Here is a 144179-nt window from a genome sequence, read left to right on the forward strand (position 1 = left end):
CTTATAGATTAAGGCTACCATTTGACTTAGAAAAGATACATAATGTGTTTCATTTATCGATGCTTCAACAGTACAGATCTTATCCTTCGCATGTAATTTCTTTTTCTGAGATTGAAATTCAATCTGATATGACTTACGAAGAAAAATCGATCCAAATCTTAGCTTGAGAGGTTAAAAAGTTACGTAATAAGAAGATTCCGTTAGTTAAGGTGCTGTGGCATCGGCATGGTATTGAAGAGGCCACGTGGGAGCCTGAAGATGCTATGAAACAAGAATATCCAAATCTGTTTAACGATAAGATTTTCGGGGACAAAAAACCCTAAGGGGGGAGAATTGTAACAATCCAGTTTTGACCCTAGTCGAAATAGTGGTTTTGGGACCACATATCCGAGTCAAAAAAAATTTTAATATTATTTTCCGTGTCTATGATAAGTAAATTGAGATGTGTGAAAGCCTCGTGCGAAAATTTAATTGTTTGTGTGCTTAATTTGCAAAAAGGACCAAATCGCATAAAATGTAAAAGTTGCTTGCTAGATGTTAAAGTGCCTATTTAAGTTGGCTTTCTAAAGTAAAGGTCATTATGTTGTAAATAGACCATTGAATTAATGTATGGACTTAGTTGGACATTAGATAATGGAATTCTAATGATAATAACAAGGTTAAAATAGTAAAATGAATATAAATGTTATAGTAATAAAACAAAAACATGAATTAGGTGATATATTCATCATCATTGCCGAATTTCACAAAAGAGAAAGAAAGAAATAAGTTTACTAGGGTTCGGCTACCTATTTTGGTGATTGAGGTATGTGTTTCGATCGGTTTTTGATAATTTCTACGTTTGTGTGATCATTGTTTAGTATATTACAAAGCCCATGCCTCAATTTCTGATTTTGGTGATGATTTTGAAATATTTCATAGATGAATTCATGAGTTTTGTGTTGTTAAACGGTGAAATATGAAAGCTTGATGTTGGATTTACATGTTTTGTCTTTGGATTTTTGATGAATTTGAGCAATTTGGGCTAAATTGTAAAAATATTATTTTGAGGGACTAAAATGTGAAAGAAATGAAATGTGTGGACTAGTATGAGTATTTGAAGAATTCGGCTAAGCTTTTCTATATGCAAATTATTTGTATTTTGTGATTTTATGAATTAGGGACTAAAGTGTCGAAATGTGAAAATGTGAGGGGTAATTTGCAAAATGCCCTAATTATCTGTATATGGATTTTTTTGAATGATTTGGTGAATACATTTAGATCAAGAAAAGAGGAATTTGGATTTAGACCGAGGGAAGTCAAAGATTGTAGAATAAACGTTCAAGTCGACAACTTCGAGTACGAGGTAAGTTCGTACGTAGAATATGGTATTATAAGCACATATTTTTGTTTTGATTATACATAGATGTTCAAATAATTAATCTGAATGTATATGATGATGAATCGAAAGCTTTAGCACTAAGTGTGAGATGTAAATAAATTTTGGCACTAAGTGTGCAATTTAAACTAGCTTCGGCTACTTGAGGCACTAAGTGTACGATACCAACTTAGTCTCGGTTATTTGAGATGGCACTAAGTGCGCGGAAATATTCTAGCTTTGGCTAACCTTATAGCACTATGTGTGCGGATGTTAAAATATGAATAAGCTATGGAAAGTCTTATAACATTCAACAAGAAGTAAGTATGAAAGTGAATAAGTTCGGGAAGATCCAGGTATGTATGATACCTAAGTGGTAGATGATTATGTATGAGAATTTCATTGAGTTGATATGATCTTATGGATTGACATTGTGCAAATACTCATATGTTTCATATAATGTTGATGATTTGAGTACGAGCTTACTAAGCTTTTGAAAGTCTACTGTGTATGTTTGTTTGAATTGTTTTGTAGATATCGAAGCTACTGCAAGCTCGGGGATCTTCTAGGATCATCAGCACACTATCGAACTTCATTTTGGTATTTTTGAAAATGTATATATTTGAAGTATGGCATGTATAGGCTGGTAGTTGTGGAAGTATGTTTTGTGATGTATATATATTTAGCCATGTGAATTGGCTAATTTGTGTTTGAAGTCATAGTTGATAATGGTTTATGATATGTGATGTTAATTTGAAATTGTAGCATGCTTAGTTGGATAAAGAAAATGGTAAGTGTGGTGAATTTTTGGAATGAGATTGTATGATGATTTGATATAATCTTACATTATGTTCATTATAAATAGGTAAGGTTTATAAGTAAGTAAATGGTTGATAATATTGTAGTATGAGTGATATGTGTTTTAACATGAAAAAATGGTTGATTGGATTGTACATATAAGCTTGTTTCCATGCTTGTAGGTTGACCCAAAAGGGGGTGGCAATTTGGCTTAAACTAAGCCTGCATTGTGCCACATGACATAGCACATGGGCGTGTCTGTTGGCTGTGGGCTTAAGTTAGTAGCTAGCTAAGAACTACACGGCCATAGCACACAGGCGTGTCTGTTAGCCATGGGGAAAAGTCAATATGTAAACTTTGTTTTGGCACAGCTAGTTTCAAGGGTGTGTCTGGTGCTTGTGTGAGGCACACGGCCTGGTTACACAGGCATGTGATCTCAACAGAATGGAAAAATTTTCTAAGTGATGCAATTTGTGAATGAGTTCAGTTTAGTCCCTACCTCTTACTAATGCATGTTTATGGTCTCATTGACCTAAGAAAGGGACTTAATGTTTATGTTTGATTATAATATGACGATGTTGGACTTTTGATTGTAAAGTGATTACGAAATGTTCTAATATGTCCAGTAATGCCTCATAACCCTAGTCTGGTAATGGATATGGGTTAGGGGTGTTAAAGAAGGGTTCGAGTGGATCCTAAGAAGACTAATGCAATTTTAGAATGGATGGCGCTTAGGAGTGTTACTGAAGTTAGAAGTTTCTTGGGTTTAGCTGGTTATTATCATATGTTTGTTGAAGGGTTTTCTTTTATTGTTGCATCCTTAGCGAAACTACTTCGAAAATATGTGGCGTTTGAATGGACTGATGGTAGGCAGAAGAGTTTTGATCAATTTAAGGCAGTTTTGACTGAAGCACCAGTGTTGATTCAACTGGAACCTAGAAAATATTTTGTGGTTCATAATGATGCTTTGTATTCGAGAGTTGGTTGTATGTTGATGCAAGAGGGAAAAGTTGTGACTTATGTTTCGAGATAGTTGAAGACACATGAGCGCAATTATCCTACTCATGATTTGGAGCTAGCTGTTGTAGGTTTTACACTTAAGATTTTCTGCCATTACTTGTATAGAGAGAAGTGTGTAATTTACACGGATTATACGAGTCTTAAGTACCTTCTCACAAAAAGGAGCTGAATTTACGGCAAAGGTATTGGATTGAGCTGTTAAAGGATTATGATTGTGTGATAATGTATTAGCCTGGCAAGGCGAATGTAGTTGCTGATGCTTTGAGTAGGAAGTCGATGGCAGAGTTGAAAGCTATGTTTGCACGCTTAAGTTTGGGTAGTGATGTTGGTTTGTTAGTTGAACTTCAAGTGAGGCTGACTTGTCGCAACAAATTAAGAAGGAGCATTCTGTAGATGAGGAGTCATTAAAGAGGATTTTATAGTTTGAGCAAGCTATTAAGGGAGATTTGGATGTTGATAGTGATGGTATCTTGAATTTTCGAGGTAGGTTATGTCGTAACCATTTTTTGAAAAAAACGGGGATCGACTTTGGTTTTGAAAATGGAAACGAAAATTGGGAGTCGCCACCAATCTTTTTAGGTGTGATTGGATCACCTTGTAAAAGTGGTTGTTTTTAATAAATGGTTTGATTTATTTAAACAACGATTTTGGTCCACGTAAATCGAGAAAATAGGTTCGGCAGTCGATTACGCACGAGGAAGGATTAGCACCCTCTAACGCCCAAAAATTGGTACCTAGTTGATTAATTAATGTCTTAGTGACAAAAATTGAAAGCTTGAAAGACACTGAAATACGATCCTTCTTCGTAAAAACGCTAATTTGAAAGTGACCAAATAAATTAAAACAAATGTTAAAGACTTTCTTATCTCGAAGTAATAAAATGTCACGCCCAGTAAGTTAGGACACTATATCTCAAACTTCGAGAATGAGCTTGTCTTTATTTAAAATTCATATATTCTAAATTTTTTTAAAGGTTGTTCGGTTATTTAGGATAAACAAGAAAAGTCGAAACCCAGTAAGTTAGGGTGTCGTTTTCTCAAATTTCCTAATACCAAATATTGCCTTTATTTTAAAACAAATTCTTACTTCGAGATGACAAAGTGTCATACCCAGTAAGTTAGGGCACAACACCTCGTACTTCCGAAAATAAGTATTATTTTTTTAAAAAAACTCGTATAGCGATTTAAAAGAGTATTCCATTATTTAAATTAAATGACAAAAAATCGAAACCCAGTAAGTTAGGGCACAATTTTCTCAAATTGTCTAAATACGAAACTTGTTTTATTTTAGAAAAACGCGATTATGTGCGTCGAGTAAAAGACCAATGTAATCATAATCGCATGGTGAAATAAGAAACGAGTTGCAGTATTAACATGCATAATAATAACAAAGGTGGTGATATAAACAACAATTATAATGACAAAATAATATGGATTTGCAGATATATTGAGACATATAAGAATAAACGAATAAACATAATGAAATAATGATAATGAGAACAAAACGAAATAAAAATACAACGACAAAGGAAATAACAAAGCAAATTATAGTATAAATTGGATTTTAAATCGGGGGTAAGCAAATAAACATATGAGTAAGTAAACAAACTTATAATAAATAAAAAGCATAAAATAGTAATAATGGTATTAACAAAATACATATAGATATAAGTACAATAACAATAATGGTAATAAAAATAAAAATAATTGTAATAATAGCACGTTAAGTTGTAACAGTAAAATAATAAAAATTGTGATAAGAAAAACATGATAGTAAAATAATAATAGTAATAATGTTAATAAAGATACAAAATGATAATAAGTAAAAATGCCAATGAAGATAATAAAAAAATAGCAATAGTAGAATAGTAATGTTCATGCGTAAATATAAAGATAGGTATAATACATAAAATATAAACATAAATATAAAGAGAGAAATAAAATTAGATAAGACGAATATAAATTAAGATATAATAGCAATAATAGCAATAATAATAAATCTTGATAATAAACAATAATAAAAGGAATAAAAATAATAGTAATAATAAGAATATTTAATAATAGTAATAATAACAACAATATAATATATACATGAAAAGTACTGATAATAGCGCAAATAATAACAAAAATAATAAAATTAACTAATTTAACAGTAAAATAGTTAAATAATAAAAAAAGGATTAAATTGAGGACTGAAACAAATTATTAAGTACAAATTTAGATAAACAAAAATGATTGCAAACTGAATTAAAAGTGGAAGGACTTATTTGGCAAATAACCCACTATAGCAAAAACGCGCAGATCTCAGGTAAGGCGGGTCGGGTCGCACGGGTATGGCCATTGTTCCTGCGAGGTTTCAGTCTGGTCGCCACCGTGGACCACCGCCGTAGCCGCCGTCTCCGGCCACTGCACACGGTGGCCAGAAAATATAAAAGGTACGCTTTTTTATATATTTTTTTAAATATTTTTTTGATATAATCTAATATATTGTATAGGAAAAGATAGATTCAAAAATAGAGAAAAAAAGAAGAAGAAAAGAAAAGAAAACCTTATCCCGATTTTGAACCTCCTTTCTATTTCAATTGCTTTCGTTGTTCTTTTTGCTTTGAATTGCTGCTGTTTTTATTCAATGTCTCTCCTTTGTATTGATGAAGAAAAAAAAAGGGTCCTTTTACATTTTGTTTTGATGGCTTTTATAGCCTTGTTACATGATTTATTTCATATTATCTTTCTCTTCTCTTCCTTTTGTAAGTACAAGTGGAGTGGTGGCATAGTGGGTGGGATTAGGGTTTTCTTTTTCTGATTTTTTTGGGGGTTGGGTTAGTGTTTTGGGCTAAGTTTTGGGATAAGGGTTTTGGGTTTGTATTGGGTTTTAATTGGGTAGTTGGGTTATGTTTATTTGGGCCCAAAATTGGGCTTGTACAGGTTATATGTGCAACATGATGTAGACTTAAGGCAAGCGATCCTTATCGAGGCGCATAATAACTTTTACGCTATGCATCCCGGTAGTGGGAAAATGTATCATGATCTTAGAAAAGTTTATTCGTGGCTTGGTTTAAAGCATAATGGTACGATATTGTGACTCGATGTTTAGTTTTTCAAAAGGTGAAAGCTGAACATAAGTTTCCTTTGAGTTTGATGCAACTGATTACGATTCCTAAATGGAAGTGGGAAAGGAGTACTATGGATTTTGTTTCGGGTTTAACTTCGACTCCGTTGAAGAAAGATTCTGTATAAGTTATAGTTCATCGATTTTTGAAAAGTGTGCATCTCTTAGATGTGCGTACTAACTATTATTTGTATAAGTTAGCTGAGTTGTATATTACTGAGATTGTTCGTCTTTGTGGAGTTCCATTTTTGATTATTTTTGAAAGGGATTCGTGTTTTAATCGAGGTTTTGAAAGAGTTTGCAAGAGGTTTTGTGGTTGAAGCTTAAATTCAGTATGACTTATCATCCCCAAACAGATGGTCAGTCCAAAAGGGTAATTCAAGTTTTGGAAGATATGTTATGAAGCTGTGTGATTAAGTTTAGTGGTCGTTGGGAGTGATATTTGCCGTTGGAAGAGTTCACTTACAACAATAGTTTTCAAGCTCGTATTCATATGGCACCATTTGAAGGGTTGTCTGGTAGAAGTGTAGAACTCCTATGTGTTGGACAAAATTGGTTGAAAAGTGAGTTGTTAGTCCGGATTTAGTTCGTGAGACTGAAGAGAAGGTAAAATTAATTTGTGATCATTTGAAAGTAGCGTCTGATAGACAGAAATCTTATGTGGATTTGAAACATCGAGATATGAAATTTCAAGTTGGTGATAAGGTATTCTTAAAGGTTTCACCATGGAAGAAAGTTTTGAGATTTGGAAGGAAGGATAAATTGAGTTCGAGGTATATTGGACCTTATGAAATTGTTGAGAGGATCGGTTGGTAACTTACCGTCTCAAGTTGCCATCAGAACTTGGGCAAATTCATAATGTTTTGCATGTGTCTATGTTAATGAAGTATTTTTTAGATCCATCGGATGTAGTTCCAGTTGAGGAAATTGAAGTTCGAGATGATCTTACTTATGAGGAAGAACCAGTTAATATTTTAGCTCGTGAAGAGAAGGTTTTGCGTAATAAGAGAGTTCTGTTGGTTAAAGTTTTGTGGCTCAACCATAAGATTGAAGAGCCTAATTAGGAAGGTAAAGAGGCGATAAGGCAAAAATACCCTTATTTGTTTAGTTTAGGTAATTTCAAGGATGAAATTCTTTTCAGAGAGGGAGAATTGTAACATCCCAAAATAGGGCCTAGGAGTTTTAGGGGTATTTTAAGAATTTTAGCTCGAAAATGCTCGAAATTTCGTAGCATGGTAAACCAAAATTTTATTCGACTGTGGCATCTTAGCTGTTAAATCAATTTTTGGAAATGTGCTTTTGAAACCATTAAGTTTGGAAAAAGGATTGATTTATAATAGAGTTAAAACTATGAGCATTTATGTTTTCACATCAACATGTTTTCACATCGGTTTTCTCCTTTTATTGTGCTTGTCGTCGCTTTGATTTTTCTAGCTCTCCCTACTCAATTTTGACTCCCAAACTATGATTCTTTTATTTCTACTATTATCTAAGCCATAAACATCCATAGAATCTCTTTAAAAATACCCAAAACTCCATTGGTTTCACCATTTTCAAGTTATTGGGTCTTTTGTCAAGTTTGCATCAAAAGTTAGATTTTCATTAATCAAAGGTAATGTTTTGAGTCCTTATGAGTTTTTCATGATATCTGGTCCTTAAAACTGAATGATTAGCCCTCAAATCGCATGTTTCAAATAAAAGTAAAAAATTGGGTCATTAATGGTTGATTTTGGGACTTTGAGTGAAAACGTGGTTTCAAAGTATTTTTAATTATTTTTATATAATTAGAAGGTTTCTAAACTTACTTTGAAATTTCATTAAAGAATTATTGAGTTTTAAATGGATTTTCGAAAAATAATCATAAACATGTCGAAAAAAGTCAATACCATGAATTGAGTATTTTATTGTAGTTCAAAGGTTGGGAATTAGTCATAGATGAATTATAAGATGAACGGAATTGGTTTTAGGCGAAAATATTGAGTATAAACCAAGACATTTGAATTTAAAGTTTGTTATGTAAAAAGTTTTGGTTACATGAGAACTTAGCTTAGGCTTGTGTTTTGGTTGGTTTAAGTGAGTCCTTAGTTGCTATTTGACTGTGTTTATTGCATGATAATTACATGTAAAACCTCGAACTCATTAGAGCCTACTACGAGTTAAGTAAGAGTTAGTTGAGCTTTCATCTTTTCAACGAAAGTAGAAATTGGTGACTATTTAGGATCGCTACTCGTAGACACGAGTCACGTGTTATTTGGGAATTTAATAGTAGCTTAAACCCCAACTCTAAATTTCGAGTGCAAATTTTCTTGTATCTATATTTATTTTGTGGTTTTGTGGTTATATGATTATGAAATTGTGCAGAGTGATGAAAAGCTCAAATATGTGATATGTGGATATGGTAACTGCTGTGAAAAGTGAAAATATATCCATGATATATATGTTTTATGATAGTGATAGTGTTTTGCAAAAGATACTAACATGTAGTGATAATGCACGGATAATCGGTAAGTGATGTGATTGTTTTCAAATATTTTGGCCTTCTGTTCTTGAAAACATTATAGTTGCCATGCCATATGATTGTTATATGTATAGTGATTTTGGGTATTGAGGCCCTAGGACATGTTTGGAGGGATAAGGTAATGTTAGCTAAGCTCCATTCAATGGGACATGTGAAGGGAAATAAGGAGAGTGTTAGCTGTATGCTTCACTTTTAGGACATGTTTGACGCTATGAGTCTATGTAGAGTGATAGAGATCTGTGTATTTGATGTGTGATGGTAGAGCTCACTATAAGTTTCATAACTCAAGTGCCAAATTATCTTGTGTGTATATATGTGTGTTATGTGATGTATTCCTAAATGAGTATATGGTTCCTATGCAAACTATTCTTATAAGTGATTGTGCGAAATGTGATACATGATTTCTGGGATATATGTTATGTGTTATATGCTTGAATGAGTATGTAAATGTTATGTAAACGAACAATTAGATAATGCATGTTAAATTTCTATAAGTTACTAGACTTGATAGAAACATAAGTGTGAGTATATGGTTGTTTGTGGATGCATGCTCATTCGCTGAGCTTGTTAAAGCTCACCCACTCTTTTCAACATAAGCAGATTAGTGATATTTCGTTGTGGGCGGTGTAGTTTTTTGAGGGAGTGATCCAAGGAAGACTTGTTAATTCTCGTAGGTGTTCATTTATTTATTTACGTATTAGGGAATAAGACAAGGTAGTAGACTATGGTTGATTATTGCCATGATGTTCTTGGACTATTTGCTGGTTTTTGCTTTAGTTTTAAGAGGTTTACACGTTTGTATTATGATCGGTTTCATGAACATTGATATTGGTTTGTTGAATCCTACTCGGACATGTTTATGACATTCTTGAATTGTTATCTTAGTCATTTTGATGATTATTTGACGTGGTAAAAGTTGCGTGTTGAATAGATGCATGATAGAATGGATTATATGCTTATGTATACTATATTTTTGTGGTTTGGAGTAGAGGCATCGATATTCAGGTTTTATAACCGATACCTCTATGAGTTTCAATCATGTAGGAAGGTAGAATGGAAATTTGGTATCGATACCAAGCCATGAGTATCGATACTCAGGGTAATTTTACCAATACCTTTTGAAAAGTACCAATATTTACTTGAGTTTTCATTTTAGCCGAGAAAAAATATGGTATCAATTTTCCATACGATATTGATACCATACTAGGAAAATATCGATACATACGTACCTGTATTGGAAATTTTGCTAAGTGGTTTTAATGCATGCTTAAATGTTATTATATGATCTGTCAAAGTGTGTGTAGCATGTCTTAACGATAATTAGGAATTTATTTGAATTAAAACTTGTGCAAATTGTAACACCCCTATCCCGTAACCGTCGCCAGAATAGGTAAGGGGCATTACCGGACTTGTAACTCATGTCAGAACAGTAAAATTTTGAACTTTTTCTTGAAATAAAGATCATTCATTTAAATAAGTACTAAGCACAGCCAGAGATAAAATTTAAACTTCACTAAGTAAACATTCAAAAGATGCCATTTTCGCATGGCTTATATATACATTAACCAAATATATTCTTCCGCCACTAGTCTATTCTATACATGCCATAAAATAATTCTAAACATAACAATAACAAGCAGTGGATAGTGATAGTGTGACTAGTTGCTGACGATCCCCGAGCCTGTAGCTTCGCAATGAGATCTATAAAACAGAGAAAACAAAGTAAACGGAGTAAGCATTACAATGCTTAGTAAGTTTTAAGTAGTGTCAACAGATAACAATCAAATTATAACATAGTTGTTCGTATTTTTATTTCACTCTTCCTTCGGGCATACCATCCCTTTGCCGAATATGCACATCTCATCATATACAATAGGCAGATAAACTTTCACATAAAAGTGAGCTCATGTGACATAGATATATTGTATGATTTCACATAACCTCTCACACTGATCCAATGTCACATAATCATAGGAATAGTCTCATAGATTGCTCTCGTATGCATCACATAACTACCTTATGATTTAGTTCAAATCAAGCTCACATATAAACTTGGAGTACATACCTGTTTAACCTTTCGCATTGAATATATTTATAAGCAATTCTTATTACGAAGTCTTATAGCTTTAACCTCTACTCGGATTATTGGTGAGACCTTTAGCTCAGACGAAATCTCCACACAAAGTTATCGGGTCTTACTCGGACAAAATCTCCACACGTAGTCATCGGGTCTTACCCGGACATAATCTCCACACGTAGTCATCCGGTCTTACCCGGAATATATTTCCAAGTTTCATGTACATTTATTCACATGTTACAACATTCACATCGACTGTCATATTTGTAATTCATTTGCCTCATCAAATATCTAATAATACACACCTTTCACATTTGGTCGTTCGGCCACAATATACGCACATCGCCTACATATTTCACACTAGCCATTCGGCTTTACCACATATACATATCTCATACATATTTCACACTAGCCATTCGGCTTTACCATATATACATATCTCATATATATATTTCACATTGACCATTCGGCTTTACCACATATACATATCTCATACATATTTCACACTAGCCATTCGGCTTTACCACATATACATATCTCATATGTATATTTCACATTGACCATTCGGCTTTACCACATATACATATCTCATACATATTTCACACTAGCCATTCGGCTTTACCACATATACATATCTCATACATATTTCACACTAGCCATTCGGCTTTACCACATATACACATCTCATATATATATTTCACATTGACCATTCGGCTTTACCACATATGCATATCTCATACATATTTCACATTAGCCATTCTGCTTTACCACATATATGCATGTTCATATTCATCACATTGGCCATTCGGCCTTATCACACATATGCATGCTCACATTCATCACATTGGCCATTCGGCCTTATCACATATATGCATGTTCACATTCATCACATTGGCCATTCGGCCTTCTCTCATATATACACATTCACATTCATCACATAAAATCCTAAATCAAAATATAAATTTTCATGTATTCACATCACAATTATCCAAATATACTTCACATACCACATATACTATCATGTATACACTTTGTCTTGGCCGAATCTACATCAATAATTTTCCAATGAATAATTCAATTTCACGCCATACTATCATTTCATATTCGAATACTCATATATCTTTTTACAATATCACAATTTAGAATTCACGTATGGGTTTAATCAATAGCTTATGAGCAACTAGAACAAGTTTTATCCATGTTTACAACAAAATCACATATTCACTACGAGCTGTTTTTCCTGAGCAATAGTCACTAAATTATTTATAACTAGAGCTACAAAACTCCAAATCACTTGCCGTTAATTTTCCCTGAATATAGACTCGCATGTCTTCCATCCATAAAATTTCCAGAATTTTAGGTTTGGCCCATCAATACCAGATTTTTCTTAAATTTTCCCATGTTTCACTGTTTGACTAATCTGACCACTCTTCACTACGAATCAAATTTTTCATTGTACGGAATTCAAAATGTGTTCTATTTGATTTCATTTGAAATTAGACTCATTAAGGAGTCTAAGCATATAAATTGTATATTATAACCATTTTTGTAAAAATTATAATGATTTTCTAAAAATAGAACCGGGGATTTCGGAGTCATTCTGACACTGTCCCACACAACTTTAAATATCTCTTTATAGGGAATTTCTTTGCTTACGCGGTCTCTTTGATAAGAAACTAGACTAACTAAGCTTTGATTACATATTTTATTCAGACTGTAATTCCACACCAACAATTTATAGTGATTTTCTAAATTCACGTTACTGCTGCTGTCCAAAGCAAATTATTACAATTTGCTCTTAAATTTCCAAGTCCAAGCTCTTATGAACTTACCATTTGAGTTTAAGACATATCATGGCCACATCATATCTTATTAAATCAACTCATTATGTCCTATTATGATTGAATTTACTCAACGTTTAGTCACTTAAAACTTACCTCGGAAGTGGTCGACGATTAGATGTCCACGGCTATTCGTTTACTTTTTCCCTTCCCTTATCCAACTTTGGTCCTCTAAGCTCTTGAGCTAATTCAAACAAATTTAACGTACTAAAGTCTCACTATGCTAGCTTATGGCCGAATATGACAAGGAGTTTGATAGGTCATATGGCCACCTTTAGCTCAAACACAAAATGGTCATACGCATTTTTAATCACATTGAGCAATTTAATACAATTTATCTAACATTTCCTCATGTGCACCTTTATGACCGAATACATGCAACACCAAGCTATCTATTCATTCATGTGTGCATCTTATTTAAGCATGTATATCCACAATCGAATTCATCATATAGATATCTATGATTTCACTCAAATAATCTCATTACAACACATGGTGCTCCAACCATTATTTAAATTCAAAGCTCGGCTAGTACACATATATACACTAGCAATCAAATACTAACATTTGCACTTCATCTTAATAGCTAGCTTAGCAAACCTTAATTTAACACATAATTCATACATATCGCATTCCAAGCATTCACTCAATTCTATCACTTAAAACACACACATTACTCAATAACTTCATAGTTCAAATTCGGCAACTACACCACTAATATTCAAAATCATATTCGGCCTTAGTACTCCCTTGTTAGCCGATTTTTCTTCATTTAGCAACTAGTGCACATATGTGCTCATTTGCTAGACTCTACTTCACCCAACTACCCTTTCTCATCCAATTAACATGAACAGCATTTACTCATGACATCAAGCATTCTTTAATTCGGCTATTACTAGTATGAGCTTTAACCATTCATATTTTTAGAAAGACCAAGTTCTTTCCTCAATACATTCATCATCAAGATTCAAGTAAAGCAATCAAAATTTCTTCCCTTATAACCTTAGCCGAAGGCTCTATTCACCCATCATTAGTGGAAATTTTTGCATGGGCTAAGCAAGAACCATGATAATTTACCTAAAACAAGTAATTATTTCACAATTTCAACACAATGTACTAACCTTCCTAAGGATTCAAGTGACCGAAATTTCTTCCCCTCCTTTGCTTCTTCTATTCGGCCAAGTTGAACAACAAAGAAAGAACTTTGTTTTTCTCCTCTTTCACTAGTCACGGCAATGGGGAGTAAGGGGGAGACAACTTTGGTTTCTCCTCCCACTCACCTCATGTTTTATCATTCTTAATTCATTCTTTTATTTTCTAAGCTCATAGTGCTAATAAAAGAATTCATATTATCATCAATGACCTATCCATGGCCGGCCACTGCTCATTAATAATGGATATTTGACATGTAAACCCTTTATTCATATGACATGCATTAATTGATCCTTATAGATTAACTATCACATTTTAAAAGTGTCATACATAAGTCCTATTAACTAAATTCACATGCAATTAACTAAATCGAAGCTTAAAACTTTCACACATTCATATTCACATATTTTAGACAATAAATATCATATTCAAATAATTTGGTGACTCGGTTTAGCGGTCCCGAAACCGCTTTCCAACTAGGGTCGATTTAGGGGTGTCACACAAATGCTAAAATGGAAGACGCGTCTTTAACAATGAACTTATTTGTAATGTGTATGGCATGAGACAGTGGTGTGGCATCCTGATATTCAGGCTTGGTGACTGGGCCGGGTATAAGGTATTACTATGATGATTAGAAATTCTTAAATGTTATAGAATTGTGCTACAGGTACATATATATATATGATATTTGATGATTGATAGCATGGAAATCGGTTAGACGAGCCCTGGGGTCGACTGAGTATTTATGGGTCAATAGGCTCGAAAATGATTGAATTTTTAAGATAAAAAGAAATATGTAATTGATGAAAGTATACATATTATAAATGGTTATAGGAGATAATTAAATATGTATGATGTAAAACATATAGAAAAATGATTGGATACGTGTTAGAAAATAAGATATGAAATAATCTAATAAATTGATCACTAAGTTATATTACAATTTGGTATATGAATTGATTGAACATTAAACTTTAATTGTTTACATGCATTTCAATAACAATCCTGTTATATTGATTGCATTATATAATTACCACTGAGCTTTATCGTTCAGTGTACGCTTTGTATTCCATGCTCAGATGAGGTTCAATCGAGATCCAGAGCATCAACTTCAGCATCCTATCAAAGATTCTAAACTCAACAATGTTTGTACAGTTTAATTTTGTTGGTTATACGACATGTACCTAGGTTGAGTCAATTTCGTTACAAAACTATGTTTATGTCACTTTTGTTTTAAAAGGTTAATGCATTTATTTGGTTAAGTGAATATAGCTTGTAAATAAACTTAAATCTGGTTTGAAATGGTATGGGATGCTATAATTATAGATGAACTTAGAAAATTAAATAAGAATGTGAATGTTTTGAATGAATTGAATTAGTTAGATAACTATTAGGTGATAAGGTATTGGCTTAGTATTAGATAAGGTGCTAAATTTCATGATTGGATGCTATATAGTTGTAATTAATGGTTGGTTAATGTTTGATTGTGTTTAAAGAATACCAATCAAAGATCACCACAAACTGCATTAACTCAAACGAAACATAATATCCCGTTTTAGGTCATTGACATAAATCGAGATTACATGAGGAATGAGAACCAATATACAAGTTTGAGCTCGATCTTTCACCATCTACATTTTTGCTGATGCCTACTCCTTCATGAAAGCTAGAAATGGGATATATAATAAAGCTATTTTCAATTATTAACATCGAATCTTTGAACCATATCGAGCCATAACCATTAGATAAATTAAAACCATAGTGCTATAATAAGACTAATGTTTCAACTATACAGATAGAACAATACCTTAACATCAATAGTCCATTTCGAAACAAAAGAGAAAAACCAAATGTAGTTCCAGTAACAACTAGAGTAGAAACAGAACCTCTAAAAAATTGAGATCTGTATCAACGTGCTCCCATGATCGCACCAAAAATCATAACCGTAATAGATATAATTATCTTCAGACAATAAATATCCTTTACAGAGGAAACATGTTTGATAGATTAAAAACTAAAAATGATATGAAAACTGAGATAATGAAATCAAAGATGTGAAGCTATACTAAATTTTAGAGAATACAACCCATATTGAATGGTAAAGAACTCGATGATTCCTTAGAGAAAATTCAAAAAAAAGAACACTACTCATACGCACTGGATCAGTTGTGACAGAGACAACAAATTTGCATATATATAAAGTAGAACAACAACTAGTAGAAACAGAATAATAGCATCATATGAGTTTTATCATCAAATTTTCTACCAAGCATAATGGAATAGAATGCCAAAGAAAGATAGAGCAATGCCGATCATAAATCAACCAGCCTAACAATACTTCCATCTAACTTTATGGTTAGCTAGCGTTCTCTTATGATACTAATCACATCTGAAGATGAACTATTACATATACCTCTGAGAATAAATCAACATATAGAATACCTAGAAGAGATCTATAACACCCCTAACCTGTATTCGTCGCCAGACTAGGGTTAAGAGACGTTACCGGACAAATCAAAACATTACACAATAATTCACAAACATCACTCACACATAATCATAAATCATTACAGAGTCTCTTACATAGGTCAACGAGACCTTAAACATGCTTTAGAAAGGGCTCAGGACTAAACCGGGTTCATACAAATTTTTTTGAAACTTAAACATTTTTCAAAGTTATACAGGTCACATGCTCATGTGAACAGGCCATGTGCCTCACATGGCTTTATACACGCCAGTGTGTCTAGGCCGTGTCAAAACAGGGCATACATACTGACTTGTCCACATGGCTACAAGACACGCCTGTGTGCCAGGCCGTGTGAAAATTAGGGAGGCTACTGCCTTGGGTCACACAGCCAGTCACACGTCCGTGTGTCTAGCCCGTGCTTGAAACTGACTTGCCCACACGGCCTAGCACATGCCCGTGTGTGCGACATTGTGGTCTATTAGGCTCATTTCGAAATGGCCCTCGAGCAACATGGCTGAGACACACGCCCGTGTCCCTGCCCGTGTGAGCAAAAATAGGCCATTTACAAGGCCAAAATGCCACCCATTAAGGGGTCTTCCCTACAAGCAAAAAATTAAACATCAATTGCATACCAAATGCTCAACCATTTCACAACCAATACATACAACATCATGTCATATTATTATCAACCAATCTCATGTTCATAACACATACCAATTCATGTTATTCCATAAGCTAAAAACATACCCAAAACATATGGTTTATAACCTTGATACATTCCATTCATTCTCATACCAAATTCTAAAATATGCACATACCAAAACTTACCAAATTGGTCATTTCTTTTGGTGAACCAAATGCACATCATAATGGCACATTTGCATCATATATCATATATCAAAATCAAACCATAAGTTCCAACACAAACTAGTCATATCACATGGCATGATATATACATTACAAAACATATCCAAATACTTCTAGCCTATACATGCTGTAACACCCCGTACCCGAGACCGTTGCCGGAGTCAGACACGAGGGGTTCGCAGACTTAAATCACTTATTTGCATAGTCCATTTTAAATTTCCAGACGAGCTGGCTAACTGCGTCACTATCACTTTAAAAATCATATCTCGAGTTCCAAAACTCGAAAACCAGTTCCGTAAATTTTTCGTGAAACTAGACTCATATGTTCATCTACAAATTTTTTTCTAGAATTTTTGGTTGAGCCAATTAGTACAGTTTATTAGTTAAAGTCTCTCCTGTTTCAGGGTTCGACTACACTGACCTTTGCGCATTACGACTTGGATATCTCCCTGTACAGGGCCTCAATACTGATGTCGTTTGTTTCTATAGAAACTAGACTCGAAAAGGAATCGGTACGTATATGGTATGACTTCTAATTATCTCTGGTTAATTAATAATGAATTTCAAAAGTCGGAACAGGGAATCCAGCAACCGTTCTGGCCCTGTTACGCGAAAACTTAAATATCTCATAATATACTATTCATATGATCATTTCGTTACTTTCCTATGAAAATAGATTCATCAAGGTTCGATTAAATAATTTATTCACTATTTAATTCCATTCTTACTATTTTTAGTGATTTTTCACATTCACGTCACTGCTGTTATCAGCATCTATTTTTAAGGTAGACTTTACCTATTACATAGTTTCCATGATTCAACTAGCCCTTTAGCATATATAGCACAAAATATGATCATGATTAACCATTCCAACGGCTAATCGTTCCCAAACATTTCCATACCTCTTAATGAACATCATACAAGACGATTATAATACTAAGCTCAAAGTGTATATAAGCCATTTTCGCATGGCTATCCAAATTTATACAAAACTAAAGGGTCCATGACCAACAAAACGGGTAGTCCTATACATGCCATTTCAAAGTTCAACCAAGAGTGTACCAAAAGGGCTTTGATAGTGTGGGCGACTTCGACTTCGACACTCCCGAGTTCGATAGATGACGAACCAAAATCTATAAAACAGAGATTCAAAGAAACGGAGTAAGCATTTAATGCTTAGTAAGTTTTGACCAATGAAATTAGGCTCCACTGAAGTATAGCATTCATATAACTAAACGGATAATTTCATATACACATATATTCTCAAAAATCAGTCCTACTTCACATTTCCAACCCTTATATTCATACATAAGGGATCAACTTAGCCAAAAATCGGAAGCTCCTTAATCGACTGAGCGAATGCTAATTAAGAGGAATCAATTAATCCAATGCATGTACAACACATACCTCGTTGTTGAGATTTTACGAGCGTATTAATTGAAATTATTACAGCAGATCGCTCATTCCCAAACTCAAGTAATCTTCGGGATTTAGCCGGATATAACTACTTGCACAAGGCCTTCGGGTCTTAGCCCGGATATGGTCACTAGCACAGATGCCTTCGGGACTTAGCCCGGATATAGTCGCTAGCACAAATGTCTTCGGGTCTTAGCCCGGATATAATCGCTAGCACAAATGCCTTCGGGTCTTAGCCCGGATATAGCAACTCGCACGAATGCCTTTGGATCTTAGTCTGGTTATAGTCACCTAGCACAAAAGCCTTCGGGACTTAGCCCGGATATCATTCGAATAACCATGCACATATATCAATAAATCATGACACATCCATATTTCATTTTCATTACCAAAGCTCAAACACAAAAGACTTATCACACTTCCAAATTTCGGCTCAATAGCCACATACAAAGAGCATGATTTTGATTTACTTAAGACATAATCTAATCGAATCATAATCTAAGCTCCATTACTCGAAAACTTACCTCGGATGTTGTCGAACGATTTCGGCGGCTATTCGATCACTTTTTCCTTTCCCTTATCCAACTTTGGTCCTCTAAGCTCTTGAGCTAATTCAAACAAATTTAACTTATTAAAGTCTCATTATGCTAGCTTATGGCCGAACATGACAATGAATTTGATGGGTCATATGGCCACCTTTAGCTCAAATACAAAATGGTCATACGCATTTTAATCACATTAAGCAATTTAATACAATTCATTCGAACATCAAAAGAGAAGCTCAAGGTACTTAGCCCATATATACATTAGACATTAGAGTCACATATGTACGAAATCACGAATCGAATTCAACATATTAGCTAATATTCCCCTTAGTCGAATTTTCTAAGTCAAGATAAGGCCATCAATATGCTTACCTATGGCCGAACATACACATCAACTTATGTACTCATTCATGTGGCCGAACAACACATCAACTTATGTACTCATTCATGTGGCCGAACATACACATCAACTTATGTACTCATTCATATCGCCGAACATGCATGTCTATGTTGAGGCCGATTGCAACACTTAATACATTCTACAAGTATGGTCACTTGTATTGACTAAACACCATTTTGTTTCAAGTTCAAAACTTGGCCAATACACATATATACACTAGTAAATCAAACACTAACATTTGCACTTCACCTTACTACCATTTCTCATCCAAATAACGTGAACAACAACCATATTTCTCTTCTACTTCCTACCATGGTCGAATGCATCACAACACCATACCATTTCAATTTTGGTCATGGTTAAACAAAGAACTTAATGTCTCACTCAAAAATGCTAAAAAGAAGATTCAAGAGTCATCAATCCACCATCACATGCATCATTACAAAGCTTCACTTTTAGCATGCAAATGACATCAACACAAATCCACCTTAGCCGAATATCATCTCCATGACATAGTAAAGATTTGAACCATGGGCTAGTTAGAACTCAAGCTAACTACTAAAAACATGCATGAATCTCATGGCACAACATCAAACATACCTTAACCTAGATGCAAGTATGGCCGAACCTCTTCCTAATCCTCTTCCAAGCCGAACATGAAGCAAGAGCTCCTTCCTTCTTCCTTAGAACTTTTGGCCAAAAGAAATGAAAAAGGATGGACACTTTTTTTTTCTTTGTTTTCTTTTTCTTCAACTCACGGCAATGGGGGGGGAACAACCACACACATACTAACACTAATATTTTATTGCCCATGCTCTTTATTTTATCATTCCTAACATAAAGCATCAACCCAACATGTTTATGACATGTTTTAGCCATAACATTTTGTCCACCCTCATGCTCATCGCCGGCCACTACTAATTAGGGGGGAAAATTGACATGCAAGTCCTCCCTTTTGATTACATGCACTATTAGATCCTTATAGATTAGCCTATCACATTTCAAAAGTGTCACACAAGTCCTATGTACTACATTCACATGCAATTAACTAAATCGAAGCTTAAAATTTTCGCACATTCATATTCACATATTTTAGACAATAAATATCACATTCAAATAATTTGGTGACTCGGTTTAGCGGTCCCAAAACCGCTTTCCGACTAGGGTCACTTTAGGGCTGTCACAACTCTCCCCCACTTAAGAAATTTTCGTCCCCGAAAATCTTACCGGTAAATAGGTTTGGGTATCGCTCTTTCATAGAGTTCTCGGGTTCCCAAGTAGCTTCTTCGATCCCGTGTTTGAGCCATAACACTTTCACTAACGGAACCCTTTTGTTTCGCAACTCTTTCACTTCACGAGCTAGGATACGAATCGGTTCTTCTTCATAACTCATATCGGCTTAAATTTCTACCTCGGAGGGGTTTATTATGTGCGAAGGATCGGATCTGTAACGTCGAAGCATCGAAACATGAAAAACATTGTGCATCCTTTCGAGTTCAGGGGGTAAAAGCAACTATATGCAACTGGGCCAACTCGTCCGGAGATCTCATACGGCCCAATGAATCTCGGACTCAATTTGCCCTTACGGCCAAATCTGAGTATCTTTTTCCAAGGCGATACCTTAAGAAACACTTTGTCTCCCACCTGATACTCAATATCTCTTCGTTTTAAATCCACGTACGACTGCTGACGATCTGATGCTGCCTTCAGACTCTCACAAACTATTTTTACTTTCTGCTCAGTATCTTTAATCAAATCCACTCCGAAAATTTTACTTTCACCGAGCTCGGTCCAAAACAATGGTGTGCGGCATTTACGCCCGTACAAAGCCTCGTAAGGTGCCATCTTAATACCTGATTGAAAACTATTGTTGTAAGCGAATTCAATCAAAGGTAAGTACCGTTCCCATGAACCACTAAACTCAAGGATGCAGCATCTCAGCATATCCTCGAGTATCTGAATTATCCGCTCGGATTGACCATCGGTTTGGGGATGAAAAGCGGTGCTAAAATGCAACTTGGTACCCAAAGCTTCTTGCAATTTCTTCCAAAATCGTGAGGTGAATCTCAGATCTCTATCCGACACGATAGAAATAGGTACCCCGTGTAACCCCACAATCTGAGAAACATACAATTCAGCTAGTTTATCCATTGAAAAATCCGTGCGTACGGGAATAAAGTGAGCCGACTTAGTCAGTCTATCCACAACAAACCAAATCGCATCTTTCTTACTTGCCGATACTGGTAACCCAGATACGAAATCCATCGTGACTCGATCCCATTTCCATTTAGGTATCATGATCGGTTGAAGTAAACCGGTAGGCACTTGATGTTCCGCCTTCACTTGCTGACATACTAAGCACTTCGAGACAAAATCGAAAATGTCTCGTTTCATACCATGCCACCAAAACTGACGTCTTAGGTCGTGGTACATTTTCATACTCCCCGAGTGAATTGACATTCGGCTACAATGAGCTTCGTTCAGAATCATCGAAATAAGTTCTGAATTCCTTGGAACGCACAAACGACTTCGGAACCTCAAACAATCGTCGTCATCAATTTGAAACTCTGATTCCATGTTCGAAACACATTCAGCCCGTTTTGCAACCAATTCGTCATGGACTTTCTGAGCCTCTCGAATTTGATGAATCAATAATGGTTTGGCCTTTAATTCAGCTACTAACACATTGTCGGATAGATCGGACAAGTGTACGTTCATCGCTCGCAAAGCAAACAGTGATTTACGACTTAAGGCATCCGCAACCACATTAGCCTTTCCCGGGTGATAGTCAATGACAAGCTCATAATCTTTCAACAACTCCAGCCAACGTCTTTGTCGCAGATTTAAGTCTCTTTGAGTCATCAAATATTTGAGACTTTTGTGATCCGAAAATACATGGCACTTCTCACCAAATAAGTAATGTCGCCATATTTTCAAAGCGAATACGATGGCAGCTAATTCGAGATCATGGGTCGGATAATTTTTCTCATGTGGCTTTAATTGTCTCGACGCATAGGCCACAACTCGACCTTCTTGCATCAATACGCAACCTAACCCAAGTAGGGATGCATCGCTATAAATGACAAACTCTTTGCCTGATTCGGGCTGCACTAGTACTGGAGCTTCAGTCAAATAAGTTTTCAGTTGATCAAAACTTTTCTGACATTTTTCCGTCCATTCGAACTTAACATCTTTTTGAAGTAGCTTCGTCATTGGTGTGGCTATCATCGAGAAACCTTTTACAAACCGTCGGTAGTAACCGGCAAGTCCCAAAAAGCTCCGAACCTCAGTAATATTTCTCGGAGGCTTCCAGTTAAGTATGGCTGAAATTTTGCTCGGGTCAACTCGAATACCCGATGCGGATACCACATGACCCAAGAAGCTAACCTCTCTTAACCAGAACTCACACTTATTGAACTTAGCATATAACTGCTTATCCCGTAAAATTTGCAACACTAATCTCAGGTGCTCAGCATGTTCGGTCTCATCTCTTGAATAGACCAAAATGTCATCGATAAACACGACTACAAACCGATCCAAATACGGTCTGAAGATCCGATTCATCAAATCCATAAATACCGCAGGGGCATTAATGAGCCCAAACGGCATCACTAAGAACTCATAGTGACCGTATCTCGTTCTGAAAGCAGTTTTGGGTATATCCGAATCTCGAATTCGTAACTGGTAATAACCCGATCTCAAATCTATCTTTGAAAACACTGAGGCTCCCTTTAGTTGATCAAACAAATCGTCAATATGTGGCATCGGATATTTATTCTTTATTGTCACCTTATTCAGCTAACGATAGTCGATGCACAACCTCATGGTTCCATACTTCTTTTTCACAAACAATACTGGTGCACCCCAAGGTGAGAAACTTGGTCGAGCGAAACCTCTATCCGTCAATTCTTGCAACTGAGCTTTCAACTCTTTTAACTCGGTTGGTGCCATACGATACGGAGCTATCGAAATCGGCGTAGTCCCAAGTACAAGCTCAATACCAAACTCTACCTCCCGAACAGGTGGTAAACCCGGTAATTCCTCGGGAAAAACATCCGGGTATTCACAAACCACCGGCACAGATTCGGGTTTCTTTTCTAACTCTTTGTCATCAAGTACATATGCAAGGTATGCTTCGCACCCCTTTCTTACATATTTCTGGGCCAACATTGATGATATTACAGCTGGCAACCCCTTTAAGTCCGTAGACTCAACTCGGATTATCTCGTTATTTGCGCACCTCAAATCAATAGTCTTGCTTTTGCAATTCACAACCGCATCATGCGCGGTCAACCAATCCAAACCAAGAATAACATCAAATTCATCAAACGGCAAAAGCATCAAGTCCACCGGAAAACAGGAACCTCGAATTACTAGGGGACATTTCTTACACACTTTGTCGACAAGCACGTAACGACCCAAGGGATTTGACACCTGAATTACGAACTCAGTAGACTCAATAGGTAAAGTCTTATTGGATGCTAAGGTTTCACATATGTAAGAATGAGTAGAACCGGGGTCAATCAAAGCAATTACATTAGTATCAAAGAGAGTAAAAGTACCGGTAATAACATCAGGCGAAGAAGCATCCTCGCGGGCACGTATAGCATAAGCTCTAGCAAGCGCACGAGCCTCGGATCTGGTCGTAGCATCTCTAGATCCTCTCTGACCACCGCTAGCATTGCCCGTATTTCCAGATGGTCTACCTCGAGCAGTGGTAGCACCCGGTTTCCCACTCTGATTTACATTCTGTTCAGACAACCTCGGGCAATCTTTAATGAAGTGGTCAACTGATCCGCACTTGTAACAGGAGCGGTCAGGGAATCTACAACTCCCTGAATGCCATTTATCGCAATATCGACATTTTGTTCTGTCTCGACGTTCATTCCCAACACTGGCGACCGAAGTGCCTCGTGTACCCACAGGAGGTTGATCACGATCTCGTCTAAAAAGGCCCGAAGTGCCTCTAGACCGGCCCACATCATCTCGAAATTTCTTCGATGCCTGTTGAAGAGACTTTCCCGAGGATCTTTTACGAAACTCTCCAGTTCCCACATCAACTTTTTGTGGATAACATCAAATTCATCAAACGGCAAAAGTATCAAGTCCGCCGGAAAACAGGAACCTCGAATTACTAGGGGACATTTCTTACACACTTTGTCGACAAGAACGTAACGACCCAAGGGATTTGACACCCGAATTACGAACTCAGTAGACTCAATAGGTAAAGTCTTACTGGATGCTAAGGTTTCACATATATAAGAATGAGTGGAACCGGGGTCAATCAAAGCAATCACATTAGAATCAAAGAGAGTAAAAGTACCAGTAATAACGTCTGGCGAGGAAGCATCCTCGCGTGCGCGTATAGCATAAGCTCTAGCAGGAGCACGAGCCTCAGATCTGGTCGTTGCATCTCTAGATCCTCTCTGACCACCACTAGCATTGTCCGTATTTCTAGATGGTCTACCTCGAGCAGTGGTAGCACCCGGTTTCCCACTCTGATTTACATTCTATTCAGACAACCTCGGGCAATCTTTAATAAAGTGGTCAACTGACCCGCACTTGTAACAGGAGCGGTCATGGAATATACAACTCCCCGAATGCCATTTACCACAATACTGGCACTCCGCTCTATCTCGACGATCAGTTCCAACACTGGCGACCGAAGTGACTCGTGCACTCACAGGGGGTCGATCGCGATCTCGTCTAGGAAAGCCCGAAGTGTTTCTAGATCGGCCTAAATCATCTCTAAATTTCTTCGATGACTGTTGAAAGGGCCTCCATGAAGACCTCTTACGAAACTCCTTTGCTCCCATATCAGCTTTTCTTTTCTCCATACTGAGCTCCTCAGCTTTGCAAGCTCGCTCGACGAGTACCACAAATTCTCGGATTTTTAAAATGCCAACACACAGCTTTATATCATCATTCAGTCCATCCTCGAAACGTTTACACGTCACGGCCTCTGAAGAAATGCATTCTCGCGCGTATCGGCTAAGCCTCACAAATTTTCGTTCATAGTCGGTAACCGACATGGAACCTTGTTTGAGTTCAAGAAATTCCTTTCGTTTTTGGTCAATGAATCTCTGACTGATATACTTCTTTCGAAACTCGGCTTGGAAGAACTCCCAAGTTACTTGCTCTCTGGGCACAACAGAAGTCAACGTATTCCACCAATAGTAGGCAGAATCACGTAGCAAGGAGATAGTACACTTTAGGCACTCATCGGGTGTGCAAGATAGCTCATCGAGTACCCGGATAGTGTTGTCCAACCAAAATTCAGCTTGCTCGACATCATCGTTGTTCGTAGCTTTAAATTTAGTAGCCCCGTGTTTTCGGATTCTATCAACTGGGGGCTTATTTGACCTTATTTGGTCAGTTACCGGAGGTATGGTAGGTGCGGGGGTGGTATTTGTCGGGAATGGAGGTTGTGGAACAGCCGTATTAGTTCGAATGTATTGGTTGAACCAATCATTCATCATGCTATAAAAAGCTTGTCTAGCTTCATCATTCGGATTGCTAGAATTAGGTTGAGAGTCCGCCGGCGCTGTCCCTTGTGCAGGAGCAGGCGCTACACTCTCGAGATCATCAGCTACCGCTCGGTCAGGATCGGGATCCATTACTATAAATACACACATTTGCAAATGTCAGAAATCACCACTATCAAATAATCATATAATGGCATGTATAGCTAGACCCAAACGTAGTACGGTAGTCCTAGAATCGACTAAACCGTAGCTCTGATACCAATAAAATTGTAACACCCCGTACCCGAGACCGTTGCCGGAGTCAGACACGAGGGGTTCGCAGACTTAAATCACTTATTTGCACAGTCCATTTTAAATTTCCAGACGAGCTGGCTAACTGCGTCACTGTCACTTTAAAAATCATATCTCGAGTTCCAAAACTCGAAAACCAGTTCCGTAAATTTTTCCGGAAACTAGACTCATATGTTCATCTAAAAATTGTTTTCCAGAATTTTTGGTTGAGCCAATTAGTACATTTTATTAGTTAAAGTCTCCCCTATTTTAGGGTTTGACTACACTGACCTTTGCACATTACGACTTGGATATCTCCCTGTACAGGGCTTAAATACTGATTCTGTTTGTTTCTATAGAAACTAGACTCGACAAGGAATCTGTACATATATGGCATGACTTCTAATTATCTCTGGTTAATTAATAATGAATTTAAAAAGTCGGAACAGGGAATCCAGAAACCGTTCTGGCCCTATTTCACAAAAACTTAAATATCTCATAATATACTGTTCATATGATCATTTCGTTACTTTCCTATGAAAACAGATTCATCAAGGTTCGATTACATAATTTATTCACTATTTAATTCCATTCGTACTAGTTTTAGTGATTTTTCACATTCACGTAACTGCTGTTATCAGCATCTATTTTTCAGGTAGACTTTACCTATTACATAGTTTCCATGATTCAACTAGCCCTTTAGCATATATAGCACAAAATATGATCATGATTAACCATTCCAACGGCTAATCGTTCCCAAACATTTCCATACCTCTTAATGAACATCATACAAGACGATTATAATACTAAGCTCAAAGTGTATATAAGCCATTTTCGCATGGCTATCCAAATTTATACAAAACCAAAGGGTCCATGACCAACAACAAACGGGTAGTCCTATACATGCCATTTCAAAGTTCAACCAAGAGTGTACCAAAAGGGCTTTGATAGTGTGGGCGACTACGACTTCGACACTCCCGAGTTCGATAGCTGATGAACCAAAATCTATAAAACAGAGATTCAAAGAAACGGAGTAAGCATTTAATGCTTAGTAAGTTTTGACCAATGAAATTAGGCTCCACTGAAGTATAGCATTCATATAACTAAACGGATAATTTCATATACACATATATTCTCAAAAATCAGTCCTACTTCACATTTCCAACCCTTATATTCATACATAAGGGATCAACTGAGCGAATGCTATTTAAGAGGAATCAATTAATCCAATGCATGTACAACACATACCTCATTGTTGAGATTTTACGAGCGTATTAATTGAAATTATTACAGCAGATCGCTCATTCCCAAACTCAAGTAATCTTCGGGATTTAGCCGGATATAACTACTTGCACAAGGCCTTCGGGTCTTAGCCCGGATATGGTCACTAGCACAGATGCCTTCGGGACTTAGCCCGGATATAGTCGCTAGCACAAATGCCTTCGGGTCTTAGCCCGGATATAATCGCTAGCACAAATGCCTTCGGGTCTTAGCCCGGATATAGCAACTCGCACGAATGCCTTCGGATCTTAGTCCGGTTATAGTCACCTAGCACAAAAGCCTTCGGGACTTAGCCCAGATATCATTCGAATAACCATGCACATATATCAATAAATCATGACACATCCATATTTCATTTTCATTACCAAAGCTCAAACACAAAACACTTATCACACTTACAAATTTCGGCTCAATAGCCACATACAAAGAGCATGATTTTGATTTACTTAAGACATAATCTAATCGAATCATAATCTAAGCTCCATTACTCGAAAACTTACCTCGGATGTTGTCGAACGATTTCGGCGGCTATTCGATCACTTTTTCCTTTCCCTTATCCAACTTTGGTCCTCTAAGCTCTTAAGCTAATTCAAACAAATTTAACTTATTAAAGTCTCATTATGCTAGCTTATGGCCGAACATGACAATGAATTTGATGGGTCATATGGCCACCTTTAGCTCAAATACAAAATGGTCATACGCATTTTTAATCATATTAAGCAATTTAATACAATTCATTCGAACATCAAAAAAGAAGCTTAAGGTACTTAGCCCATATATACATTAGACATTAGAGTCACATATGTACGAAATTACGAATCGAATTCAACATATTAGCTAATATTCCCCTTAGCCGAATTTTCTAAGTCAAGATAAAGCCATCAATATGCTTACCTATGGCCGAACATACACATCAACTTATGTACTCATTCATGTGGCCGAACATACACATCAACTTATGTACCCATTCATGTGGCCGAACATGCATGTCTATGTTGAGGCCGATTGCAACACTTAATACATTCTACAAGTATGGTCACTTGTATTGACTAAACACCATTTTGTCTCAAGTTCAAAACTTGGCATATACACATATATACACTAATAAATCAAACACTAACATTTGCACTTCACCTTACTACCATTTCTCATCCAAATAACGTGAACAACAACCATATTTCTCTTCTACTTCCTACCATGGCCGAATGCATCACAACACCATACCATTTCAATTTTGGTCATGGTTAAACAAAGAACTTAATGTCTCACTCAAAAATGCTAAAAAGAAGATTCAAGAGCCATCAATCCACCATCACATGCATCATTACAAAGCTTCACTTTTAGCATGCAAATGACATCAACACAAATCCACCTTAGCCAAATATCATCTCCATGACATAGTAAAGATTTGAACCATGGGCTAGTTGGAACTCAAGCTAACTACTAAAAACATGCATGAATCTCATGGCACAACATCAAACATACCTTAACCTAGATGCAAGTATGGCCGAACCTCTTCCTAATCCTCTTCCAAGCAAACATGAAGCAAAAGCTCCTTCCTTCTTCCTTAGAACTTTCGGCCAAAAGAAATGAAAAAGGATGGACACTTTTTTTTTCTTTGTTTTCTTTTTCTTCAACTCACGGCAATGGGGGGGGAAACAACCACACACATACTAACACTAATATTTTATTGCCCATGCTCTTTATTTTATCATTCCTAACATAAAGCATCAACCCAACATGTTTATGACATGTTTTAGCCATAACATTTTGTCCACCCTCATGCTCATGGCCGGCCACTACTAATTAGGGGGGAAAATTGACATGCAAGTCCTCCCTTTTGATTACATGCACTATTAGATCCTTATAGATTAGCCTATCACATTTCAAAAGTGTCACACAAGTCCTATGTACTACATTCACATGCAATTAACTAAATCGAAGCTTAAAATTTTCGCACATTCATATTCACATATTTTAGACAATAAATATCACATTCAAATAATTTGGTGACTCGGTTTAGTGGTCCCGAAACCGCTTTCCGACTAGGGTCACTTTAGGGCTGTCACACATGCCATACTTTTATATTCACAATGTCAAAAGGTACCAAAATAAGGTTCGATAGTGTGGTGACGATCCTTGATGATCCCTGAGCTCCCGATCGCTACGATATCTATAAAACAGTTGAAAAACCACACAATGTAAGCTTTCAAAAGCTTAGTAAGCCATATACAAATAAACTTAACATTCAAAACATTAAAGCAACATCAAATTACATATACTCAATGGCCAAATACTATCTCAAACCACATAGTTCATACACATTTAACATATATTATCACTTGTACATATACTTACCTTTTATTCTCAAACATAGTATACATTTCAAACATACCTGAATAGAATACACATCACATATAATCATTCGTTTCTCGAAATGCCTGTTGAACCGTTCGGAATTATAAGGATACATGGATAACTCGAAAAGCTCATATAATGCCAATGTCCCAGACATGGTCTTACATGTAATCAAATAGCGATGCTACTGTCCTAGATAGGGTATTACACGAATCAAATACGATGCTGACGTCCCATACGTGGTCTTACACGTAAATCAAATATGATGCTTGTAACAACCTGATTTAGACCCTAATCGAAACGGTGGTTTCAGGACCACGAATCTGAGTCAAAACATTATTTTAAAATTATTTTCTGTGTTTATTTTGTGTGAATTTATATCTGTGAAATTTTTGTGATTTAATTTTATCGTTTAGGTGTCCGATTAAATAAAAGGGCTTAATAGCGTAAAATGAAAATTTGGTGGTTATTTCTAAAAGGGACTTATTTGTTAATGACTTTTTAAGTGAGAACCTTTATGTGGTAAATAGCCCTCTTTCTTGTCAGTTGGACAGTAATGGACATATATTATATAATTCCATTATTATTTCATTAAGGTTAAAATAGGAAATGAAATAAAATTTTATAATATATCATATTATAACATAATAAGAAAACCATATTCATCATTTTTATTTCCTAATTGCCGAAACTAAAGATAAGAACAACAAGCTAGGGTTTGGCCATCTATTTAGCTCAATCAAGGTTTGTTTTTTGTTCGGTTTTTGATAATTTTTACGTTTTTTATATCGTTGTTTTGAGTACTAAAAAATCGATGCTTGAATTTTTTTATTTTGATGAATATTTTGAGTTGTTCCATTGTTGAAAGCTTGTGATTTTTGTTGTTTGATGATGAAAAATGAAAGATATGTTTTAGATTAACATGTTTTGTATTGGATTTTTTGATGATTTTGAGTAATTACGACTTAATTGCAAAAATAATTATTTGAGGGACAAAAATATGAAATTAATGAAATATATGGACTTTTATGGTAATGGGTAAGATTCGGCCAAACATGGGTATAGGAAAATTTTGCATATTTTGTGTTTTGTGTAATAGGGACTAAATAGTAAAAATTGTAAATGTGAAGGGTAAAATAGTAATTTTCCCATTTATGTGTTTTTGGACTAAATTGAATGAAAATATGTTTGAATGAGCTTAATTTGAATATGTTTAGATCAAGAACCAAAGAAATTGGATTTGGATCGGGGAAAAACAAGAGTTGTTGACTAGTCGATCCGTACCGATTTTTCATTGTCCGAGGTAAGTTTATAAGCAAATAGACGTACTTAATTTTAATTAAATGTAAAGTATAGATGCTGAATTGAAATATATGATATTATAAATGCAATTGCCGAATATGTATAAGCTTGGTAATCATGTATGAGCATTCATTCCGATCGAGTTACGATGTCTGAAATCCCCGTATGAACCTTAGGAATAGCCAAGATACATGTTTCATGACATAGTATTCCGATATATGTGTGCGAGTAAGACCATGGCATCGATTGGTGATTTCGATATGTGTTTACAAGTAAGACCCTGTCTAGGACAGTTGCATCGATATGTGGCTACATGTAAGACCACGTCTGGGACGTTGGCATTATACAATTTATGTGATTATCCGAGTGTCATATCAAATTTTGAATGGTTAATCGGGCAAAGGAAAATCGTGTACGGATGTGTAAAAAGGAGCTAAATGGCCATGTATGAATTAGCTTGTTGGTTACTAGTAAAAGAGTAAGTATATAGCTCGATATTTGATACAAGTCATGTATTATGCATATGTTGAATCAATGGGAAATTGCTATATGTATTCGACCTTATGACTAAATGAATTGAATATTATTGAAATGATGCCTAACTATGTGCATATATGAGACCATGTATATTCGGCCACATATCAGGCTTAGGTATAAAAAGCTTGTGTGATATATGAGTTCAAATATTGGAGGTTATGTGAATTAGGTTTTTTACAATGTTTATTGACTTGGAAAATTAAATGTTAAAATGCTAATTTGACCACATGGATATTCAGCTAAAGTGATCTCTTTGATGTATGAAAATATATTAATAATGAAATTCATATGTTTGTGATTGAATAGGGTAGTATTGATATAATTTGATTTAGTTTAGTTGAATAGCTAATATTATTAAGTTGTTTATTTGCTTATGACTTACTAAGCTACGGTAGCTTACTCTGTGTATTATGTTACTCTATTTTATAGATTTTGAAGTCAAGCTACAAGCTCGGGGACTGTCAGCCAAGCTCATCACACTATCTACTGTTTTGGTATCTTATTAGCTAAATTTAAATTATGGCATGTATAGGTTGGAACATATATTTTTGAAGTGTTGATTTTGGTTATGTATTAAAAGCCATGCGAAAATGGCTTGTTATTTATTTTTAGATTTAATTTTATGTGTGCTTAGTTATAATGTTCATGATCTTGGTTTGATATATGCAATTATGCTTGATTATTTTAATTTGTGGTAAGTATTTTGTGTAATGAAAATGACTTTATTTTTAGGCTTGAATTCAGTTGGGGTTGAATTATTGCTTAAGTCTTTTTGATAAATAAGCTATATGTTATGGTTGTTTAAAATCTCTGTGTTATGTTGAAAGTGTATTTGAGTATATACAGGTTGCAAAGGTATTTTGTGGTTCGGCCATATGTTTATAATGGATGTTAATTAGCTAGGATTGTCATGTGTTTATTAAGTAAAAATTATGTCATATGCTGGCAATAAATTGATGACCATTATAATTTATACTAGAACATATGTATATGTGATATTCGGCCACATTGATTTAGTTGAAATTTTATTTGTACTTTACTTGTGTATAAGGTGATTATATTATGGATGATATGTATATATGTAAATATGCTTGTGGCTGTATTTTTAAACTTGCAATTTGCTTATAAGTTTGCAAATAGGTACAAATGATCCATGATAGCCGAATAGACTAGATTAATAAGGAGTTTGGTGATGATAAGAATAGGTGTGCCTAAATATTCGGCCATGGCATGTTGATGAGCTTTTATATGACTTTATATGTATATATACTTGGTATATTAGTTAGTTAATAAAGGAAAATTGTAATGTGATAAATAAAGTGATGGTTAAATGTATGCTAGCTTAAATTATTCGATTGCTTAATATGTAATTAATGCTATGTGTGGTTTTTATTTTCAGGGTAAAATGCGCACCATGTATATATGCATTAATAGCATATTCGGCCAAGTTATAATGTATTAGATATGTATGCGTGATTGCATATTAAACAATGTAATATGTTACAATTGGTTTGTTATAAGCCTAAACAGGTGTAGTTATACATGCTTAAGTGTCAGATTAAAAATATAGTGAATTTCACATGTTTTGATATTGAGTTGTCATTATGTCCGAAAATTAGTAAGTTGAGTTGGTGAAACATGTTACATCTGTTACATGCTGGTTATTTATTAAACCATTGAATAATTACATATTTTCGAATGGATGTAAATAAATATATATTAAAGTCTAATATAAGGTTAATGATGTGACATATGTTTCGTATATGCATAAAGTGTAAATTCAAACTGTAAAGTGAAATGCTTATTTTTCCGAGCTATGATATGATCGGTAATGTCTCGTAGCCTACTCCGGCGACGGATACTTGCTAGGGGTGTTACAATGCCAATGTCCCAGACGTGGTCTTACATGTAAATCATAAGTCGATGTAAACGTCCCAGACGTGGTCTTACACGAAAACACATATCGGATCCTATGTCATGACATATGTATCCTAACTATTCCTATAGTTCATACAGGGCTTTTCGGACATTGGAACTTTGTCGATACTTTCTCGAATATCTCATTTTTGTCAACTCATATAGTCATTCAACACAATTCAATAGCATATAATAGATAGTAATTCAATTCAAAACACATTTATTTGTATATTGACTTACCTCGTATGGATTCGGATGAACAAAGTCGACTACTCGACAACTTTCGATTTCCCCCAATCTAATTCCATTTTCTTTTGTTCTTGATCTATATAAATTCAAATTTAACTCTTTTATTCACCAATTATTCAAATCAATCCACAAACATACATTTAGGAAATTTTACATATTAGCCCTCATATTTTCATATTTTGACAATTTAGTCCTTAATCACAAAATACACAAAATTTGCACATACTTATGCTTAGCCGAATATTCATAGCACTCATACAAGTCCACATATTTCATTTATTTTACATTTAGTCCCTCAAAATATCCTTTTTACAATTTAGTCCAAATTACTTAAATTCATCAAAAATTCAAAGACAAAACTTAGTAATCTAACACATATCTTTCATTTACTATCATCAAACTTCACAAAGCTCACATTATCAACAATGACATAAATCAAAATCATCAAAAAATTTAGAAATTGAGATATGGGCTTAGTAAAACACAAAGCAATGATTACAAAAACATAGAAATTATCGAAAACGGATAAAAAAACGAACCTTTAATCAAACTTTAGCATGGTTGAACCCTAGCTCAAGTTTTCTTTCTTTTTCTTTAATGAATTCGGCTAAGATAAACACAAAATGACCTTATTTTGTTTTTGTTTAATTTAATTAACCTTTAATTAACAATTTCCAATTTTTCCCTTAATGAAAATATTAATAAAACATTAACATACAAGGCCATAATTGTCTACTAATCATGCAAATGGCATAATAACAACATAAGGACCTCTTAACTAAAGAGACATAGCGTATAATCACTTTTAACATATGGCAAGCAACGTTTACAATTTACACGATTAGGTCCTTTTATCAAATTGAGCATACAAACGATTAAATTTTCACACGAAATTTTCACACATACTAATTCACATATAATAAGCACTGAAAATAATATTAAAATATTTTTATAATTCGAATTTGTGGTCTCGACACCACTATTCCGATTAGGGTTTAAACCGGACTATTACAATTCACCCCCTTAAGGTTTTCGTTCCCGAAAATCTTACTGTTGAACAGATTCAGATATTACGGTCTCATAACATCTTCAGGCTCCCACGTAGCCTCTTCAATACCGTGTCGATGCCACATTACATTTACTAACGGAATTTTCTTGTTTCGCAGTTCTTTAATCTCATGAGCTAAAATATGGATCAGTTCTTCATCGTAGGTCATATCAGACTGAATCTCAATCTTAGAGGGAAGAATCGCATGTTAAGGAACGAATCTGTATCGTCGAAGCATCAATACGTGAAATACATTATGAATCTTTTCTAGCTCTGGTGGCAACAACAATCTATAAGCAACCGGTCCGATATGCTCGATAATCTCATACGGCTCAATGAACCTCCAACTCAATTTGCATTTTCTGCCAAATTGGAGTACTTTCTTCAATGGAGATACTTTTAAAAACATTTTGTCACTGATTTCAAATTTAATATCTTTTTGTTTCAAATATGCATATGATTTCTGACGATCGGAAGCTACTTTCAGACTATCTCAAATTACTTTTACTTTCTGTTCAGTCTCTTTTATCAAGTCAACCTCGTGAATTTTATTCTCGCTAAGCTCAGTCCAACAAAAATGTGTACGGCATTTGTGACCATATAAGGATTCGTATAGTGCCATTTTGATGCTCGATTGAAAACTATTATTATCAGCGAATTCAATCAAAGGCAAATACTATTCCCACGTACCTTCAAACTCAAGAAGGCAAAATCTCAACATATCCTCGAAAATCTGAATAATCCGCTCAAATTGACCATCCGTTTACGGGTGAAAAGCAGTACTGAAGTGCAATTTCGTACCCAAAGCATCTTATAATTTCTTCCAAAATGGCGATGTGAATCTTAGATCTCTGTCTGACACAATAGATAATGGCACACCATGCAATCTCACAAAATCGAAAATGTATAACTCAGCTAACTTATCAAGTGAGTAATAGGATCGTACCAGAATAAAATGGGCTAATTTTTTCAATCGATCAACTACAACCCAGATTGCATCTTTCTTTCTCAGAGAGAGGGGTAAACCCGAAACAAAATCCATCGTCACTCTATCCCATTTCCACTCCGAAATCATAATCGGTTGTAACAAACCAGATGACACTTGATGTTCAACTTTAACTTACTGACAGATTAAGGATTTTGCAACAAATTCAGAAATATCACGCTTCATACCAAGCCACCAATAAAGCTATTTCAGATCATTATACATTTTCGTACTATCCGAATGAACAGATAAACAACTGTTGTAAACTTAATTCAAAATCATCTGAATTAATTCTAGATTTCTAGAAACACAAATTTCAATCTCGGAATCTCAAACAATCATTATTATTAACTCGAAATTCAGAATCAGAATTCAAATCACATTAAGCTCGTTTTGCAATTATCTCATTATCAACTTTTTGAGCATCAACAATCTGTTGTAAAAACAACGGTCTCGCTTTCAATTCAGCTAAAACTGAACCATCATCAGACAGAACCGAATGAGCATTCATTGCAAGTAATACAAACAGTGATTTTCGACTCAAAGCATAAGCAACCACATTTGCTTTTCCTAGATGATAGTCAATAACAAGCTCGTAGTCTTTTAATAGTTCTAGCCATATTCTCTATCGCAAATTCAAATCTTTCTAAGTCATCAGATATTTCAAACTCTTATGATTAGAATATATGTAACATTTCTCACCAAACAGATAGTGGTACCAAATTTTCAAAGCAAACATAATCGCAACTAATTTCAGATCGTGCGTCGAATAGTTCTTTTTGTGTGGATTTAATTGTCTCGAAGCATAAGCAATGACTTTGCCTTCCTGAATCAAAACACATCCCAGACCTTTCAATGAAGCATCACTATAGGTCACAAATTCTTTACCCGATTTGGGTTGTACTAACACTGGAGCTTCAGTCAATAGGGCTTTCAATTGATCAAAGCTTTTCTGACACTTTTTGGACAATTCAAACTTCACATATTTCTGAACTAGTTTCGTTAACGGATTTGCAATCATAGAAAAGCCTTTTATGAATATTTTATAATAACCGGCAAGTCACAGAAAACTGCAGACTTCGGAGACATTTCTCGGTGGTTTCCAATCCAAAATAGCTGAAATTTTGCTCGGATCAACTCGGATACCTGATGCTGATACAATTGGGCCTAGAAAACCGACTTCTAGTAATAAGAATTCACATTTGCTAAACTTCGCATCTAATTGATTATCACGCAAAGTTTATAATACTATTCTCAGATGCTTGGCATGCTCAGATTCATCACACGAATAAATCAATATGTCATCAATAAGTACGACAACAAATTGATCTAAATACGATCTGAAAATTCTATTCATCAAATCCATAAAACTAGCAGGTGCATTAGTTAATCTGAAAGGCATAACTAAGAATTCATAATGTCCGTACCTTGTGCTGAATGTAGTTTTTGGAATGTCTGTATCTTTTACTCGCAACTGATAATATCCCGATCTCAGATCTATCTTCTAAAACACGGTATCTCCTTTCAACTGATCAAACAAATCATCAATTCGGGGAAAAGGGTATCTATTCTTGATAGTCACTTTATTCAACTAATGATAATCTATGCACATTCTTATTATGCCATCTTTCTTTTTCACAAACAAAGCACGAGCACCCCAATGTGAGAAACTCAGTCTAGGAAACCTTTTATCGATCAATTCTTGCAACTGAGACTTTAATTCTTTTAATTCGGTCAGAGCCATTCTATACTGAGCTATCAAAATCGAAGTAGTTCCTGGTACTAACTCAATGCAAAATTCAACTTCTCGTATCAGAGGTAATCCTGGAAGTTCATCAAGAAACACATCAAGGAATTCATAGACAACAGGCACTGATTCAACTTTATTTTCTGACACTTTCGAATCGATCACATAGGCAAGGTAAGCTTCACAACCTTTTCTCACAATACTCAGAGCTTTCATCAGAGATATCATAGCAGACAATCCATTCAAATCACAAGATTCAATTCGAACTATTTCATCATTCTTGCATCTCAAATCAATAGTTTTCCGTTTGCAATTCACAATAGCATCATGAAAAGTTAACCAATCCATACCAAGAATTATATTAAACTCATCAAAAGGTAATAACATCAGATCGGCCGAAAAAAAAATGTCTCAAAACATTAACGAACAGTTCTTGCACACTTTGTCAACTAAGACACTTTTACCTAGGGGGTTTGATACTTTAATCACGAATTCAATAGACTCTACAGGTAAAGTCTTACTGGATAGTAAATTCATACATATATACGAATGTGTTTATCCAGGATCTATCAAAGCAATCACAAAAGTATCGTAAAGAGTAAATGTACCCGTAATCACATCTGGAGATGAAGCTTCCTCATGAGCTCGAATGGCATAGGCTCTGGCAGATGTGCGAGCCTCAGATTGAACAGCAGTGTCTTCAGTCCCTCTTTGACTACCACTCACATTTCCCATATTTTTGGGAGGTCTACCACGAGATGCATTACCACTTGGCCTCGAATTTTTTGAAATTTCTTGCTCGACAAACTCGGGACAATCACGGATGAAATGGTCTAATGATCCACATTTAAAACAAGCCCGATCATACAATCTACAATTGTCAGGATGTCTTTTACCACAGTTTTTACACTTAGGTCGATCAGATCTGACATTTCCAACACTGGCAATAGATGTAACTGGAACTCTAAAACTCGAATATGATCTCGTATGATCTCTACTCGAATGTCCCAAATTAGTCTTTGAATGACTGTAATCATCTCGAAACTTCTTTGACATAGACTAAAATAATTTGGTTGCAGATCTCTTTCTCACATCTCTAGCTTTTGAATCAACTTTTGTTTTCCCTTTTCTGAGTTTTTCGGCTTTACATGCTCGCTTAACAAGCACAACAAATTCTTTGATCTGAAGAATCCCGACTAACAAATGAATATCTTCATTCAGACCATCTTCAAATCTTTTGCACATTATTGCCTCAGTAGATACACATTCTCGTGCATAATGACTCAGTCTAACAAATTCTCGCTCATATTCTGTAACAGACATACAACCTTGCTTCAGTTCAAGAAACTCTTTGCGTTTCTGATCAATAAATCTCTGACTGATATATTTCTTTTGGAATTTAGTTTGAAAGAAATCCAAAGTGATTCACTCTCTCGGAACCACGGATATCAATGTCTTCCACCAATGATACGCTGTATCTCTTAGAAGTGAAATGACATATTTTATGCATTCATCCGGATTCAAAGATAATTCAACAAATACTTGTATTGTATTTTCTAACCAAAACTCGGTTCTCTCAGCATCATCACTAGTTGTAGCACGGAATTCTTCAGCTCTATATTTTCTAATCTTATCAACCAGAGGGTTAATCACCTGATTCGGATTAGCTTGTGACATAACGGGGCTTGTAGAGGATTTGTTGGGGTTGGGGGTTGTTGAACAGACGAATTAGTTCTAATGTACTGACTAAACCAAACATTCATCATTTGATAGAAGGCTTGTCTAACCTCTCCATCATGGCTACTCGTAGCCGGCCTAGAATCGGATGGCGCTGTCCCTTGCGCGGGAGCAGGCCCATTGCTCTTGACATTGTCAGCTACGGCTCGTTTGGATCCATTTGCTATATAAAAACACATTTTCATTGTCAAGATTTATCACACTATCGCAGTTCATAAATATATGAAGTATAGCTAAACTCACATATACTACATTAGTCCTCACATATACTATGTGAGTCCTAGAATTGACTAAACTTGACTCTGATACCAAACAAATGTAGCAGCCTAACCCATATCCGTCGTCGGACTAGGGTTAAGAGACGTTACCAGATTATACAATAATTCACAAACATCATTCACACATAATCATAAATCATTATAAAGTCTCTTATATAGGTCAACGAGACCTTAAACATGTTTTAGAAAGGGGTTGGAACTAAACTGAGTTCATACAAAATTTTTCAAAACTGAATCATTTTTCAAAGTTATACAGGTCACACGCCCGTGTGAATAGGCCGTGTGCCTCACATGACTTTAGACATGTACGTGTATCTAGGTCGTGTCAAAACAGGGCATACATATTGACTTGTCTACACGACCACAAGACACGCCAGTTTGCTAGGCCGTGTGAAAATTAGGGACGCTACTGACTTGGGTCACATGGCCAGTTACACACCCATGTGTGCGACCATGTGGTCTGCTCAAGCTCATTTCGAAATGGCCCTCGAGCAACATGGCTAAGACACACGCCCGTGTCCCTGCCCATGTGAGCAAAAATAGGCTATTTACAAGGCCAAAATGCCACCCATTGAAAGGTCTTCCCTACAAGCAAAAAATTATACATCAATTGCATACCAAATGCTCAACCATTTCACAACCAATACATACAACAATCATGTCATATTATTATCAACCAATCTCATGTTCATAACACATACCAATTCATGTTATTCCATAAGCTAAAAACATACCCAAAACATATGGTTTATAACCTTGGTACATTCCATTCATTCTCGTACCAAATTCTTACCAAATTCTAAAATATGCACATACCAAAACTTACCAAATTGATCATTTCTTTTGGCCAACCAAATGCACATCATAATGGCACATTTGCATCACATATCATATATCAAAATCAAACCAAAAGTTCCAACAGAAACTAGCCATATCGCATGGCATGATATATACATTACAAAACATATCCAAATACTTCTAACCTATACATGCCATACTTTTATATTCACAATGTCAAAAGGTATCAAAATAAGGTTCGATAGTGTGGTGACGATCCTTGACAATCCCCGAGCTCCCGATAGCTACAATATCTATAAAATAGTTGAAAACACACAATGTAAGCTTTCAAAAGCTTAGTAAGCCATATACAAATAAACTTAACATTCAAAACATTAAAGCAACATCAAATTACATATACTCCATGACCAAATACTATCTCAAACCACATAGTTCATATACATTTAACATATTCTCAATTCATTTACACATATAGCATATTTTCTCATACTTATAACATATATTATCACTTGTACATATACTTACCTTTTATTCTCAGACATAGTATACATTTCAAACATAACTTAATTGGATACACATATATATAATCATTCGTTTCTCAGAATGCCCGTTGAACTGTTCGAAGTCATAAGGATATACGGATAACTCGGAAAGCTCATACATTGCCAACGTCCCAGACGTGGTCTTACACGTAAATCAAATGCGATGTCAACATCCCAGACGTAGTCTTACATGAAAACACTTATCGAATCCTATGTCATGACATATGTATCCTAACTATTCCTATGGTTCATACGAGGCTTTTCAGACGTCAGAACTTTGTTGATACTTTCTCGAATATCTCATATTTGTCAACTCATATAGTCATTCAACACAATTCAATAGCATATAGTAGATAGTAATTCAATTCAAAACACATTTATTTGTTTTTTGACTTGCCTCGTATGGATTCAAATGAACAAAATCGACTACTCGACAACTTTCGATTTCCCCCGATCTAATTCTATTTTCTTTTGTTCTTGATCTATATAAATTCAAATTTAACTCTTTTATTCACCAATTATTCAAATCAATTTGCAAACACACATTTAGGGCATTTTACATATTAGCCATCATATTTTCATATTTTGAAAATTTAGTTCCTAATCACAAAAATCACAAAATACACAAAATTTGCATATACTTATGCTTAGCCGAATATTCATAGCACTCATAAAAGTCCACATATTTCATTTATTTCACATTTTAGCCCCTAAAAATCTCCTTTTTACAATTTAGTCCAAATTACTCAAATTCATCAAAAATTTAAAGACAAAACTTAGTAATCTAACACATATCTTTCATTTACTATCATCAAACTTCACAAAGCTCACATTATCAACAATGACATAAATCAAAATCATAAAAAATTTTAGAAATTGAGATATGAGCTTAGTAAAACACAAAGAACGATCACAAAAACATAGAAATTATCGAAAACGAATCAAAAACGAACCTTTAATCAAACTTTAGCATGGCCGAACCCTAGATCAAGTTTTCTTTCTTTTTCTTTGATGAATTTGGCTAAGATGAACACAAAATGACCTTGTTTTGTTTTTTGTTTAATTTAATTAACTTTTAATTAACAATTTCTAATTGTGTCCTTAATGAAAATATTAATAAAACATTAACATACAAGGCCATAATTTTCCACTTATCATGAAAATGGCATAATATAAGGACCTCTTAATTAAAGATACATAGCAAATAAGCACTTTTAACATATGGCAAGCAACTTTTACAATTTACGCGATTAGGTCGTTTTATCAAATTGAGCACACAAACGATTAACTTTTCATATGAAATTTTCACACATACTAATTCACATATAAGAAGCACTAAAAATAATATTAAAATATTTTTCTAATTCGGATTTGTGGTCCTAAAACCACTATTCTGATTAGGGTCTAAACTGGACTGTTACATCCTTTCCACATGTGTCCCAATAGAGAATGATTCTCTATATACAGTTATGTTGAAGGTGGAGTTGTGTGTATGGGAAACAATTCATCAAATAAGGTAATTGGTATTGGTACTGTTAAAATTAGAATGCATGATGTGATGATTAGGACACTCTCAGATGTCAGGTATGTAGCTGATTTATGAAAAAATCTCATCTCCTTAAGTATTTTAGACCTGAAAGGATGCAAAATCAACATCGAGTGGAGCAAAATTAAGGTATCTCGTGGAACTCTTATTTTGTTAAAAGGTAAAAGGATCGACAGTCTTTATATTCTGGAAGGTTCTACAATCTTTATATTCTGGAAGGTTCTACAGTGACCAATGAAATTGGACATCCCTTATCCGTTACGGAGTTAAAGTCAACTCGTTTGGAGCAGATGCAACTTGGTCATAAGTGGGAAAAAGGTATGATTGTTTCGTTGAAGAGAGGTTCTCTTTTGGATGCAAGTTTTAAAAAGCTAAGGCACTGCATTCATGAAAATCAGACCCGTGTTAGTTTTGATTTGGTAGTGTACAAGTCGAAGGTTAGAAGCCTTCTAGTTTCTAAACATAGATTTGACTTAGTTAATTCCTTACATAGTTCAAGATAGGCCCGTGGCGGGCTTTGGCAAAGATAGCGTTGTGGAAATATGAGTTAATGTGGAGATTTGTTAAGTATGACTCTTATATTTATCAAATTTGGAAATAATCTTCGAGTTAAATTCTGTTTATTTGTTTCAATCAAACTCTGATTAGTCTAGATTATTTTATTATTTGACCTATGAATTTGGCCTATAAATAGGCTTTTTAACAACCTTATAAAATATATACCCATTATAGATTAGCACTAATAACACATTTAGAGAATTTTATATTTACGTTTTGAGGGCTTTGTTTTAGAGTTTTCGGGGTTTAGTTTTTATCTTCATCATCTTTTGTACTCTTCGTTCTTTTGCCATTATATTAAAATTATCTTTACCCGTGGGTTTTTATCCTCTTTAGAGGGGTTCTTCCATGTTAAATTTGTGTTCAATTTCTTAATTTCATTCGCTGTTTTTACTTGTTCGTTGCTTAATCGGGTCAATCCCCAATAGTAAGGATACATGTTATTCAGTTGATGTTGTACTTAATTTAAGATATAATCATGCCTTTATTCTTGCTTAGTATGTTGAGGTGATTGTAAACAAGCTACTGGTTCATGGCTACTAAGTCAAAGCCTATCCCCTCAATTGTTTTTCCACCCGAAACGAGACTGGAGATACTTCACCACATTGTTGTCAAGCTGGAAAGCTCTAGTAAGAACATCAGGATTGATAGGTGGATTCGATCCGAAAACAGCATTTGGTATGGTAATCACCCCAGGATTCTGGCTACTCAAACTAGCAAAGGCAACGGCATTAGTCTTTCCCACATTTTGCTGGAAGTGAATGAGGCCTATAGGGAAGACGAAAACGTCTCCCGGATAAAGGACTTTGGATACGAGGCGATTATCGGGGTTGGAGGTAACGAAACCAACATAGAGTGTGCCTTCCAAGACAACTAAGATCTCGGTTGCACGAGGGTGAGTGTGAGGAGGATTGAGCCCTGCATAGGGTGCGTAGTCGATACGAACCAAGGAGATGCCCATAGTGTTAAGGCCTGGAATTTGGTCAACATTCACTGGAGTCACAACTGATCCAACAGGACTTGATGTGTCTCTTGGGATGTTAAGCCCTGAGAAGAAGAAATCATCTGCTGTAACAAACTTTGGGTCCTTGCAGAACTTTCCATTGACAAATACTGCAATAAAAAAAAAAGTGCTGGTTAAAAGCTTATAGCAAGCCAAAGAGAGCATTAGTTCAAACGTTAACTTAACTTTTCTTTGAGATATTAATTCAAAGATTACAAAAAAGAAAAAAAAAAAAGGAGAAAGAGCATACTTCCAGTCTTGGGGTCATTGATGGCTACACAGGTATCCGGCTTGGGTCATAAGCTGAGGTGCCCAAAATGGAAGCCAACGCCAATAAGGCAAAAACTGCTAGGAAACTACAATGACCTTTCATTTTGACTTAAGCTAATCTTAAATCCTTCTAGATGAGATACAAATTCTTCATGGCTTACTGGCTTATTTATAGGTACGAGTCACTGAAACCAGCACATTAAAAACACACACACACACAAGGAAAATGTGGCATTTTCCAATTCTTCAAAGGTTATCTCATATCTCTTTCCTACTCCAACCGAGGCACATTTTTTAATTGCCTTTCCCTTAGCTTTGACATCAAGTGGATGCATTTCATTTGGGTGCCTTGTTGCTAATCCAGAGCTGTTTTTTTTTTTGGGTGATAAATAAAAAAAGACCTCACAGATAAGTGGTAAGTACAATATGAAATGTCTATTATAATAATTTAAAACAAAATTGACTTAAAAAGCAGCCTTATCTAGAATCCCGAGTGAAAAGTTGACACACTTAACACGGGTCTTCCTCTTCAAAATTTCAGCTTTCGTTTCTAGTGAAAATTGTGAATGTACATGGATATCTCAGGAAGTTCTCCTCCAATTTTGTGTCTTTCATGTCCATAACTAAAAACAACAGTCTCTGTATCATGTGGTATTGATATTATTTTTTGGTATCATAATCTTATGTAACGAGCTATATATTATTTACAAACAAGCGAAAAAGATGGTGGGCAGTCTGATGAGCGAAGAAGTCATAGAAGTGAAGGTGATGATGCAGAATCCACCAGAGCCACGCACTATGAGAGTGGAAGTGATTTATTATTACTAAATATAAGGATTACAAATCATCTTATTCGGTTTCTAATTCTTGAGGCGGCTGTCGTGTAGACTGTAGAGAGCTGGTCATGGCAAAGAAGTTATTATAATCATACTTCAGGATCCAGGGAACAAAATGGATGTTCATATATGATAGATACAATCTTTAAGAAACTGACGAAATGCATGAAGATGATGTATTTGCCATGCCTATATTTTGGAATTTGATGAATTACCGATATGTACGGCGCGTTTGCTTTACTAGACTTTAAATGCTAAAATAATTTGTGTTTTCGGATGCAAATGCTACGCGGTAGCTAATATGTTTTGCTATAGCTGTCTCGCTTTAACCTATGTTTTGGATTGTATCAGTTTGATGTAAAGAAATTGAATATAGAAATTTTGTATGATTTGGACTCAAACTCGCTTCAACCCAATCCAACCTACAAATAAATTTATTATGATATGATAATATACATGAAAACGATGAGATTCAGAAATTTTCTTTTCGCAATAAATCCTCCTTGGTTAGGGAACATTGTGGTAAACTATCATTCTCAAATTGTTGGCTCTCAAGTACTCAACAGCTTTATTTAGCTTTGAATGGAATCTTTGTTTCTCCCATCTCTATTCAAGTTACCTGCAATTAACATCGTTATTATAATTGAAAAAGAGTAGGAGATATTTAAAAAGCAACAGCTGAGTGGACTATATTTGGTAAAAAAAAAAAGTTTTTTGATTTTTTTTCAATTTCGGTACTTAATGAATTAAGTTTTCTAAAAGAAGCGGAATAATTTAATCACTGTCAATTTTGAAGGTAACTAATTAAAGATAATTAATCACAATAATTAATATCCCTTTTGAACTCGGTTTTGGCCCCTTTCTTCCTCCTTCCTCCCCTTTGCCCTGTTCTCTCTCTGCCTTATTTTTGCCCCTTTCCCCCTCGTCGGTTGGCAGTGAGGTCACCGGAGGTTCTTTGTTGGCAGCTTCCAATGGTAATCGACTCTTCTGTTTCTCCTCCCTCTCTCCCACTTTTATTGTTATGGAAAGTATGCTTATTTTGAACTCAGATTGTGTTTATTTGTTGTTTTAACTTCAATATGATATTGTGCTTATTATTCTTCAAATGGACATGTATGTATTACAAACTGATGTTTTACAATTCTCTTTGTTCTTTGTTTATATTTGTTATTATTTTCCTTCTATATGCTATTTTGCAGTAGTATAATGCGATTGTACTGCACCAACAAATTACTTGTATAAAACTTATGATGAAGTGATCAGTTTCAAAGGTCATCAAGTGTGCTAGATTTGAGATTCATTCCTGATTTTATGAAATTTAAACATTCACCCCATGATGTTGCAGTCTTATTTCGTGCTCGACCATTAAATCCATCCTTCTTATACATATACAGGGTTTAGTGTTTTTTAAATGCTCTTTTTGAGATTTGAGAAAATTGAACATAGGTCAGTGTAGCATTGTTTCTAAAAGAATTTTTTAGGACAAAAAACATTACTGAGATAAAAGCATTGTTAAATAAAATTCTTTTTAAGAGAAAAAGTACTTTTAACGGAAGTAGAAAATTTAAACAAAGTGTTTCTTACCTAAAACTATTTTTTAGATTAATACTAAACTGAAGCTTAATTTATAAAAAAAAATGAAACACCGAGGTTTATAGCAATTATTATTATATTTATCATTTCTTGCAGCTTTGATGGTTCTATAAATTCACCATCAACAAAGTCCCCATCGGCGCAAGTTTTGGATTGAGAATTTGTTGCAATTGATTTTATAAGTTATATTATGAATAAGGGTGAAAAAATTCAATTAAAAATTCAATTGGATTAAAAAAAGCGTTTTTTTCGAATTTTAAGTTAATTTAATTGAGTTACTCAAGTTATTTGATTTTTTTGAATCAATTTGAATAAATAATTTAATTTTTTGAGTTTAAATCAAGCTAAATTTTACAATTCAAATAGTTTAAAAAATCAAGTAGCAAACTGATGCAAATACTGGTGATTCCTTGACAATTTTGAATATGTACAATTTGGTCACTCTTAACAAAAATTGCAAAAAATTCAAAATATTTGTAAAATATTTTTCTCAAGTTTTATAAAAAAATATAAATTATCAAATTAAGTTTATCATACCAATTATCTTCTTTTTTTTCTTATTTTGTTTTCATATAGTTTTCAAATATATATGGTATTCATGTTCTTTTAACTTGAAATTTAGTCATATTATCAATGAGATTTCTTGTGTTATGAATTTTTATGAAATGATAAATAAATTTAAATATTAAAATAAATAATATTTATTTTTATGATAATTAAATGATATTTAATTATTATAATAATATTTATCTTTATGAAAAATATTAAAAATAATTTTAATATTAAGGTAAATATTATTTAGGATAAATATTTTATTAAGTTTTATTTTTAATTTGGACATTAAACTATATTTTTTAAGGAAAAATAAAAAAAATATTTTATAATTTATAAATAAAAAAGACCCATTTAAGTTTTAGATTGACATAAGAACTCTACCTCAATCAGAACTCGCTTTAATTGATAGCTCACGTATAGATATAATCGTAAGTATATATATGGCGCAAAGAATTCCACTTCATTTTATTAAGAGATTGGTGGAGGAGGGGAAGAAACATCTTCAATGGCTGAAAAAGGGGAGTCATCAGCTTTAAACATTTCAACTGGTTACAAACTCGTAGCGGAACATCCTCTTGTCATCCCATAAAGTCTGGAACCAGTCAAATAAGGAGAAATGCAGCAGCTGTTCTCTCATCATTATTCGCACTTGAATCAGACAAGTTCATCATCGGAATATCCCTGGCTCTTGTGCCTCTACTCTTAACTTTTGCATATGGGGCATCCTTTGACAATGAAGGATGCTGCGTCAGCAATACTCAGCTTTTGTACAGTACATGAGAACAAAGCAAAGTTCATAGCAATGGGGGCGGTAAAGGTACGTAATGGTGCAGAAGATCAATGATGGTATACTTGTTGATGAGCTATTGGCATTCTTGCAGCTCTATCTACACATAAAGATACCATTTTTGAACTTGGGGATCTTCGTACAATCCGAGGCTTATTTCGGATCATAAGAAATAGCAGTTCCAAACGTGCTATTGAGAACTCTACCGCCATCCTGTATAATATGTGTTGGAAAAACCGGACTTTGCTGGAGATGATCAAGGCAGAAGAAATTCAAGAGGGTACTCTAACTTCTGCAAGAAGACTTCGGGCAGAAAGACAGGTGATGGCATCATTGCAAGATTTAGTACTGCTTCTTTAGGCTTTCATGCTTAATTTTAAAGACTAGGCACGTCTATACAAATTTTCATATATTCATATCAGGCAAGTTTTTGTCCAAATTAGGATGGGGCAAATACCAAGGAATTCTATCATCAGTGGAAAATTTGCGTTTATATCAGTAATATAGCCTGCTTTGAGTTCTAATATTGAATTCTTACTTTAGTTATAATCAGTCATTGCCAATAGAAGAGCCCTGTGAATGAACCTAAATCTTATTACTAAATGTTTGCATATCTGGCAAAATTTGTTTAAGCACATCAAAGTTATGATAAGAAATGAAAGCATTAAAGGTTTTTGAAAACCTTTCACCAGCCTCGGGCACCTTCATATTTAAATCAACCCGACTTTGTACAGCAAAGATTGTAGCATAAATATCAAGACAAATTTAAAACAGTTCTGCAAATGTGCTTGTAGTACGTCTAAAGATCACCAAGAAGTGGGACCAAAAATCTCTAACGAATTAAAGTGCCACTAGCTCTATTTCAAGCTAGCTTGTTTTGGGGGTGGAGAGAGAGAAGGTTGCTGCTAATCAACACACAAGGACACCGAATCTGTGTAGTTCGAAGAAAAACCTGTTATGTCTACGATTGCACTGTGCTTTTCACCATTAAAGAGAATTTTACAAGATACAATTTGAACTTTCAATATATAAACATGAAATTTCAAATTTAATTATAAACCCTTACCTAAGTTAACTTGAATTAGGACTATGTAAAGGCCATATCCTAGTTGGACGTAAACTTGCATAAAACTAATTCTAATTATTCCACCTCTATAAGTAACGGACTAAATATTATATGGTTTTGGCTTTTGCGTTATATTTTATCACATTTCACGTTGAAATTTATAAGATTTTCTTTGAAAAAGTACGATAATGATTTTGAAGCAAATACAAGAAGTATTCTTGACCAATAGGAAAAAATATTTGCGGAAGATGAAAATGCAAGAGGTTTAAGTTAAAGGGAGGTCACTAGATATGAGCAATTTAGTTGAAGAGAAAATGATGAAAATCTTAAAGTAGGTTTTCTTTATTTTATTAATATTTTACATCCCTTTATTTGAATAGTTTATTTAATATTTAATTGGTGTGTAGTTGAAAGCATTAAAAATAATCTATCCTTATGAAATAACGAAAAGAATAGTAAAAGAGAAGTTTGGTCAAATCCTCAAGGACTAGATTGCTACAATTTCTTATTCCTCGGAATCCTGGGCACAGTCGTGCCTAAGAAAAATGACATACCTGGAAAAAGAAAAACAAAATTAAAAATATGGACGAGTTGAAATTTGTATAAATTAAAAATTGTAATTGTAAAAAGAAGCATAATTGAGGAAAGAGATTCTTCGATTTGAGGGATTCCAACCACCGGTTATCTCGATTCTCCTTAGGTTCAATCCTATGCTTTTAGGTGATCCTTCTCATAACAGAATAAGCCAATTATAGTGGAAGAGGATGCCTACGACCACCAGCTCCACTTAGATTTTAGCCTTACAATTTAAAGGAACCTGACTCTAGCCAACCGTCACTTTTGTGGGACCGTCTTACTCTATATCATCATTTCTCAATGGCGAATGTCATGTGTGATAGCCCAAAATTTACCCTAGTCGGGAAGTGGTTTCGGGACCGCTAAACCGAGTCATAAAAATAATTAGCTATCATATTTGATGCTTATTATATGTATTCATGCATGTGTGAAAATTTCATATTTGAATTTTGTTTAAATTGTAGGTGAATTTTAGTAAATAGGACTTATGTGAGAAAATTTTGAAATGTGATAGGTCAAAGCATAAGGATCTATTAGTGCATGAAATAAAAAGGGGGGACTTGCATGTCAATTTCCCCCCCTAAATAGTAGTGGCCGGCCATGACAAGGTGGATAGACAAATTGTGATGGGTAAAACATATTATGAAAAGTTTATGACAACATGTTGTGCTAAGAACAATAAAATATGAGGTGAGTGGGAGGAGAAACCAAAGTTGTTTCATCCTTGCTCCCCCATTTTGCCGAAACTAGAAGAAAAAAAAAAGGCTTCATCCTCTTTGTTCTTCTTGACCGAAAAATCAAAGGAAGAAGAAAGAGTTCTCTTGCTTTATGTTCGGTTTGGATGAGGATTAAGAAGAGGTAAGTACCTTGAAATTCTTGGAAAATTTTGTATAAAGAAGGTGGTTAGTTCAAGTTCTAATCATTCCATGGCTTAAGTTTTGATTGTTAGGAGGTTTGATATTTGGCCAAGTAGTTTGAAGCTCTTAGCATATATATTTTTTTTCTTCTTTCTTGAAGGTTGAAATTTGGGTTGTTATTAAGGAGGTGCCGAATGCGGTCCTTGAAGGGCCTTGAGGAACAATATATGTGGCTTGGGTTATAACATTCGGCCATGGTAGTTTGAGGATTAAGGATTTTATTTCTTGTTAAAATTGGATGAATCTTAGTGTGTGAGTGTTTGAACTAACTAAGGATCAAATAGATGCATGGTACAAAGTAGGAAGAATCGGCTACTATGGTTGATACTAATGCCGAATGTGAAAATGTTATATTAAATAATGTATGTCATTTGAGTTAATAATATGAAAAGAATATTTAGATGTATTATAATTGATTAAGTATTAAATCAAAAGTTGCTAAAAATTGCCATTTCTTTAGCCGAATATGTGTTTGATCAATGAAGAATTTGTTGAAGAATATAGGTGAACTTGGTAAGAGTATTCGGCTTAGTGTATAAATGATATAAAGATTTTAGAAATTATTTTGGTTAGGCGTATGTATGATTAAGTATATTCGGCAATATACTTAAAGTGAGTACATGATATTATATTATAATTATTGAGCTTAAGTATATGGATATGTGTATATGTGGTCATATAATGACATTTTGGTTTAAATATTGAATACTCCTATTTGTATTCTTTAAGCTCAAGAGCAAAAGGGAACTAAATCCGATAAAGGGAAGGAAAAAGTAATTGAATAGCCATTAAAGTTGTTCGACAACATCCGAGGTAAGTCTTCGAGTAATGACCCTACTTGAATTATATTGAAATGATTAGTCATACTATGATGGATAGCCGAATGTGCATAGAGACTATGTTATAAAGCCAATTGAAATCATGCTCTTTGTGTGTGGCTATTGAGCCGAAATTGGAAAGGTTTAATAAATGCTTTATGTTTGAGCCTTAGTAACGAAAGTGAAATATGGATGTGTCATGATTGTTGATATATGTGTGCATGAGCATTTGAATGATATCCGGGCTAAGTCCCGAAGGCAATTGTGCTAGTGATTTTATCCGGGCCAAGACCCGAAGGCATTTGTGCGAGTTGTTATACCCGGGATAAGACCCGAAGGCAATTGTGCTAGTGATTTTATCCGGGCTAAGACCCGAAGGCATTTGTGCGAGTTGATATATCCGGGCTAAGACCCGAAGGCATTTGTGCAAGTTGATATATCCGGGCTAAGACCCGAGGGCATTTGTGCTTGTGGTTATATCCGGCTAAATTCCGAAGAAACTTGGGTTCGAAGGTGAGCGTGTTGTGCTGTAATACATTCAATTAATACACTTGAAAAACCCAAACGATAAGGTATGTTTGCGTGTGCATCGGAAAGGTCGATTCGTTTTTAATAGTATTCGTTCAATCGACTAACAAACTTTCGACTTTTAGATAGGTTAATACCTTGTGTGTATATGTTGATGAAGTGTGAAGTAAGTATGTGTATGAGAATGTGTATTAATAAAGTGATCCATTTAGCTATGTGAATGTAATACTTTAGTCAAAGCCGATTTCATTACTTGAAACTTACTAAGCTTTAAAATGCTTACCCCGTTGCTTTGGCTCTCTGTTTTATAGATTTTGTTCGTCGGATATCGGATTCGGGATCATCGAAGTCGAAGTCATCCACACTATCAAAGCCCTTTTGGTACTCTTTTAGTTGAACTCTGGATATGGCATGTATAGGACTACCCGTTTGTTGTGGGTTATGGACCCTTTGGACTTGTATAATTTTGGTTAGCCATGCGAAAATGGCTTATATATGTTTGAGTATAATGTTATAATCATTTGGTATGGATATGGTTATTGAGAGGTGTGGATATGCTTAACAAGGATTGGCCATGGGAATGGTTAATCACTATCATAAATTGTGCTATTTATGCTAAAAGGGCTAGTTGAATCATGGAAACTATGAAATAGGTAAAGTCTACCTTAAAGGCAGATGCTGACAGCAGCAGTGATGTAGATTTGGAAAATCACTAAAAATAGTAGGAATGGAATTAAATAGTGAATAAATTATGTAAACGAACCTTGATGAATCTATTTTCATAGGAACATAACGAAACGATTATATGGACAGTATGTTAATAGATATTCAGGTTCTCGTGAGACAGGGCCAGAACGGTTTCTGGATTCCCTGTTTCGACTTTGGAAATTCATTATAAATTGACCAGAGATAATTAGGAGTCATGCCATATATTTATAGATTCCTCTTTGAGTCTAGTTTCTATAGAAACAAACGAAATCAGTATTGAAGCCCTGTACAGGGAGATATCCAAGTCGTAATGCGCAAAGGTCAGTGTAGTTGATCCCTGTAACATGGGAGACTTTGACTAATAAACTGTACTAATCGGCCCAACCAAAAATTCTAGAAAAAATATGTAGATGGGAATATGGGTGTAGTTCCAGGGAAAATTTACGGAACTGGATTCTGAGTTTCTGAACTCAAGATATGATTTTTAAAGCGACTTGTACGCAGATTGGCAGTGTCTGGGAAATTTTTTTTATAAGTGGTTTAAAGTCTGCTAACACCTCGTGTTCGACTCCGGTGACGGTCTCGGGTTCGGGGTGTTACATTTGATTGGTATCAGAGCTACGGTTTAGTCGATTCTAGGACTACCGTAATGCGTTGGGTCTAGCTATACATGCCATTTTATGTGATTATTTGATAGTGTGGTGATTTCTGACATTTGCAAACGTGTTTATTTATAGTAATGGATCTCGATCCAGACCGAGCGGTAGCCGATGATCTTGAGAGTGTAGCGCCTGCTCCCGCACAAGGGATAGCGCCGGCGAACTCTCAACTTAATGCTAGTAACCCGAATGATGAAGCTAGACAAGCTTTCTATAGCGTGATGAATGATTGGTTCAACCAATACATTCGAACTAATACGACTGTTCCACGACCTCCATTCCCGACAAATATAACCCCCGCACCTACAATACCTCCGAAAACTGACCAAATAAGGTCAAATAAGCCCGCAGTTGATAGAATCCGAAAACATGGGGCTACTGAATTTAAAGCTACGGATAGCGACGATGCCGAGCAAGCTGAATTTTGGTTGGACAACACTATCCGGGTACTCGATGAACTATCTTGTACACCCGATGAATGCCTAAAGTGTACTATCTCCTTGCTACGCGATTCTGCCTACTATTGGTGGAGTACTCTGACTTCTGTTGTGTCCCGAGAGCAAATAACTTGGGAGTTTTTCCAAACTGAGTTTCGGAAAAGGTATATCAGTCAGAGATTTGTTGATCAAAAATGGAAGGAATTTCTTGAGCTTAAGCAAGGTTCTATGTCAGTAACTGGTTACGAGCGAAAATTTGTTAGACTTAGTAGATACGCTCGGGAATGTGTTTTGTCCGAGGCTATCATGTGTAAACGCTTCGAGGATGGGCTGAATGAAGATATAAAAATGTTCGTTGGCATTCTTGAAATACGAGAGTTCGTAGTACTTGTCGAGCGAGCTTGAAAAGCCGAAGAGCTTAGAAAAGAAAAACAAAAAGTTGATGTGGGAACTGGAGAGTTTCGTAAAAGATCCTCGGGAAAGTCTCTTCACCAGGCATCGAAAAAATTTCGAGATGATGTGGGCCGGTCTAGAGGCACTTCGGGCCTTTTTAGACGAGATCGTGATCGACCCCCTGAGGGTACACGAGGCACTTCGGTCGCCAGTGTTGGGAATGAACGTCGAGACAGAACGAAATGTCGATATTGCGGTAAATGGCATTCGGGGAGTTGTAGATTCCCTGACCGCTCCTGTTACAAGTGCGGATCAGTTGACCCCTTCATTAAAGATTTCCCGAGGTTGTCTGAACAGAATGTAAATCAGAGTGGGAAACCGGGTGCTACCACTGCTTGAGGTAGACCATCTGGAAATACGGGCAATGCTAGTGGTCGTCAGAGAGGATCTAGAGATGCTACGACCAGATCCGAGGCTCGTGCGCCTGCTAGAGCTTATGCTATACGTGCCCGCGAGGATGCTTCATCGCCTGATGTTATTACCGGTACTTTTACTCTCTTTGATACTAATGTAATTGCTTTGATTGACCCCGGTTCTACTCATTCTTACATATGTGAAACCTTAACATCCAGTAAGACTTTACCTATTGAGTCTACTGAGTTCGTAATTCTGGTGTCAAATCCCTTGGGTCGTTACGTGCTTGTCGACAAAGTGTGTAAGAAATGTCCCCTAGTAATTCGAGGTTCCTGTTTTCCGGCGGACTTGATGCTTTTGTCGTTTAATGAATTTGATGTTATTCTCGGGTTGGATTGGTTGACCGTGCATGATGCGGTTGTGAATTGCAAAAGCAAGACTATTGATTTGAGGTGCGCAAATAACGAAGTAATCCGAGTTGAGTCTACGGACTTGGATGGGTTGCCAGCTGTAATATCCTCAATATTGGCCCAGAAATATGTAAGAAAAGGGTGCGAAGCATACCTTGCGTATGTACTTGATGACAAAGAATTAGAAAAGAAACCCGAATCTGTGCCGGTAGTTTGTGAATACCCGGATGTTTTTCCTGAAGAATTACCGGGTTTACCACCTGTTCGGGAGATAGAGTTTGGTATTGAGCTTGTACCTGGGACTACGCCGATTTCGATAGCTCCGTATCGTATGGCACCAACCGAGTTAAAAGAGTTGAAAGCTCAGTTGCAAGAATTGACGGATAGAGGTTTTGCTCGACCAAGTTTCTCACCTTGGGGTGCACCAGTATTGTTCGTGAAAAAGAAGGACGGAACCATGAGGTTGTGCATTGACTATCGTCAACTGAATAAAGTGACGATAAAGAATAAATATCCGTTACCGCGTATTGATGATTATTTTGATCAACTAAAAGGAGCCTCAGTGTTCTCAAAAATAGATTTGAGATCGGGCTATTATCAGTTGCAAATTCGAGATTCGGACATACCCAAAACTGCCTTCAGAACGAGATATGGTCACTACGAATTCTTAGTGATGCCGTTTGGGCTCACTAATGCCCCTGCGGTATTTATGGATTTGATGAATCGGATCTTCAGACCATATTTGGATCGGTTCGTAGTTGTGTTCATTGATGACATCTTGGTCTATTCAAGAGATGAGGCCGAACATGCTGAGCACCTGAGATTAGTGTTGCAAATTTTGCGGGATAAGCAGTTATATGCTAAGTTCAGTAAGTGTGAGTTCTGGTTAAGAGAGGTTAGCTTCTTGGGTCACGTGGTATCCGCATCGGGTATTCGAGTTGACCCGAGCAAAATTTCAGCCATACTTAACTGGAAACCTCCGAGAAATATTACTGAGGTTCGGAGCTTTTGGGGACTCGCCGGTTATTACCGACGATTTGTCAAAGGTTTCTCGATGATAGCCACCCCAATGACGAAGCTACTTCAAAAGGATGTTAAGTTCGAATGGACGGAAAAATGTCAGAAAAGTTTCGATCAACTGAAAACTTATTTGACTGAAGCTCCAATTTTAGTGCAACCCGAATCAGGCAAAGAGTTTGTCATTTATAGTGACGCATCCCTACTTGGGTTGGGTTGCGTATTGATGCAAGAAGGTCGAGTGGTGGCCTATGCGTCGAGACAATTAAAGCCACATGAGAAAAATTATCCGACCCATGATCTTGAACTAGCTGCCATCGTATTTGCTTTAAAAATATGGCGACATTACTTATTTGGTGAAAAGTGCCATGTATTTTTGGATCACAAAAGTCTCAAATATTTGATGACTCAAAGAGACTTAAATCTCCGACAAAGACGTTGGCTTGAGTTGTTGAAAGATTACGAGCTTGTCATTGATTACCACCCGGGAAAGGCTAATGTGGTTGCGGACGCCTTAAGCCGAAAATCATTGTTTGCTTTACGAGCGATGAATGTGCACTTGTCTGTTCTACCCGACAATGTGTTAGTAGCTGAATTAAAAGCCAAACCATTATTGATTCATCAAATTCGTGAAGCCCAGAAAGTTGATGATGAATTGGTTGCAAAACGGGCTGAGTGTGTTCCGAACAAGGAATCGGAGTTTCAAATTGATGATGATGATTGTTTGAGGTTCAGAAGTTGTTTGTGTGTTCCAAGGAATTCGGAACTCATTTCGATGATTCTGAACGAAGCCCATTGTAGCCGAATGTCAATTCACCCGGGGAGTACGAAAATGTACAACGATTTGAAACGTTGGTTTTGGTGGCATGGTATGAAACGAGACATCTCCGACTTTGTTTCGAGATGTTTAATATGTCAACAAGTGAAAGCGGAACATCAAGTGCCTTCAGGATTACTTCAGCCGATCATGATACCTGAGTGGAAATGGGATCGAGTCACAATGGACTTTGTGTCCGGACTGCCATTGTCAGCAAGTAAGAAAGATACGATTTGGGTTGTTGTCGATAGACTGACTAAGTCGGCTCACTTTATCCCCGTGCGTATGGATTTTTCATTGGATAAACTAGCTGAATTGTACGTTTCTCAGATTGTGAGATTACACGGGGTACCTATTTCTATCGTGTCGGATAGAGATCTGAGATTCACCTCACGATTTTGGAAGAAATTGCAAGAAGCTTTGGGTACCAAGCTGCATTTTAGCACTGCTTTTCACCCCCAAACCGATGGTCAATCCGAACGGATAATTCAGATACTTGAGGATATGTTGAGATGTTGCATCCTCGAGTTCAGTAGTTCATGGGAACGGTTAATAATTTGGTATATATGTTTGAGTATAATGTTATAATCATTTGGTATGGATATGGTTATTGAGAGGTGTGGATATGCTTAACAAGGATTGGCCATGGGAATGGTTAATCACTATCATAAATTGTGCTATTTATGCTAAAAGGGCTAGTTGAATCATGGAAACTATGAAATAGGTAAAGTCTACCTTAAAGGCAGATGCTGACAGCAGCAGTGATGTAGATTTGGAAAATCACTAAAAATAGTAGGAATGGAATTAAATAGTGAATAAATTATGTAAACGAACCTTGATGAATCTATTTTCATAGGAAAGTAACGAAACGATCATATGGACAGTATGTTAAGAGATATTCAGGTTCTCGTGAGACAGGGCCAGAACGGTTTCTGGATTCCTTGTTTCGACTTTGGAAATTCATTATAAATTGACCAGAGATAATTAGGAGTCATGCCATATATTTATAGATTCCTCTTTGAGTCTAGTTTCTATAGAAACAAACGGCATCAGTATTGAAGCCCTGTACAGGGAGATATCCAAGTCGTAATGCGAAAAGGTCAGTGTAGTTGATCCCTATAACATGGGAGACTTTGACTAATAAAATGTACTAATCGGCCCAACCAAAAATTCTAGAAAAAATATGTAGATGGGCATATGGGTGTAGTTCCAGGGAAAATTTACAGAACTGGATTCCGAGTTTCTGAACTCAAGATATGATTTTTAAAGTGACTAGTACGCAGATTGGCAGTGTCTGGGAAATTTTTTTTTATAAGTGGTTTAAAGTCTGCTAACACCTCGTGTTCGACTCCGGTGACGGTCTCGGGTTCAGGGTGTTACATCATGCCATTTCATCTCTTGGGCTTTGCAACTTCTGACATAGTAAGTTAACGAACCAGCTATGTAACTTTCTCAAAACATACAAAGCGGTCGTTCCTTGTACAAGATGAAAAGATCACTTTTGGAAGGACATGGATGGAAGCGTCAGTCTCGTAATGCGGAGAAATGATGAATACTCGTTGAGAAGGCTAAGTGTGGGTTCTAAACCTCACAAACCTTTTTTGAGGAATCTCGATAACCTTTGGCTAGATGAGTTTAGTGGCTCATGCTTCTCGGGAAAAAAAGAAATAAGTTTAATGGAACGGATTTTTATTGAAAAATAAAATGAACAAAATGCTAAGAGCTTTAGGGAGAAGGAGTTTTTTTACAAAAAATAATGAGTGAATATCCATGTCATTCCATCCCCTATTTATTGTACATAGAAAAAATCTAGTTTTCTCGTATTTATAGTACATAGAAAACCTAGATTAGGGTAGAATATGGGGTTTTGCTAAAGCATGCCCATTCATTCAATATACCGTTCCAATTTTAATTTTTTTGTCATCGGTTCTCCTATACATAAGAAGAGAAATTTATTAACATGAAAGTAATAATAAAAAAGTAAAAAGTAATAAAAATAAATAATAAATAATAAAATAAAGAAAATAAAAATAAATAAATAAATAAAAATTGGGTTGCCTCCCTTCAAGCGCTTGTTTTACGTCGTTAGCTTGATGTCCCGATTAGTATTATGAAGGTTCCACCTAAAATTTTTCAACCGTATGGGCTTGAAAATTCTCAAAAAAACGGCTTCAACCTTTGACCATTAACTGTGAACCGTTTTCCCGACTTTTCACTTTCTATTTCAACTACACCATCTGTGAATAATTTGGTTACAATAAAGGGTCCTTGCCATCAAGACCGAAGCTTACCAAGGAACAATTTTAGCATGGAGTTGTAAAGCAACACTTTTTGTCCTATTGAGAAATGCTTCTGGGATATTTTCTTGTCATGAAACAATTTTGTTTTGTCCCTATAGATACGAGCATTATCGTAGGCATTATTACGAATTTCCTCCAATTCTTGGATGTCTAATTTCCTTGCTCTTCCCACAGGTTCCAACTCCATGTTACATTGTTGTATAGCCCAGTAGGCCTTATGTTCCAATTGTACTAGAAGGTGGTAACCCTTGCCAAAAACAAGCTGATATGGGGTCATACCAATTGGTACCTTATATGCCATCCAATAAGCCCAAAGTGCGTCATTTAGCCGAAGACTCCAATCCTTTCGGATAGGCTTAACCATTTTCTCTAAAATGGTCTTGATTTCTAGGTTCGAGATTTCCACTTGATCGTTCGTTTGGGGGTGATAGGCTGTAGCAATACTGTGGTGAACTCCGTATTTTTTCATAAGTGCCTCCATAACTCTATTGTAATGACCTTATAGTTAGGGGTGTCAAAAAGTGCATTCCAAGGGCTCCATTCCCATAAATCAGACTCGTAAATATTTTTAATAAATATTTACAAAGTTAGCTATGTAGTTAATTAGACTTTGGTTATGTGAATTTGTATTAATTAAGAATTATTATAGTATAAGGACTAAATCGCGTGTAGAGTAAAAGTTGAATTATAAGATTAAAATTAATAGAGGGATTAAAGTAGTAATTACCCAGTTACCTTGTTTAGTGGACGGTATTAACGAAGCATATATATTATATGTAAACTTATTATATATATTATAATAAGTTAAAAGTATGTATATGTATTATATAATATATAATAAATGAAATTATATTAGGTAGAAAGTAGAGAAATGTGAAAGAAGACATACAAATAAAATAGAAAATAAACGAAAGAAAAAGAAAAAAAAAAGAAGAAAATAAGGAAGAACACACTGCCATAAGGGTTTCTAAGTTTCAACTTCAATTGGTTAGTCAACTTAGCCCATTTTCTTATAATTTTTATATTTTTGTAATCACGGTGTTAAGTACTACCCAAACCATGTTGAAATTTTAGCATTGATTAAGATTTTAAATGTTGTTAATGTTTAATAGTTTTAGTATTAGGAAATGGAAATGGACTAAATTGTGGAATTAATTGTTGATTTTGAACAATAGGGACTAAATTGTAAAAAAATAAAATTAGGGAGTCGAATTGGAAAAGAGGAAGCTAAATGTGGTCTAGAGTGAAATTAGTATAAAAATATGAAGTTAATTGTGAAGGTTAAAATTAGTCTTAATATGAGGACTAAATTGAAGAATTAGCAAAATATAGTGTGAAATTTGAAATTTAATGTGAAGTTGAAATGTGTAATATTAATGTGATTTAATTGTTTATGTCCGTAGCTAACGTCATACCGAGATCGTCGAATAAAAAGGGGAAGGATAAAATCGATATCGAATAGCTTGGAAATCATGGTTTGTGTTTCTATAATCAGAATTAAATAGCAGATTATTGCATATATAATTGGTTGCAAATTGTAAGCATTTGAGGTGAGTACTTTAGTACTTTGGGATTGAATTAAATTCATAATTGAAATAAAATGGATTGGTTTTGTATATTATGAAATATATTGATTATGAATATATGTGTATCGAGAAAAATGTGATTATTATGAAATTAAATATATGCTTATATGCGATGATATACATTCATGAAATTGAGACATTAGTTGTATTGAAAAGTGAAATGAATCCCTATTAATCGTATCGGGCTGAGCCGGATATAGATGGCATACCATAGGATAGGAATAATTTAGGGATTACTTTGACCTCAAGTCAATGTGGCTTTCAATGTCAATTTGCTTCGGTTTAACCAATGAAACACTAGGTGCTAATTTATATAGCGCTGGGTGCAATTTTTACTTTGGATTTATCTAATGAGGCACTGGGTGCCAAACTGGTGTGTTGGTTGGATTCGTGTATCCGTCCGAGTCCGTGTCGTGTTAATGGGGGAAAGTAAAATAACAATTTATGTAATTGATATTGAAATGGCAAAGATGAGAAATGAGTATGAGATGAGAAAATATTGAAATGGAAAATATGGGAAATGATTATGAGATGAGAAATGAAATATGAAATGATAAATTGAGATGTGAAACTTGAATAAATTCAAGTATTGATCAAATATATGAATCATGCCATTGCATGAAATGATGTATTCAAATGTTAAATGAAATGCCATTGATATATACTTATATATTTGAACATGTGAAAATCTTAGTAGATGTGAATAAGGAATGAGAAAAAGTTATACTATTGAATTGAAACACATGAACATAGCTTACTTGTTGCATTTTTCATTTCAAATACTTATATAAAGTTTATATTATTCATATTATAGAAATACCACTCAGTTTTACTCAGCGTGTGGTTTTGTTTTCCATGCGCAAGCTAGGTACTGTTTGATATGTCACCGACTCAACATCAAGTCACAAACCTTGAGCTCAAGTGTGGTGATATTTCATTTTGTAATGGAATGTACCTAGGGAGTCTTTTGTTGATATAGTTTATAAGATGTAGTTAACTTAGTTGCTAGTAAAATGATGGTTAAATCTGTATATGTTTGTGGTTGAGGCTATGTTGGTAAGTTAGCCTAGTTTATATTTTGATATGTGATAGTTAAAGTTTGGTAGCTTAGCATAATGCTTGGTATGTTCTTAGCTTCATATTTGGTAACTTCGAAAATTGAACGTTAGTTAAAATATGGTAAATCTGATATGAATGAAAGTCTTAAATGTTTGATGTGTTGTTGATGTATTTGAACATATAAAATGTGGTACCAATGAGGGTACATTAGTTAGGCATATTAGCTGATGATTTTTGTGTATTTTGGGCATGTTTAATCATGTTTTGGATAGGTTAAATGATTGGTAATTGAGTTGCTTAGTGCCCAAGTAAATAAGAAATAGTAAACTTGAGTTTTAAGGTACTTTTGGATGCATACAGCCTAGTCACACGGGTGTGTGTCACACATGGGCAACACATATAGGTGTGTGACCCAAGTTAGAGAGTTACAAGGCCTGGCTACAGGGGTGTGTGCCCCTTGAAATCATAATATTTGTAATTATTTCCTAAACTTCCAGAATTATTTCAAATTAGTCCTTACCTATTTTTAAACTACTTTTAGGGTTTCGTAGACTCGTAATAAGGGCTATAAGAGTAACTTTTACTTTAAATTGGGGTGGATTAACAAACCTAATTAAGTGCATTCCACTAGCATCATCGAAGATAAATTAAAAAGATAATTGTAGACAAAGTATGGACCAATTATTTGATGCTAATAATTGGAATAGTCTTGTATGTATCCGAATTCTGACATTCAAGAAGGGATAAATAGTGATAAGAGTGTAAAAAGTGGAAGACTAAGTTTAACATTGCATAGCATGAATCGTTATTCGAATTTATAATATTCTAGTATGATATAATTTGATTTGTTTGTGACCTACTCCTATATATTCTATTGTTAATGGCTAGTATATAAATGTGTAATTATGATTGATTAATTGTATGACGTGTTAGTAATGCTCGTGACCCTAATCTAATGATGAAGAGGGGTTAGGGGTGTTACATCTATTGCAAAAATGGGTTCTACGATCACTGATCAAGGCTCGAGGTGTGCCAAACCTAGAAAATTTAGTTCGTTTTAGAAACTCCATGACAGTTTTAGCATTCTCATTGCGAGTACACTTTACTTCTATCCACCTAGAAACATAGTCTACCGCAAGAATTATATACACATTTCTAAATGAGGAAATAAACGGACCCATGAAGTTGATGCCCTACACGTCAAAAATCTCGCATACATGAATTGAGGATAGGGGAATTTTATTTGATTTAGTTATGTTACCTGTATGTTGGCATCTATCGCAAGATTCACAAAAATCATATGCATATCGAAAAATTGTGGGCCAATATAGCCTACAGTCCAATACCTTATGAGCAGTCCGTTTAAGGCCAAAATGTCCTCCACGAGCTTCAATATGACAAAAAGTGAGTATAGAAGCTACCTCAGTTTCCGGAACACATCGTCTTATTATCTGATCCGAGCAATATTTCCATAGGTATGGGTCTTCCCAAATATAATATTGAGCTTCTCTTCTAAACTTGTCTTTCAAGAGACGAGCTAACCTAGTGGGTAATGAACCTATAGCAAGAAGGTTTACCATATTCGTATACCATGGGAAATATGCTTTAGCCAAAAATTGGCCCTCATTAGAAAACTCATCCTTTATAAGAGTGTCGTCACAGGGTGTTTTTAACCTAGTCAAGTGGTTAGCCACAAAGTTTTCTCATCCCTTGTTGTCTCAAATCTCAATGTCGAATTCTTGGAGCAGTAAAATCCATCTAATGAGCCTTGATTTTACTTCCTTTTTCGCGATCAAATACCTAAGACTATATGGTCAGAAAAAATAATCACTTTATATCTCAATAGATAAGACCAAAATTTATCCAAAGCAAATATAATAGCCAAAAGTTGTTTTTTTTTTTGTAGTGGTGTAGTTGCTTTGTCCATTATCTAGGGGTTTTGAGGCATACCAAATGACATGGGGCTCTCTGTATATCTTTTTCCCCAACACCGCCCCCACACTTCATTCGCTTACATCGCACATGATTTTAAAGGGATAGTTCCAATTTGGTGCTTGTACTATAAGAGCAGAAACAAATTTTGTTTATGTCAAAAGCCTTTATTGCATTTTAGGCTGAGCTTAAATTTCTTATCTTTTTTGCAACAATTAGCATAGTGGTCCAGCAACTTTTGAGAAGTGCATTATAAAGTGCCTGTAAAACCCTGAATGGCCAAGGAAAGAACAAATTTCCCTTACAGTTGAGGGATATGGCAAAGAATTTATAATGTTAGTTTTGGCCTTCTCGACCTCAATCCCTTTAGTTGAAACTATATGTCCTAAAATTAAACCATTTTTTACCATAAAATGCCACTTTTCGTAATTCAAGACAAGATTAAATTCTATACATCTACTTATTGTGAGGTTTTTAAGGTATTCATCAAAAGAGTTCCCATTCATAGTAAAATCATTCATAAAAACTTCGATAATGTTTTCTACATATTTAGAAAATATACTCATCATGCATCTTTGGAAGGTGGCCTGCAAGTTACAAAGCCCGAATGGCATCCTCTTGTATGCAAATGTGCCGATTGAGTATGTAAAAATGGTCTTCTCTTGGTCGTCTAGTGCAACTAAGATTTGGTAAAAAATCTGAGTATCCATCAAGACAGTAAAAATGAGTTTTTCCAGCTAAATGTTCAAGCATTTGATCTATAAAAGGAAGAGAGAAATGATCTTTTCTAGTATAAGAATTCAACTTCCTCTAATCAATGCAAACACGCCACCCATTTTGCACACGGGTTGATACCAAATCACCCTCATCACTTTTCTTTACTGTCACAATTGTTTTCTTGGGCACGACTTGCACCAGACTTACCCATCTATTGTTAGAATCTAGCAGCTTAATTATTTCCTTTTTTACCACATCCATCATATTTGGGTTCAATTGTCTTTGCACCTCTCACTTTTGTTTCGTATTTTCCTCCAAGTAAATATTGTATGTACATGTTAAGGGGCTTATCCCTTTTAAGTCGGCGATGGTCTAGCCAATTGCTTTCTTATGATTTTTTTAGTACTTGTATCAAACTTTCCTCTTCGATCTTAGAGAGTCTATTTGAAACTATGATTGGTAAGATATTATCTTTTCCCAGAAATGCATATTTGAGATGCTCGGGAAGTGGCTTCAATTTCAAAACTAGTGTCTGCACAACAGAAGGTAGAAGTTTAGTGTTCATAGGAGACAACAATTCATTAACAGATTCGTAAATAAATCCTAAATCAAAATCATCAAACAACGTTTCAAGTTTATCTTCATAAGGTGACTCAAAAGTTTCTCGTACTAATGAGTCAATTATGTCGACACGATTTACGTTCAAGATTTCACTTAGGTGACTAATAGCGTCGTAAACGTTAAACTTCACGATCTCCCTATCAAATTCCATCGTGAGGGTTCCCTTACGCCCACCAATCTTAGTGCTAGCAGGACTAAGGAAAGGTTGCCCCATCAAGATGTCCGAAGACCTAGGAGTGTTATCCTCTTCCATTTTCACTACATAAAAGTCTATAGGAAAGATAAGTTCGTTGACTTTTACTAATACATCTTCAAGGACTTCTTTGGGATGTACAATAGACCTGTCCCCCAATTGAATGATAATACTTGTTTTCATCAAAAACCCATGTTAAGTGATTCATAAATGGAAAAAGGCATTACATTTATGGAGGCCCCTAAATCACACATAACTTTTTTATTCCTAAGTGGCCTATTTTGCATGGTATTGCAAACATGCCCCTATCTTTACACTTTACTGGCATCCTTTGCTGCAACACCCTAAATACATTTTCACCAACATTTACTCTTTTATTTCCAGTTAATTTTCATTTGTTGGTGCAAAGTCCCTTAGGGAACTTGACATATCACGGAATTTGTTTAATAGCATCCAAAAATAGTATGTTAATCCCGACATTTCTAAATGTTTCAAGGATCTGTTTGTGCTTTTTACCTTTTCGATGTTGATTCAATAGTTTTCAAAATGAGGGTTGAATTTTGGGCAATGGAGATTTCATTTGGACTTGTTCATCGTTCTCATGCTTTTCTTGAGCGGAATTTTGATCAAGATTTCTGCTACGATTTGATTCTGATTCTTTTCCACTCCGTAACGTCACTGCATTTACGTTTTGTCTTGGGTTAGGTTCCGTTTGTGACAGTAGTTTTCCTTGTAAGTTCATTTTCTCAATTGATGTGGTCAACTCTCTTATAGATGCATAAGTTTTCTATTGAAAATCAAGCATATTAGCTGCTAATTTATTGATCATGGTTTCTAGAGAGGCACCTGAATCTCACATTTGTTGTGGAAACCGATTTCGGTATGGCTGGTTATACCGTAGGTTAACCCCATAACTCAAGTTAGGATGGTCTTTCCATCCTGGGTTATATGTATTAGTGTAAGAGTCATATCGCTTTTGGGGTGGTCCAAGAAAATTCTCCATAGCATCCAAATGGGCCATAGTATCATCACACATACTAACGCATGCATCTGTTGTATGTTTGGGTGTTGCACAAATTCCATATAGTCGTGTCATTCCTGTTTTTACTAGAAAAAGAGAATTCATGATATTAATAAGTCTATCAACTTTATCTTTTAAAGTTGAATTACTTAACTGGTGAACCCTTCTAGGGGGTTGAAGATTGGCTTGGAATTATTGAGTATTTGCAACAATCGTGGTGATCAAGTCCCTTGTCTATCGGGGGTTCATGTTAACTAATGCCCCTCCACTACGGCATTTATCATATTCATTTCTTTGGGCTTCAAGCCCTCATAGAAATATTGGAGCAGAGATTGTTCTGTTATCCCATGTTGTGGGAAACTTGTATACAACTTCTTAAATCGCTCCCAATAGTCGTAAAGAGACTCCACATCTCTGTGCCTTACCCCAACAATCTCCCTCCTTAACTCAGCTGCACGCGATGCTAGGAAAATCTGTTGAGAAACAAACAGGAAAGATCAATCCAAGTTGTGATAGATTCAGGAGGTAGATAAAATAACCATTCCTTAGAAGAATCTGCTAGGGAAAAAGGGAAAGCACGCAATTTGATTTGATTTTCAGTTATGCTTTGAGGTTTCATACTAAGATAAACCATATGAAACTCTTTTAGTTGATTGTGTGGATTTTCATTTTGTAATCCATGAAAAGTCAGCAGCAACTGGATTAATCCTGACTTTAGTTCGAAATTAGTATCCATAGTAGGATACGCAATGCATAATGACTATTGTTCTACAAGAGCTTCAGCCAATTGCAAAATCGTTTGAGCCGTAGGATTTTGTGCTAGATTCAGGTTCACATTAACCCTAGCGCTAGGCACTTCTTCTAGTGGATGGGCTTCTATTCTTTCATTCTCTAGTGTTTGAGTAGGATTTTCGTTAACCCTAGACTCAACTTCGTCTCCTGCTTCTATTTCTAGCGGTGGGTTACTCTGAGTTCCTACCGCCACTGACTGCTTTTTCTGTAGCTTCTATTTCTGGCGGTGGGTTACTCTAAATTCCTACCACCTCTGACTTCTTTTTCCATAGCTTCATTTCCTTGCAACTAACTCTCGCAGTCTTTTCTATTTTTGAATCAAACGCAAGATTTTCTGGGGCAGATCTGGTCATAAGAAAAAGAAATAAGGTTAGTATGTTGCTAGTCCCTAGCAACGATGCCAAAATTTGGTGTGTCGGTGAAAGCATAAAAGTTAGCTTATCCCTATAAAATAACAACAAAGAATAGTATAAAAGAAGTAGGGTCAAATTCTCAGGGACTGGATTGCTACAACTTCTTGTTCCTCGAAATCTTGGACACAGTCATGCCCAAGAAAAATAACATACCTGGGAAAAATAAAAAAAATAGAATTAAAAATATGGACGAGTTAAAAATTGTAATTGTAAAAAGAAACAGAATTTAGGAAAGAGATTCTTCAATTTGAGGGATACTAGCCACCGGTTAGCTCGATCCTCCTTAGGTTCAATCCTAGGCTTTTAGGTGATCCTTCTCATGATAGAATAAGCCAGTTATAGTTGAAGAGGATGCCTACGACCACTAGCTCCATTTAAATTTTAGCCTTACGATTTAGAGGAACCTGACTCTAGCCAACCGTCACTTTTGTGGGACCGTCTTACACTATATCATCATTTCTCAATGGCGAATGACACGCCATTTCGTCTCTTGGGCTCGACAACTTCTAACGTAGTAGGTTAATGAACTAACTGTGCAACCTTCCCAATACATACAAAGCAGCTGTTCCTTGTACAAGACGAAAAGATCACTTTTGGAAGGACATGGACGAAAGCGTCAGTCCCGTATGCGGAGAAATGATGAATACTCGTTGAGAAGGCTAAGTACGGATTCTAAGCCTCATGAACCTTTTTTGAGGAATCTCGATAACCTTTGGCTAAATGAGTTTAGTGGCTCATACTTCTCGGGAAAAAAAAATAAGTTTAATGGAACAAATTTTATTGAAAAATAAAATGAAAAAAAAGGCTAAGAGCTTTAGAGAGGAGTTTTTTTTACAGAAAATGATGAGTGAATATTCATGTCATTCTATCCGCTATTTATAGTACATAGAAAACGTAGTTTGTTCCTATTTAAACTCTTAAAAGATAAATAAAAATACAATCTAAAATTAAATCTAAATAATATCATAATAATCTTACCAATAATGCTAAAAATAAAATTTAAATTTAAATAGAGTCTTCTGTTCATAAATCTCTTCTTTGAATTTTTGCCCCAAGTCTTTTGCACTTTGTATTTTCGACACCATTTCTTCCCTATTTCGCATGCTGACCCATTTTGTCTTTAAATTCACTTTTTTCCCCCAAACTTTCGTTTGCCTTTAATTTAGTCCCTACAAGTTAAAAAACCATAAAAAGCCCAAACTAGTAGGATCATACTCAAAATATATATGCAATTAATACATAAAAGTATGTCATTTTAGAGTATTATCATTAATTTTAGGGTAAATTAAGCCAACAGTCACTCAACTTTAGGGTAGCTAACAAAATAGTAACCTAGGCTTCATTTCAGTTACCTAACTTTTGAAATATAACAAACAGTAACTAACGTTATAAAAAAGTGACAAAACAGTCATTGACTAACAGTTTCTGTTAGTGACTTAACAGAACCGCTGATGTGGCAAGTTAACTGGCTAATGTGGCCAGTTAACTTGCCACATTGGATGAAGAAATTGAAAAAAAATCCTAAAAAAACCTTTAATAGAGAAAAAGAAGAAGAAAAGAAGAAGCAGCAACAGCAGCAGAAGATGCCTTGTGGGTTTATAGGAATATCAAAACTTTCCCTCAAATGCAGGCTTGTAATGCACTTTTAGATGGGTTAATTAAGTTGGGCAGGTTTGACTCCATGTGGGATCTTTATAAGGAATTGCTTTCACGAGGGTTTTTGCCTAATGTTGTTACTTCTGGGGTGTTGATAAATTGTTGTTGTTGTCAAGGTGATGTTTTAAAGGCACACAACTAGTTTTATGAATTGTTGATGAAAGGAATTCCACCCAATGTTGTCGTCTACACTACTGTCATAAAGTTACTTTGTAATGAAGGTAAGATGTTGGAGGCAGAACGTATGTTTAGATTGATTAGAGAGGGTTATTTCCTTCAAAATTTGTACACTTAAAATGTTTTGATGAATGGATATTTCAAGATGGATAGAGTCGAACAAGCCTTGGAAATATACAGGATGATGATCAGTGATAGGTTGGGACCAAATATTGTCACTTTTCGTATCTTAATCATGGACTTTGTAAGGTGGGTGAACTGATGGTAGCTAGGAGCTACTTTGTTTGTATGGTTGTATGGTTGAACTGATGGTAGCTAGGAGCTACTTTGTTTGTATGGTCAAGTATGGTGGTTTCCCCAATATTTTTGTCTACAATTTTTTGATTAATAGCTACTGTAGGGTAAGCAATGTTTCTGAAGTAGTGGAGTTGAGCTCAGAAATAGAGAAGTTGGAAATTTTGCCTGATGTTATCACTTATAGCATACTGATTAAGGGTCTTTGTATTGTTGGTAAAGTGGAGGAAGGGAGTTTTTTATTGCAAAAAATGAACAAAGATGGAGTTTTGGCTAATTCTGTGACTTACAATTCCCTAATTAATGGGTACTGTAAAGTGGGGAACATGGAGAAGGCTAATTTGGATATATGCTCTCAAATGAACGAATATGGTGTAGAACCAAATGTTATCACTTTCTCTACATTGATTGATGGTTATTGCAAGACTGGAAACATGGAAGCTGTCGTGGGATTTTACTCCGAAATGGTTATCAAAGGTCTTGTTCCGGATGTGGTGGCTTACTCAACTTTGATTAATGGGTATTGTAAAAATGGTAATATCAAGGAAGCATTCCGGCTGCATAAAGAGATGCTGGAATTAGGATTAATGCCCAATGTTTTCACGTTAAGTGGTTTAATTGATGGCCTTTGCAACTTATTCTTCTTCTTCTTCTTCTTCTTCCTATTCTTCTTCTTCTTCTTCTTCTTCTCTGTTAAAGGGGTTTTTTTAAGGTTTTTTTTTAATTTCTTCATCCAACGTGGCAAGTTAACTGGCCACATCAACCAGTTAACTTGCCACATTAGCTGTTCTGTTAAGTCACTAACGGAAACTGTTAGTCAATGACTGTTTTGTCACCTTTTTATAACGTTGGTGACTGTTTTATTATATTTCAAAAGTTAGGTGACTGACATGAAACCTAGGTGACTATTTTGTTAGCTACCCTAAAGTTGAGTGACTGTTAGTATAATTTACCCTTAATTTTATTTAAATTAAATAATATATTAACGCCTCACTTATTTTTGGTATTTTAGGAATTTCCTAGATGGTTCTACTTCAGGCTTAGGCAACTCAAAATTATAGTTTTATTTGAGTGAGTATAGAGTTGAGCTCATTACAATACTATCTAACATTCTTAGTTACTAGAAAAATAGTCATGTTGAATATGCGCGGGGGCGTGGAGCAAAGCACCACAAAAATTGAAGCTCCTACTCCACCAACGGGACATTTAAAATATTAAGATCAACAATCTTATAGCTTTAAAGTGGTTTAAGGATGATGAGAAAAGCAATGAGAAGCTTTTAAACTCAAGAAATCAAGGATAAAGCTACATGCATTGACAGCAAATATGTTGCTAAAAACTAAAGGTGGATACCATTAACAAGTGTTTGTGTAGTGATGGTATTGATCCACTGACAAATTGCTACGAATTTAGGAGAGTAGAGGTCAGTACTTCTTCATTTAAAGTTATTTAAAAATATTAGTGGTTTACAAACTATTGGTTTAGCATAATAAATTATTGGTTTCTGTTAAGAAATGGCTTAAAATTGGTAGTGGATTGTTGTTGTTGGTAGTGGGTTGTTGGTGGTAGTGGATTAGTGGATGGTTGTTGGTGTCCATTTTCAACCACAAATCTTTGCCAAAGTTTTGGACAATTATGTCCTTGAACTCTCTTATAAATAGAGAGGTTCATTAGCCATATTAATCATCCCAAACCAAGAGAGAGCAAAGCTTGTTCTTTGAAAGCTAGGATTTTAGCTTTCGGGTTTTCTATAGGGGTTGAGAGTTGTGAGGTTCTCGGGTTGTGTCTTGAGTGTAAAACACTTGTAATCTTCATCTTGTTATAGTGAAATTTCTTTTCGCCTCTGCCCGTGGACGTAGGCATTAAAGCCGAACCACGTAAATCCTTGTGTTCACTTTATTTTTCGTTCCGGTCAATTTACTTGTAGTCATATCGGAGTTCTCGAATCGATCCTTTCCGCAACAAATTGGTATCAGAGCGTAGTTGAAGGAGTGATAATATTTTCTGAATTGCCCTGTGACTGCAGCTTTGTCTGATCTTTCACATCAGGAAGAAAATATTATCATTCATTCAAAGGTTCCAAATTATGGCTACAAGTGTTTCATCGACTAAGTATGATGTCGAGAAATTTACCGGGAAAAATAGTTTCAGTTTATGGCGCATCAAGATGCGGGCAGTGCTGGTTCAACAAGGATTGCTAAAAGCATTGTCTGGTAAAGATAAATTACCAAGCACGCTTTCGGAAGAGCAAAAGGATGACATGCTAGAAAGAGCACATAGTGCTATTCTGCTATGTCTAGGAGATGAAGTGCTACGAGAAGTAGCGGATGAGAAAACCGCGTCCGGTTTGTGGCTCCGGTTAGAGAGCAAGTACATGACGAAGTCATTGACGAACCGGCTCTACCTCAAGCAAAGACTCTATGCCCTGAAGATGGAGGAAGGTACACCTGTTTCCCAGCACCTGGATAAATTCAATTCCATTATCATGGATTTGAATAATATCGATAACAAAATCGATGATGAGGACCAAGCAATAATTGTTTTGTGTTCTTTGCCTCCCTCGTATGAGAATTTTGTTGATACAATGATGTACGGTCGTGATGACCTGACTCTAGAGGAGGTGAAAAATGCCTTAAGTTCCAGTGAGTTGAGGAAGAAAATCACTGGTAAGGTGGTCGAAAACAATGAAGGCGAAGGCTTGGTTGCTCGAGGAAGATCCAAGGCAAAGGGTGGAAGTTCAAGTAAAAGCCATCCTAGATCGCAGTCCAAGAAGAGAATACAGTGCTACTACTGTAAGAAGTACGGGCACATGAAGGTAGATTGTCCGAAAAGGAAGGAGAAATCAGAATCACAGGAGCAACAAAATGATCGTGCGAATGTAGCTGATGCAGATTCTTCAAGTGATGCCGAGATCGTTCTTGCAGTATCCGACTCTTACGCTGGTGGGAGATGGATTCTTGATACGGGAGCTACATTTCATATAAGTACTTCGAAAGATGCATTCTCAACATACGAGAAGCATTCTGGTTCAGTACTAATGGGAAATGACCACGCATGTCAAGTCATGGGGATTGGCACAGTTCGTATAAAGATGTTTGACGGTATTGTTAGAACCCTAACTGATGTTCGGCACATTCCAGAAATGAAGAAAAATTTGATCTCTTTGAGTACGTTGGACAAGAAAGGCTTTCGGTACTCTGCTGAAGGTGGAGTTCTCAAGGTATTCTCGGGTGCTTTGACTGTGATACGTGGTAATTTGGAGCGGGGCCTTTACTTCCTCGATGGTTCCTCGGTTACAGGTGTTGCGGGAGTGTCATCATCAGATGATCTAGATTCTGACACCACGAAGTTATGGCATATGCGGCTCGGGCATATGAGCGAGAGAGGCTTATCGGTGCTAAGCAAACGAGGATTATTGTCTGGGCAGTGTACAGGAAAGTTGAATTTCTGTGAGCACTGCGTCTTCGGTAAGCAGACTCGGGTAAAGTTCAGCACTGGGATTCACAAGACAAAAGGCACAGTGGATTACTTCCATTCTGACCTTTGGGGGCCTTCTCCGACAATTTCTAAAGGTGGTTACAGATATCTGCTTACCTTTATCGATGATTACTCAAGAAAGGTTTGGGTGTATTTTCTGAAGAGCAAGTATGAGGTTCTCATCAACTTCAAGCAATTTAAAGCTTTGATCGAAAATCAAACAGGAAAGAAGATCAAGCGATTCCGGACGGATAATGGCTTGGAGTTTTGCTCAGGTGAATTCAATGAGTTCTGCAAAAATGAAGGAATAGTGAGACACCGCACTGTTCGTCGAACACCACAACAAAATGGAGTTGCAGAACGCATGAATAGAACTCTCTTGGAGCGAGCTCGTTGCATGCGATCAAATGCTGGGCTCGGTGAAGAATTTTGGGCTGAAGCTGTTAATACTGCTTGTTATTTGGTTAACAGATCTCCGTCAACAGCTATTGAGCTGAAGACTCCTGAGGAAGTATGGTCTGGTTCTCCTGCTGATTACTCTGGTTTAAGAGTGTTTGGCTGCCCTGCGTATGCTCATGTAAATGAGGGAAAACTCAAACCGAGGGCGAAGAAATGCATATTTCTTGGATACGGCCAAGGGGTGAAAGGATACAGGTTGTGGTGTCCTGATCCGGTTTCGTCCAAGTTCATCATCAGCAGAGATGTGACTTTTGATGAGTCATCCATGCTTCGATCCACCACAAATTCCCGGGAAAAGGAGGAGTCAGATAGAATGGGAGATCACGGTGTTGAGAAGCAGGTGGAGTGTCAGGTGGACGCTCCAATTCCTACGGAAGGTACTTCAGTCCAGGATGATCAAGTTGAGGTGCAAGATTCCGATGAAGATGAGTCACCTCAAGAAAAACCATATAGCATTGCCACTGGAAGAACGAAGAGACAAATCAAACCAAATCCGCGTTACGCTAATCTGGTGTCTTTCGCGCTCAGTGTGGCGGAGTCCATTGGTATAGAACCTTCCAGTTATAATGAGGCTGTCACGTGTGATGAGTCGGCACAGTGGGCAATTGCTATGAGTGAGGAGATAGAATCTCTTCACAAGAACCATACTTGGGAGTTGGTTAAGCCGCCAAGTAACCAGAAGATAGTTGGTTGCAAATGGGTCTTCAAGAAAAAGGAAGGCATCCTAGGGGTTGAAGCAACTAGATTCAAGGCACGATTGGTTGCTAAAGGCTTCACTCAGAAAGAGGGGATTGACTACAATGAAGTTTTCTCCCCAGTCGTAAAGCATTCTTCCATTCGTGTATTACTTGCCATGGTGGCCAAGTCTGATCTAGAACTTGAGCAGCTTGACGTAAAAACGGCGTTCTTGCATGGTGAGCTCGAGGAAACAATCTACATGCGTCAACCAGAGGGTTTTACAGTTCCTGGTAAAGAAGACCATGTCTGTCTATTAAAGAAGTCTTTATATGGATTGAAACAATCCCCAAGGCAGTGGTACAAGCGGTTTGATAGCTTCATGATTCAGCATGGTTACACAAGATGTGACTATGATGCTTGTGTCTATCATCGGAAGCTCTCAGATGGTTCGCACATTTATTTGTTGCTGTATGTTGATGACATGTTAATTGCTTCCAAAAACATGTCGGAAATCAACAAGTTAAAGTCGCAGTTGAGTGGTGAGTTCGAGATGAAGGATCTGGGTGCTGCCAAGAAAATTTTGGGCATGGATATTCACAGAGATCGCAAGGCGGGCAAGCTTCGTGTGTCGCAGAAGAACTACATTGAAAAGGTTCTTCAACGCTTCGGCATGGATAAAGCGAAAACTGTGAGTACTCCGTTGGCACCACATTTCAAACTCTCTGCAGAGTTGTCACCACAATCTGATGAAGAAAAGCAGCAAATGTCTCACATTCCATACTCGAGTGCAGTTGGAAGCGTGATGTATGCAATGGTTTGCACTCGTCCAGACATTTCACATGCAGTTAGTGTGGTCAGCAGATACATGAGTTGTCCTGGCAAGGAACACTGGCAGGCCGTGAAATGGATTCTCAGGTACTTGAGAGGTTCTGCAGATTTATGCTTGGTATATGATCAGAGTGACTGCACTAGCAGTGTCACGGGCTATGTGGACTCTGATTATGCTGGAGATCTGGACAAAAGAAGATCTCTGACGGGTTATGTTTTCACTTATTCTGGAGGAGCCATTAGTTGGAAAGCTGTGTTACAGTCTACCGTAGCCTTATCTACGACTGAGGCGGAATATATGGCGTTAGCAGAAGCAGTGAAAGAAGCATTGTGGATGAAAGGTCTAGTAAGCAGTTTGGGTTTACAACAGGATTTCACTGTTGTATTTTGCGATAGCCAGAGTGCCATACATCTGACTAAAAATCAGATGTTTCATGAACGGACCAAACACATTGATGTCAGATATCATTTTGTTCGGGAACATGTTACGCAAGGTGACATTGTTATCAGCAAGGTTGCTACCGAGAAGAATCCTGCAGATATGTTAACTAAGGTGATCCCTGCATATAAGTTCAAGCATTGCTTGGACTTGATAGGTATTCGGGATTGATTAGCGCCAGAGAGGCGTTTGGAAGAGGTGATCCAGTTCGAGGAATTCACTATGATGTTCAGCTTGGTAAATTTCAAGCCAAGGTGGAGATTTGTTAAGAAATGGCTTAAAATTGGTAGTGGATTGTTGTTGTTGGTAGTGGGTTGTTGGTGGTAGTGGATTAGTGGATGGTTGTTGGTGTCCATTTTCAACCACAAATCTTTGCCAAAGTTTTGGACAATTATGTCCTTGAACTCTCTTATAAATAGAGAGGTTCATTAGCCATATTAATCATCCCAAACCAAGAGAGAGCAAAGCTTGTTCTTTGAAAGCTAGGATTTTAGCTTTCGGGTTTTCTATAGGGGTTGAGAGTTGTGAGGTTCTCGGGTTGTGTCTTGAGTGTAAAACACTTGTAATCTTCATCTTGTTATAGTGAAATTTCTTTTCGCCTCTGCCCGTGGACGTAGGCATTAAAGCCGAACCACGTAAATCCTTGTGTTCACTTTATTTTTCGTTCCGGTCAATTTACTTGTAGTCATATCGGAGTTCTCGAATCGATCCTTTCCGCAACAGTTTCATATAATTAAAAGAATTTAAAAAATAATTAAAATAAATAAATCGAAATAATGGAAAAACCTAAAGATGTTTGTTTCATCTAAAATGGGTGGTTTACATAAAAAGTTCAAGCTATTTTGTTTCATCAGAAATTCAAGACAAGTCTCATTGCTACTTTGATTGTTGCTAATGGAAGAGAACTTATAAATCTAGTTGTGTTAGTTCCCTTGGGGAAACTAATGGATGAATGTGATAGCTGCAGCAAAGATTTCTCTTTGGAGGGGTGCATTGGTGATGACAATTCAATATTCGATCATTGTATCAATAAATCTGATTGCTTTTTTGGAGAGCTTTAATGGGAGAGAAAAGGGCGTCGAGAGGAGGAGGAAGAAGAGGAAAGAAAAATAAGTGGGTAAAGGAGAAAGAAAAAGAATAGGAAAAATATTTGATTTAATTAATATTTTGTCAATTGTGCCAAAATTTGATGTTGGAAAATTTTAATTTTGAAATCAACTTTGCTGCACAGTAGGAATTTAATTTTTTTTTCTAAAACTGTTCTTTTGAGTTATTTATAATATTAAATTTTACTAAATTAATATTTATGTTTTCAATTAAGTGATCTTTTTAGTTTCTTAACTTTCAACCAACAAAAATTTATCTGTTGCTCTTGAACCCTCGATTTGTTGCTCTTGAACCCTCGATTTACTCATAGACTGGACTCTAATCATACAAGCCGATCACCACTGAAAATTAAATCTCTCTATAGGATAGAAACCTAACTCGAGTTCTAACAAAAAATAGAATTTTACTTGGGAAATACATCTCACTATAATTGGACAGAATAATGGTCAAGATGATATGTTTTTGGTTTAGGCCAAAGCCCTTATTTATAAGGAGAAAACACGAGTTCTACTAGAACACCAAAGGACAAAATACTAATATCTTAATAGAAAGCTCTAAGACTACGGTGGCGGCATCCATCCCTTCTAGGACACTAGCAATGCCACCCACCATGTGTTAAATGGGCATGTTTGACATTTCCATGTACTGGGTATAATTAGGTGTGTTATCTAGTTTTTAAATTAATTCATATAATTTATTCAACCCAATAATTAATTTTTTATTTTTAAAATATTATTTATTTAAAATAAGTTTAATTTATTAACTCAATTAAATTAATTTCTCAATGCAATTCTAATTTCGTTAAATCACGACGCATATCAAAATTTATAAGTAAATAAATATAATTGTCTCATTCCGTAAAACTGTGATGTTTACTTAATTTAATTTTTACTCTAAACTCCAATTATTTAATTATAGACAATTAAATAATAATTTAAAAAAATTAAATTAATTATTAAGTCGTCTCTTGTTTTAATGCATTTCATGTGGATAGTCATGCAATCGATTTCTCTATTCATCCATTTTTATTCAATCAATGTATAAATTCAAATGCACTCTGTTTAAGATTATGTTGAATTAACAGAATGACCAATTAAATATATATAATTAAAGTTCCTAATAATTTGTAATTAATTTTCAAGCCCAAAATTTACTATGTCGAAAGCCATAGAATAGTGGTGATCAGGTAAATGAAATTTCGAATGTGAGTGTCGGTTAAATGTAAAACATTTATTAATTAAATATGACAACAGGAAAGATATCGGGAATTAAATGATGTGCTAATGGTAAAATAATTTACGGATGGATTTGTAAGAAAACAAGAATTATAACGACCCACAGTATTCAACATTATCTAATAATTTGGTTTTGGACCGTAATTTGTCAAATAGAACCGTTAGAAAAATTTTTGTTATACAATCAAGGGGTTACCAAAAGAGTATGAAAATAGAGACGAGAATTATTAAGAAATTTAAATTGAAAAATTCGCAATTAATGTGAAAGGATTAAATTGAGAAAGTAGCAAAATTTTAGGAATGTAAGGAATAGTTAAACGGAGTTCTTGAAAGCAATTAAACCGAATTTATTATAAGCTTAGTGGGTGCGCTCTTGATTCATGCCATTGAAGGCCACTAATTATGTTGAGAAGAAATCATAACCTTACAAAATTATAATTAAAATTAAATAAAATTAGTTAAGTATATATCAATATGAGATAGTGGGAGAGAGTTAGAAACATTCATGTTATCTTCTTCTCTTAGACCCTCCAAAGGAAAAGAAAGGGAAATTCTTCAAGCTCTCTTCACCATTGCCGTATATCAATTGCCATGGTAAGGATGGTTTTTCCTTTAAATTTTTTATGGATGTTTAGTGTAAATTGATGGATAAATGAGACCCATTAATTAGATATGAGTATTACTGAGGTGTTAGCTTAAGATGGTTATTGATTTATGCTTGGAAACTTAGAGAGATGAGGTTTGATCATGAATATTAAGTTATTTTAAGCATGAATTATGTGACTTTAAGTTTATATGTAAGTGGATTGTGTTGAAAACAAAGTTTGGTTAAGTTTTATTTATGGCCATGGATGGGTTTAAGGAACCTTAGTGTGAGAATTGAAAGGAACTTTAGGTTGTGTAGATTTTTTATGAGATTGAAGTCATTAGAGTGAAATTCTAAGGATTATGAATTATGTCAATTTCAGACATGAAAGCCTAATTGATAAAAGCTAAGCATTTATGGATTTTCGACAAGTGTAATGGTCATTACATGACTATCTAATGTTGACTTCAAATTATTAATTCAATGTTTCTATGTGTAGTGTATATTTTGAGTAGAAAAAGAGCTAATCGTAGGAAACTCAAGCAAAGGAAAATGTAAAGATTAAAGTGATGATTATTGGATGAGATTTCAATTATTTTAGTCATGTTGATAGGTAAGTTCACTTTGGGACTTATTATACTTGCTTACCTTGTGTCAATAGCATAATGTCTATTTCTTTTTTGTTAGATGGCTCGACAACGTATAAAAAAAATTGATACTTAATGAATTTGATATGCTAAGACTATTAATAGAATGGATGGTTAAGGATCATGCTCAATAAACTTTGGTAAGCTATGTTAAGCAATATGTTAAATGACCAAGTGATGAATTGCTAAGATTTGAATATCAAACAAAGTGTCAAGGTTTGTAAATGAACATGCTATGTAAAACATAGTATGATCTTAATATAAGTGACTATGGTAATGTAAATAAACATGATATGAATCTATATGGTCTAAAGACCTTAGTTGAAAATCTCAACTCACGTGAACAAAGTAATATGTGTTGGAAAAGTCTAGTTATGAAAATGGTTTATTGTTACAGTGAAAGTTTAAAATTTTTTAAAACCGAGCTAGTTTGTGATTTTTATATTAATAAACATTCTATTGAAAATAAAAAAATACTTGTGTTTTGTGCGAGACAAATTTGAAACATTCCCGACTTTCAACCGAACTATTTTCTCTGCTCTCCTCTTACCCAAATTGCTTCAAGTGTGGGATTGAACAATAAGAACCAAACACAAAATCAAAAGCAGTTTATTACTTTTAGTAGGAAAATAATTCTCTCAATAGAAACTAGTAGAAATTTTTATTTCTAGAAAATAAAATTTATTCTATGAAATAAATTTCTACTATTTTTTTGATATAATAATAATATTTGAGGCACACCCTAGATAAAAAACATTAGGGTTACCATCCCTCACATGTAAAATGAGGGGAATTGGACCTCTTATGTATTGAATTCAATTATATATGCTTCATAAACTTTTGACCTAGCACTTTATAATTTAATCTAGCATAATATTTGTTTTTTTATTTCTAAAATAGATATTATTAATTTAATTAATTAATTAAATTAATTTTCCAATTGAATAATTTTCTCAATCCAATCTAATTTCATTCAATGACAACTTTGAATAATTTTCTCAATCCAATTCTAATTTCGTTCAATGACAACTTACCGTAAAAGAATGTACGAGAAAATATATTTAATTTTCATATTCAATGAATTTATAATGACTAATTAATTTACGTCCATTTTCAAAATTCAATTATTTAAGTATAATTAATTAAATAAAAATTTGGAAATGTTAAATTTATTCTCAAGTCATTTCTATACTCAGTGAGAAAACATATTCATTTGTGAATGTGACATATTTCTCTAACTTCATTATTTCTATTTATTTGGTTCTGATTGCAATTCATTTCTAGTTTGAACGGGTTAGTGGAGGGACCAATTAGACACATGTAATTAGGGCTCAAATAATTTATAATTAAGTTCTAGCTTTTTATCTATTAATTATAACCTTATTTAGACATGGAGTCATTCTACTATAGTATTGTTACATACCATTACGAAAGCTACTTAATCAGTAATTTATATAAAAATGTAAAAAATAAATTTTATGAAAATAAAATTATAATTTTTTTTTAACTTTCACAATCATAAATATACTACATTTAGAGGTATAATAAAATTACAAATATAATGTCCAACCAACTACAATGTAGAATATGAAACCAATACAAAAGCAAGGTGGATGAAAAATCGAAAAAAATTAGACCAAACCTGTACATGGTGGGACTTGAATCTAGATACTCAATAACCATCTTAACCAACATACCAAGGTTTCATTGGAGAAATTATATTATATTTTAAGGTAAACTACATCGTTAGTCACCCTAAAAAGGGGTCGTTACTATTTGGTGACCCCTGAAATATTTTTTTGGTTAATTTGGACACCTAAAAAAGAAATTGATCAAATCAGTCATCCCATTGTTAAATAGTAATTGAAGACTAATAATGCATGTAACACCCTATACTCGTAATCCACGCTGGGGTGGAGTACAAGGCATTAACTAACTTGATCTCATGCATTGGAATAACCTCAAGTCACCGAGATTTGGTCCAAGTTAAAGCCTTTTCAATTTCTACCTTAAACTTCTTATTATGGGTCTACGAGCCCTAAATCGACCGTTGGAAACTATTCGGAACCATTCCGAGTCCTTAAAATTTGCCTTTAAAACAGGGCACACGCCCGTGTAAAAGGGTAACACACCCGTGTGGGAGGGTAACATGCCCGTGCCCCACACCTGTGTGGAATTAAATTCTAATTCACACCTACAGGGGTTTTCACACAGCCAGACACACACCTGTGTCAATGGCCTGTGTCCCTCACACAGCCACGACACGCCTGTGTTTAGCCCGTGTGCAAAAACTTAGGTATTCTGTTTTTGACGTCAGCAACCCCAGAATATCACACGACCATGGCACACGCCAGTGTACTAGGCCGTGTCCTCCACAAGGATGAGACACACGGTCGTGTCTCTGCCCGTGTGTTTATTATCATGCATATTGACTTGAAATTTTTACATGCAGGGGACACACAGCCGAACCACACACCCATGGGGCTGACCGTGTGTCATACACGGCCTAGACACATGCTGGTGTGCCTACACGTGTGGACAATATAAGGCTATTTACCAAGCCTCATTGCCACCCTTGCATACCTATTTTCATGCAAATGCCAACCAATACCAAATCAAGCATGATTTCCACAATCAACTCAGCCACAATAGTTATTTATTCAACCGTGAAGATGCATCCTTTATAAACTCAAAATGAATATTAGCCATCATTCAAAGCTCAATACTAAGTGTGGGATATATCCCAAGGCAACACATTTGGCCAATTTTCAAAGACTCAAAATAATAAGTTCTAACCCTATACATGCCATATTCAAAAATATAAATCCAACTATATTGAATGTTTCAGCTGATAGTGTGATTGATATCTCTAACTTCTGGTGATCCCTGAGCTAGTTAGGCGGCACTAAAAGAAAAAGGGAAAGGAAAGGGAGTAAGCATTAAGCTTAGTAAGTCACATATAAATAAGCATACCACCACATTTATCCATAAACAACATGCTCATAACACCAAAGTAGGCATAGGTGTAGCTTACTACCATCCATACAAGTCACATTATATATATTGAGCTCATATCTCATAAGTACCAATTAAGTACCTATATCATTTACAACACGGTTATACTTTTCTCGTTAGCTCAAGAACATAACATTCACCGTTAAACCATTCAGAATATCACCGGGTATTCATTAAGCCTCAGACATGGGTTAAGTGTCGATGCCATGTCCCAGACATGGTCTTATACTGGCTCATAGCTCAAGCCGATGCCATGTCCCAGACATGGTCTTACACTGACTAACACCTCATAGCTGATGCATGTCCCAGACATGTCTTACACTGGCTTACGCCTCGAGGCCGATACATGTCCCAAACATGGTCTTACACTGACTAACACCTTGTAGCCGATGCATGTCCCAAACATGTTTTACACTGGCTTACGCCTCGAGGCTGATTTATGTCCCAGACATGTCTTACACTAGCCCTCGTCTCAATGCTGATGCCATGTCCCGAACATGGTCTTACACTGACTCTCACAATGTGGCCGATGCATGTCCCAGACATGTCTTACACTAGCTCACACAAGTGACCCTAATGTTACGGCATGAATATCCGGTTTATTTCCTATGTTCAATGGGAACTCTACTATCTCTATTTCACAATCAAGCAATTCATACTATATTAAATTTAAATTTAATTCGACACATCCATTAGCAATGTATTTGCATTATTCATATACAACTTACCTCGGGTTACAAAATGTACATGACTGGTTGGTTTAGTCGTTTTGCTTGGCTTTCCCCCGATCTATGTTCGAATTTGGAAAATCTTGATCTATATTACCAAATACACTCATTTAGTCACTAAATAAAATTAGGCAATCCAAAATTCATGTATTAGGTAAAATGACCATTTTGCCCCTAGATCTTGGCAAAATGACCATTTTGCCTCTTTGCTTAAAAATCAATTTTTATCGAATTTAATGTATTTGAGGCCTATCCAAACTCTTTTTTCTCTTATAGCAACTCCAAAATCTCACTATTTCACACACTTATCACCTATTTTGCAACTTATGCAAAATAACCCCTTTAGGTGTTTTCATGCTAACACATCTCACAAAAGTTGTTTATAACCCAACTAGGATTCATTTTCTTCCATAAAAACTCAGCAAACACTACAAATCCATTCATGAAAAAACTCTAAACTCTTAATCATTTTGCAAAATAGACCCCTTATTTGAAAGCTTATGCTTTAAGGAGTCCAAAAATGTAAAAATCATTAAGAGAAACTATCAAAATCACTTACTTGCAAGTGCTTCAAGTTGCTGAAAATTTTAAGCTTTCAAAACCCCTTTCATGGCTGATATTTTCGGTGGAAAGAGATGAGAAGAAAAGAAATTGACAACTTTTTTCTATTTTATTTCTTTTTGGTCAAAATAGTTACCAACTTTCCACCAAACTTTGAAAATTGTCTCCCTTATGTCTCATGGCCGGCTACACTACCAATTAAGGGTGTAATTGCCTTTTAAAATCCCCCAATTTTGATTCTCTAACAAAATAACACCTTTAGCTATCAATTTGGGACTTTTACACTTTATGCGATTTAGTTCTTTTTCACAATTGGCCTCACAAACGTCAAAATTAACTTACCAAATTTTTCATGCACTAATATATTAATGATAGAACATCAAAATAATAATAAAATAATCTTTTTAACTTTGGATTTTTGGTCCCGAGACCACTTTTCCGACTAGGCCCTAAATCGGGATGTTACAATGCATTTGTAGGAAAAAAATTAGGGTGACAAAATAGGAATAATCCTTATTTAGAGTGATTGACGAGTTGTTTACCCTACTTTTAGAGTGGCTAATGTGAAAATGCACCTTTAGTTTTCATTACCATTCAACGGTGGAGTGGCCAAATTAAAAAAAAATAAAATGGAATGACAAAAATAAGAACGACTCATATTTAGATTGATTAATGGGCTAGTTTACTTTATTTATTATTACCAAAGCCAGTGGGTAATATTAATGTCAAAAAAGCGCTACAAATTATAAATTATCTTTTTTGGGGGTTAATGTATAAATTTACCATTATACTTTAGGTAAAATTTGAAATTTGGCACTATATTTTAATTTATTTTTTAGAATTTGCCTTGAACTAAAGGTAAATTTACCACTAATTTTAACTCTATATTAAAATTTACGAGTTTACTTGATTGAATTTTACTATCCAAAGTTAACTTTTAAATAACTTGAGAACAATTTAATAAAATATTAATAAATTAATATAATGTTAAATATTAAACTAAACTCTTATTTATATCTCTAAAAAAGCCTCTTATTTTATAATAATAATAATAATAATAATAATTTAATTTTCCTTTTCCATATTTTAAGTTTTTCAAGCCTTTCTTTTATTAAATCAAATTCGAAGTTAATTGATTAGTTTTTAGTCGTCTATAAATTATTGATTTTATTATTAACTATTAATGTAAATTATTTGAATGATATTTTTCATTATATTTTTGTTTTTAAACTATCAAAATCGATATCAAATGTTAAATTTTAGTTAAAATTTAAAGTGGGTGAGAGAATTTAATAAGATTTAAAGTTTAATGATAAAGTTCAATTATATAAATGTTACGTGATAAAGTGATAAAGTTACCTATATTCTTCAAGTATAGATAAAAGTCAATTAAAATATACCCTAAAAAATGTCAATTAATATATAGTAACAAGATTTAGTAAAAAAAAATTAATATTCATTTTTAGTACGGTGACAGATTTAATTATAATTTTTTTATTATTACAATATTGAGATTAAAATATTGCAAGAGGTGAAAGAGAATGATATAATTTGAATTGGTATCATCCAAGTGCGTAACTTGCTTGAAGCAAAATTTTTATAAGTATTATGTGGAGAAGTGCAGTGGTAGTTGAGAAGTTGGTTTATTTTTGCCGATGGCTCAGCGGGAAATATATGTGGGTTTCAAAATTGATTGATATAAGATATACGATTTAATCCTGTTTTTGTAAACCTTTTCTTCTTCCCTATTATAATGTGATTGTTTAATTGTTTAATTATCTTTATTGTGGTTTAAGTGGACTATTTCCACCATTAGAAAATAAAAATAGAATGCCAGATGTCAAAATCCAACCGACCCACACCTATAATTCAACAGAAAAAGTTATGAAAGAAAAGACGGAGCATAACTAAAAAAAAGACAGGAACATGGGATAGCTGAAAATGATATCGTCTGTTTCAAGATGTACTGGTGTATGCGATGGAAGAAGAATTAAATTAGCCTGCTGAAGAATGGTTCACAGAGTGATTTGAAAATACATAAATTATAAAACTAAGAGAAAAACAGCCAACATCATAGACTAGTTCAATCGTATTCAACCTATAAATGCCTAGTCCTTCCATGCAAGGCTTCTCATATCTCATGGATCAATAAAACTTGTAAGCATCTAAACTAGAAAAAGCTACCTTACCTCCATGGAAGGCTTTCATTTCCTCCAAGCCCTTTTCATCTTAGCTCTGGCATCCTCTCTGGCCTATGCCTTTGATCCTAGCCCTCTTCAGGACTTTTGTGTAGCCATAAATGACCCCAATGATGCTGGTATGTTCCATCTTCCTTAGCTTTCAGTCTATGGACCTAGAATATTGCTGCTTTCTACCTTTATGGAACCCCTTTTCTTATGGATGGTATGATATTACTGACATTTCTTACTTTCATGCAGTGTTTGTAAATGGGAAAGTATGCAAAGACGCAAAGCTTGCCACAGCAGATGACTTCTTCTTTTCTGGACTCAATATCGGAAAAATCACATCAAATTCAGTTGGATCATCTGTCACTCCTGTCAATGTTGCGCAAATCTCAGGACTTAACACTCTCGGGATATCTTTGGCTCGAATTGACTATGCAGCTAATGGTGGTCTAAACCCTCCTCACACTCACCCTCGTGCCACGGAGATTCTTGTGGTCTTGGAAGGCACGCTCTATGTTGGTTTTGTTACATCCAACCCAGATAATCGTCTAATTGCCAAAGTCTTAAACAAGGGGGACGTTTTTGTGTTCCCAGTTGGTCTCGTTCACTTCCAATTCAATCCAGGAAAGAGTAAAGCTGTTGCTATTGCTGCTTTGAGCAGCCAAGATCCTGGTGTTATTACAATAGCAAATGCAGTGTTTGGATCAGATCCATCTATTAATCCCGATGTTCTTTCCAAGGCCTTTAAATTGGACAAAAGTATGGTGAAAAGTCTCCAATCCAAATTCTGATGATACTGCAATGTTGAATGATTGACATCCCTTGTTAATGCAAACATTCCTTAAAGACTCTCTCTACTTATGTAAGCCTGTCTGTTTGAATTATAGCATATGATGAAGTTGCAAGTTGTTCAATGGGCAAAAGAAATCTACTCCATTACAGATCTCTAGAAGAAATGCAAGACCTTACATTCATTCATACACTAATTATTTGCAGGATTGAAGCCACAAGTATATCTGAATTCACCTAAAAGAATGATTGATGTGATCTAAAGAATCAGAGTAAGCAAGTTGCTGTCGGAAACGGGTTACTCGGTTCAAAGATGTGCGAAAAAGAAAATAAAAGCTACAATTCCTCAAACTGGTGCAGGTACCAGAAGAATAAATTCTAACAAAAGAAATGAAGTTGAAATGTAATGATTGATGACCACTCAACCGTTGGTGGTAAGAACCAAATCTAGATGAGCTTGTAATAGCAGTTCTTTCCAGATAGAAGAATTTTATAGCCTTTTCCGCAAGGGCACTTGAAATGAAGGTCCAAACATTCCCCAATTTTCTCCACTCTCACAGCTTCTTCACAATCTGGCTCACCATTATCCTATAATAACAAGCTCCACATATTAACACCAAGAATTAAAATTCCTTTTAGTTGCACCATTTTCTTGGAAATCAAACAGCAACCAATAAGCAAAGACCCCACAGAAATTAGAAAAGCCAACCTTGATTGCCTCAGTGGTGCACAGTACATCTTCAACTTCTCGCATAGCCTCACCCCACCAATTGCTCATTTCTTTCATCCGCTCCTTCATTCTCTTCAATCTCTGCCATTCGCGTGTATAATAAATCAGCCATGGACCAAGAAAATAACAAAAGCAGTTTGAAATGAAAGAGAAAACCAACCTTGGCACTGGGGCTCTCTTCCTTGATCAATTCCACCCCCATCTCGTAGGAGCTTGAAGACCTTGACAAGGACTTGGCAGGAGAAAAAATGGGATCAGATATAGACCTGCTTAAGACAGGGGCTCTTGGAGGCAATGAAGAAGAAGCACTTCCTTTTGACAGTGGGGTATCTTCTAAGGCCTTTGCGGTGTCCGAAGGGCTAGGTTTTGTAGGTGTATAAGGGTCAGAAGTAGAGCGTTGAAGCAGTGGAAGAGGGATCTTGGAGAAGCCACAAAGGGAGTAGTGATTCTCGAGCAAAGGCTTTTTGGACTTGTGTTCAGCGATTGATTCAGGAGAAGGACGTTTCATTGGGTTGGAAGCGGCGACATTGCAGGCACAGGTTGTGCATGAATGGCGGTTTTGCTGGTTGTTCTTGAAGTTATCAAGGTGGAGGAGGGATAGGTTGATGGGTTCTTGGAGTTTAAGGTCATCTTCTTCCTGGTTTGGAATTTCAAAGCCTGGTTCTTGGGTCATTTCACCCATTGCTTCTGCCTTTGTTGATTCTTCAAAGCTTTCAATCTTTATTTGAGAGACACTGTTTCGTGTTTTTGAAGCGCAAGGGGGAGAGGCAGTGAAACTATTGAGGGTTTATATTAAAACTTTTGATGGGGTGTACGGATGATTCTTGAATCTTGATTTGTGTGACAGTAATTGTAATTGACAACATTCCATATCATATGATCGTAAAAACATGCAGAAAGGTTTTATTAAGCCAAAGTACATAAGCAAAACTGCTTTATTTTTTATTTTTATATTTCAATCCACGAAATACCAAAATTCAAAGCAACAAATGAAACGTTATCCAGACAAGACGATCATCAATTAGGCAAGTTTTTGGTTATCCCACCATAGATGGCAGGGTCTGAACTGTTAGAAGCGTAGTAATAAAAAACTCAAATATTAATTTTTATTACTCACAAATAAATACAATACAATACAAAATATAATACAAACTCTTTTTATTTTATTTTTTCTCATTTTTTTCTCTCACAATACTAGCTGCTGCTAGTTTTTTTTTCTATACTCACAACAATTTTATTTTTCTCTCAAACTCTAGCTAATTTTTTTCTCAGCACTCACAATACATGAACTATACATACATATATATATATATAGACATAGTCTAGTTACCTTAATGATTGCTTATCCCTTAAGTATATCATAAATGATAATGCTTATCCATTATACATACCTTGCCTTGTAGAACTTTTCAATGCTGCTACCATCTTGATTTTTCATGAAGTTTTCAACATGATAAGCTTTATCCAATTTGCAAAGTTGTATCCAATTTGAAAACCAAGATGTATAAGGTAGAAGCCAATTTGGATACAAACTCTTTGGTTGTAATTTTTTACTTTGAAAAGTTGGTTTGATTTCTAACACTCCCCCTCAAACCGAACTTTTCATTTCAAGCTTTTCTTTGAGTTTATGGAATATATCTGCTTTCAATGGCTTCGTAAAAATGTCCGCCAGTTGATCTTCTGTTCTGCAGTAAACTAACTCCACATTTTTATTTTTCACTTGCTCTCGAATAAAATGATACTTTGTACCGATATGCTTGCTTCGACTATGAGACACTGGATTGTTTGCAAGAGATATTGTGGACTTGTTGTCAACATAAATTGTAATTGGACCTTCTTGTATAATAGATAATTCAACCAAAATATTCTTCAACCAAATTGCTTGACATGTGCATGTTGCAACAGCCATGTATTCTGCTTCACATGTTGAAAGGGATACTGTTTGTTGCTTTTTCGATAACCATGAAAATGCTGCGGAGCCAATATGAAATAAATATCCGGATGTGCATTTGCGATCATCCAAGTCACCACCATAATCACTATCTGAATAACCAACCAATTTTGAACTCTGTGAGTATGTATAAAATAAACCCTGATCCATCGTATCTTTGATGTATCTCAAAATTCTCTTTGCTGCAATCAGGTATCTTGTTTTGGCTTCTCCATGTATCTACTAACTATTCCCACTGCGTACATGATGTCTGGCCGCGTGATAGTAAAGTACCTTAAACTTCTAATGATACTTTTAAACAACGTTGGATTTACTGGCTCTCTAGATGAATCAACACTTAATTTCGTGCTTGGTTCTGCTGGCGTGGCTACTGGCTTGCAATCTTTCATATTGAATTTTCTTAAAATTTGTTTCGCATAATTCTTTTGAGACACAAATGTTCCATCTTTCATTTGTTTCACACCGACTCCAAGAAAGTATGACATTTCACCTATATCTGTCATTTCAAATTCTTTAGTCATAGCTTTCTTAAAGTTATTGAACATACCTGGATTGTTTCCCGTGAAAATCATATCATCCACATATAAGCACACGATCATGATGTCACCAACTTCATTTTTCTTCGTATATAGAGCATGCTCGTATGGGCTTTTCATGAACCTGTTCTTCTGAAAGTATTCATCTATTCTTGTGTTCCATGCTCTCGGAGCCTACTTTAGTCCATATAAAGCTTTCTTCAAGTGATAACTTTGCCTTCTTGTCTTTGTTTGCAATATCCAGGTGGTTGTTCAATGTAGACTTCTTCTTCCAGGTAGCCATTAAGGAATGTTGACTTCATGTCCATCTGATAAATTTTCCATTTATTTTGTGCTGTAATTGCCATGAGAAGCCTTATAGTATCAATTCTAGCGACTGGAGCAAATACTTCATCATAGTCTACACCATATCTTTACTTGTAGCCTTTTGCAACTAGTCTTGCTTTATATTTCTCCACTTTTCCTTCTCTGTTGGTCTTCGTCTTGTACACCTATTTGACTCCAATTGAACTATGTCCTTCTGGTAGACTTTTTAGCTCCCATGTGTCATTTTTTCTTATTGCTGCAATTTCTTCATCCATTGCCTTCTTCCATCTGACATCTTTAATTGCATCTTCATATAGTATTGGATCACATTCTGTCATTAAACAAAATAATGAATAATTGAGTATTGTTTCTATCGGTTCTGTAACCTCATAAATATCACGTAAACTACGCATTCTTGCAGGTGTTTCCTCTGAGTTGCTGGTATTGCTGCTGGTTGGTGATGATGATGTTGTCAGAGTTGTTGCAATAGGACTTGGAGGAGGGCTTTGATCATCGCCTTGTTCATGATTAACGAAGTCGTCGTCTTTGTCATCACTGAAAAATAATCCTTCAATTTTCTTTTCTTATTCACTCCATCTCCAATAATCAGCTTCATCGAATTCAACATCTCTTGAAATAATAACTTTTTTGGTGAGAGGGTTGTATAACCTATATGCATTGCTTCTCTTTTTATAACCAATGAAAATACATTTTACTCCTTTGTCGTCAAACTTCTTTCTCATCTGGTCAGCAACATAAGCATATGTGATGAATCCAAAAACCTTAAGATGTTCGACTCCTGGCTTTTGATTGCTCCAAGCTTCATTTGGCGTCTTGTATTTCACACTTTTTTTTGGATACCGGTTCAACAAATAAACAGTACATTGAACAGCTTCAGCCCAGAAAGTTCTTGGTAAATGCTTACCTTTAACCATGCTTCTTGCCATATCAAGAATAGTACGGTTCTTCTTTCAGCGACTCCATTTTGTTATGGCGTGTATGCAGTTGTCAACTGGTGAATAATTCTGTGTTCCTTGTAGAAGCTTTCAAATAGCTTTGAAGTATACTCACCATCTCTATCAGTTCTGAGTATTTTAATGAAATGTCCACTCTGTTTTTCTACTATGGCTTTGAACTCGATAAACTTTTCAAATGTTTCTAATTTTGTTTTAAGAAGATATATCCAAATTTTTCTACTAAAATCATCAATAAAAGTAACATAGTACTTGTTTCCACCAAGTGATGGTATATCAAAAGGACTTGCTATAGTGCACGATCTCCAATGGTCTCCTAGCTCGTCAAGTTTTTCCCGCTTCAAACTCTGTCTGTGTTGTTTTCCTTTAATGCAGGCTTCACATAGTTGATCAGGAGGATTAATTTCTGGCAACTCATTCACCATATTTTCTTTTAACAATAGCTTCAGATTAGAAAAGCCAAGATGACCGAACCTTAAATGCCACAACCATGATTCATCTTTAATTGTATTCTTCATGCATTTCACCTCTCCAGATTCAATGTCAATAGTAAACAGACGGTTACACGTCATATCAACTTGGGCAATTAATTCACCACTTTTATTTTTTAAAGAGAGCATGGAATCCTTCATATGTACTTCATATCCTTTTTCTAGAAGCTGACCAAGCTGATGATGTTTCTTTTCAAAACTGGTACGTAATAAACATCTGAAATGAACTTCTTTTCTCCATTCTTTTGTATAATAGTGACTTTGCCTTTGCCTTTGACCGTGGCATGCGATTTATCTCCAAATGTTACTTGTCCATGAATATTCTCATTCAATTATGAAAATAAGTCTTTTCGGCCACACATGTGATTGCTGGCGCAATTATCAAGATACCAAATATTTGTTCTTGATTTTTCACTTTCTTTATAAGTGAAGAATACACTAGATTCCACGTTTTCTTCTTCTTTAGCTGCTGCTACATGATTTCTCTCCTCCATCTTGGGATTTGATCTACACTCGTAACTATAATGGCCATATTTATTACAATTATAACATTGTACCTGAGATTTATTTCCTTGTTGAAATCTACCTCTGCCTCGACCTCGGCGTCAAGCTCCTTGTCCACGACTCGATGTTTGATATTCGTCACTTGTTTAGACTTTACCATATGATTGATTTCCTCGTCCACGTGTTTCTCGTCCACCTCTATTTCTACCTCTATATCCTCCACAGTATCTTCCACAATTGCTCGTACCTTGTCCAAAATTATCCCTAGCTCCACTTTCGTTGAAGGACAACTTGCTTTGCAAGACTTTGTCTGAATTTTCAATATCATCATTTAGCTTCATTTTATGCTCATGGGCTTGGAGAGAACCCAGAAGTTCATCAATTGATATTTGTGACAAATCTTTTGACTCTTCAATGGCAACCACCAAATAGTCAAATTTGCGTGTCAATGACCGCAAAATTTTTTCGATTACTCTGACATCATCAAGTGTTTCTCCATTCCTTTTAATTTCATTTACCACCACTTTCACTCAGATAACATAATCATCAATGTTTTTTGAAGGTTTCATTTTCAATGTATCAAATTCGGTTCTAAGGGTTTGTAAAAGTACCTTTTTGGCCTTCTTCGATCCTTGAAGGGATTTTTGCAAAATTCCCCATGCTTCGTTTGATGTCTTCGCATCTGAAATTTTTTCAAAGGTTGATTCATCAACACCTTGAAAAATAAAGTACAACGCCATTTTATCCTTTTTACGAGCTTCTTTCAATGCTCTTTTTTCTTCATTTGTAAAAATTGCTTCGGCAGCTGCATTTTCGAGCTCGACATATCTTTCTTCGACAATGTCCTAAGAATCTTGAGAACTAAGCAAAGCCCTCATCTGGATGCTCCAGTTGCCATAATTTGTCTTTGTTAATTTCGGTATCTGCATTGAATCATGTTTGCCATTATGACGTCAACACGAACCTAGCTCGGATACCACTTGTTGGAAGCATAGTAATAAAAAAAATCAAATACTAATTTTTATTACTCACAAATAAGCACAATAAAAAATACAATACAAACTCTCTTTATTTTTTTTCTCCCAATACTAGCTGCTGCTAGTTTTTCTGTCTATACTCACAACACTTTTTTTTTTCTCTCAAACTCTAGCTAATTTTTTTCTCAGTACTCACAACACATGAACTATACATACATATATATATATAGACATAGTCTAGTTACCTTTATGATTGCTTATCCCTTAAGTATATCATAAATGATAATGCTTATCCATTATACATGCCTTGCATTGTATTTTTTTTCAATATTGCTACCATCTTGATTTTTCATAAAGTTTCCAACATGATAAGCTTTATCCAATTTGCAAAGTTGTATCCAATTTGAAAACCAAGATGTATGAGGTAGAAGCCAATTTGGATACAAACTCTTTGGTTGTAATTTTTGACTTTGAAAAGTTGGTTTGATTTCTAACATAAACCAAATAGTACATTTGGAATGGTAATAGTCTCTGGGTTTTGGCTACTGAAAGTAGAAAAGGCAACAACATGAGTCTGCCTGCTAGAAGTGAATCAAACCGATTGGGAAAACAAAAGCATCTCCAAGGTTTAAGACTTTGGTAAAGAGATGGTTATCCGGGTTTGATGTAGTGACGCCAACGTGGAGTGTGCCCTCCAAAATGACTAGGATTTCGTTGGCACGAGGGTGAGTGTGAGGAGGGTTTAGTCACCCATAAGATGAATAGTCAACTCGAATTATAGAAATGCCTACAGTGTTAAATCCTAGTATTTGTTCATCATTGGCTGGAGTGACCACTGATCGTACTCGGTTTGATGTATTTCCTCGAATGTTGAGCCCTGAAAGGAAGAAGTCTTCTAGGGTTGCAAGCTTTGGGTCTTTGCAGAACTTGCTGATCATGTGATTCGTAGCAAGTAATAAATATTTATAATAAAGATCAAACCTGGACTAACTATTATTACGACGACAAGGCAAGCGCACCTATCGAACAATAGTATAGTAATGGCAAGACCGGGATATCGTACCCAAAGGAACCAAAAGTACTAGTAATAACTATCTTTCTATTATCTAGCCTAAGAATAAAAAGGGTTTGTTTATTAAACTAATTATTAAAACTAAGAACGCTCAGAGAACAGAATTGGGGAATTGCTTTTGGGAAAATCGATTGACTTGAAACAATACCTAAGGAAAAATCCACCTAGACTTTACGTGTTATTCTGGCTCCGAATCGGATAATTTATTCATTTAAATTGTTCCGTAGATATCCCTAAGTTATGTTATTATCCCTATTCAAGACTAATAATGTCTAATCCGTAGATTGAATAACCGAGACTTTTCTCTAATTAACACTCTAGGGTTGCATTAACTCAATCCATGAATCCCCTTATTAGGTTTCACACTAATCCGGTAAAATCTTGTCACCCTATTTCTAGGCGCGCAATTAACTCCGCTTAATTATGACAAATGTACTCTTAGACAGGGTCTATTTCTCCTCTAAATAAGAGCGTGTCTAGAATCATTATCCTAGGATATCAAAACAAGAATTAAGAACACATAATTAAGAACAAGTTAAATATTTATCATACGATTCAGAAAATAATAACAAGATTCGTCTTAGGTTTCATTCCCCTTAGGTATTTAGGGGTTTAGTTCATAACTAAATAGGAAAACATCTCAGAAGAATAAAGAATACAAAACATAAAGAAAACCCAAAACTCCTGAAGGGAAATTGAGGAGAGATCTTCAGCCTTGATGATGAATCTGACTTCCGAGATGGATCAATCGGCTTCCTTGGTATAATTTCTTACTCCCAATTCTCCGTCCCCCCCTTCCTTGCTCCTATAATGTGTATTTATAGGCTTTGGAATGCCTAAAAACCCTCCAAAGTGGCCTTTTCTGAATTGGACTTAACTTGGGCTCGGCAGGGACACGCCCGTGACACACGGCCGTGTTCGATTACTTCAGGCCGTGTTCGAGCCTACCAAATTGACACGGCTATGTGGTCTGCCCGTGTGAGGAGGTCCAGGCCGTGTTAATTTCGTGCTTTGGCCTATTTTCTTCATTTTTGGCCCGTTTCTCATTCTTTTTTCTCTCCTATGCTCTTCTAAGTATAAAATATGAAATTAAAGCATTAGGAGCATCGAATTCACCAATTCTAATGGAAAATCATCCATAAAATGCATTAAACATGGGGTAAAAATATGTATAATTTACGGTTTATCAAATACCCCTACACTTAAGCATTTGCTTGTCCTCAAACAAAATCCTCAACTCATAATCAAAATAAATTCTTCTCAACTTATAATTCTATCGATAAAATCTCAAAATAATTCATAGGTAATCATACATTGAGAATTCAACTAAAAGAACTTAAAAGTTTCAGTCATTCCAAGTTGAGCATTTTATTCTGAAAATATAGGTGTCTCCCCTCATCTAAGTAATTACCTTCAATTCAGAATATCACAGAGTTTTACATCCTCACTAAAGATTCACTCAAATCACTCGAGGTGTTTTAAGGACAATAAAGGAAGCACTCAATAGTCAATAATGGAAAGTCATTACCATAGGCTTGCATGAAAATCAAATCTCCACCACTATAATTTAATATGATACATCAATCAAAAGGTCTTTAGAGGGTTGTAATGACGCTTGGTTAGGGGGTGTGGTCACAAACTGAAAGAAAGGGTTAAAATCGAGATTGAATCAAAAAGTTTCCCAACTAAAAAAAGAGTTAATCTTCACTTGCGTACAACAGAGCTTCTCTCAGAATATGAAATTACAGATATGCATACATAGTTGTGTTTTTTTTAAGAACAAGTTAAATAAAAAAAAAAAAAACATAGCTAAGCAACTTTTCCAACTTAGATCTCGACAAAAATAGGGATCAAATTAATTTGGGGGATTTCAACAATAATGGGTTAATGGTTAATATTAAGGGTAATACAAGAAGTGGCTTGTTAGGCTCAAGGGGGTTTACTAGGGGTTAATTGTGGAGGTAGGCTTTTCATGGCATGAGTGGGTTAATCCTAAGCACTTTAATCATTTTGATATATCAAATCAAATGGTGTGGTCTCGACATGCATAATCAAGCAAGTTCTAGAATAACAGTTCAATACTGACGCACTCAAAACAATAATAAAAGTGAGCATGAAAGGATGAATAGATTCTCAAAAGGCTCAAAAATCTCACAAAAAATTATGGCTTTTTGATGTTAAAAACTTGTGAGTTCCAATTCAAAGGAATACCTAAACTTTGGGGAAATAGCCTAAGGTTTTAGTATCTTAAAAATCAACTTATCATGATTGATTCTCTTATGTCTCAAAGTTTAAACAATCAATGCATAATTGCCTACGTTTTAATTCAAGATATATCAATCAAAATCATAAATCAATCAAAATTTATCCTAAATATGATATGAGAGCTTTTTCAAGGGAACAAGGCAATCATTCAGGGATTTTCTGATAATGAAATAAATATCCCCACACACTTAAGGTGTACATTGCTCTCAATGTACAAAGATAGATATTAGAGAATAAATAAATTAAGATAGGGAGAGAAGTGAAACTTCCTGTATTAAGAATGGATGATATTCTTGGATTGACGAGATCGAGTATTGGAGATAACTCTGGATGGCAAGCTTGACTCTGAAGGTAAGCCATTTTTAAAAGGAAAAAAAATGAATCTTGAAAACAAATGAATCTTAAAAACCTTAATAAAAGAAAATAATTATTCTAATTTTTCAAGTGGCACGACTGGTGGACACGCCCGTGTGGTTCGTGTCCCGTTCGTGTTCATCGCGAATTGTGATGGCGTCACACGGCCTTCTCGCACGCCTGTGTGTATAGGCCGTGTGGCTGCATGATCGTGTCGCACGGCCGTGTCTGGCGAGGTTCGCTTCTCCCACGGTCGTGTAAGTTGTCGCACGCCCGTGGCATTCTGACAGTGTTGTCCACTGGTGCTAGACAAGGGCGTGTCACACACCCGTGTTGTTTTGGTAGGCTCGACCACGATTGTATTGCACAGTTGTTTCCCTCCGTGTTGGTGTACACGGCCTTAAGCACGGCCTGTTACAGGCTATGTGGTGTTGGGAACCTGTGCTTCAAATACTCTGTTAGTGACCTAAATGTTTAAAATTTGAATTTAAAATAATTTAAAATGGTTAGTACTTGGGTTGCCTCTCGAGAAGCGCTTGTTTATAGTCTAAGCTTGCTTGTTAGCATACTCAGGGCAGTTTGTGGAGTTGTAGCTCCTCTCCATGGACTTTAAAATCCTCACCATTATAAAGTTTGAGACATTGTCCATTTACTTTGAAAGTACCATATGATGGGTGACTTACTTCTATTGTGCCATATAGATGAACAGATTGAATTACGAAGGGTCCTGACCATCGTGATTTTAGTTTCCTAGGAAACAATTTGAGTCTTGAGTTGTTTAGTAAGACAAGATCCCCAACTTCAAATTGTTTCCGTTGCTTTAAGTGAATATCATGGCGCCGCTTTGTTGCTTCCTTGTATAGGCGTGAATTTTCGTATGCATTGGCTCGCCATTCATCTAGTTCATTCAGCTACATCAACCTATTTTCTCCTACAAGTTCGGGATCAAGGTTTAGAAATTTAATAGCCCAAAAAGCTTTATGCTCTAGTTCGAAAGGGAGATAACTTTTTCTATAAACAAGACTGTAAGGTGATGTCCCTATAGGAGTCTTAAAAGCAGTTCTGTAAGCCCATAAGGCATCGTCTATTTTTGTTGCATAGTCTTTTCTGTTTGATTCTACCATTTTTTCAAGGATCCGTTTGAGTTCTCGGTTTGCTACTTCAGCTTGTCTGTTAGTTTGAGGATGGTATGGGGTAGCCGTTCTATGATGAACTCCGTATTTCTTAAGGGTTTTTTCAAATTGGGTATTACAAAAATGAGTGCCCCTGTCACTGATAATTGCTCTAGGTGTTCCGAATCTCGAAAAGAGTTTTTTAAGAAAGTACTACCACTCTAGCATCATTAGTAGGTAGAGCTTGGGCTTCTACCCATTTGGACATGTAGTCGACTGCTACTAAGATGTTTTTATTTTTGAATGAACTAGGGAATGGGCCCATAAAATCGATACCCCACATGTCAAATATTTTACAAGAAAGCATATATTTTTAAGGCATTTCATCACGTTTAGATATGTTACTTGTCCGTTGGCATTTGTCACATAAAGTAACATACCTGATAGCGTCTTTGAATAATGAAGGCCAATAAAAACTTGATTCAAGTATTTTGTGTGCAGTCTTAGTTCCACTATAGTGTCCTCCGGTTGGCCCGGAGTGGCAGTGTTCCAATATTTTTGATATTTTTGGTCCTGTAATGCATCTTCTGATGACTTGATCTACACATCTGCGAAACAAAAATGGATCATCCCAAAAGTAGTTTTTTTACATCATTAAAGAATCGCTTCTTTTGCTGGTGTGTAAACCCTTTTGGGATAATGTTAGCAGCTAAAAAATTTGCGATGTCTGCAAACCAGGGTACCTCGGAGTTAGATATGGCAAAAAATTGTTCTTCAGGGAATGAATCATTTATTTCCACGTCATCTAGTTCTCTAGTATTGGATTTCTCGAGCCTGGACAGATGATCAGTCGTGAGATTTTCGACTCCTTTCTTGTCCTGAATTTACAAGATCAAATTCCTGCAAAAGGAGAATCCATCGGATGAGTCGAGGTTTTGCATTGGTTTTAGTTAAAAGGTAGCGAATGGCGGAATGGTCAGTGTAAACAACAACTTTAGACAATATGAGATATGATCGAAATTTATCAAAAGCAAAAACCACAGCTAGTAACTCTTTTTCCGTAGTAGTATAATTTTCTTGTGCAGCTGTTAAGGTTTTGCTGGCGTAATAGATAGGTTGAAAATGCTTGTCTCTTCGCTGTCCCAGTACTGCACCTACTGGAAAATCACTCGCATCACACAATTAATTAATTTATCCTTTAAAGTATTAAATGCTTCTAAACATTCCTGATTGAAGTTAAAAGGTATATCTTTTTCTAACAATTTGTTAAAGGATTAGCTATTTTAGAAAAATCCTTAATGAATCTTCTATAAAAACCAGCATGTCCTAAAAATCTTCTAATAGCCTTAACTGAACTAGGAGGTGGTAATTTCTCGATTTTTTCTACTTTAGATTTATCCACCTCAATCCCCTTACAAGAAATTTTATGCCCTAGTACAATACCTTCTTGAACCATGAAGTGACATTTCTCCCAATTAAGCACAAGGTTTGTTTCTTCACATCTTATTAAAACTCATTTTAAAATTTTAAAGCAAAGATGGAAAGAGTTACCGAATACCGAAAAATCATCCATGAAAACTTCATGATATCTTCCACGAGTTCGTCGAATATAGCTATCATACAGAGCTGAAAAGTAGCAAGGGCATTACATAATCCAAAAGGCATTCTACGATAAGCGAACGTACCATTTGGGCATGTGAATGTCGTTTTTTCTTGATCTTCAGGAGCTATTGGGATTTGGAAGTAACCAGAGAGCCCGTCTAGGAAGCAGTAATACCTGTGTCTGGATAATCTTTCTAACATTTGGTCAATGAATGGCAAGGGGAAGTGATCTTTTCTTATGGAATCGTTCAATTTCCTGTAGTCTATGCAAACTCTCCATCCTGTAACTGTTCTTGTTGGGATTAGATCATTCTTCTCGTTGGTCACAATCGTCATGCCTCCTTGCTTGGGGACAACCTACACTATCTCCTCGTCTTGAGCTGGACACAGTTCTGTCATCGCCTCTTGCACAATTTCCTGAAAAGAGTCTTGAGTAATATGATCAATAGAGTTAATGAAATAACATGAATTATCTTGTTCCCTAGAGAATTTCATAGCATCATAAATTTTAAAAATCATTTCCTCGTCACCTACTCTAAGTACCAATTTACCATCACCCACATCAATCATGGCTCTAGCAGTGGCTAGGAATGGGCGCCCTAAAATTAAGGGTACTTCTACATCTTCACCCATGTCAAGCACAACAAAATCAATAGGGAATACAAATTTATCTACTTTTACGAGTACATCTTCTATAATACCCCTGAGATATTTAACAGATCTATCGGCTAATTAAATACTCATCCTAGTGGGTTTAGGTTCCCCAAGACCAAGTTGCTTGAACATTTTATGGGGCATCAAATTAATACTAGCGCCTAAATCAACTAGTGCTTTTCAATATTCAGATTACCAATTAAGCAAGGGACAGTAAAACTTCCTGGATCTTTTAGTTTAGTTGGCAGCTTATTTTGGAGTATGGCGGAGCACTCCTCGTTGAGTTCTACTGTGGATAAGTCCTCGAACTTCCTTTTATTTGTTAAAAGCTCCTTTAAAAATTTTGCGTATGTAGGCATCTGTGAGATAGCTTCAACAAAAGGTAAGTTGATATGTAATTGCTTAAAAAGTTCAAGAAACTTACCGAATTGTGCATCAATGCGGTCTTTTTTTTTATTTTGCTGGATATGGAACCGGTGGTGAATATTCCTCCAGTATTGGTTTGTCATTATTTTCAGGTTTTTCTTCCTTCTTTTCGTTTTCCACAGCTTCTTATGTTAGCTTCATTTTAGATTCCGCAAACACTTTTCCATTCCTTAGTGTAACTGCTTTGACGTGTTCTCTTGATTTGGTATTACTGAGTAAATTTCCTGGTAGTCTTTTCGAGATTAGTTTGGACAGCTGGCCTATCTGAGTTTCGAGTCCTTGGATCGATGCTTGTTGATTCTTAAGTGCTGTCTCGATATTTTGGAAACAGGTTTCTGACATCGAAAGCATCTCTTCAAGGTTTGGTTCTTCTCTTATTGATAAGGTGGCTATTGAAAACCCTGAGGATTTTGTGGCTTTTGATTTCCTTGACCTCCCCAGGAAAAAATTGGGTGGTTCCTCCAACCTACATTATAAGTATTACTGTATGGGTTATTTTGAGATCTAAAGTTATTGTTACCCATATAGTTGACTTGTTCTTCTTCAGTTGTAGGATTGAAGGGCTGGTATTCTGTATGCACACCTCCTCCACTTGAGTCACACCTCATTACTGGATGTACCTGTGTAGAACCAAGAAAACTATCAATCTTTTTATTGAGAAGTTCTACCTGATTTGAGAGCATGGTGACTGAATTGATGTTATAGACGCCGGCTATTTTCGTTGGCTTTGTCGTCATAACTTGCCACTGATAGTTGTTCAGTGACATCTCCTCTATGAATTCATAGGTATCTTCTGGTGTTTTATTGTTAATGGTCCCGCCAGCAACTGCGTCAATCATTTGTCTTGTCGAGGGATTCACACCATTGTAGAACGTTTGAACTTGCAGCCAAAGCAGTAACCCATGGTGAGGGCACCTTCTCAGTAAGTCCTTGTATCTCTCCCATGTATCGTAAAGTGTTTCTAAATCCATCTGCACAAAAGAAGAGATATCATTACGTAATTTAGCCGTTTTAGCTGGTGAAAAAATTTTAGTAAAAATTTCTCGGTCATTTATTCCCAAGTAGTGATAGACCCTCATGGTAATGAGTTCAACCACTGTTTAGCTTTGTTTCTTAGTGAAAAGGGAAATAACCGAAGACGAATGGCATTATTAGAAACACCATTGATTTTGAGTGTATTGCAAAATTCAAGAAAATTCGCCAAGTGCGTGTTGGGATCCTCATCCTGCAAACCATCAAACTGAACAAACTGCTGTATCATCTGAATTGTGTTAGGTTTTTGTTCGAAATTATTCGCAGCTACAGCAGGTCTAACTATGCTCGATTCAATTCCTGTTAAAGAAGGATTAGCATAATCATACATAATGCGTGGAGCAGGATTTTGATTAACCGTAATTACATGAGGTAGTTGATTGTCTTGGTTTTTAGCCATCTCTTCGGTTGGGGGTTGAGTATCGTCCTCTTGCTCATTCTCTGTGTATCTTAAGCTTCGCCTTATTTCTCTTTGGTTTTTGCGAACTGTGCGATTGATTTCTTCGTCAAAAAGTAATGGTCCCGACGGGTTTCTTCTAGTCATAAACTATAAAAATCTACCAAGAGAAAGAAAATGTAAATTAATAAATAATAAAATAAAATAAAATTTGCAAGAAAAATAAATAGCTAAAGTAATAAAAATTTAGTGTTCCTAATATTTTAGTTCCCCGGCAACGGCGCCAAAAACTTGATCGTGTGATTCGTAACAAGTAATAAATATTTATAATAAAGATCAAACCTAGACTAACTATTATCACGACGAAAAGGCAAGCACACCTATCGAACAATAGTATAGTAATGGCAAGACCGGGATATCGTACCCAAGGGAACCAAAAGTACTAGTAATAACTATCTTTTTATTATCTAGCCTAAGAATAAAAAGGGTTTGTTTATTAAACTAATTATTAAAAATAAGAATGCTCAGAGAATAGAATTGGGGAATTGCTTTTGGGAAAATCGATTAACTTGAGACAATACCTAAGGAAAAATCCACCTAGACTTTACTTGTTATTCTAGCTCCAAATCGGACGATTTATTCATTTAACTTGTTTCATAGAGATCCCTAAGTTATGTTATTATCCCTATTCAAGACTAATAACGTCTAATCCCTAGATTGAATATCCGAGACTTTTCTCTAATTAACACTCTAAGGTTGCATTAACTCGATCTATGGATCCCCTTATTAGGTTTCACCCTAATCCGGCAAAATCTTGTCACCCTATTTCTAGGCATGCAATCAACTCTGCTTAATTATGACAAATGTACTCTTAGACAAGGTCTATTCCTCCTCTGAATAAGAGGGTGTCTTGAATCAGTATCCTGGGATATTAAAACAAGAATTGAGAACACATAATTAAGAATAAGTTAAATATTTATCATACGATTCAGAAAATAATAACAAGATTCGTCTTAGGTTTCAATCCCCTTAGGTATTTAGGGGTTTAGTTCATAACTAAATAGGAAAACATCTCAGAAGAATAAAGAATACAAAACATAAAGAAAACCCAAAACTCCTGAAGGGAAATTGAGGAGAGATCTTCAGTCTTGATGATGAATCCGGCTTTCGAGATGGATCAATCAGCTTCCTTGGAGTAATTCCTTACTCCCAATTCTTCGTCCCCCCTTCCTTGCTAATCTAATGTGTATTTATAGGCTTTGGAATGCCTAAAAACCCTCCAAAGTGGCCTTTTCCGAATCAGACTTAACTTGGCTTAGGCAGGGACACGTCCGTGTTCGATTACGTCAGGCCGTGTTCGAGCCTGCGAAATTGACACGGCCGTGTGGTCTACCCGTGTGAGGAGGTCCAGGCCGTGTTAATTTCGTGCTTTGGCCCATTTTCTTCATTTTTGGCCTGTTTCTTATTCCTTTTTCTCTTCTATGCTCTCCTAAGTATAAAATATGGAATTAAAGCCTGAGGAGCATCGAATTCACCAATTCTAATGGAAAATCATCCATAAAATGCATTAAACATGGGGTAAAAATATGTATAATTTACGGTTTATCACTTGCAATTAACAAAAACTGCATCAATGGAAAGACAAGAAAATTACTTCACTACTTTTACACTTACCAAATGTTGGATCTTTTATGAATGAGGGGTTGAAATAGAAGCAAAAAGATGAAAAATGGATAGGTTAATTTTTGGTAAACTGTTTTATTAAAAAATTGATATATAGTTTACATGAAAAAATATGCTTAAATAAGGTGAAAATAATAATAAAATATTACAACTTGACTTTAATCTAGTGACTAGATTCATATAACTTTTCTTTTTCATTGGCTGGTTTGTGTTTAATCACATGCCAATATGTCTAATCAAAATTATCACTTTTCCAATGCAAGTTGGTAAGTTGGCAACATTTGGTAAGCTCGCACATTTTGGTGAGCTCTTCTAGTAAGCTCGTAGTTTGCATGGATGGTCATTTCACAACACTCCTCCTTAACCTCCATACTTTGAACTCCAATACCATAACGTAGCTTTTCAAACCTCATTTTCCCAAGAGATTTTGTTAAGATGTCAGGTAATTGATCTTGTAAACTGCAGTGAACTAGTGTGACTTCCTTGGCTTGCTTCACTTCTTTCACAAAGTGAAACTTGATTTTGAAATGATTTGTGATAAACCATAATTTATACATATTTTTATCCCATGCTTAGTGCAATTATGGATGGTTTCTCATTAGAATTGGTGAATTCAATGCTCCTAATCCTTTAATTTCATGTTTTATACTTAGGTGAGCATAGGAGAGTAAAAAGGGCAAGAAACGGGCTGAAAATGGAGAAAATGGACCCACATGGGAAATCAACACGGCCTGGACTTCCTCACACGGGCATGTCACACGGTCGTGTCCCTTTGGCAGGATTGAACCATGACTTACACGGGTAGACCACATGCCCATGCCTATTTAACAACCTTGGCCATAGCCTGGGGTAATCGCACACGGGCTTGTCCCTACCGGCCCAAGTATAACCCTATTCAGAAAAGGCCAATTTTGGGGGCTCTTAGGCATTCTAAAACCTATTTAAACACCTGAGGAGGAACTTAGGAGGGGGACGCAGAGTAGGAAGCAAGAAATTACTCAAGGGAAGCCGATTGATCCATCTCAGAAAAAAGAAGATTCATCATCAAGACTGAAGATCTCCCTTCAAGTTCCTTCAGGAGTTTTGGGTTTTCTTATGTTTTGTTATCTTTATGCTTTTGAGATGTTTTCTTTCATAAGTATGAACTAAACCCCCTTAAATACCTAAGGGAATGAAACCTAAGACGGATCTTATTATTATTATCTAAATTGTATGATAAATATTTGAGTTGTTCTTAATTATGTGTTCTTAATTCTTGTTTTGATATTCCAGGATATTGATTCAAGTTAAGCTCTTATGCAGAAGAGGAATAGACCCTGCCTAAGAGTAAATTTGTCGTAATTAAGCGGAGTTGATTGCACGCCTAGAGATAGGGTAATAAGATTTTTCCGGATTAGGGTGAAACCTAATAAGAAAATCCATAGATCGAGTTAATGTAATTCTAGGGTGTTAATTAGAAAGAGATTTCAATTATTCAACCTAGGGTTAGATGTTATTAGTCTTGAGAGAGATAATAATATAACTTATGGATTTCTACGGATCAAGTCAAATGAATAAAGCCGAACCTTGAGGAGATACTAACAAAATTCATCTCAGTGTCAGAAACTCATTTTTAGAATACCGAGGCAGCATTCAAAAATCAAAAAGCATCAATCCAGGGGCTTGAAACTCAGATTGGACAGCTTGCCAAGCTGATTTCCGAATAACCACAAGGCAGCCTACCAACCAACACTGAATCTAACCCAAGGGAGCAACTCAACGCTATTACCATTCAAAATGAGGAAGGGTTAGTTGCAAAACCAAGGCCAGAAACGGTGGTAAGCAAATGTAAGAATGAGGTAGGCTAAAATGACCCAAAGCTGATGAGTATAGAATATAAACCTCGTGTGCCATACCCCAATGCGACAAGGAAGGACCTATCAGACGAACAATTTGGTAAATTCCTTAAACTTTTAAAGAAACTACATATTAACTTACCGTTTATTGAAGCTCTTTCGCAGATGCCAAATGCAGTCAGGTTTTTAAAGGAGCTTTTGACAAATAAATGAAAGTTGGATGAAGAGTCACATGTGGAGTTGAATGCAGTTTTGCTCAGCCATATTACAGAATAAGCTACCCAACAAATTGAAGGATCCAGGGAGTTTTGCGATTCCTTGTTTAATTGGTAGTTTCCATGTTCATCACGCATTGGTTGACTTAAGGGCAAGCATTAATGTTATACCTTATAAAATGTTTAAACAACAAGGTCTTAGGAAGCCCAAACAAACTAGGATGAGCATTCAATTGGCTGATAAAACCATTAGATTTCCTAGGGGTATCATTGAAGATGTTCTTGTTAATATCGATAAATTTTTATACCCAGTAGACTTTGTCGTTCTAGACATGGAAAAGGATAGTAACGCACATTTAATTTTAGGACGACCCTTTCTAGCGACTGCTAGAAGCATTATTGATGTTGGCATAGGTGAACTCACACTTCGTGTGGGAGACGAAACAATCACCCTTCAAGCTCGTAATTCGAGCAACACATCGAAAATTGAAGGTGGTTTTATAAATCATTCTAGTAGTACTGATCATGTGGTGAAACCTTCTGTGCAGAAAATAGTTAAGAAGAACGCATATGGGCCGTGTTCAAACAACAACAAAGGACCTATCTGTGAAGAACGAAGGATACAAATCGAGGAGCTAGATGAATGGCCGATACAGAAACCAAGAACACCTGATAAACCAAAACCAAGCCAGGACGAGCTCAATAGCTTACCAAATTAACTTAAGGTTGGAGACAAAGCACTACTAGATGCAGCAGATACTCGCATTACCACTTCTGAACCTAATGAAAAATTCCTTTTACGGTACTCAGTATTTTTCCATATGGTACAGTCAAGGTAAATCATCCCAAATTCGACACATTTAAGGTAAACAATACTCGTCTTAAACCTTATGTTGATAAAGTTTATAGTAGGGTTGAGAAGTGTAAACTCCTTGTTCCACCTTGACCACGCAAAAGTGAGGTAAGTCGAGCTTAGACTATAAATAAGCGCTTCTCAGGAGGCAACCCAAGCATTAACAGTGTTAATTTCTTTAAAATTTTAGTTTTTAACATCTAACATACTAACTGAATCATGGAACACAGACTTTCTAAAGACCACGCGACCAGGCACACAGGCGTGCACTAGGCTCTGTGAAAACAGGGCAAGATTTTTTCCCCAACACGGGATATGATAAGTTGCTACGACCGTGCGACATGGCCGTGGGCGAAACTACCAAAACAACACGGGCATTCGGCACACCTGTGCCTTGAGACCGTGGTTGAAACTAAGAATGTAACACGGGCGTTCGACACGCCCTTTTCATACACCTGTGGTCGACACTGTCAAAAGGAACACGAGAGTGGACCTATGTACACGGGCGTGGGAGAAGCAAACAAAGTAAGCCACAGCCGTTCGACACAGCCATGTGCACCCACACACCCAAAGAACTCGAGCATGGGCCGATTGTCAGATGCGTCCAAATTCAAAATTCGCGAAACAGAAGGGCAAAAATTAAGCCACACGGGCGTGTCCCACAGCCTTGTGCCCCAAAATCTATGTAAACCCCTTACTATTCATCATCTCCCTCCCCAAAAATCCCTAACCCTAGTCGCAGCAACTTCACACGCCTTACCCCCACGCCCGTGCGCTGCCTACAACACTGATTCCGATACCCCAAGCTCCTTCCTTTTACGTTTGTTTACTCTTTTCCCTCTATTTTCTCTAAATATGTTGCTTATTTCATGATCTCTCTGCTCTATTGAACTATTTTGAAATAATATTCATAGTTAGAATATTAAAATACCCATGCTTGTTTTTAAAAATTTTGTCATTTTAGTTACTCCATTATGCTCTACTTTTTCATTTTTCCTAGTTTCATGAAATTTATGCTTCCCACATGCATTCATTCATATTCCTGTTACATTATTCCCATAATACTGTAACTTGATATATTTAGTATTTTTGTTTACTTCATCCACTATGTAAGTCTCATGAAATCTTGCTATTTAGTTTTATGCTTCTGTGCTATTTTTGGGACGTATTGGTTAAGCTTCTATTTTTCAACGCAGGTACAATGCCATCCTCATGTGGTAAGAAAACTGCTGTTTCCACCTTGAAGAAGCGGAAAGGAGTAGCGTCATCCTCGGATCCTACCACAGAGATTAGGCACCCGTTCCTTCAGGTTCCCCGGGGACCCTAGGAGGAATTATATCATATATTACGGGCCCGACCCCTAGGTGTGGGCCGCTGCATTGACTGGGCCACACTTGAATAGATTCAATTGGCTGACGCGGTCTGAGCCCTCCTAACGACTGACCTGTAAGGGCTCTTCTTTGAGATCGTCGAGCCGACATATCTCGAGTTTACATTGGAGCTCTGCTCGATGTTCTATCTTAAGATTGTCATGACTAACTTCGACGATCTTGGAATGGTCCAGTTTCGCCTTGGTGGTCTAATACGCCAGTTGAGCGTACCCAAGTTCGGGATTGCACTAGGGCTATACACAGAGGAGTTCATGGATAACAATGAACTCAACACCCTCCACCGCCACATCCACTACTCCCTTTCGAAATGCTGGAGGGACCTCGTCCCTGCCTCGGCCACCTACGATCCTAGCTGCTCCAAGGCATCGGCTCTCCCTCTATCCTTAAGGTATCTACACGCCATCTTAGCTCACACTCTAATAGGGAGAAGAGAGAGCACCAGTGTCGTCACCACCCACGACGCCTATTTCTTATGAGTATGGCAAATGGGCATGTCATCGACCTTGTCTACTTTATTGCCTTCGCCATTCGCCACCAGACAGAGTAGTACAGGAGAGGGGTCATCTCTATCGGGCCCTATGTGACTCGACTGGCTCTGTACTTTGGGCTCCTTAACACAGTAGCCCTATCATCCTCCATCATTCTAATCGGCTAGATGTCCACACAGAGCATCTCGAGCATGCTAAGTATGAGGATGATCAAGAAACGACGTGGCATATAACCTCCTCAGTACTGCCTTGCCAAATCCACCGAGGACGAAGACCTAGAGGACATTACTAATGATGTCCCTCCACGTCACGAGGATCCTTCGACTTAGCCACCACCTCGTCATCGTCCAGTTCATGCGACGGCTTCATACGCTGACATCTCTGAGCGCCTTACTCAATTCGAGCAGTAGTGTTTTTGGCGCTTCGATAACATTGATGCTACTCTACAGCAGATTTGTCAGCACTTCCACATCTCATCGCCACCCCCACCTCGCGAACCATCTAGCGATGAAGATGTTTAAAAAATTTATTTATTATTTTATGTTCCTTTTATTTTATTTTTCTTTAAGCTTATTTTTATTAGGTTTTATAATTATTATTTTACAATTTTTAATTTTGGCTATTTCATTACGAGTAATTATTTTTCCTTATATATTTCCTAAAAAAGTTCCTGATTCTATCACAATTATAAAGAGCTCTAAAGCTCACTATTACTCAGGAACTTGAAACTCCACTGAAAAGGTTCTCCACGACTGTCATGCCCTATTCGACCACGACCATAGTCAACTTGAGATATAATATTTTTTTGGCGCAGCATTTGTGGAACCCAACCTCTACCACCACCGGAGTATCTTCCTCCACCCTCATCATTGCTTTCGCCGTTCATTCTCCATGACTCCAATTCAAGGAGTCCATGCACCATTCAGGAAGTTTCACTTCTCTCCTATCTTATGATTATATATCTATCTTTGTCAATATATCTCTCCTTATACATTGAGGGCAATGTACATCTTAAGTGTGGGGCGTCTTTCATATCATCATTAGAAATCCTTAAATTTTGTCTTATTCTCACGTGAATCACTCATACCACTATTAGAATAAATTTTGATTAATTTATGATTTTAATTGATATGTATTGAATTAAAACATATGTATTTATGTATTGACTGTTTAAAATTTAGGACATTAGGGAATCAAGCATAATAAGTTGATTTTTGAAGAATTAAAAACTTTTAGGTTGTTTCCTTAAGTTTAGGTATTATCTTGAGTTGAAATTCACAAGTTTGAGCATCAAAAAGCTATAATTTTTGGGAGATCTTGAGCCTTTAGAGCATATTGTATTCCTTTCATGCTCACATTCATTATGAGTGCATCAGTTTTGATTTGTTATTCTAAAACTTGCTTGATTATGCATGTCAAGACCATACCATTTGATTTGATATGTCAAGATGAGAAAGGCACTTAGGTTTAACCCACTTACTCCACAAAAGCCTACCTTCATAATTAACCCTTAGTGAACCCTTTTGAGCCTAACAATCCATTAATTGATTCACCCTCAATATTAACCTATAACCCATTATTGTTGAAATCCTCTAATTTGATCACTATTTTTGTCGAGATTTGATTTGAACTAATTTCTTAGCTATGTTTTGTTCTTCTATGTATTTGACTTGTTCTTAAAAAATTTTAAATCAATACATATTGGTAGCATTTCCTCGTTTTTGAGTTTGAATGTTAATTCCATATTCTGAGAAGAAGCTCACTTGTATTCAGTTGATTACTAGTTATTTTTCTAGCTAAGTGATTTTTCAATTCAATCTCGGTTCTATCCTTTTCTTTCAGCTTGTGACCACACCCCCTAACCAAAGCCACATGACAACCCTCTAAAAGACCATTTTGATTGATGTATCAACTCAATATATATAGTGGTGGAGATTTGATTTTCAAGCAAGCCTATGGTAATAACTTTTCATATTGACTAATGAGTGCTTTTATTGATATCCTTAATGAGTGCTTTTATTGATATCCTTACACACCTTGAGTGATTTAAGTGAATCTTTAGTGAGGATGTTAAACTTTACGATATTTTGATCAAAGGTAATCACTTAGATAAGGGGAGACACCTATGTTTTCGTGATAAAATGCTAAACTTGGAATGTTTGAAACTTCGATGAACTTTTAGTTGAATCTTCAATGTATGAATACTTATGGATTATTTTGAGATACTATTGACAAAGATTATAAATTGAGAAGAATTTATTTTGCTTGAGGACAAACAAATGCTTAAGTGTGGGGGTATTTGATAAACCATAATTTATACATATTTTTATCCCATGCTTAGCGCAATTATGGATGGTTTCTCCTTAGAATTGGTGAATTTGATGCTCCTAATCCTTCAATTTCATGTTTTATACTTAGGTGAGCATAGAAGAGTAAAAAGGGCGAGAAATGGGCCTAAAACAGAAAAAATGGACCCACGTGGGAAATCAACATGGCTTGGACTTCCTCACACGGGCATGTTACATGGCCGTGTCCCTTTGGCAGGATTGAACCATGACTTACATGGGTAGATCACACGCCCGTGCCCATTTAACAGCCTTGGCCACAGCCTGGGATAATCGCAAAAGGGCGTGTCACACGGGTGTGTCCCTGCCGAGCCCAAGTATAACCCTATTTGGAAAAGGCCAATTTTGGGGGCTCTTAGGCATTCTAAACCCTACTTAAACACCTGAGGAGGCACTTAGAAGGGGACCGTGTGAAAATAGGGTAACAATTCTCCCAAACACGGGCTGTGATAAAACACCACGACTGTGCGATATGGCCATGGTCAAGCCTGCCAAAACAACAAAGGCGTGCAACACGCCCATGTGGAAGAACCGTGGGTGAACCTGTTAAAACAACACGAGTGTGCGACACGCCTGTGTTTAGCACCCGTGGTCGAACATATTAGATTGACACAGGTGTGGGAGAAGCGAACAACGCCAGACACGGCTATGCTACACGACCATGTGCACCCACATGCCCAAGGAACACGGGCATGTACTCAATGTCAGACGTACCCAAACTCAAAATTCGTGAATCACACGGGCTGAAATTGGGGAACAAGGGCATGTTACCTGGCCGTGTGCCCCAAAATCTATAAATAGGTGGTACTATTCATTGTCTTCTTCACCTAAAAACCCTAACCCTAGCCGCTGCAAGTCCACACGCCCTCCCCGCCATGCCCGTGCGCAGCTTCCAACTTTATTCCTGACGCTTAGTCCTCCATTTTTTAGCATTTGTTCATTCTTTTCCCTTTAACTCCACTCATTTTTAATGCTATAATCTTCATGTATCTCACACTATGCTATCATTCAAGTTTCATTTCTTTTAGATTAGTTATCATTCATTCCATATGCCTTATTCTAAATCAATATTCATAGTTTTCAATTGCTTCTTGTTTTTTACCATTACAACTCATGCCATGTGCTAAATTTATGCTCTTTATATTTCCATTAAATTCCTGGCCATTTTTACTCATATCACCATGCTAGTGCCACAAAAGTATGCCATTGAACTTATTGTTTTAGTTAGTTTTAGTAGTTGTGGCTAAAATTATGATTTTTATTTAAAATTTGTCTTCGTTTTACTTTGACCACTCATCAAGACGACTTGATGATTCTATTTGCAGGTACCATGTCATCTTCACATGGTAAAAAGGCCGTTGTCCCTGCTTCAAAGAAAAGGAAGGGAGCGCCATCTTCCTCGGGTCCTACCACGGAAGTTCGTCACCCTTTCCTAAGGTTCCCCATCAGGCCCCAAGAAGAACTATTCCAAATACTCTGGGCCCGACCTTTAATTGCGGGCCGTTGCATCAACTGGGCTACAGTAGAACAAGTTCAGTTGGCTAAAGTGATTCGGGCCCTCCTAACCACAGATCCTTGGGAGCTTTTCTTTGGGATCATTGAGCCGACGTATCTCGAGCTTACGATGGAATTATGCTCCACATTTCATCTTCAGATCGTGATGACAAACTTTGATGATCCCGGCACGGTCTAATTTTGCCTAGGTGGATTAGTTCACCAGCTCAGCGTCCCAGAATTCGGTACGAATCTAGGTTTATATACGGAGGAATTCAAGGAAGAGAATGACTTACATGCTCTCAACCGCCACATCCATCGTTCTCCTTCACGATGCTGGGACACACTAGTACCAGGTGGGGACACCTGCAATCCTAGTCGCTCCAAGGCATCGGCTCTCCCTCCATCTCTGAGGTACCTACACGTCATTTTGGCTCACATGATTACAGGAAGGCGAGAGAGCACCGGCATCGTTAACACTCACGATGCCTACTTTTTATGGTGTATGTCGCACGGGCACGTCATTAACCTTGCCTATTTTATTGCCCTCGTAATTCAACACTAGACGGAGTGGCATAGAAAGGGGGTCATCTCCATTGGCCCCTATGTTACTCGGTTGGCTTGACACTTCGGGCTCCTCAGCACCGCAGCCCAAGAATCATCCTTAACCCTCATTGGCCAGATGTCTCCACAAGGCATCTCGAGCATGCTTAGCATGAGGATGATCAAAAAGCACCGAGGAACCTACCCTCCTCAATATCATCTCGCCCAATCTACCGAGGAGGAGGCCTACGAGGACATTCCTGATGATGTCCATCCACAGCATGAGGACCCACCGCTTAACCACCACCACCCTCTTATCCAGTTTATGTAGCGGCTTCATATGCTGACATCTCTGAGTGCCTCACTAGATTCGACAGCAGTGTTTTCAACGATTTGACAACATTGATGCTACTTTATAGCAGATTTGTCGCACCTCCACATCTTATTTCTAGTCCCACCTTTCAAACCATCTAGCGATGAAGATGTTTAAAAATATTTATTTATTATTTTATGTCTTTAATTTTTATTAAAACTACTTTTTATTTTTTATTAGACTTTAGAATTTTATTTTTTAATCATCAATTTCGGTTATTTCTTTATGAGTAATTATTCTTCCTAATATCCCCTAAAAACTTCCTTATTTTATCATAGTTATATAGAGCTCCTAAGCTCATCATCGCATAGGAACTAAAAACTCCACCGGGGAAGGCTCTCTATGACCGCCATGTCCTGATCGACCATGACCATAGCTACCACTAGATATAATATTCTTTTGGTGCAAGACTTATGGACTAATGAACCTCTACCATCGCCAGAGTATCCTCCTCCACTCTCGCACTGATTACTCTCCAAAACTCCAGTTCGAGGAATTCAACATACAAAAAGTTTCACTTCTCCCCCTATCTTACGATTACAAATTTATTTTTTCCTACCTATCTTTGTACATTGAGGGCAATGTACATCTTAAGTGTGGGGGTATTTATTTTATTATCAGAAAAATCCCTAAATGACTGCCTTGTTCTCTTGAAAAGCTCTCAAATCATATTTAGGATAAATTTTGATTGATTTATGATTTTGATTGATATATCTTGAATTAAAACATAGGCATTTATGCATTGATTGTTTAAAATTTAAGACATTAGAGAATCAAGCATGATAAGTTGATCTTTAAGAATTTAAAATCTTAGGTTGTTTCCCCAAAGTTTAGGTATTACTTCGAGTTGGAATTCACAAGTTCTAAACATCAAAAAGCCATAATTTTTGTGATATTTTTGTGCCTTTTGAGCATCTATTAATTCTTTCATGCTCACTTTTATTATTGCTTTGAGTGTGTTAGTATTGAATTGTTATTCTAGAACTTGCTTGATTATGCATGTCAAGACCACACCATTTGATTTGATATGTCAAAATGATTAAGGCACTTAGGATTAATCCACTCATACCATGAAAAGCCTACCTCCACGATTACCCTTAGTAAACCCCGTTGAGCTAACAAGCCATTTCTTGTATTACCTTTATATTAACCCTTAACCCATTATTGTTGAAATCCCTTAAATTAATTTGATCCCCAATTTTTTGTCGAGATTGGAATTGAAATTGTTGCTTAGCTAAGTTTTATTCTACTTTGTATTTAACTTTTTCTTAAAAAAAATGTGTATACATCTTAATAGTAGTAATCTTTTGAGCTAAAGAAGTTAAAATTCCATATTCTGAGAAAAGCTCTGTTATACGCAATTGATGACTAGCCATTTTTCTAGTTAGGTAAATTTTTCAAGTCAATCTCAATTATAACCTTTTCTTTCAGTTTGTGACCACACGCCCTAACCAAGCCTTATTACAACCCTCTAAAGACCTTTTGATTGATGTATCATCTCAATTTATAGTGGTGGGGATTTGATTTTCATGCAAGCCTATGGTAATAATTTTTCATTATTGACTATTGAGTGCTTCAATTATTGTCCTTAAACACCTCGAGTGATTTGAGTGAATCTTTAGTGAGGATGTAAAACTCTTTGATATTTTGACTCAAAGGTAATTACTTAGATGAGGGGAGACACCTATGTTTGCATGATTAAACACTCAATTTGGTATGTTTGAAACTTTTATGTTCTTATAGTTGAATACTCAATATATGATTACCTATGGATTATTTTGAGATATTATCAATAGAAATTATAAATTGAGAAGAATTTATTTTGATTATGAGTTGAGAATTTTGCTTGTGGACAAGCAAATGCTTAAGTGTGGGGGTATTTGATAAACCGTAATTTATACATATTTTTACCTCATGTTTAACGCATTTTATGGATGATTTCCCGTTAGAATTGGTGAATTTGATGCTCCTAATGCTTTAATTTCATGTTTCATACTTAGGGGAGCATAGGAGAGCGAAAGGAATGAGAAACGGGCCAAAACAGAGAAAATGGGCCAAAGTACGAAATCAACACGGCCTGAACTTCCTTACACGGGTAGACCACATGGCCGTGTCAATTTGGCAGATTCGAAGCACGATTCACATGGGCGTGTCCCTGCCGAGCCCAAGTTGAGTCCAATTCAGAATAGGCTAATTTTGAGGGCTTCTAGGCATTCTAAAGCCTATAAATACACCCTAGAGGAGGAAAGTAGGGGGAAACACGGAGAGGAATGAATGAATTACTCGAAGGAAGCCGATTGATCCATCTCAGAAGCTGGAGTCACCATCAAGACTGAACTTCTCCCCTCAATTTCCCTTTAAGAGTTTTGGGTTTTCTTTATGTTTTGTATTCGTTATTCTTCTCAGATGTTTGCCTTTTTAGTTTTGAACTAAATTCCCTAAATACATAAGGGGAATGAAACCTAAGACGAATCATGTTATTATTTTCTGAATTGTATGATAAATATTTAACTTGTTCTTAATTATGTGTTCTTAATTCTTGTTTTGATATTCCAGGATACTGATTCAAGATAAGCTCTTATTCAGAGGAGGAATAGACCCGGTCTAAGAGTACTTTTTTCACAATTAAGCGGAGTTGTTTGCGCGCCTAGACATAGGGTGACAAGATTTTGCCGGATTACGGTGAAACCTAATAAGGGGATCCATAGATCGAGTTAATGTAACCCTAGGGTGTTAATTAGAGAAAAGTCTCAATTATCATTCTAGGGATTAGACGTTATTAGTCTTGAATAGGGATAATAACATAACTTAGGGATCTCTACGGAACAAGTTAAATGAATAAATCGTCTGATTCTGAACCAGAATAACAAGTACAGTCTAGGTGGATTTTTCCTTAGGTATTGTCTTAATTCAATCATTTTCCAAAAGTAATCCCCCAATTTCATTCTCTGTGAATTCTTAGATTAGTTAATTAGTTAGTTAAAACAAAACCCTCTTATTCTTAGGCTAGATAATAAAAAGACAATCATTAACTAGTACTTTTAGGTCCTTTGGGTTCGACAATCCGGTCTTGCTAAAATTATACTACTATTCGATAGGTACAATTGCCTGCATCGTGATAATAGTTAGTTTCAAGAATTATTAATTATAAATATTTAAAACTTATCACACAAAATCACGCGATCACTCTCGGTTTGCTACTTCGACTTGTCCACTAGTTTGAGGATGGTAAGGGGTAGCTGTTCTGTGGTAAACTCCATATTTCTTAAGGGTTTTATCAAATTGAGCATTATAAAAATGAGTACCCCTATCACTGATAATTGCTCTAGGTGTTCCAAATCGGGAGAAGAGTTTTTTAAGGAACCTCACCACCCCTCTAGCATTATTAGTTGGTAAAGCTTGGGCTTCCACCCATTTGGACATATCAACGGCTACTAAGATGTATTTATTCCCAAATGAGCTAAGGAATGGACCCATAAAATCAATACCCCATACCTCAAATATTTCACATGAAACTATATACATTTGAGGCATTTCGTCATGTTTGGAAATATTACCTGTTCGTTGGCATTTATCACAAGAAGTAACATACCTGTTGGCATCTTTGAACAGTATAGGCCAATAAAAACCTGATTCGAGCACTTTATGTGTGGTCCTAGTCCCACTGTAATGTCCTCCAGTCGGTCCTGAGTGGAAATGCTCCAAGATTTTAATTACTTCTGACTTTGTAATGCATCTTCTAATGAATTGATCTGCATATATACGACAAAGAAAAGGATCTTCCCAAAAGTAGTTTTTAACATTAGTAAAGAATCACTTCTTCTGCTGATGTATCAACCCTTTTGGTGTAACGTTTGCAGCTAAATAATTCGCAATGTCTGCAAACCAAGGTACCTTAGAGTTAGATATAGCAAAGATTTGTTCTTCAAGGAACGAGTCATTTATCTCATGTTTATCAAGCTCCTTAAGATGTGGGTTTTCTAATCTGGCAGATGATCTGCTGCAAGATTTTTTGCTCCCTTTTTATCTTGAATTTCTAAATCGAATTCCTACAATAATAATATCTATCTTATTGCATCTCATTTAGAAAGGAGATATCGAAGAGCTAAATGGTTAGTATATACGGCAACTTTACATAATATTAAATACGGTCTAAATTTATCGAATGCAAAAACCACAGCCAATAATTATTTCTCAGTCATCGTATAGTTTTCTTGTGCGGCTGTCAATGTCTTGCTAGCATAATAGATTGGTTGAAAATGCTTGTCTCTTTGCTGTCCAAGAACCGCACCTACTGCAAAATCACTCGCATCACACATTAGTTCAAAGGGTAAATTCCAATCAGGTGCAACTACAATCGGAACATTAATTAATTTATCTTTCAGAGTGTTAAATGCTTCTAAACATTCCTAATTGAAATCGAAAGGCACATCCTTTTCTAGTAAATTCGTTAAAGTCTTAGCTATTTTAGAAAAATCCTTAATAAATCTTCTATAAAATCCAGCTTGTCCTAAAAAGCTTCGAATAGCCTTAACTGTACTAGGGGGAGGTAATTTCTCATTAGTTTCAATTTTCGCTTTGTCAACCTCGATCCCTTTATTAGAAATTTTTTGGCCTAACACAATCCCTTCACGAACCATGAAATGACATTTTCCTAATTCAGTACAAGGTTCGTTTCCTCACATCTCGTTAGAACTCGTTTTAAATTTTTAAGGTAAAGATGGAAAAAGTTACCAAATTGATCACGATTTTCGAGTGTCAGGTTTTAAATATTTATAAAGAATCGTTCTTGAAACTAAATATTATCACGATGTAGGCAAGTGTACCTATCGAACAGTAGTATAGTTTTAGCAAGACCGGATTGTCGAACCCAAAGGAACTAAAAGTACTAGTTAATGATTGTCTTTTTATTATCTAGCCTACGAATAAGGGGGTTTTATTTTAACTAACTAATTATCTAAACTAAGAATTCACAGAAAATAGAATTGGGGGATTACTTTTGGAAAACAATTGAATTAAGACAATACCTAAGAAAGAATCCACCTTGACCTCACTTGTTATTCTGACTCCGAATCGGATGATTTATTCATTTAACTTGTCCCGTAAAGATCCCTAAGTTATGTTATTATCCCTATTTAGGAATAATAACGTCTAATCCCTAGATTGAATAATTGAGACTTTTCTCTAATTAATACCCTAGGGTTGCATTAACTCAATCTATGGATCCCCTTATTAGGTTTCACCCTAATCTGGCAAAATCTTGTCACCCTATGTCTAGGTGCGCAATCAACTCCGCTTAATTATGACAAATGTACTCTTAGTCAGGGTCTATTTCTCCTCTGAATAAGAGTTTATCTTGAATCAGTATTATGGGATATCAAAACAAGAATTAAGAACACATAATTCAGAACAAGTTAAATATTTATCATACAATTCAGAAAATAATAATAAGATTCGTCTTAGGTTTGATTCCCCTTATGTATTTAGGGGATTTAGTTCATAACTAAAAAATAAAACATCTCAGAAGAATAATGAATACAAAATATAAAGAAAACCCAAAATTCCTGAAGGGAAATTGAGGGGAGATCTTTAGTCTTGATGGTGAATCCGACTTCTGAGATGGATCAATCGGCTTCCCTTGAGCAGTTCCCTGTCTCCTTCCGTCTGTATCCCCTTTTCCTCTTCCTTTAGGGCGTATTTATAGGCTTTAGAATGCCTAAAAGCCCTCAAAATTAGCCTTTTCTAAATTGGACTCAACTTGGGCTCGGCAGGGACACGCCCGTGTGACACGCTAGTGTGCGATTACTTTAAGCCGTGGTCAAGCCTATTAAATAGGCACGGGCGAGTGGGCTAACCGTGTGAGTCGTGTTTTGATTCTGCCAAATTGACACAACCGTGTGGTCTACCCGTGTGAGGAAGTCCAAACCGTGTTGATTTCGTACTTTGGCCCATTTTCTCCTTTTTTGGCTCGTTTTTCATTCCTTTCGCTCTCCTATGCTCACCTAAGTATAAAACATGAAATTAAGATATTAGGAGCATCGAATTCACCAATTCTAAGGAAAAATCATCCATAAAATGCGTTAAGCATGGGGTAAAAATATGTATAAATTACGGTTTATCACAAATACCGAGAAGTCATCCATAAATACCTCCATAATGTCTTCTATGAGCTTATCAAAAATGGCCAACATGCATCACTGAAAAGCAACAGGAGCATTACATAATCCAAAAGGCATTCCTCTATAAGAAAACGTACCGTATGGACATGTAAATTTCGTTTTCTCTTGGTATTCAAGAGCTATTGGGATTTGGAAGTAACCAGAGAGTCCATCTAGAAAGCAATAATACATATGCCCAGATAATCTTTCCAACATCTGATCAATGAATGGTAAGGGAAAGTGATCTTTTCTCGTGGCATCATTCAACTTCCTATAGTTGATGCAAACTCTCCATTCCATGATTGTGCATGTTGGAATCAATTCATTCTTCTCATTAGCCACAACAGTCATGCCTCCTTTCTTAGGGACAACCTGCACAGGACTCACAAGAACAATCTAGTTGATGCAAACTCTCCATCCCATGATTTTGCATGTTGGAATCAATTCATTCTTCTCATTAGCCACAATAGTCATGCCTCCTTTCTTAGGGACTACCTGTACAGGACTTACAAGAACTGTCAGAAATAGGATAAATAACTCCAGCATCTAGAAGTTTAATTACCTCAGCTTTTACGACTTCTTTCATATCAGGATTCAGTCATCTTTGAGCCTGCACAAAAGGTTTATATTCATCTTCCATTAAAATTTTATGTGCGCAAAAAGAAAGACTGATCCCTCTTATGTCAGAAATCTTTCAAGATATAGCTCTTTTATGCTTCTTCAATACTTGAAGTAACTCGTCATTTTCGGTTGGCTGTAAATCTGAAGCAATAATTACTGGTAATAAGGAATTTTTTCCAGGAAACGCATATTCTAGATGATTTGGTAGTTGCTTTAATTCCAATTTAAGAGGTTCTTCAACAGAGGGTTTTAATTTCAGTTAATTGTTTACCTCAATACCCTCATAATTTTTTTATTGCAGTGAAGACTCATTAGAATTTAATTCAGCTTTTGTCTTACCTAACACATAATCATCGTCATTTACCTCCTCTTCTTGTGCAAGACATAGTTCCAACGTGTCCTTATGAACGATTTCCTGTAACGAATCTTGAGTAGCATGATCAATAGAATCAATAAAATAGTAGAAGTTATCTTGATCTCTAGAAAATCTCATGGCATCATAAATTTTGAAAATAATCTCTTCGTCACCTACCCTAAGTACAAGTTTACCATCACCCACATCAATAACAGCCCTGGCTACAAATGGGCGACCTAAAATTAAAGGCACCTCAATATCCTCATCCATGTCAAACACAAAAAAATCAATAGGAAATATAAATTTATCTATTTTTACTAGTACATCTTCAATAATACCCTAGGATATTTAATAGATCTATAGCTAGTTGAATACTCATCCTAGTAGGTTTTGGTTCCCTAGGCCAAGTTGCATGAACATTTTGTAAGGCATCAAATTTATGCTAGCGCCTAAATCAGCTAGTGCCTTCTCAACATTTAAACTACCAATTAAGCAAGGAATAGAAAAACTTCCTCCATTGTGGAAAGTTTGAACCTGTAGCTATAAAGGTAGCCCATGGTGAGGGCACATTCTCAATAAATCCTTGTATCTCTCCCGTGCATCATATAGTGTTTCTAAATCCATCTGCACAAAAGAAGAGATATCATTCCTTAATTTAGCTGTTTTAGCCGGCGGAAAATATTTGAGTAAAAATTTTTCAGTCATTTGATCCCAAGTAGTGATTGACCCTCGTGGTAACAAGTTTAACCATTGTTTAGCCTTATTTCTTAATGAAAAGGGAAACAACCGAAGGCGAATGGCATCGTCAGAAACGCCATTGATCTTAAAGTTGTCGCAAAATTCTAGAAAATTTGCTAAATGAGTGTTTGGATCTCGTCCTAACCATCAAACTGAACTGTGGTATCATTTGAATAGTGTTAGATTTTAGTTCAAAATTATTTGCAGCAACAGCAGGTCGAACAATACTCAATTTAGTTCCTGTTAAAGTAGACTTAGCATAATCATACATAGTACAAGGAGTAGGATTCTGATTGACAGGATTTATAGCAACTACAGGAGGTAGCGGATTATTTTGATTATCAGCCATCTCTTCAGTAAAATCTATAACGTCCTACTCTATGCATTCTAGACTTCACCTTATTTCTCTTCGGTTTCTGCGAGCTGTACTCTCTATTTCACTATCGAAAAGCAAAGGTCTTTACGGGTTCCTTCTAGAAAAGAAAAAATAAACTAAAAGCAATAAGTAATTTGCAATAAAAGTATCATATCTTAGTCCCTGGCAATGACGCCAAAAATTTGATGGTCGTTAAACTAACTAAAAATTTCGACCAAGGCAAGCGCACCTATCGAATAGTAGTATAGTTGTGGTGAGACCAAAAATATCGTATCCACAAGGACTAAAAGTACTAGTACTTACTATCTTTTTATTATCTATCCTAATAAAATAAAGGGATGTTTTTAAACTAAAATTAACTATTTAATTAACTAAGAAAATGACAAGCAAAAGTTGGAGAATACTTTTGGAAAATCGATGGAGAAGACAATACCCATGGAAGAATCCACCTAGACTTTACCTATTACTTCTGAATTAGACGATTTATTCACTTGACTTAATCCATAGAAAGCTCTAATTTATGTTAATATCTCTCTCGAGACTAAAAACAACTAGGTTGATTAATTGAAATCTCTTTCTAATTAAAACCCCTATTGTTGCATTAACATGATCTATGGATTCCCTTATTAGATTTGACTCTAATCTGGCAGATTTACGTCATCCTATGTCTAGGATTGCATTCAACTCCGCTTAATTATGCTAGATCTACTCTTAAACAGGGACTTTTGCTCCACTAAATAAGTACATTAGACTTGAATTAATATCCTGAAATATTAAAGCAAGAATTAAGAATGCATAATTAAGAGCAAGAACAAGTATTTATCATATAATTCAAATAATAATAAGATCTGGCTTAGGTTTCATCTCCATTAGGTATTTAGGGAGTTTAGTTCATAACGATGGGGGAAAACATCTCAAAATTGGGAAAACAACAAAACTTAAAGAAACCCTAAGAACTTCTAATGAAATTAAATGGAGATTTTCAGTCTTGAAGTAGATCCTGCTTTCGAGCTGATTCAGATAGCTGTCTTCGAGTATTCTCTGCCTTCTGCTCTCTCCGTCCTCCTTGATCCTCTTCTAGGGTGTTTATATAGACTTTGGAATGCCCAAAATAGCCAAAAATTAGCCTTTTTCGAATAGAATTAGACTTGGACTCGACAAGGACACGGGCGTGTGCCACGCTCGTGTAAAGGTGCTCAGGCCTTGTGTAATTCTGGTATGGTTTTAAGTCTACACGGCTATGACACACGAGCGTGTCGTCTGTCCGTGTGTCTAACACGGGCGTGTGGATTACCCGTGTAGAAGTGTCTAGGCCGTGTGCAGCACTGAAATAAACCTATTTTGTCTGTTTTTGGCCTTTTTCTTACACTTTTTGCTTTCCTATGCTCATTTGGATATAAAACATGAAATTAAAAGATTAGGAGCATCAAATTCACTAGATCTTATGATAATTCATCCAAAAATATGCCAAGCACAGGATTAAAATATGTTACTATTGAGGTTTATCAAATACTAAGACCATAGAGTATAGATGTAGGCCTAGCATGCAGGTTAATTTCCCTCTATTGTCTGTTGCGGACTTGGAGGAGTTACATAAGATGGTAATGAATATTGAGGTTGAGGAGGCAGTATTTGGGATGGGGTCCTTTAAAACACCAAGCCCTGATGGGTTTTAAGCGGTATTCTTTCCATGTAACTAAGAGGTTATTGGGTTTTAAGTTGTTCACTTGGTTAAAGAGGCTTTCGAACTGGATTAATGTCAGAGAGGATCAATTTAACATTTATTACCTTTATTCCAAAGGTGAAGACAAATAAAGCATCTCCATCCGATACGTTTGTGCAATGTTGCTTATAAGGTAAGTGAACAACTTGAAACCCAATTTTGCTTATTAACCAAGTTCGAAAGCACCGCTCTTACAAATGATTTGGGTCAGTATTTCGAAGTTTTATTGGTTCATGGGTGAGTTACTAAGAGCATTTACTGGTATATTGTTGAGAAGTTCAACCTCGGTTTGCCAATTAGAAAGTGAACTAAATCTCTTTGGTTTGGAGACTCAAGTTGCTGAAGTCAGTTATTGAGGCAATTCCAACCTATACCATGCAAACAACTTATTTACTTGTAAGGGTTTGTGATCAAGTAGATAAGTTGAGTAGGTGGTTTCCTTGGGGGTCTACCTCTTTGGCATAATGAGTCCTTCTTGTCAATTAGGAGTCCCTTTGGTTGCCAAAAGAGGCGGGTGGTTTAAGTCTGAATCCTATGCATGACTGGAACTTAACTCTCCTTACGAAACTTGGATAGAGATTGATTATTGAGTTCGATAGTTTGTGGGATCAAATAGGTATTTTGAAATACTTATCTCCTTATAAGAATTTATTTTCAATTGAATATCCACTTAATTCGTAACATCTTTGGAAAGGTATTCTTGTTGGTATGTGTCTTTTGGAGAAAGGTTTACAGTGGGGGGTTAGGGATGGTGGTAATGTTAGGTTTTGGTTGGACAAGTGGTTGTTTGATGGGCCACTAATTCGATAGCGTTCTAATGATTTGGATGCATGGGAGGTAGGTTGTTCGGTTCGGGATTTCTTTAATAAGTATGATGCACTACTTTCTTCATTTTTTCATGTTTCCCTACTCATTTGGTTAGGAAGATTAAAGTGGCTCCTGCTCAAATTAATACATCTAGATGTGTTAATTTGATATGGTACCCCAACGGTATGTTCATTAATAAATTTGGCTTTATGCTATTCAAGATGGTACCTCCACCTATACTCATTGTGCAAATGAGTTTCAAGCAAATAAACCTTGAAGATACAATGAAGCATAATAACTATTCCCATTTTCCATTGACGAGAATAGTCCACTAAGCATTGAGCAAAATATAACAAGAAAATCAATCTAAGAATAGAAAATTGACAAAGAATAGAAAGAACTTTTGAGAAGTTTTTGGTATATTTTCCAAATGAAATCTCACTCCTATTTATAAAAAATCTCAAGAGACATAACTTTCAATAGGTGTCTTTTCTGAATAATCACGTCTTTAAAGGAGACATATTTATTCAACTAGATCTCTTAAATATGTTACAATCGTAAAATAAGATTTGGTGTAAAATTAATAAACCATAAACTAGAATCAATCATGTCAAATAATCAAGAACAAAAAATAACAAAACTAGATGTGGAAGTGTACCTGAATCCATCGATTCCTTGAAATTTTTGAAACTTAAGGTTTTGATCTTCCAAATTAGCACATAAGTAATTTTGAGAGGGTGACTGTCTTTTCTAAAAATGAAATATTAGAAAATTTATTTATGTGTAATTTGAAGACAATAACACTAATATATAACTTTTGCACATTAACCCTAAATTTTAATTAGCCCATCATCAATTAGAAATTAGTTACTAGAGTATCTACATCTATTTGACCCATACTTTATTTAATAATAGGTTCAATGAAAATGTGCAATTGTACACATTCGTTAACAAGTAATAAAGTTATAAGTATAGAGTATTGTTTTCATAGGGATTGTATAAGCAATTTTGTAACACCCTTCACCCGTATCCCTCGCCGGAACAGGGTTCGAGGTGCTACCAGGTTTAAACTCAACCATTTATATAAAACGAGGCCATAAAAAAATTTTTGATCAATTTTAAACTTTTTTTACATGCGTATATTATCCTATAATCGGTCTTACAAGGCCCCAAAACACTCATGAGGCATTATTAAATATTTACCAATATCTTAGTCTTGTATCATTTACTTACTCAACAATAAATCACAATTCAAATTCTAAATATACATGCTATAAATCACATCACAGGAGATAATAACATACAAGCATATGAATAATCAAACTACCTTAATAACAAGCCAAAGTCTTTGGCTTAATCATAATATTACATACTCAACTTTACAATCCTATACATGCAATAGACTCGAAACACTAAAATTTACTTACACCGATAGCGTAGACTCGACAATGCGATGATATCTCTGACGGCTTCCAACCCGGACTAACCTGGCAACCCTAGGGAATATGGGAAAGAAAAGGGGAGTAAGCTTTACGCTTAGTAAGTTCATAAGAAAACAATAAGCAACTCATTAGCAAGTTTTATCAATGTTTACAACATAATCACAAATTCACTACAAGTTGTCTTCCTGAGCAATAGTCACTAAATTATTTATAACTAGAGCTACGAAACTCAAAATCAATTGCCGTTAATTTTTACTGAAAATAGACTCATATATCTTCCATTCATAAAATGTTCAGAATTTTTCGTTAAGCCAATCAATACCAGAATTTTCTTAAAGTTTCCCCTGTTTCATTGTTTGACTAATCTGACCACTCTTCACTACGAATAAAATTTCTCATTGTACAGAGTTCAAAATATGTTCTCGTTGATTTCATTTGAAACTAGACTCATTAGGGAGTCTAAAAGTATAAATTTTATCTTATAAAATTTATTTTACAAATTAAAATGATTTTCTAAAAAACAGAACAAGGGACCTCGAAGTCATTTGACTCTGTCCCCCGCTACTTCAAATATCTCATTATCAGCAATTATTTTTCTTACACGGTTTCTTTTATAAGAAACTAGACTCATTAATCTTTAATTATATAATTTATTCAGCTTATAACTCAACTCCCACAATTTATGGTGATTTTCCAAAATCACATTACTGCTGCTGTCCCAAGCAGATTTATTACAAATTTACTCTTTCACACATTCTTTGCATTCACATTCTTTAAACATGTATATCACCAATCAATTTCATCACATATCTATAATTTCACTTAAGCATAATCTCAATACAATACATCATGCTCAATGATTCACACACAACCGTTCAAATTAGCAATTATAAGATGGTTCCGCACATAGCCCACCCTTACCGATAATTTACGATGGTTTTACCCTTACTCATATATATGACATAGGCATTTAAATACTTCAGTGTCAACTTTAATTCAATCGAATTCAACCATTGTACCATTTCATAACCACAGTTACTTTCGTCATTCATATCTAAATGGTATTTCACATAATTCATATAACCTTTCACCATGACCGAATACACACATACACATATGACATCTTCACCGATGCTTCTCATTTCACATTAATGATATCATTCACCGGCATTTCGCCTGCTAGGCTTGAAGCCTGATATCATTTCATCGGCATTATAGCCTGCTAGGCCCGAAGCCCGATATTATCTCACCGGCATAATAGCTTGCTAGGCCCGAAGACTAATAATATTATTCACCAGCTTAAAGCTTGCTAGATCGAGGCCCGAATATCACATTTCGATAAACAATTCACCTGTTCTTTCATACTTTCATAACTTATACTTCAATTACGTATAACTGAAATACATATCTATGAACAAAGATTTTCATCCTTTCAACCACATAGGGTTTAATTTCCACATTGGAACACATATCTTAGTACATCATTTAATAGTATCAAAGTCAACTAGATATGCTAGTCACATACGGCTTATAACTTTAATTTAATATTCATTCAACACAAAGAACATATGTATATATATATAATCAAACATCTTCTTAATTATGATTATTCAACTCTTAAGCATATAACATGATCAAACACAAATACTTAAGAACTTACCTTGGATTTAATTGAATAACTATGGATTGACTAATCGACTAGTTTCGCTTTCCTTTTATCCAAAATTGGCTCCTTATGCTCTTGAGCTTGGATTAAACAAATTGAACTTATTGTTAATCAACTAATCAAGCATTGTATTATGAGTATATTCGGCTTTCACACATATTAAACATAGTAATAATCATGCACATTATAATGAAAGTGCAATTAATCCCATACACAAAAATATACGACACTTCATTTCCATCTACTTATATACACGTATCACATAAGACCATTTCATACTTTCTATCACCTAAATAAACAATAAATTTTCCAATTAATTTCTTAAGTCCACATTCGGCATCTATATCCATAATAACACATTAGCTGATTACTATAAATCATCTAATTCAACTTTCAATAATCTCACTTTGCAAACAATCACTCATTTCATTCATCAAAATGTCATTCGGTAATTATTCAAACAGAATTATCATTTAAACATTTTTCACCTAAATCACACATACATATCATGCTAGCACATAACACCAATACTCGAATAACATTTTAAACACTTATTCAATTCATTAACTATTTGATCATTCGGCAATTATATCTCTCATTCAAGCCTTATTTTAAACTACCGTGTACAATTCTTGCATTATACTCTAATAGCCGATTACCATCTATCTATCTAACCACAACTATCCTTATTGATCAAGCTTAACTCATCTATCATCACATTTAATACCAAAAACATCAAACACCTTCAAAGACACTCACACAACCCATATATTTCACAATTTCACATTTTAACCACAAAATTTCCACATTTCACAATTTAATCCAAAATTGACATTTTTACCAAAATTCACTTAACAAAACTTATTAATCTAACATCAAAGATTTATTTTTTATCAGTAAACATCAAGATACTCAAACATTCAATAATGGCATCATCCAAATACTTTAACAATTTTAAAATTAGAGGTACAGGCTAGCTAGATTACGAAGCAACGATCTCAAAAACGTAAAAATCACTAAAAACCGAGTCAAAATGTACTTACCAATTTAACATGCAATGGTCGAATACTTTGAAGCTTCAATGGCTTCTTTTTCTTTTAACTTTCGACAATAGATGATGAGAATGAAACCAAAATTTTATTTTGTTTTATTTATTAAAACACTTATTAGCTATTTTACAATATTAACCTTCAAAAACATTTAAAACTACTCTGACTACCCTTCCACTATCATCCATTAACACAAAAATGGTCTAATATTCTTATAAATACTTTCACTTTAATAAACCATAGCTATTAGACACCTTAATTAATAGCACACAAGTTTTAAACTTTATGCGATTTAGTCCTTTTTGCTTAATTTACTATCGAAATGATAAAATTTTTCAACGAAACTTTAATACCATCTTATTGCCACTCCTTAAATATTTAAAAAAATATTTATGACTCGGTTTATAGAAACGAGATTCTAATACCTCATTTTCTAAACCCACTTGACCTTAAGGTCATACCACTTGAATTTAATAAATCGCTTATAAAATGAAAATCACAACATCAAAAAAAATTTTAAAATCACAATTAACTCGTAAATATTAAATATAATATTTACAAACCTACTCGTCGGATTTAGTGGCCCCGAAACCACTATTCCGATTAACCCTAAAAACAAGCTGTTACAACTCTCCCCCCTTAGGGATTTTTGTCCTCGAAAATCTTACCAGGAAATAAATTAGATTTACTTTCACAAGCCTCATCAATTTCTCACCTAACCTCAGATTTCCCAACTTTTCAATTTCATGAGCTAAGATTATGATCTGCTCTTTGCTATACATCATAACAAGCTGAGTTTCTACTTCTGAAAGAGATACTATAGATAAAGGATCTTATTTGTATCATCACATCATATATATAAGAAACACATTACGGGTCTTCTCAAGTTCTGATAATAATCTCATTCAATCCAATGAATTGCGAACTTAACTTCTCTTTATAGCTAAATCGAAAAATTCTATTCCCACTATAATACTTTCACAAATACTAAATTTTCTAATTGAAAATTCAATGTTTTTGCACATCAAGCCCACATATATTTTCTGCCAATCTGAAACTGCTTTTAGACGGTCACGAATTACTTTTATTTCCCCTCACTCTTTCCAATCACATCAACCCCGGAATTCTTTTTATCAAAATTCAATTCAATACAACAAAGTTTAGTAATTGCAACCATGCCTCTCTTATACAATGCTATCTTAACATTCATCTCATAACCTTTATTATTATACGAAAACTTAACCAACAAGAAATGTCTTTCTCGGTTGCTTTTAAGTTCTAGAACACAGTGTGACAAAGTAACTCCATAACCAAAGCTTATAGTAGTTTATTTTAGTAACACGATATAATCCTCGTGTCTCCATTTGAACAATGAAAACTGGCCCTCTTTTAGTACTCCCCGTACGGACAGATAATTACCACTATGCTAGATGTCACAATTGTTGTAAAATCTCTGGATTTCTCAATACACGAACTCTATCTCGACACAACGAATGATTGTCAGTTCCAATCTGAAATTCTAAATCAGAATTCAATTTACGTTGTACCCTTTTTTAACTTGTAATTCATTGACAGACCTCTTAGCCTCACAAATTTGTTGATTAAACATCAATTTAGTTTCTAGCTCAGCCAATAACTACTCATAATTTGATAAGATTAATCACATGATTATCGGTCGTAAAACACATAAAGATTCTTGCTCAAATTGATAATCAATCGCTGACTCATAATCTTTCAACAGTTCAAACCATCTTTAATTCTTGTGTCGAATAACTCTTTACCTGAGAACTGACGCTTCAATTAACAATTTCTTCACCTGTTTACCACTTTATTGATAAATATCACATCATTCAGACTTCCCAATCGTGATCTATAAGAACATTTCTCAATAAAATCGTTCTGATGGATATAATTCTGTATCATATCTTCTAGAATATGAATCCTATATTCAGAATATTCATCTATTTATCCGTGAACATTCAAAGTTTATTTCCACCCTATGGATATATTCAGATACAAGTAACTCGATTAATCCTTCAAGCAATTAATCTAATCAAACTAGACAACTGAATCAATCTCGAATGTCAAGTAATAACTTTTCAATTATTAATAAACGAAGCTTTGAACCATACTGAAGCCACAGCCATCAGATAAATTAAAATCATAGTGCCATAATAAGACCGACATCTCAACCGTATAGATATATAATGTCCCAGTTATCAATAATGCATTTTGAACACAAGAGGAATTGAAACATAATTACATTCATTCAAAAGATATTTTTCACAGATAACCATATAGAATCATAAAAAAACAGAGATACTGTAATCTCAAATATATCACTATACTGATCTTTTTAAGAAAGCGCCCATATCAGATGACAGATATCTCAGTGATGTCTCAGAGGAAATCCAGAAGTAAAACATCACTCATATGCACCAGAATTAACGGTAACAGAAACAATATAATCTTCATGTATACTAAGTATGTAACACTCCTAACCCGTATCCGTTGCCGGAATAAGGTTATGAGGTATTACTTGACTGAACAAAACTTCTATAAGTTCAAAGATACTTACCAGAAATAAATTATCAACAATGCAAACCTGTCTCATTGATTTTCCATAAGAGCTCTTATAAAATTTCTAAAATGACTCACTATCAAAACATAACCGAATATTTAATAACAAATTAACTACTATCAAGTTATAATAAAAAAATTACAACACTTTAGTTCAATTATAAGGCTTTCCTAAACAAAATGAGCAAGCCATCTTCGCATGGCTATAATGTATTCAAAGTCGAAATATCATTCTACCTATAGTCTATCCTATACATGCCTTAAACCATGATGATATACAATCTTCTCAACTCACCTAATGACTCGATAGTGTGATGATATCTCCGGCTCTTTCAACTCGAGCTAAAGTATAAACCTATAAGAAGTAGAAAAGAGAACACGGAGTATGTGACAGCCCTAATGTGACCCTAGTCGGAAAATGGTTTCGGGACCACAAAACCGAGTCGTAAAAATAATTAATTGTTATATTCTATGCTTATTATGTGTGTACATGCATATGTCGACGTTTCATTCCCTAATTTTGCCAATTGCATGAGAAATTATTAAATAGGGATCAATATGAGACATGGTGAAATATGATAGACTAATTTTAAATGGTTTATTAGTGCATGTCAACACAAGGGTGGACTTGCATGTCAAATTGCCCAATTTTCTTTATAGTGGCCGACCAAGATGGGTGTTGATGGGCAAATATATATGTTTAATTAGTTATTAAAATAAGAAATGGCATTATGTGAGAAAAAAATAATATTAGTGAAATAAAGTAAAGAAAACAAAGAGGAAGGAAGGCTCATCTTTCATCTCCTTCATTGCCGAAATTGAGAAAGGAAAGATTGAAAAAAAGAAACCAAGGCATTCAGCCATGGCTAGTTCAAAGGAAAGGTATGCATTGTGATTTTATTCTAATTGATTTTGAGATTAAGTTGATAAGTGTATAGTCTAGTTAACCCATAGCTAAATTCATGAATTCATTGTTGGGAGATAAGAATGGAAGTTGCCGTATGTATGGGTATATATGCACTTTGGAAAGGAGATTTTTGGGTGTTATTTGAGTTCTCTTTATGTATGTATGTGCATGAGTATTCGGTCATGTTATAGATTCATGTTGAAAAATGTTAATGATATATGTGTCATATAAATGTACTTGTGAATGAACTTGAGAATAACTAAATTATAGGTTGGAGGTGCCGAATGTAGTGTTGGATGAGTTTTAAAGAATAAAATTTTAGGTGACTAGAGGTTAATGACATTCGGCCAAAGGCTTGTGTGCTAGCAAAATCGGTATAAATGTTGTTCGATGTGTTGAATTGAGTAAGTTAGATGTTGGAACACTTAAGGATTTGGCATCTCTATGACATTAGATATAAATGTATGAAAGGCTAAGTTTAAGTAGTAAGGCCGAATAGGTTATAGATAAGGCACTTGTGAGTCTTTGGCCAAGCAATTTGCAAATTAGATTAGGGTTCTTGTGACATTTAATGTTGAGTTTAATTTGGTATATTCAGCCATCTAATTAAGTATATAGGTGATGTTGAATTTAATCTTGCACATTCGGCTATATGGGTGTACACAATTGTGATACTATCCTTGATTGGATTATCGACAATAGGGTGATAGTATATGGTTGTTAACCAAATAGTTCAAAAGCATGGGGTAGAAAGATAAGAATTGGCCATGTGTCTCCTATGCTATGAAATCATTAATATTTTGAAATAAATATTTAGCCAGACGGTTAAACTAGTTAATTTATCGATTTAGCTCAAGAAGTTAAAGGTGGAGAGGCAAGCAAGGGCAAAGGAAAGAACATCGAGTAGCCGAGTTGGAATCGTTTTCCCCAACATAAGGTAAGTCACCAAGCATATATTTTGTATTGATCTAAATAGACATAATGTCTATGTAATTATGCCGAATGGAATGATAAATTTATATATATGTATGCATGTGGTGATGAAAGTGTTGAATGAAAAGAAAAGAGGTGAGATGTATTGAGTTGTTGATTTCGGCACTAAGTGTGCGGGTATTAACATTTATGATCATGAGATTGGCACTAAGTGTGCGGGTTTAAATTGTACAGCACTAAGTGTGCGAGTTTGATTATATAGCACTAAGTGTGCGAGTTGATTATATAGCACTGAGTGTGCGGACTTAATATATATTTTTGAATCACTATGGACACTAAGTGTGCGACATTATTGAGTTGATCACGGACAGCGGATCGGGTAAGTACCTTGAGTTCATGGCTAATAGGCGCTATGTTTATATTTGGAGTTGAGCTTGGTAAGTTTGAACCTATGTGACAATTATAATTGAAGTCACGAACATAAGATTTATCGTGGAATAGGTGAAAGGTCGTTTAGTTGTATGATTGTAACGAAAATAAAATGATGTATGAAAATGCCTCAAATATCCTATTGATTGGTATATGGAATGTGAATGCATGACTTGGTATGAGATTGAACCGATAGGTCTAAGGAACTATGGCATGGTTCGGTAGGCATGGTAGTGCATTGCTTATGACTTACTGAGTTATATACTCACTCGGTGTTTCCTTGTCACCTATTTTAGGTTTCTTGGACTCGTCTCTTTTTGCGTGATCGGGCCGTCATCGAAGTCATCACAGCAGCTAGCAAGTTTTGGTACTTTCTTCTTAGTCGGTTTAGGAGAACATTTCGGCATGTATAGGCTAATATGTTTCGTTGAAATTTGGTATGTAAACTTTTAGCCATGCGAAAATGGCATAAATGTTCGGTTGGATTTGGTTCTATAATGTTAGGTCGTAAGTCTTGGTAATTCGATTTTTATGCCATATGTCATGGTTGATTATTTTTGGTGTTAAAATTTATGATATGGCAATAGTGTAGTAGGGAGATGTTTGACAGTGATTAGCCTTTGGCATGGCTAGTCATGATCATAATTTGTGATATGTATGATGAATTACTAGTTAGATCAAGGAGAAATCACGAAATAGGCATAGTTGCTTTAGTAACAGATGCTGGCAGCAGCAGTGACGTGAGATTGAAAAATCACTAAAAATAGTAGGAATGAAATTAATTAATGAATAAATTATGTAATCAAATCCCGATGAGTCTATTTTCATATAGAAGAAACGAAACGACCATATGAGCTGTATGTTAGGAGATAATTAAACTCTTGTGAAACAGGGCCAGAGCGATTTCTGGATCCCCTGTCCCGAATTTAGAAATTCACCCTAAATTAATCAGAGGCAATTAGAAGTCATCCTTTATATGTATAGATTCCCTTTTGAGTCTAGTTTCATTAGAAACCAACGGCATAAGTATTGGAGCTCTGTAAAGGGAGATATCTAAGTCGTAATGCACAAGGGTCAGAGTAGTCGAACCCAGGAACAGGGACGACTTTAACTAATAAACTGTACCAATTGGCCTGACCAAAAATTCTACAAAAATTCTACCATATAGATATATGAGTCTAGTTCCGGGGAAAATTTACGGAACTGGATTTCGAGTTTCATAACTCAAGATATGATTTTTAAAGTGACTAGTACGTAGATTGGCAGCTTGTCTGGGAAATTTTTAATAAGTGGTTTGAAGTCTGTTAACACCTCGTGTTCGACTCCGGCAACGGTCTCGGGTTAGGGGTGTTACAGAGTAAGCTTCAATGCTTAGTAAGTTTTAAGCAATGCAAACAATTAATTTACTTATAGATCGATTACTTCAAATTTTCAAGAAATCATTCCTAGATAATTGCCATTTTGGCCAAGTATCCATGAACATAATGCATATTTAGCAAATTCACCTCACTTGAATCTAAACTCAATTAAAACCAAATATTGAAATCACAAATAAGATCATAAGAACTCGAAAAGCATCTCATTAACTAGTTTTAACCATGTTTGCAACAAAATCACAAATTCACTACAAGCTGTCTTCCTAAGCAACAGTCACTAAATTATTTATAACTGGAGCTAAGAAACTCCAATTCAAGTGCCGTTAATTTTACCTGAAAATAGACTCATATATCTTCCATCCATAAAATTTTCAGAATTTTTGGTTTGACCAATCAATACCATATTTTTATTGAAGTTTCCCCTGTTTCATTGTTTGACTATTCTAACCACTCTTCACTACGAATCAATTTTCTCATTATACAGAACTTGAAATATGTTATCATTTATTTCATTTGAAACTAGACTCATTAAGGAGTCTAAGTATATAAATTTTATCTTATAATCATCATTGTACAATTTACAATGATTTTCTAAAAACAGAACAGGGGATTTCAAAGTCATTTTGACTCTATCTCACGCCACTTCAAATATCTCATTATCTACAACTCTTTTGCTTACAAGGTTTCTTTTATAAGAAACTAGACTCATTAAGATTTAATTACATAATTTATTCAGCTTCTAATTCAATTTCCACAATTTATGGTGATTTTCCAAAATTAAGCTACTATTGCTGTCCCAAGCAGATTTATTACAAATTTGCTCTTTAACACATTCCTTGCATTCAAATTATCTAAACATGTATATCATGTCATTCAAGTTCGAACTCATATAACATAGGCATTAAAATGCTTCACTAATAGCTTTAGTTCAATTGAAACGAATAAAATACAATATCACATTCACATTTAATTTTCCATGATCGTAATCACCTAAAAATAAATCATATACTTCCACAAACCTTTCCACAAGGACCAAGTGTTTATATTTGAATATAAACATAGAATCACTTCACATAACTTCACACATTTACCGAATATATCACGATCACATTTATAGTCATAACACTTATTCACAGATGCATCACTTTATATATTTATAATTTAATTCAAATCAAATCGCATACGAGTACATGATACGTACCTGGCCAACTTAATATGTAATGCACTTTCAATTTGTCAACTTAGTGTAGGATCTTGTAGTTGTATACTTTTATCAAATTCATCGGCACTTGGCCTGCTAGGTATAAAACCCGAAATTATATTACCAGCACCAGCACGAAGCCTGCGGGTCTTTAGCCCGGACACATTTCCAGCATGAAGCCCGCGGGACTTTAGCCCGGATACATTTCCAATGTCTTGCATATTTATTCACATGTTAACACATTTCACATAACATATCACATTAGCAATTCAATTGCTTTATTCGAATATAAGCACAAAATGTACACCTACCCTTTAACTTTCGGTTCAATAATCATACACAAGGAACACAAAATCTTTTCACTATCCCAGTTTCACTTTTAATAACCATTCGGCTATATGCCATATTCACAAATTATTTCACACACAACCTCGATCCAGTAGGAACAATAGTCACAATTCTTCTATTATACCAATATCCCATTCTTTGACTTTGTTTCATAATAGCTATTCGGTCACCACATATATACCATTCTATTCACATTCGACTTTATACAAACAAGTACAATAAAATTGTATACACATATTACACACTTTCACATCATCACTTAATAGTCATTTGGCCACATTATATACATAAATCATTCATTTCATATTCGACTTTATTGCCTAAATTCAATATACTTATTGCAAATCTAACTTGTAAAGGTCAAATAATTACATATCATATTATATAATCTTAAGCGCGCAACAAATCAAATTTAATTACTTAAGGACTTACCTCAGACAACGATAATCGGAACGAGACGACTAATCGACCACTTTGATTTTTCCCCCCGATCCAAATCCGAATTCCACTTTTACCAATCTAATTAATATCAAAATTAACTGACTTATTCAACATTTCATTAAATTTTATCTAAAGACACATAATTTGGGCATTTTGCATTTTATCCCATAACATTTCACATTTTTACAATTTAATCCCTATTTCAAAATAACACAAATTACTCAAAATTTCCAATTACCCATGTTTAGCCGAATCTTACCCATTACTATACGAGTCCATATATTTCATTAATTTCACATTTTAGTCCCTCAATTTATTATTTTTGCAATTAAGTCCTAATTACTCAAAATTATCAAAAATTCCAAAACAAAATATGTTAAGCTAAAACATATTTTTCATTTTTCATCATTAAACCACAAAAATCACAAGCTATCAACAATGGCACAACTCAAAATATTCATCAAAATCAAAAATTCAAGCATGGGCTTTGTAGTACTCGAAGCAACGATCTCAAAAACGTAAAAATTATCAAAAATCGAACAAAAACGAACCTTGTATGGGATTGAATATTGACCGAACCCTAGCTTGCTTTCTTTTCTTTTTATTTTGTTTAGTTTCGGCTACCAAGAACATATGAACACTCAAATATGGCTTTGTTTATTTTATGTTTATATTATAATATAACATATATTATATAATATTTAATTTACTTATATATCTTTACTAATATAATAGAAAAACCATGTAACTTATATTTTATGCCGTCCCACTTACTTATTAATGGGATATTTACAACATAAATGTCCCAACTTAGAAAGCCACTAACAATTTGGCCCTCATGCTTTAAACTATCAAGTTTTTAATTTATGCGATTAAGTCTTTTTTATTAAATCAAGCACACAACAATAAAATTTTCGTACGAAAATTTCACACATATCAATTCACATACTTTAAACACGGAAAATAATATAAAAAATATATATATATTTTTTACTCGGATTCGTGGTCCCGAAACCACTGTTCTTACTAGGGTCTAAACTAGGCTGTTACAAAGTAGATCAAAAACTAATAGGATCAGAATACCAGCATCACACAGATTCTGTCGTCAATCTTTTCTTTCAATAAAATGAAATAGGGTACCAGAGAAAGATATAATAATGTCGATTGTAACTTGAACAACCCAACAATGCTTTCATATATCAATATATATAGATGACGTTCTCATATGATAAGAATTTTCATTTGAAATATACAGTTACACATACCTCTGAGGATAAATGTACACATAGAATGCCCAGAAGAAAACGTAGTAACTGCCCGACTATAACCACTGCACTCAGTTATCATTTCAATTCAAACATTATCCCACTGTCCAATTCTATCATCACTGATTTCACAATATCCCATTACTAATAGAAATCAATTCAGAAAAACTTCCAGTTAATACGTTCTTTAGACATCATACCTGAATACTTTCATCTCATCGAATTCAACTTCTTCTTTAACAGTGAATTGGCATATTATGAATGGCCTTCAACAGGATCCAATATCTTTTCTGTTACAGTCTTCACTTGCGGACTCATTCTCTTATCTGATCACAATACTAATATTTCAACCACGAAACTATGTAATTTCACACTCGTAAGCGTTTAATCCATATAGTACGGATCTCATTACAATGCTTTACCGATGAGGGGGTGAGGGTTGTAAAGCCAACAATTTTAACTCTTACGTAAGCATGCACATCACACATACTATTATGAACGAACAGTTCATTACTAATTCCGCATTCTCAAACATCTAGCAATCATTTACTTATGATCACTTGGTACTTAACACATAGCTCATACGCTAAATCGAATCATAAATTCCAAATCAAAATATTCACACAACAATCATATACCCAACATCACAACTCATATACTCATATAATTATAACATTTATCAATAGCAAAATATCATGCATTTTGATTCATACCTTTTATGAATTTCAACTCATCACCAACAGATTTTCACTCAAACGTTTGAGTATAACATTCTGTACTATCAGAATTAGCTCGGTTGGAAAGCATATCTGTCTTACAAAACAATTTCGTTAGAGCTGGGAGATGTCACACTATCACGAGTAGTAATATGGCATGTATAGCTAGACTCACATAGCTAGGTTAGTCCGAGAATTGACTAAACCATAGCTCTGATAGCACTAAATGTAACACCCTTCACTCGTATCCCTCGCCGGAACAGGGTTCGAGGTGCTACCAGATTTAAACTCAACCATTTATATAAAACTAGGCAATAAAAAAAATTTTGATCAATTTTAAACTTTTCGTGAACACGTATATTATCCTATAATCGGGCTTACAAGGCCCCAAAACATTCATGAGGCATTATTAAATATTTACCAGTATCTTAGTCTTGTATCATTTACTTACTCAACAATAAATCATAATTCAAATTCTAAATATACATGCTATAAATCACATCACAGGAGATAATAACATACAAGCATATGAATAATCAAACTACCTTAATAACAAGCCAAAGTCTTTGGCTTAATCATAATATTACATACTCAACTTTACAATCCTATACATGCCATAGACTCGAAACACTAAGATTTATTTACGCCGATAGCGTAGACTCGACAATGTGATGATATCTCTGACGGCCTCCAACCCGAGCTAACCTAGCAACCCTAGGAAATATGGGAAAGAAAAGATGAGTAAGCTTTACGCTTAGTAAGCTCATAAGAAAACAATAAGCAACTCATTAACAAGTTTTATCAATGTTTACAACATAATCAAAAATTCACTACAAGTTGTCTTCCTGAGCACCAGTCACTAAATTATTTATAACTGGAGCTACGAAACTCCAAATCAATTGCCGTTAATTTTACCTGAAAATAGACTCATATATCTTCTATCCATAAAATTTTTAGAATTTTTTATTTGGCCAATCAATACCAGATTTTTCTTAAAGTTTCCCCTGTTTCACTATTTGACTGATCTGACCACTCTTCACTACGAATAAAATTTCTCATTGTACAGAGTTCAAAGTATGTTCTTGTTGATTTCATTTGAAACTAGACTCATTAAGGAGTATAAGCATATAAATTTTATCTTATAACCATTTTTGTACAAATTATAATGATTTTCTAAAAAACAGAACAGGGGACCCTAAAGTCATTTGACTCTGTTGCCCGCTACTTCAAATATCTCATTATCAGCAATTCTTTTCTTACACGGTTTCTTTTATAAGAAACTAGACTCATTAACCTTTAATTACATAATTTAGTCAGCTTCTAACTCAACTCCCACAATTTATGGTGATTTTCCAAATTCACGTTACTGCTGCTGTCCCAAGCAGATTTATTACAAATTTACTCTTTCACACATTCTTTGCATTCACATTATTTAAACATGTATATCACCAATCAATTTCATCACATATCTATAATTTCACTTAAGCATAATCTCAATACAATACATCATGCTCAATGATTCGCACACAACCGTTCAAATTAGCAATTATAAGATGGTTCCGCACATAGCGCACCCTTATCGATAATTTACGATGGTTTTACCCTTACTCACATATATGACATAGGCATTTAAATACTTCAGTGTGAACTTTAATTCAACCGAAATCAACCATTGTACCATTTCATAACCACAGTTACTTTCGTCATTCATATCTAAATGGTATTCCACATAATTCATATAACCTTTCACCATGACCGAATACATACATACACATATGACATCTTCACCTATGCTTCTCATTTCACATTCATGATTCAATTCCAATCGATCTAACATGCATAAGTATATATATCACATACCTAGCCAACTTAATGTATTTAACGAATCCAATTGCCGATTTAACACAAGGTCTCATAGTCTTAGACTTTTATCAAATCACCGGCATTTAGCCTGTTAGGTTTTAAACCTGAATTCATCACCGGCACGAAGCCTGCTAGACATTAAGTCTGAACTCATTCACCGGCATTTCGCCTGCTAGGCTTGAAGCCTGATATCATTTCATCGGCATTATAGCCTGCTAAGCCTGAAGCCCAATATTATCTCACCGGCATTATAGCCTGCTAGGCCCGAAGCCCGATAATATTATTCACCAGCTTAAAGCTTGCTAGGCCGAGGCCCGAATATCACATTTCGATAAACAATTCACCTGTTCTTTCATACTTTCATAACTTATACTTCAATTACGTATAACTGAAATACATATCTATGAACAAAGATTTTCATCCTTTCAACCACATAGGGTTTAATTTCCACATTGGAACACATATCTTAGTACATCATTTAATAGTATCAAAGTCGACTAGATATGCTAGTCACATACGGCTCATAACTTTAATTTAATATTCATTCAACACAAAGAACATATGTATATATATATAATCAAACATCTTCTTAATTATGATTATTCAACTCTTAAGCATATAACATGATCAAACACAAATACTTAAGAACTTACCTTGGATTTAATCGAATAACTACGGATTGACTAATCGACTAGTTTCGCTTTCCCTTTATCCAAAATTGGCTCCTTATGCCTTGAGCTTGGATTAAACAAATTTAACTTATTGTTAATCAACTAATCAAGCATTGTATTATGAGTATATTCGGCTTTCACACATATTAAACATAGTAATAATCATGCACATTATAATCAAAGTGCAATTAATCCCATACACAAAAATATATGACACTTCATTTCCATCTACTTATATACACGTATCACATAAGACCATTTCATACTTTCTATCACCTAAATAAACAACAAATTTTCCAATTAATTTCTTAAGTCCACATTTGGCATCTATATCCACAATAACACATTAGCCGATTACTATAAATCATCTAATTCAACTTTCAATAATCTCACTTTGCAAACAATCACTCATTTCATTCACCAAAATGTCATTCGATAATTATTCAAACAGAATTATCATTTAAACATTTTTCACCTAAATCACACATACATATCATGCTAGCACATAACACCAATACCTGAATAACATTTTAAACACATATTCAATTCATTAATTATTTGATCATTCGGCAATTATATCTCTCATTCAAGCCTTATTTTAAACTACCGTGTACAATTCTTGCATTATACTCTAATCGCCGATTACCATCTATCTATCTAACCACAACTATCCTTATTGATCAAGCTCAACTCATCTATCATCACATTTAATGCCAAAAACATCAAACACCTTCAAAGACACTCACACAACCCATATATTTCAAAATTTCACATTTTAACCACTAAATTTTCACATTTCACAATTTAATCCAAAATTGACATTTTTACCAAAATTCACTTAACAAAACTTATTAATCTAACATCAAAGATTTATTTTCTATCATTAAACATCAAGATACTCAAACATTCAATAATGGCATCATCCAAATACTTTAACAATTTTAAAATTAGAGGTACGGGCTAGCTAGATCAACGATCTCAAAAACGTAAAAATCACTAAAAATCGAGTCAAAATGGACTTACCAATTTAACATGCAATGGCCGAATACTTTGAAGCTTCAATGGCTTCTTTTTCTTTTAACTTTCAGCAATAGATGATGAGAATGAAGCCAAATTTTTATTTTGTTTTATTTATTAAAACATTTATTCGCTATTTTACAATATTAACCTTCAAAAATATTTAAAACTACTCCAACTACCCTTCCACTATCATCCATTAACACAAAAATGATCTAATATTCTTATAAAGACTTTCCCTTTTTTAAATCATAGCTATTAGACACCTTAATTAATAGCACACAAGTTTTAAACTTTACACGATTTAGTCCTTTTTGCTTAATTTACTATCGAAATGATAAAATTTTTCAATGAAACTTTAATACCATCTTATTGTCACTCCGTAAATATTTATAAAAATATTTATGACTTGGTTTATAGAAACGAGGTTCCGATACCTCATTTTCTAAACTCACTTGACCTTAAGGTCATACCACTTGAACTTAATATATCGCTTATAAAATGAAAATCACAATATCAAAAACATTTTTAAAATCACAATTAACTCATAAATATTAAACATAATATTTACAAACCTACTTGTCAGATTTAGTGGCCCCAAAACTACTGTTCCGATTAACCCTAAAAACGGACTGTTACAAATTTTTTGTGAAAAATTAAAACTTGAACAAATTGGTGATGAAAGCTAATATAGATTAAAGTATGGTGCAAAAATTTAAGAGTGGATTAACTAAATAATTTATGTAATTAAAAATTACCTAAGTAAGTAAAACAAAATAAACAGAGAAAATATGCAAGTTTTTAAGAGTTATCACAATAGCATGCTTGTGGTAGAATAGTCTTCTTTCCTAACTTAAATTTATTTAAACATTGTCAAAAGATGTTATGGAGATTCCGTGGCAAGTCAATCATTTATTAACCTTTATATAATAGGGTAAAAATGTTAAAATTATTTAATTACTAAATCTATCTAGTATGTTTTTATGTTTAATTAACTTATAATTTCATAAACAAAACATTTTACAAGGTTATGTAAGGTAAAAATAATTTTGGTATTATTAAAATTTTAATCCCTAATTGATTAAACATACACAATACAAGTATTTTTTCAATTAATTAAAACCTTAATTAGATTAGTTAATTAATTTAGTCATTTCTTTACATTCATAATGCATAAAAAGCTGATTGTTGTAAAACTAACAAAAAATTTGACTAAGGCAAGCGCACCTATCGAACAATAGTATAGTTATGGTGAGACCGGAAATACCGTATCCTCGAGGACTAAAAGTACTAGTAATTACTATCTTTTTATTATCTAGCCGAAGAATTGAAAGGATGTTTTAAAAACTAAACTAATTATCTAATTAACTAAGATTACGACAGAGATTAAAGTTGGAAAATACTTTTTTAGAAAACCTATGGAGAAGACAATACCCAAGGAAGAATCCGCCTAGACTTCACTTATCACTTCTGAATTAGATGATTTATTCACTTGATTCAATCCGTAGAAATCCTTAATTTATGTTAATATCTCTCTCGAGACTAAAAAAATTGATTCCAGGTTGATTAATCGAAATCTCTTTCTAATTAAAACCCCTATTGTCGCATTAACTCGATCTATGGATTCCCTTATTAGATTTGACTCTAATCCGACAGATTTATGTCATCCTATCTCTAGGATTGCATGCAACTCCACTTAATTAGAAAGGATCTACTCTTAAACAAGGACTTTTGCTCCACTGAATAAGCACATCAAAACCTGAATCAATATCCTGGAATATTAAAGTAAGAATTAGAACTCACAATTAAGAATAAGAACAAGTATTTATCATATAATTCAAATAGTAATAAGATTCGTCTTAGGTTTCATCTCCCTTAGGTATTTAAGGAGTTTAATTCATAACAATGGAAAATATCTTGATAAACCATAATTTATATATATTTTTATCCCATGCTTAGCACATTTATGGATGAATTCTGCTTAGATTTGGTGAATTCAATGCTCCTAATTCTTTAATTTCATGTTTTATACTTAGGTGAGCGTAAGAGAGTAAAAAGAGTGAGAAATAGGCTGAAAATGGAGAAAATGAACCCACATGCGAAATTAACATGGCTTGGACTACCTCACACAGGTGCGCCACACGACTATGTCCATTTGGTAGGATCGAAGCACGACTTACACAGGTAAATTACACGTCTGTGCCTATTTAACAGCCTTAAACATGGGCTGGAGCAATCGCACACGGGCGTGTCCTTGCCGAGTCCAATTATAGTCCTATTTAGAAAAGGCCACTTTTGAGGGCTCTTAGGCATTCTAAAGCTTATTTAAACACCTGACGGAGTAGGAGGCAAGGAATTACTCAAGGAAAGCCGATTGGTCCATCTCAGAA

At 35.3% G+C, this 144179-nt stretch overlaps 5 protein-coding genes and 2 non-coding genes across 7 annotated transcripts; 4 read left to right on the top strand and 3 right to left on the bottom strand.

The window, feature by feature from the left end:
* Nucleotides 1-43688: 43688 nt before the first annotated feature.
* LOC107957766 (germin-like protein subfamily 1 member 20) lies at nt 43689-45945 on the bottom strand. Its single transcript, XM_016893341.1, has 2 exons — nt 45933-45945; nt 43689-44317 (listed from the first exon to the last, which is right to left on the bottom strand). The coding sequence occupies exons 1-2, from the start codon at nt 45943-45945 to the stop codon at nt 43764-43766; spliced, it is 567 nt and encodes a 188-aa protein (XP_016748830.1). The 3' UTR covers nt 43689-43763.
* Nucleotides 45946-59282: 13337 nt separating this feature from the next.
* LOC107957757 (uncharacterized) lies at nt 59283-59789 on the bottom strand. Its single transcript, XM_016893331.1, has one exon. The coding sequence runs from the start codon at nt 59787-59789 to the stop codon at nt 59283-59285; it is 507 nt and encodes a 168-aa protein (XP_016748820.1).
* Nucleotides 59790-69783: 9994 nt separating this feature from the next.
* Nucleotides 69784-76711, top strand: LOC121210041 (pentatricopeptide repeat-containing protein At5g61400-like). Its single transcript, XM_041082117.1, has 2 exons — nt 69784-70365; nt 76505-76711. The coding sequence occupies exons 1-2, from the start codon at nt 69784-69786 to the stop codon at nt 76709-76711; spliced, it is 789 nt and encodes a 262-aa protein (XP_040938051.1).
* Nucleotides 76712-85478: 8767 nt separating this feature from the next.
* On the top strand, nt 85479-86687 carry LOC107892515 (germin-like protein subfamily 1 member 11). The gene is made up of 2 exons (XM_041081957.1): nt 85479-85846; nt 85968-86687. Exons 1-2 carry the CDS (start codon nt 85723-85725, stop codon nt 86504-86506), a joined length of 663 nt encoding a protein of 220 aa, XP_040937891.1. The 5' UTR covers nt 85479-85722; the 3' UTR covers nt 86507-86687.
* Nucleotides 86663-88652, bottom strand: LOC107892508 (uncharacterized). The gene is made up of 3 exons (XM_016817586.2): nt 87395-88652; nt 87214-87315; nt 86663-87092 (listed from the first exon to the last, which is right to left on the bottom strand). The coding sequence occupies exons 1-3, from the start codon at nt 87914-87916 to the stop codon at nt 86952-86954; spliced, it is 765 nt and encodes a 254-aa protein (XP_016673075.1). The 5' UTR covers nt 87917-88652; the 3' UTR covers nt 86663-86951.
* A 12703-nt stretch (nt 88653-101355) lies between these two features.
* LOC121210638 (small nucleolar RNA R71) lies at nt 101356-101462 on the top strand. Its single transcript, XR_005905752.1, has one exon. It is a non-coding gene; the product is annotated as a small nucleolar RNA R71 (small nucleolar RNA).
* A 19329-nt stretch (nt 101463-120791) lies between these two features.
* Nucleotides 120792-120898, top strand: LOC121210420 (small nucleolar RNA R71). Its single transcript, XR_005905535.1, has one exon. It is a non-coding gene; the product is annotated as a small nucleolar RNA R71 (small nucleolar RNA).
* The last annotated feature ends 23281 nt before the right edge of the window (nt 120899-144179 follow it).

Source organism: Gossypium hirsutum, chromosome A11 (assembly GCF_007990345.1).
Source record: "Gossypium hirsutum isolate 1008001.06 chromosome A11, Gossypium_hirsutum_v2.1, whole genome shotgun sequence".
In the NCBI taxonomy this organism is placed as follows: Eukaryota; Viridiplantae; Streptophyta; class Magnoliopsida; order Malvales; family Malvaceae; genus Gossypium; species Gossypium hirsutum.

What these genes read in the sequence shown, in the direction of transcription:
- LOC121210041 (XM_041082117.1), top strand. Translation starts at nt 69,784, where the DNA reads ATGGTAGCTAGGAGCTACTTTGTTTGTATGGTCAAGTATGGTGGTTTC. An exon ending in AATTAGGATTAATGCCCAAT is followed by an intron (nt 70,366 to 76,504) that starts GTTTTCACGTTA and finishes TTGTTTCATCAG; the next exon opens with AAATTCAAGACAAGTCTCAT.
- LOC107892508 (XM_016817586.2), bottom strand. Translation starts at nt 87,916, where the DNA reads ATGGGTGAAATGACCCAAGAACCAGGCTTTGAAATTCCAAACCAGGAA. An exon ending in AAGAGAGCCCCAGTGCCAAG is followed by an intron (nt 87,316 to 87,394) that starts GTTGGTTTTCTC and finishes CGCGAATGGCAG; the next exon opens with AGATTGAAGAGAATGAAGGA. An exon ending in GCACCACTGAGGCAATCAAG is followed by an intron (nt 87,093 to 87,213) that starts GTTGGCTTTTCT and finishes TTGTTATTATAG; the next exon opens with GATAATGGTGAGCCAGATTG.
- LOC107957757 (XM_016893331.1), bottom strand. Translation starts at nt 59,789, where the DNA reads ATGGAGGCACTTATGAAAAAATACGGAGTTCACCACAGTATTGCTACA.
- LOC107892515 (XM_041081957.1), top strand. Translation starts at nt 85,723, where the DNA reads ATGGAAGGCTTTCATTTCCTCCAAGCCCTTTTCATCTTAGCTCTGGCA. An exon ending in AAATGACCCCAATGATGCTG is followed by an intron (nt 85,847 to 85,967) that starts GTATGTTCCATC and finishes ACTTTCATGCAG; the next exon opens with TGTTTGTAAATGGGAAAGTA.